The sequence below is a fragment of the Xiphophorus hellerii genome, chromosome 17, assembly GCF_003331165.1.
Source record: "Xiphophorus hellerii strain 12219 chromosome 17, Xiphophorus_hellerii-4.1, whole genome shotgun sequence".
NCBI classification, from domain to species: Eukaryota; Metazoa; Chordata; class Actinopteri; order Cyprinodontiformes; family Poeciliidae; genus Xiphophorus; species Xiphophorus hellerii.
The window spans coordinates 11,975,078-12,119,256 of NC_045688.1; the positions used below are offsets into that span (position 1 = coordinate 11,975,078).

Below are 144,179 nucleotides of genomic sequence, written 5' to 3' on the forward strand. Positions count from 1 at the left end.
AAGGAGATCAAGCCTACCACAAATAAATACCCTTTTATCAGAAATAAAAATACTACAACACTACCCAAATACAAACACAACATTGACTAATCAAGGGATTTCAATAAATCCAAAATCCCAAGGCTCCAACAACGAAAAGCAAGCCATATGCCGACACTATGCTAATATAAAACTGTCCAAATTCAGGGGTGGAAATGTAAAAATTTTACCAGCCACTCAAGACATTTCAACAAGCCATTGTTTTTTTTTCTTTCAATTACAAACCCCACCAGTACAAGCAAATGACATAAAATACATGATTTATTCTTAACTCTATGAAAACCAATTTACTGACAATAAGTTTACCATAAATATGTACGTATACAGACTAATTTAGCATAAAGCATGGATACCTTAACAGAGGTGTAATGTAATAAGTTCACTTGTAGTAATAACTAACAGCAAATTTAACTACACAACGTTCTTGCAATCATTTCCTATGTTGAACATTTCCACATTTTGCCTACAACTCCCCCATATAGTAATAAGTTATCATTTTTAAACGTTATCAATAGCTGTTTTATTTGTTGTTCCTTACTTACTACGTTTTCTATTGAAATTCACAATTATTCTTATTACTAAAAACATCTCAAAACGTGTTCATTATTAATTCCAGGGGCCATCATCATTCCTGTGTTATCCCCATACCTGTCAAGTCTCCCGCTTTTTCTGAGAAACTACTGTATTTTATATCCCCTCTTGAACTTCCCCCCTCTCATGTTAGCTTCTTTCCCTCCCCGCCTTACGGTAGTAATACCCTCTGTGTGGTAATTAACACATCAGTTTGTTTGAGACATTTTTCTGAATGGGTTTTACGCGCTTTTTAGCTTTTGTTGTAGTTTTTCTGACCCTCCTCGTCTCGGCTCACTTTGCTCGGACTCCGGTTAGCTGAAATGGCGCCATTTATAACCTTAGAGGGGAGGGGCGGGCCAACGAGGACTGAGGGATTTGATTGGATAAGCCCAATGTCCGTCAATGAAATCAAGCAATGGGCTGTCGCGGTCGTTAAAAATTATTTTTGATATATATTTTTGTTAAATAATGACAGCCTAGGTCCGTCCCATATACAGTATGTGCATCAGTCTGTAGACCAGTCAACTACTCCTACCCTGGACATAAGTTTAAACTGAATGTAGTATTTTTTATTTTTTTTTACTGTTCAAATTGTCAAGCCGCCACGGTGGCGGGTGCGTTGCTCCAATTTTCACGCCACTTCATACTTTTACCCGCATTTGGCCAGTGGCGGGTGCTAATTTCCACCCCTGTCCAAATTACACACGAGTTATACAAAACACTACAAAACTAATCTTTATAAATTTACAGAACATTTTAAATGGACTTATAAAAGTTGCCTTTTGTCCTACCAGTGAAGCACAGAGGAAGCAAGTTGAAGAACTCGTTGCCCAGAGGCAGGAAACTCGTTCTCCCTGTTAGACCCACAGCCGCACGAGAGCGCCCCCGCTGGCAAGAAGACACATACACACAACAAACACGTCTATATACATAAGAAAAAAAGAAGAAGAAAAAAAAAAAACGAAGACAAAAGACAAGACCAATTCTGATTCAAAAATAGGGGGTGTATTAATTAATTTTTTTTTTTTTCTGTTTCTCAACAGTAAGTGGGTTTCTCACCCCACTACACCTGCAACAATGGAGGACGGAACATCAAGAAGAGTGAATGATGTCCATGGAAAACCTGGATACATGCCTCCTTGCAAATATAGGATATTCTGAAACTGGTTTCAAATCGGAGACGGGACCGTACGCCTCTAGATTCTCAATCTCCTCATATTCTGCTAAATCATCCTTCTCTTGTATTCATTGTTGATTATGCCCTCCAAATCAGGTGACCAACATTTGTTATCAGGTACGGCACATCAAAAGGCACCACTACCCTACTATAATTGTATATTCGCTGAGCTATTGTGCAACCTTGCTTTTTTTTTGTCAAGTCATGGGATGACTAGGATTTTAGCAAATGGCACAGTCGGTTACAATATCACACCTGTACTAATGATAACAGTAGTGGGTGTGGAGATCTTTCAATAAGGAGCTGGCACATAAATGATTGGCACAAGAATGGATAAGTGCTGACATCCTAGGCGAGGCTGTTTTCCCCCACTTGAGACATTATATGGCCCACATTCTGGACAAATCTAGGAAAAAAATGACCCTGGATTTTTCTAGGGATGCTGTTACACAGTGTGCTATCAGTTACGCCCTCTAGTGCCCATTATAGGTATGCCAGCTCCTTGCAAAAATGAATCATACACAATAGTTACTCAGATTGTGTGCTCTCTCAACTCGATTCAATAAGCTGTGTTTCCTCAGATAATTTTTTTTTATCAACTGGCATGAAATAATCACCTCAATTTTACTGGATTCTAATTTTGTTTTAATTCGACAGTACACATCTGGATCTATTGTATACTGGACTTTTTTTTAGAACGAATTGAACCAATGTAAATTTAATTTGGACAGAAATGGACCCATGAATTGTCATTGAAAACTAATGAAAGCTAAGGGGGAAAAACAAGTGAACTGATACAGCACTTTAACAGTTCATTTTCCGGCTGAACCTAAGCAAACATGCTGCTTACGAGTTTTTGGTAAACAGGGTGTCAGAGCGATAACCACCGCTGTTTAATTACATCTTCATTAATAATTACCTACAAATGTCACTCTGTACCACAATTTACTGCTTCATCTCTGATTATGACACAATGAAGACAGGCTGAACCCCCTCGATTATCAAAAGTAAAAAATTAGGTTTTCAATATGCCATAAATTACTAGAATCATCTTCTGAGTCATCCTTTAGTACGAGTTACTTTGATGTAGGTTTTCAGCTGTTTTTCACCTCCTATTCTATCGACAGAATACAAATCAGAGATTATCTAGAACTTTGTATATCTCTTTATTTCATATTTCATTGCTTTGTAGGGCAGCAAGACAAATCAAATATCTGTATCCTTCATTTTATGTCACAACAGGGCATTTTAAGATTGTACCTCTTGAAAATGTTGACATCCTCTAACATTTTGGAGAAGTATTAAAAATAAGTAACATTGATTTAATTTATACTGTTGAATGAAATGAAGAGAGTGTTGCTCTACAATTTGGCCTAATTTCATGGCATGCTAAAAAAAAAAGCTCATTTGAACAGCCACACCCCTTTTTCAATGTGTAGGGCACAGGGCTGGTGACTTTAACCCCTCCCATTTCACGGTCAAATAAAAGGCTGCCTCCAACTTCAGCTGGCAGCAGGCATCTTTTGCTTAACCAGCTGCTTTCGGAGCTACCTAGTTAGATTGGAGATACAAAAATCATCAAGATGATTCCTGCAGTTACACTCTACAATGGAGCCAAGATGCCCATAGTTGGTCTGGGAACCTGGAGAGTAAGGCTAAGCTTTTATACATTTCTTGCAACTGCTTAGTAAATACACTGCAAGCTCATCTGTGTTGGTCCTGCCTCTCACTGGATGCTTTTTGTAAACTTTCAGAAAGTTAAAACTATATTGTAAATTTGCATGCTAATGTACCTAATACCCAGAGTTGTCGGAGCAGAAATAAGCAGTGAAACCACTACAATCACACCGTCTCTTGTGTTATCTGCATACAATGGTAAATATTAACATTTTACTGCATGCTGAGCTCTGCCTGCTGATGGTTGTGTAAAGGTCATTTGATTTGCATATGTAACTGAAAGTACAACAGAGGACAACATGCCACATGTAGGAGCTTTAAAGTTTTTGGAGTTTAGATCATGAAGTTGTACGATAGAAACATAAAAAAAATGACATGTGGACATGATTAAAACTACTGTACTTCAAAAACGACAAGACTTACCCACACTTGCTTGACTAAAGATTTCAGTTACTTTTAGGCAATTTATGGGTTGAAATAATTTGCAAATTGAGACATTGTTTACTACTTTCACAAAAAAAGGACATCAAAATATTGCCACAAATGTTTGACGCCTGAGTGTTTGCATGTTTGTGCATTTGCGTAAACCTTCGCAGGCCGAACCAGGGAAGGTCACCGAGGCTGTGAAGGTGGCTATAAGCAGCGGCTACAGGCACATAGATGGTGCCTTCGTCTATGAGAACGAAGGAGAAGTTGGGGAAGGAGTGTGCGCCATGATTGAACAAGGAGTGACAAAAAGAGAGGATTTATTCATTGTCAGTAAGGTACGCCAAAGAATGACTGCTTCTGAAATAAGAAATAAGGACAAATAAGGCTGTATTTCAAAGACAATTCTGGAGCATGGAAAACAGAGTTATCCATGCTCCAGAATTGTCCTAAATTTCTCAAACCATGGAAATCAAAATTTCACACTAAATATGTGGCCTGTGTGGCTATAAATATCACTAAGCCTAAGTTTAGACTAAGTAACAGATACTTTTGTTAAAGCTACAGAGCTTTTCTTGTAGTATCTCCTTTTCAGCTACAAAGTGCCCCACTGTGTTTCCTGCTCAACATTAGAAGCTTTAGGCCCTTGTTCACACATTAGCAAGAATATTGTGGCTATGTTATATTTTCATCCACTTTTTTTAACTGAGAGATGATCAACCAACCATTGAGTCACTAATTCTGGGAGTTTTATAACGCATCAAGTGTATTTGAGGTTTAACGAGTAAATGTAAATCCAATACTAACAAGTACTACATACACTGATTTTACCAGACAAAGTCACATGGCAACAGCGATAGTACAGCAGTGAAGCTTACCAATGGTCCAAAGCTATTGACTAGTTCTTTATATGAACGATGGGAGCCAAATCAAAATTGTTTTTCCTTTCCAACTTCATTAAATAAGGAGAACAGGCAAAAGGGGAAAGAATGTGCTAGACATTTACAAACATTTCATCTTAGTTGCCTTCACTGTCCATTACAAATGTCTACAAGGAGTGGTCTAAGAGGGAGAGTGGTAACCACTAGTGAGTGGTTTATAGGTCCTTTTTCTCAAAAGGAGAAAATGACTGGTCTAATCCAAAGCCTGTTAGTCCTCCCAGTGATTGATAATGAAATGGATTACCCAAGGCTGGCTTCTTAAAACTACATTTAAATGAACCATTATTCTTAAAGGGTGTTTGGCAGGGACTGACTCATAAGTTTTGGCTTAATTTAAAGGGCTACAGATATCCAGAATTCACGTCGACAAAAAAATATTGTGGCTACAACATCTTGTGCTCGTTTCTCCTCCTAGATTATTGATACTTCTTTTTTTGTGTGTGTGTTTCTCAGCTGTGGTGCACCTTCCATGTTCCATCACTGGTAAGGGGAGCATGCGAGAAAACTCTCAAAGACTTGAAGCTGGACTATGTGGACCTTTACCTTTTACACTTCCCAGTAGGGATGCAGGTCAGCCCACAATTAACCTGTCTAACTTCACCTAGCATTGATAACCTTACAGAAAAGTGCATGTTTGCTACTTAACATTAATTTTAGAAGCTAAAATCCAAATTTCTTTGGAGAACTTCAGAAGCTTTATAGTCATTACCTTCACCCTGATGCATAAGAACTGTATTTTCTCCTCACAGCCAGGGGAAAAGATTTTTCCATCAGACGAGAACAACGAAATCATTTGTGATGACAGCTACTTCCTGGACACATGGGGGGTAATTTAAAAAGTCACTGAACAAACAGACTAGCTCTGCAAATTATCGAGTTTTTTTAGTTTTTATAATACTTGTGTATCATTTATTTAAAAGGCAATGGAGAAGCTGGTGGATGACGGTTTGGTCAAAGCCATAGGTGTCTCAAACTTCAACAAAGACCAGATTGAAGCCATTCTCAACAAGCCTGGCCTCAAATACAAACCAGCCAACAATCAGGTAATTCATACAACTGGGTTTTCTAAATCATATGAAATATATATTTTTTTAAAAATAGATCGGTAACATTTGAGTGATTCTTTAGATTGAGTGCCACCCATATCTAACCCAAGAGAAAATGATCAACTATTGCCACTCAAAGGGCATCACGGTTACAGCTTTCAGCCCCCTGGGATCTCCAGACAGACCCTGGTGAGCTGACCTGCCATTTGCAGAACTCGCATCAGTGTCATCACTCAAGAAAACTAAATTATCACTAATTGCAAACAATTCACGTCCTTTGAAAGGGCTTCCTCTGATGACCCCCGTCTTCTAGAGGATACTACCATCTTGGCCATTGCTAAAAAGTACAACAAATCTCCAGCACAGGTAAGACAGGAGCCAATGACTCCTTATGATTAAAACTACTCTTTCTTATGTTCTACAAAAAATGAATGTGGTAAATACATTCTTGATGGCCTTAATTTTTCTGTAAGGTCGTCATGCCTCTCCATGAGATGCCTCATAACGTTGCACTCCAAGATCACTGATAACAGCAGCATAAGTGAACTTAAGAAATTAGTAAACAACAAAATATTGTGCTCTGGTGATGTTTTGATCAGCTGTGTACAATGAAACTTCAAATGTCTTAAAAGTTTGAAAATCTAGGGCAATTGATAACATCAGTGCCTTTGGGCACTCATGTTTATCATAAGAACATAAGAAGGTAATTTGTATGGTGTTTCGGGGTGAACCACCAAATATGACATCATGCAACATTTTCTGTTTTTTTAAAATATGCTCCTCATATTCCCTTCCTAGGTTCTCATGCGTTTTCACACACAGAGGAATGTGGCAGTCATCGCCAAGTCAGCAACACCAAGTCGGATTAAGGAGAACTTCCAGGTAAAACGACCTCCATCAGCATCCATGTTAAAAGGATTTAGGAAAAGAATCTTCAGCTGTTAGTTCTACGCTTTCAAATCGATCTCGTCTCTCTTTTAGTTGTTTGACTTTGAGTTAAGCCAAGACGACATGAAAACGATCCTGGGCTTGAACAGGAACTACAGAGGATTCCCAGCAAAGTGGTGAGTAGAAATGACAGACTATGTAGGTTGTGTGTTACTTTTCCACCTTTTGTCATGTTACAATAACCTTCAAAGCATTTGATTAGAAGTTCACTGCATGCGATAGGCCAACACAAAGTAATGCAATGCTATTGATGCATGTTTTCAAAACTTATCTTACAAATAAGGATCTGAAAAGTTTTTGCTTTTAGCCCCATTAAATTTGATACGTCTTAAGGAAAGGATGGGTGTTACGTTAGCTTTACATCATGTCATGTTATTCCCTCATCAAAAAACATACCTGGAGTTTTGCTTTAATTCTTCCATGCCAGTTGATGATGTGAAATGGCCATTTGCTGATCTCCCACATAACTTAAAACACAGACATCTGTAACGTGACAATATGTGGAAAGTTCATGAAGTGTGAATAATTTTGAAAAAGAAACGACACGTAGGCGTTAAACTGTCGACTCCTGCTTCGTATCGTGAAGTTCAACAATGTTCCATTGTCTTTTCTTTTTTTTTTTCCCCCTCCAACAGGGCCGTGAAGCATAAAGACTATCCCTTCAATGCAGAATACTAGCCGATGAAGCACAGTTTCTGTTTGATTCTTCTTTGTGGAAAAAAAGGATGAACATACAGTTTAATTAAATGACTAACTAATTATCGTCTATGGAACCTGCAGAAAATGTCACCAAAAAAATTGTTCATGAATGATTAGTTAGACATTAAAAAAGGAAAAAAAGGATTTAAATAAATGCTGATTTGTAATATGACTAAGTCTAGATGAAGCAAGAGTATTGTAACAATATTAGCTCCAATCAAATGAAAAATCATTAAACTGTTTACGTTGATCTGCAGCAGTAATTAATATCTAAGCAACAGTTACTTTGCCATGATGTTCTTATAGACAACTGTATTTTATCTGTTTTGGATGCACTGATATTGTGAAACATCTACTGAATTTGTTGAATAAAAGACTTGCTGTTTGAAATGCCATTTTTAATGTCTGAGACTCCCTTTTCTGAATTCAATGTCTCGCACTTCAAAGAAAGTTTGATTCTAGAGAACCAGCTCTCCAGAATCAAACATTAACCACTCTGTTTATTTCTTTCACCTTTAACGACAGGAAACTGCATAAACGTGTGACGTAATACATCACAGAACTTTATTGTACAGCGTAACACACACAGATAACATGGGAAGTGAAAGCTGGAGATTGTTTCGTGACAGAGTTGATACACATGACTGAAAATTGCCACATATGAGTCAGCCAAAGACCAGCTTTCTGGATTGCAACATGTTCAGGTTTTCAGTGGTATATGTTTGGAAATTCACTAATAATATGTAAACCTTAAGTATCTCTGCCTTAGTCACAAATTGAAGGAGTGTACTTAACATGTAGCGTCGTAAAAAATAGTTTTATCTTAATAATGCAAAAGTTTACCAAGGACAACATGCCCCTGTATTTAAAAAGGAATGCCAAACTTAAGATTTAAAACCAAAAGATTATTCAATATTCACCAGGGATGGCAACAAGTGAGGGACGTCAGTAACTTAACGCAGCTTAAAGCAGAACTCGATTCACAACGTGACAGACAAATAGAAAGAGAAAAATAGAACTATGCTCATATTATGCTCCTGCTCTCAAAAAAGAAAAGGAAAAAAAAAAAAACTCTTCCAGAAAGTGAGCGCGTCCACAGTGTATGGAAGCAGAGTTGAGCACCTGTGGAAAACCTGCTGCCTTCCTTTCAGAATTTGGTGTTGAACGGGTAATCCTTGTGTTTCAGGCCCCTACAGAGAGAAGAAAAAACATTAACGTGCAATAGAAAACCTCTCCTTTTGTGGACTTTTGTGGATTTCATGAGGTAGACACCCTTTGGTTAGCCGTAGAGCAGCTAAACAAAATGGTAAGCTTTCGTTTATAAAATCTTATTATTATGACTAAGGTCACTGTTAACAGTATGTGCTGACTCAAAAGAAATTAGGTCATATTTTCATCACAGAAAATATAGCAAATATCGTCTGTGTCATAGTAGGTGCAGCTGTTAAACTACCTTTAAACATAAAATTTGTACTTCACATGGATTTAATTTAAGTTATGAGACTAATTAGATTGTTGACCAACAAAGAGACAATGAGTTATAAACACTAATATATTAAAATAGCTCATATTAACTCAGACATTAAATAATCTTATAACCATGCAAAAGAAAGAACCATCAAATAAAAGCACAATAGCAATTTTTATTTGATTTTTTTTTTACCAGTGCATGCTGCAGCATCTCCAGTTCCGATTGAATCCCAGTATGATCTTCATTTCCTCCTCGGTCAGTTCAAAGTCAAACACCTGGAACAGTTAAGTAGCTCTTGGGTCAGATTCAGAGCAAGAAAAGCAAAATCAACAAAAAAAAAAAAAGTGTTTTCTCTGAAAAGCTAAATATAAGCTGATCACTGAATTACCTGGAAATTCTCCTGAATGCGTTGCGGAGTGATGGACTTTGGGATCACAATCACGTTTCTTTGGACGTGGAAGCGGATCAGGACCTGGAAAAACAGGAAGTGGGCAGGATATTAAACATGGTATGTTGCCTAATCAAAGTTGGAGACAAATAGCAACAGCGTCAAACATACATTTTTGTTATCGTTTCTGTAAATATTGCTGATGCATGCAAAGAAAAATAAAAGGGGAACATGAATTAAGGTCTGTGGCATAAAAATCTTTCTGTACCTGAGCAGAAGTCTTTTTGTGCTTGTCAGCGATGGCTTTGATGTTGGGATCATCCAAAAGTGAGGGGTCTTCTGGCTTAGCCCTGAAATTTAAATCACTCACAGGGGTCAAACACTGCTCATTGACTACAGGGAGAACACACCAATAACCAGCAACATGAAACAATTCAGTGCACGACAATTACTGATGTTGTTCACAAATTACAAAATACATCACACGTAGGCAAGGAGGAACAACAGTCACATGTTGAAACTAACCAAAGGGACGTGGCAGACTGAACAGCAGGGAGGAATACAAAAATAGCAATGCAGACTGTTTTCTGGGGAGCTTTAGCCACCCCAGCAGATACAAACTCTGACATTTCTTGGGTCTGTTTGTGGCTCCTGACAGCAGCTCTGTGCTTCTCACACTGCAAAAGCACAGAGTGCACATACCATTCGATGTTAGCTAGCCTGAATAAGTAGCCTTTGAGGCCTGAGAGGGAACTAAAAAAAGACTACATAGAATATGTAAAAGTCTAAATAGTCCTGACACAACTAAATTTATGTTGGCCTAAACTTTGTGCAGCACAAATTAGGCCGACTTACATTTAAAAAAAAAAATGAATTTAAGACATTTTAAAGTCTTAATTTTAGATATATCAATTTAAAAGTAGTACTTTTTAAGGGTTCATGGATACCGTGATATAATTTAATAGCAAGACATCCTATATTTAATAGGAAACATTTCTTTATAATACAGCAAAATGTTTTTTGTTGCAACAAAATTAAAAATAGATTTTATTTGAAAAAAAAGTAGGTTCAAGTGTTTCACATGAGTGATATCTTTTGACATTCAGGCATCACTCAGATGTCTGCGACTTCTGTCAAACTGTTGTGACGGCGATCGATCGACAGTAGGTTCAGAGCACTGTATTTACATGCTGAAGAACTATTCATCTAAGACATGAATAGCGCTGTAATTATTGTCTTGATCTGATTTAGCCCACAGCTACAAAAAGTCTTCTTTAAGCTAGTGTGAGTCCGGTCAGTTTTGATGAGACTTTTTGATAACTCGGCACATTTCTTTTTACCATTGGGAGTGCAGTTAGTTGAGCACAAGCTAAGCTTACATATGTGTGTTTCTTCCGCCTTACAGACATTTACATAGCATTTTGATTTGAACAACATACCAGGGTCTGTCAGGGGACCCAAGAGGGCTGTAAGCAGTCACTGTGATGCCTTGAGAGTGGCAGTATTCGATCAGCTTATCCTGGGTCAGGTATGGGTGGCACTCGACCTAGGAAAAAAACGCTATTAGGCAACGGCACAAGTCAGCAAGAGCTATGGCACATTCCACACAAATATTGGGATTTCATAGGCAGACAGAAAGTAGAGCAAAATTGTCAAGAGGAATGAAAAAAAAAAAAACTTTCTTCTTTAAAAGAAAATCTGAAATGTGTGGAATGCATTTTATTCATATTGGAAGAGACAGATAATACCATTACTTATTCCCTTTCAGAGAGACACAAACTAGACATGTTATTTACCAGCAATACTATCGGTTTCAATGGGTGACGTATACTGAAAGGCCCTTTTCTTAGCTGAAGCATTTTATAGCAGGCTACATGTGATGGTATCAAGTGAAACATGTTCTTGTCAAACAGGAGTCATTAAAGACTTTGTAAAACAGGAACCTCTCACATAGAAACCAGTTACATAAAATAAGCTACGCAGTGGTAAACAATCCCCATGAAGAAAAAGAAAATGGCCGTCTCTACAAGTTTTGCCAGTTTTCTGACTCCGCCAAATCGAATGCATAGAATCGGTGAACATCAGCTTTCAAGTCTTGATCTAAATCGTTCTACTGTAGCTTGTGCAGGAAGATAAACCTCTGCTCTAGTTTTTGCAGCCTTCAACATGGTTTTACATGAATGCTCTGTATATTGCACCATCCACCTTCCCATCAACTTTATCCAGTTACCTTGTGTTTGCTAGGAAAAAAAAGCATTTTCAAAAAAAGCATGCCAGCACCGTCATGGTTAATGGGTGAGACGTTGAGGAGTGTTGGTTCTTTTGCATGTAGAACAATTTGACATTTTTGTTTCACTTAAAAATGTACACGCATCCTAATAAAATACATTGGGGTTTGTAGTTGATGTGTGACAAAATGTGTAAAAAGTCCAAAAGTACAAGTCATGGGTATGGTTACTCGCATCTCAAACAATGAGTCTATTTTAAAAGGATAGATTCGCTGATATAAAAGACAGAAAACTTCTTTGTCTGGTGTGTAAGAGGACAAAAGGCAGATGTAAAAAGAAAAAAGAATGGCCCTTTAATTTCATTAGAAAGCAGCAGCAGAGCAGTGATTGAGAGCAATGGCGTGCTAGAAGCACAAAAATATAAGGTCACCTCAGATAATCGGTGTGGCCTGTGGGAAAGCTGCTGTGGCTCATTGCGAATGGCCAGAGCAGATTGGAAGAGACAGATAATACCATTACTTATGGCCTTTCAGAGAGACACAAACTAGACATGTTATTTACCAGCAATACCCTTCGGTTTCAAAGGGTGACGTAAACAGCAACCATTACATCTGTCGCCAGCGCTTGCTTGGGTCATTAAGGTGGCGACTAAAGTAAACTCAAGCTTACCTGGTTGTTGGCAGGCTTATATTTCAGGCCGGGCTTTTTGAGGATGGCTTCGATCTGGTCCTTGTTAAAGTTGGAGATGCCAATAGCTTTGACCAAGCCAGCGTCGACCAGCTGTTCCATACCCTGAGAATGAAAAACAAAGGCAAAACGATGCATCTAATGAGACAAACAGCCTGCTGGCATTATAGTTCAAGCCTTTAAGTAAACATGCACTGCAACTTTTCTGCCTGCATAGTTGTTGTTTTTTTTTAATCAAATCTTTTTTATATTTTTACCAAGAACTTCTGCATTGCTTCATTATTTGGATGTGATATTTGAATTTTTAGCAAACTATAGTTGAGAGAAGTTATGTTTTATCAGCTTACCTCCCATGTCTCCAGGAAGTGAGTATTATCGCCAATCAGCTCCCCATTACCATCCAAAGGAAAAAGATCCCCACCAGACTGGACAAAAGAGAAAAAAACAAAACATTTATTCAACTATTTTTAGCACAACGTTAACAAGAAACTAGATTTAAAAGTAAAATTGTTTTTTGTGACACCATTAAAGTGTGGAAGGAGTCATTTCACCTTGCACCCCATGGGCCAGTGGACAAGATAAAGGTCGAGGTAGTCCAGTTTAAGATCAGCGAGCGTCTTCTTGCACGCTTGCTGCACCAGGGACTTCTCGTGGAAAGTGCACCACAGCTATGAAGTAAACATATTTCGGAAACAAGCATTTTGAAGATCAGCAACATCTACAGAATGTCCAAGTATTTTTGTAGCAGGCAACACACTGCATGCAACGAGATCTTACCTTGCTGACTATGAAAAGATCTTCTCTCTTGACCACGCCCTCTTTGATCATGGCGTTGACCCCTTCGCCCACCTCCGTCTCGTTCTGGTAGACCATCGCCCCATCGATGTGCCTGTAACCAGCTGCAATGGCTGCTTTCACTGCCTCTGCCACTTTGCCAGGGGGAGACTAGAAGAAAAAATACAAACATAAACCTAGCTTAAATTGTCTCAACAGATGAATAGAAATGGTAGATCTGTGGTTGGAGAGACTGGCAAAGGAGTTTATGGATTTCAAAAGTAAATTAAGCAGGAGCATGACATAATAAAACAGTACAATTAAAAGGAACCATTGCCTTTTCTATAACCCTTTGAAGAGGGCTAAGAGGGCCCTTTGGCTGAATTAGCCAACAGTTTTGGCTTTTAAAGGTCAGAAAGGATAAAATGGTAACACGGTGGTATGCAGAAGAATGTCTGAAGATCCACACATTTCCCATTCCTACTCGAATTTTACACACTTATCCAGGCTGGGAAAAATACATGCTTTCTGTTCTGAGCTGTATGTATTTCAGGCAGTGAAATTTGCTAAAAACACCTGCCATTTATTTCTGCTAGAAATTTAAACAGACAGGTTAGGTCTGTTCGCACAGGAAGTTTTCCAGACTAAGGTTACTTAATACAATAACAGGAGTTGATCTGCGCCACCACTAGGCAGTGTGAAAAATAATAAGCTAAAGCGGGACCAGCTTATCTAAGAAAATATTTTTATTTATTTACTTTTTTTTTTACAACTAGGAGGCTGAAAGGTTTCTATGCAGACGTAACTACTAGAAAGAAGGTGTGTGTGTGTGGTGTGTGTGGGGGTGTGTGTGTGGGTGTGGGGAGCGGGGGGGTACTTCTTGTCATTTAGCCTTAAATAAAATAACTGAGATTTTGCTGATTCTCACTGAATGTAGTTTTAATGCAGTAGCCTTACTTCGGACTGTGCACACCGCGCTCATGTTTCTAAAAGTTGCCTGCTTGGACCGCGCATTAGCCACGGTCAGTGCAGGATAATCGAGATGCGCTCCGTCAAAAACCTCACATCGTGCAAGAAAAACACACTTTTAAACACTTGAGAATGAAAAACAGGCTCAAGCCAGGAAGTGAAACCAAACTTTCTTTTAGCTCAGTGGAGCGTTTCGCCCTTCTTCCCATGAAAATGCTCGGCTAGCTTACCTGGACTGTTAGCTAAAGCAAATATGCAACACTTTACTTAAACAGACAAACTCACCTTCCATGTGCCCAGTCCTACAATGGGCATTTGGGCCCCGGTGTTGAGTTTCACTGCGGTTGCCATTGCTGGGGGACGAGCAGACCCTGAATGTGAGGCGCAAGTCGGAGCAGAGCGCACAGCCTCGTAGATCGATTAGTTATGCCTTTTAGCAGACTTGATTGGAGCTGAGCCCGAGTCCACCATGCGCTTCTGTCACTCCGTTTATTATTAGGGAGTGGGGATACACAGTACATCACTTTCTATTAATAATCGGAACACACAATATAAGAGGTGTTTTCTTTCATAAGCCTTTCACCACCATGCAGCGCCTAGTAAAAGTATTCACACCCTCTGAACTCTTTTTCACATTTTGTAAAAAAAAAAAAAATGGTGATTTGGAGAGTATATTGGGATTTTATGTGACATATCTTAAACAAAAAAAAAAAAAAAAAAAAGAAAAAACCGCTGATATAAGGGGGAATAGAAATAAATCAAATAGCTCTAAATAATATCTAGTGCAACAGTTTACTTTCAGATAACATCCAATTTGTCCATGCAAAAGAAAACTAGTCTCAACATATTTGTTCTCTGAAGGCCTCTGAGGTTTGTTTGAGGACATTAGTGAACAACCAACAACCACACACAAGTCAGAGATAAGGCTGAGAGGTTTGGAGCAGGATTAGTTGATAAAATGTATATATTATACAATCTGATGGTGTTCAATCCATTATCTATAAGTGAAGTATACTTCTCCAAAGCGAATGAGACATATTGGCCTGCTTCACTTAACAGGCCGGTAAACAAGACAATTAATCAAGAAAACAAACAAGTTTACATTTGCCAACTTTGGAAGAGCTGCAGAGAATAACAGCTCAGGTGGGGAAATTTGTTTACAATTTAGCTGAATAAACTACTATTGTAATATGCACAAACATGAATTTTGATATGGTTGCACCCATTCAGTGAAGTTAGCTAAACATTTTTGCATGAAGCTGAACATAGATAGTTCACATTTTCCCCTCTAGATAAAACAAAGAAGTAATTGTGAACTGAATACGCAGGCCAACAAAAACAACATTTTAATCGTTCAGATCTACAATGATCAATGAATGTTTGAGATATAATACCTCTTCTGACAGGGAGTCCAACGAGTGGGTCAAACATTCCATTTAGTCAAACCAAAATCTCAAACTGGAAATAAATCAGTAATAGGCTTATAGAAAACCAACCATTGTTGCCCATCGCTCTGGGAACAGACAAACGTATCAGCAAGTGAAGCTACTTTTCCTTGGTAGCAGGTCGTGGTTTGGTTACGACCTACACAAACATTGCTTAACCATAAAGCTCTGACTAAATGGAAATTAACAGTTCCAGCAAAAAGTATCAGAGAAAACTCAAAATCATGTGCGTAAATATGCAATGCATTTCTAATCGATTAGAAAGACTAAAAATGCCTCAACAATGTCAGGAGATATAATAAAAAGTAGTTCCAAGAAATTAATCTTGCACATCAAATTAACTGTAAATTAAACTATTATCCAAACTGTGCACACTGCCTCAAATGTCTTGCTTTTTATGCATCATTTAATTTACTTAAAATTCCTGAGAATCACCCCGGGGGCCCAAATAAAGCTTTCTGCAACTTGGTTAGTTTTGCTGCTGAACCACTAGAGGGCACAGTCACACCTTCAAAATCCCATTAGTGAGAATCACCTAAAGTAATTTGATCATATCAGTTTATACATTGGCCAACATGGTGCATAAATTTGGTAAGTAAAAAAGATGGATCATTCCATTTAAGGTTCCTCCAGAACCAAAAAAAAAAAAAAGAAAAAGAACTCAAGAACTGCTTTAATTTTGATTTGAAATGGAGTCAGTGGATTCCTCTTTGAACAAACTCTGGGTACGATCAATTACTTGCACGAAGATAAAAGGAGTATGCTTATTTGAATTATACTTAAAGTGTGACTTTATCCCAGGTTGATGTTTGAAGAGGAGCACCCTTGTGCACACACACAGAGATTTAAACCTCAAGAGACTGCTGATGGAGTGCGCACACATTGCTTATTTTGGCAAAAATCTGATAAAACCTCAGAGACCTTTAACTGAGCCATTCAACATTCTGAGGCAAAGATAAGAGAAGGAGAAGACAGCCGTATGAAAAGAGAGAGAGAGAGAAAAACACACACACACACACACAAAGGGAAAAGTTATGTGAGCTAACAGCCGCCGTGTACCTCACAATGGCTCTCGCTAAAGTTTGAGTCTCTTCTGATCTTCTCCCAGCTGGACACCTGCTTTTCAGGCTCTGTCTCTTTCTCCCGCCTCTGATCTGACTTCAGACACTGGAAGGCCTTTCGACATCCTCCAAACTGTCAAAGTACCCAAGAAATCAAACACCGTCGCGTACTGCCGGGATCAAAGACCCGCAGGTAAACCAGACGAAGACACAGACGCATACAACTTCTACCTGAAAGGGAAGGGGGCTCTTATTTTAACAAATACTGCTTCACTGTACCAAGGGGATTAATAAGAATAAAAGAAAAAAAGGGAAGCAACCAAGACATTTGGAGACATGACAGAAGCTCAGGTGGACTAGTTAAGGGGACCTTCGTTTCGATGACAAAGAGCTGTTGTGTCTGTTCTTCGTCAGATAGAGTCCAGGCTTTCGCTAGGTCTCCGTCAGATCTCACACTCCGCCAGTAAAACAAAACCTGTCCTAAAGAAATCAAATCCCGTGTCAAACCGTGATCAAACAATCCCCAATGTTTGCCTCACTGTGCTCGGCTTCTCTCTCCTTTTAGGAGTTTACGGTCAAGTCTAATGCCGAGTGTCAGCTGGAGCCGCTCACTTATACACACACGACTGTAAGATGAACATGAAGACTAACTTGATCGGAGAGAGAAATCCATATGTCATAAGTAAATCACAGGAAAGGCTGTACCCTTCATTGCCTGCAGGATGTGATATAATAAAATAGAGTAACAGTTTATAAATCAGACAAGACTGACATTTTTGAACTTTGTCATTTATGGATGTGGAACTAAATCAAGCGGTGATCCTGTTTTACTTTTGAATGCTGTTTGTTTGTTCAGGCTTGTGCTTTAGCTTCTGCTTTAGGTAGAGAAGAACTTCAGAATAAAAATGATTTTAAACTTACATTGCCACTAAATCACTTAGGGCAATGTTAATGGAATCATTATGCATGAATCAACAGGCATGTTGCCAAAGTTAGCCTTATGGAACCTTTCATTAATTTCATAGGCTCCCACTGGGTTACATTTCTCTACCAGAGAAACTACTTTATTCTACTGATAATTGGGATCAATGTTATTTCTTTTTTAACTTAATAGATCCATCTCATTAGAAATACATCCGAATAGATGTTTGGAGTTATGTGCATGAATTTCTCTGGATGCACATGTAGGCCTGGTCTTGCACGTTAACCCAAGAGCCTCCTCCCTTCAGATGCAGTGAAATTGTTTTTTTTTTTGGGGGGGGGGGTGGGGAGAGGCTTGATTAACCACTTAGTTCGGTCTCTTAGACACAAGATTGCAGGGAAAAAGCATGTAATGAAGTGCTTTTGAATTTGCATTCTCGAGAGCCTTCGCAGATGCCTTGATTTGGCTCTCCCCTCGCTGTTTGTTCTCCGTCAAGAGACGTCTGCTATTTTAACGGTAACGCGCACCAAGTGTCCATCCAGCCTCCTCCATATTGCTCCCTCATCAACGCAACCGTCGTGAATAAACACAATCAACATGCATCTGAAGGAGGATTTGGAGGCCCTTTTTCCCTCGCTGATGGCTTGTTCACCATTGTCATTATGCAGACAAGCTTGACCGCGAAGCGTACGTCCGAGCCCTTTTCCCCTTCGCATTGAAATTTTCAGCGTTCCATAAAGACGACCAAAAACACTCGTGTGTTTTGTTCTTCTTACACATGGAGCGTCGCTGCTCGGTTATGGACAAACTGTCTCAAGGATTTGGAGATAGCAATAGCCTGTCTGCTCTTCAAAGTCAAGTCTTTGTTTTCAGTATTTTAGGGCCTCTGTGAATTTTGTCACATTTTGCAACGTCACAAACGCAAACTTTAATTGGTATTAATGGGATTTTATGCAACTGATAAAATCCCATCGAGAAGTAAAAGTTATGTTACGTTATATAAAACAAAATGTAAAAACTCTGATGGAAGCGTCTGTTGACAGCAGAAGTATCAACAATGAAATTCATGAATCTGGATTCTATGGGGGTCGCAGGGTTAGCAAAAAGTCTCATTTGCAGATTAGCGCAAGCCAAGTAGGCAACATAGCAACAATGTAGTCAGGTATGACCGAACTTGAGCTTTTTGGCCTACAGGCAAAATGCTGTGTGGTTGAACTCGCCACCCTCATTATAACTCATGGTGGTGGTAGCATCATGTTCTGGGAATCATTTTTCTTCAAAGTTGGAGGTAAATCCTTAGCTGTAAAAGACAAGAAAATAACCCTAAATAGACAGCCAGAGGCAAAATGGAATTATTTATAAATATTAAGACATGCCCATGTTTTAGAATGACCAAGTCAAAGCCCCAAAATTGAATCAAAATGAGAATCTGTGGAGAGACTTAAAAATTGCTCTTCATAGACCAGATCCATCCAACCTATTGAGTTTCAGTTATTTTTCAAAGGAAAATTAGGAACATTTTCCATAGAAATGGGTGGAGATTGCACCAAACGTTGGTATTATATCGACAGTCATGTAAACTTTTTTGATACCTGATAATATGTGAAAAATCATAAGGAATATAAATAACAAAAAAAGCAAAGTGCAGTTGTAAGCTATGTTATCAGTTGCTGTGTCTGTTGTGATTTAGTAGGTAAGTACCTTAACTATGTTGAGAATTTCCAGAAATGAAAACAAAGTAAAACTAACAATGTAAAGTCAGAACAAACAGAAAGATTGGAAAGACATTATTTTTCTCTCACAGTAACTTGTTCAATTATGACTAAAATGGTCAACAGTGGTTATTGCGCCACACGATGAATGATTTGCCAGAATCTGTGCTAATTTCTGCTTCGGGAATGAGGGGTACTGACATAAAAGCTTCCCTTTGCACCCCGTTCGTTGGCACTGAAGAAAAAGAGGAAACATAGTTCTGGTGTAAATCTTTCACTTGCTCATGCTTCCAAGAATGATTCAGACAACAATAGGAGGCACTTAAATTTGGGTCATTTGAAGCTGGACTTGGAAACAGAAGAGAAGATAACGCATCGAAGGGCAGCTGCTTTCCACAGACTACAAACTCCAGGTACAGTGAGAAAATGAAAATTTTCTGTTTAAATTTAAAAGCACAGTTTTGCACGATTGAAGAAAACTTTGAAACATAACATTCTCTAATTTAGCTTTTTTTTTTAAATTTAAACAACATAACATTTTGTTATTTTGATAGTTGAGGTATTTTTAAGCCAAAACCTAAAACACCTGACAGTAATAGTTGTAGCTTCTAAGAGCTTTTTGTGCAGGATATATTGCATTTCTGCTATTCGTAGAGTAACACAAGTATAACAAGCTGATATCAATTTATTAGTGCGGCTGTGGTGGTGACTTTACAGCTGTTGTCCAATGATGTTGTAGTGATGGACCCGACAGCCTGCAGGATGCAGGCAGATTAACAATGGGATCAAACTTAAATAGCAGCCTGATAGCCAGCCTGCATTTGGTTACTTAACACACTTTAGCTTGCCAGCTAAAATTTTACAATGCATCACCATATTTTATGAAAGGTGGCTCTCTTCAGGCTTCCATACGTATTTATCATGATCGGAAATATTTCAAAATTGTCCGGGCTGTTTTGTCGGACAAACTGCAGCAATAATGATGAGTTGGAAAGTTTGTTTAGCAGTTCTGAAAGTGTAACGTTTTAAAACTTCTCGGTATATCTTGACAACCGACCCCTGCCCATCCCATGCAATTTTTGCGTGCAGCTCCAAAGTACCCCAGAAAACACATCCTAAACATTAAGATCATTTTGAAAGGAGACCATCACTCTTTTTGCTGGCATAACCATAAATGGATTTTAAATGCATAATTTTCAAAATATGCATAAATGAAGTGAGAAAACATTCTTAGTTAATGTCGAGTTGTACACACGGTGAAATGGAATTAAGAGCCAATTAATATATCTAATGTTTTTATGTAATCTTATTGAAGAGTAAATCTTTTTGTATTATCATTGTTTACATCCATAGAATATCTGCGTTCATGAAAGTCTAATAAATTATAATAATTATGACCTACATGTGACAGATTTTATTTTATTTTTTTTGCACATAAAATGTGATGCAACTGCCTTTCTCAAACATGTTGCTCATGACATCTGAGGGCTTCCTGGGTGTCCTCATTTAACTTTCTGATTGTGCCTTATGTTTGTCTGAGTGCAACTTGATCAGAATGACACAGCAGGAGAACTTCCCTCATGAGGGAACTTCCTTATTTCTTTAGTCATCTGATTTTATTTACAATATATTAAGAAAAATTTTGAACTTCTCTAAAATTGCATCACGGGGGAGTTTTTTTTTTTATTTATTTATCTTATTTTGGAGCAGTGCGTGTGCAGAATCTGAGCAATGTGAGGGGAAATCCGTGTGGACAACTGATCTGGCAGTCAATGGGGGACACAAGAGGACTCATGAGACGATGACTCATAACAGAATTTTGATAACTAATCAAATGTTAATTAATCCTGGAAAGCACAAATATGTCCTAAACAATATTGTACTCAGTCGCTAGATGTTTTGTATAAAGTATGCATTTTTGCACCAGCAACTTCCTTTGAAATGTGAGGACTTCTCTTTGTTGTTGTGTGGTGCGCAGCTTCCGAGAAGTGTGCAGCACGGTGTGGGTGCTCAGCGTGGGGCGCAAAGTTCTGCAAAGCGCAGGCGGATTGCAAAACCCAGTACTGCTTTGACATTAAGGGTAGTGCACTGGACACTTAAAGAGTTGTGCAATTTTCAGACGCTCCTTCTGTGTGAATCATCACATGTATGTCACTTTAGATAGTATATCCAAAATGCCTCAAAATCTTTTTTTTTTTTGTTCTATTCATAGTTTGTGTGGGCATCTGTTTCATGAGAAAGGTGGAGATGTGATTTTTTTCTCCCTGCCTTCCTCCCATATGTTGAAGAGGAGTGAATAGCACCCTCTTGTGGATGGACTGGAGATGTCAATGGCATTTCGATTTACATTTGGCCCACACACATTAGGGTTTTTGTAATGTTTGTAAGAATTTAGATGTCCCACAATGGAAGCAGGTATTGTGTTGGAGAAAGAATGAGCATGTATTGCAGTTTATAAAGAAAATCTCTTCTTCCCTTTGTTTGGTGCACATTTACTTATACTAAAAAAAGGATTTTGTAATGTTAAATAATGTTTATATTTATTAAACTCAGAAGTGAACCCAGGATTTCCACATTAAGGACTACAGCCTCTGTATACATCGCACTGAACAATTATGACTGGTGAAATATTGTAAATTGACATAAACAAATGTGAGCATGTTTTATTCAATTTGATCTCATTGATTCATTTGTTCACAACACGCAATCTTAAGTCAGTCGATGTCTAATCTGCAACTTAACTTTTCATTCATAAGTTGGGGGGAAAAAAAACAAGAAGTAATGCAGATAAAAGGTTTTTGCCATGAAAAATGATGAAGTGGTGAGCAAATCAAATAACGTATGTACAGAAAACTGTTACTGCAATAGAAAAAGATGAAGTGATAATTCAAAACGGACTGTTTTTAACAAAACCCCCTATTTCACAATTATTACTACCCCTGTTTTTTTAATTCAATTCAACAATACTTTATTGATTCCAAGCGGGATTTAAATGTTTTCTTAACTTTTAGTACTTTTTCTAAGTTGTAAACATCTTTACAGCTCCTGTGGCATATGACATACTGTTCTCCTATAATATTTCACAAAGTAGGGGCAGAAAGAAACAAAAGCTCTTTGACCATTCCTCATTGGACAATCTCCCTACATCATCCAGAGACCTAGAGTCTTCTATCTCCTCCTCTCTTCAGTTCAAAATTAAATTTAAATACAGAATACAGGTATTGGGAGAATTGAGAGATGTTTTTTTTGTTGTTGTTATTTTTTGACAAATATTCTAGACTTACTTAATTATAACAAAAGTGATTTTAAAAAAAGCGCAACAAGGATGAAGCGCAACTAAGCCACACAAGTTCAAAACCGCTGCTCTTTAGACGACCTAAACTGTGTGATTAGTGATCGAGACGGAATCGGCAGCATGTCTGAGCCCCTCGTCATTATCTCGGCCCAGTGATTCAAGTCTTGAGCACCGAGAACAAAACTCTCGCGGGAGGCTCCGGTTCCGGACGCGGCAGGTCGCTGGGAGGAACAATAAGAGCGCATTAGAGGTTTTTAAAAAGGCAAATAAATACATGACAGACCAGCGACAAAAGAGCGCTGCAGATGAGAGAGAGCGAGAGTGAGGGCGACGGCGAGAGCAGCCTTGATGAAAATAAAACAGCGCAGCGCAAAGGGGAGGCAGGGGCCGAGCGGATTGGAGGTGATGATGAGTGAAGGGCTGTACAAAGTGGAACATCTTCAGGAAAGGTTTTAATGAGACAAGCATCAGCATGTGTGTGTGTGTGTGTGTGTGTGTGTGTCTAGAAATTCTCTGCAAAAACACTCAGAGCATTTTTTTTCTGCAAAAAAGTGTGAAGAGGCAGAGAGACGAGATGCTGCAAGTATTAATCAGAAGATGATTACTCATAAATACAATACAAGGTTGTGTCATATTCCACATAATGGTGGTGGCTTCTCAAACTGGGTCACTGTGTTTGACCACATAACTTTTTTTAGCAGTTTTTTAAATGCCGGCCTTGAATTTTATTTAGTTCTATCAGGATCAAACATGACAAACAAACGGGATATCTAGTTTTTAAAACATTTTTACAAATGAGAAAGTTATGGTTTGTGTTCATTCATTTACACTAATACCTGATCCCACTCTGAAACATGGTGGCAGGGGGCATCATGCTGTGGGTGGATGGTCAGAGTTGTTGAGCTAATAGATGAAGAAACATTCAAGTGAATCTTGGTAGAAAACTTATTAGAGGCTCCTGAAGTCTTAATACGAAGTGAAGGTTCATTCTGTGGAAAGATGACGACCCATCTTCATGTTTCAATCTGTTGGTGCAGCATTTGTTCAGAGTCCATTTATTTTCCTTTGTTACTCTTATGGTGAATGTCTAAAATCAGCAGGAAAATCTAGCAGAGAGCTGCAGATGCTCCTGCGCGGCTTGCATAAAACACTCCCAGGTTTTCTTCTAAAATTATGGGCAAAGAGGTTTTCCAGGCTTGTCTTTCTTTCCCATAAAGTCAGCAGTGCTTGTAATAAAAATAAATACATACAGTATATATCTTAACTACATGGTCAGCAGTGGCTGTGTGATGTGAATGTGAACGGTCATGACGCAGATATTGTGTTTCTTTATCTCTGCGGCTTCAGCTTTGGCCTTTAACATTCCTATTGTTTTTAGATTATTAGGCACTGTGATGCATCGTCTTAAATATATTTATTTACATAAAAAAATTACATTGTCTTGGTATAGTCATATCTTAAGTCAATAGTAAACTCTGAGCGTGAAGAGAAAGTTTACCTCACATTCAAAAAACAAAATACGCTATGCCATACACCCCAGAGTGTCCAGAAAATGTTCTGTATTGTGTTGCCACCAGTGCAGAGCTTGCTCAACACTGGCAACAGATTGGTGAGGTTGCATTTTGATATGAATAGTCTTAAAATAAGCTATCTTTCTTTTCAGCAGCGTCTTGTTGCAGTTTTCCCCGCAGTGAATCACCGTGCATGTTAGAAAGATAAAGCTTGCACTGCAACCAATCTTTTCCGATATTACAGCAGAAAAAAATAAATAAATAAATAAAAAAACTTCAGCAAACATGGAGTCAAAGACTTCCAATTCACAGCATCTGTAATCAATTTTGAACATTTAAAGCATGAATTAAAAATATGGTTTAGGTAGATTTTGAAAATAGAAAACACAAAGAAAACAACAACAAAAGCTTTTATTTCAGGTCTCCAGTGTATTATTTATATCCTCAATCATTGGCTCTCCATAGCCTGGAGAAACAGATACAGATTTCTACAAACTATTCATGTTATTTACCTCGTTTATTGATATGTTTAATTACCTTCTTACACACCATCGGTAAGAAGTGCAAGGCAATCACGTTATTGCCTTGCACTTGCAACCTTCCAGTTGCAACGGCTGGAAGGTTGAATCAAATTGAATCGGATCTAATCTAATTGTACATTACGTGAATTAAAGTAATGTTCTTGTTTTCATTGTGAAATTGAACGATCGCAGTATTTAGATTGAGACTTTTTACACCTCCTCACCAGCTTACCAAGAGTGTCAAAAACCGTGTTGGCAGCTTATTTTTTAAAATACATAAATTAAAAATAATGACACATAAACCAACAGGTCACCTGCCGGGCCTGCAGCCGAATGTAAAAGAAAAGACAGTGCAACACTCTTGTTTGTATGTCGTCCCCCCCACCCCCAAGGCTTTGTGTATTTTGCAGGCTGCATCTACACAACAGCAGGGAGCTTTTAGCCTTTTTTGTTGACTCCCAGCTGGAAATAAAGCAAGTGAGGCAGACTCGAGCAAGGTTAACTGCTGTCGAACAACCGTGAGATCATACGGTTAGAGGTCTCATGAGAGAGACATCACAGCACAGCTATTTACAGCATTACATGGTCATTTAACGTGTGATCAATAATGAGCTAATTAAGTCTGAAAAGGCAGCGCCTGATATTCTCAAAGTTTTCTGGAAGGTTTAATGAAGTCGAGAACGACAGTTATATCCTTTTTCTTTTTTTTTTTAAAAGGAGCTTAACTTTTTCAGGTAATCAGATTTTCGAACAAAAGTTATCAATGTGAGTTTGAACGCGACCCTTGATTGCATTAAAACCACAAACTAACATAGTTTTGGGAGATTTTGGATGGAACAACACAAAGTAGTGCATACATTTAAAGCAAGAGTGAAGGCACTAAAGGTTTTTTAACATTTCTGCCAATAAAAATTCACTACAATATATTACCAAATTCAAATATCAGCTAATTGCTAATTAGAAAATGTATGTTCTATAAAGGCCTCAGAAGTTTGTTAAAGAATACTAGTGAAGAGACAGCATCACAAAGCCCATGGAAAACAGCAGACAGAGCAGCGATACATTTTATGAAAGGTTTGAAGCTAAGTTGTCTTCTAAATCAGAATTTGCACACCAGCCAACCAGCCAACCATCCATCCACACTGACAGTCAAATCGCGGAAAGTGTCAATCAAGAACAGCCAACAGGTCCATTGTAACGCCGCTTCATTTGGCTAGGAAACAATAAAACACACGCATACAAAAAAAAGTGCAATAATGAGCATGTGGACAACTGATCTGGCAGTCAATGGGGGACACAAGAGGACTCATGAGACGATGACTCAAAACAGAATTTTGATAACTAATCAAATGTTAATTAATCCTGGAAAGCACAAATACGTCCTAAACAATATTCCTGTACTCAGTCGCTAGATGTTTTGTATAAAGTATGCATTTTTGCACCAGCAACTTCCTTTGAAATGTGAGGACTTCTCTTTGTTGTTGTGTGGTGCGCAGCTTCCGAGAAGTGTGCAGCAAGGTGTGGGTGCTCAGCGTGGGGCGCAAAGTTCTGCAAAGCGCAGGCGGATTGCAAAACCCAGTACTGCTTTGACATTAAGGGTAGTGCACTGGACACTTAAAGAGTTGTGCAATTTTCAGACGCTCCTTCTGTGTGAATCATCACTTGTATGTCACTTTGGAGTGTTGGAGAAAGAATGAGCATGTATTACAGTTTATAAAGAAAATCTCTTCTTCCCTTTGTTTGGTACACATTTACTTGTACTAAAAAAAGTATTTTGTAATGTTAAATAATGTTTATATTTATTAAACTCAGAAGTGAACCCAGGATTTCCACATTAAGGACTACAGCCTCTGTATACATCGCACTGTAGTTATGACTGGTCAAATATTGTAAATTAACATATACAAATGTGAGCATGTTTTATTCAATTTGATCTCATTGATTCATTTGTTCACAACACGCAATCTTAAGTCAGTCGATGTCTAATCTGCAACTTAACTTTTCATTCATAAGTTGGGGGGAAAAAAAACAAGAAGTAATGCAGATAAAAGGTTTTTGCCATGAAAAATGATGAAGTGGTGAGCAAATCAAATAACGTATGTAAAGAAAACTGTTACTGCAATAGAAAAAGATGAAGTGATAATTCAAAACGGACTGTTCTTAACAAAACCCCCTATTTCACAATTATTACTACCCCTGTTTTTTTAATTCAATTCAACAATACTTTATTGATTCCAAGCGGGATTTAAATGTTTTCTTTACAACTTTTAGAACGTTTTATAAGTTGTAAACATCTTTACAGCTCCTGTGGCATATGACATAGTATTCTCCTATAATATTTCACAAAGTAGGGGCAGAAAGAAACAAAAGCTCTTTGACCATTCCTCTGCACAAAAAGGTTTGAAGCCAAGTTGTCTTGTAAATCAGCATTTGCACACCAGCCAACCAGCCAACCCTCCATCCAAATTGACAGTCAAGTTGCGGAAAGTGTTAATCAACAACAGCCAAGAGGTCCATTGTAACGCCGCTTCATTTGGCTAGGAAACAATAAAACACACACGCATACAAAAAAAAATTGTGCAATAACGAGCGATTTTACTGGCAGTCATCAATTTAATCTTAATCGACACTTGTTGGGCAGCCGAGGAGGAGGGGCATCACAGAAAGAAACCTTATGGGCCAACAGAGAAGCCCTCAAATCTCAGACAATGGCTCAGGCTCAGTCCGCACAGACGAGCGACTTGTTCAGAGATGACAATTTCTGCCGGAATGCAGCTAGGTGGACAAAACCCTTTCTCTGCACTGACAAGAGCCGGCTTTCACGTAACGTTCGCCACCTACGCAGTTTTACACAGTGCACAGAACCACTGGACAGATTCCGCGTTCGAGGTATTTTGCCAGCTTGGCGAAAGAATAAAGGCAATTAAACCCCGTTCGCACCATGCTTGGACAGCCATATGTCATGCCAATTAACCTCCCACGTCAAGAAGAAGAGGGGGAAAGTAGGTAGACTCACTGAGATTATACCACATGCAGTCTTCTACTTTCTCACCCTACGATCTTTTTTCTCTACCGCCGTTCCCTCAACTTTGCTTTGCAAACGCTTGGGTCTATTTTGATGAATTCTAATCCAGCGGCAGTGACAGCTAATTTGTTCTCAGATGATGTATTTCATATATATATAGATGTAAAGATATACATTTTCTGTTCTATTTCCCTTGTGACCATCTGCCTCAGATGGCTTCTCAGTTTATAATGTCTTCTTGGGAACTACAGCTTTGATTTCCAGTTAACCTCCCCTCTAAAATTTTATTTTAAATCTAAATGTTTCTGACCACCAAACAGATGTTAATGTCAAACAGAAATAAACTGAGTAAAATTAGGGAACATCTGTGAGTTCACCTGAAGAGAGGATTTCCTCACAGTCTGATGGATAGTAATATTTTGCAAGATAAATGTGGCTAAACGTTACCTAGGACTGCTCAAAAAAAATTTAAGCATTAGTTTAAGGACGAAAACACTTATGTAAGCAAGTTATTCCAATTCCTTTTTTATATCTATGTGCTCATTTATTCAAGATGTCTGTTCTATAAAATGTGAAAATAGTTTGAAAATGATCTGTCATGGTTTCAGAAATGAAATTCGAATGTTTTTGATTGTATGTCATGTGTAAACCATTTTGTGCCACGAAATCATTCTTCAAATCGGTAAAATTTAAGCAAAGAGGCCTTGTTTTCTTTCTTTTGGGAATTATTTTCTTTTTGCTACAATGGTAAAATGTGTCATGGTTCCGGACATTTTCTATGTTGTTGGTTCAGAAAATGTTTTTTTTTTTTGTCCGTTTCTGAACTTTATTCGACAGCCCTTGGTGTATTCAGTCAAGTTTAAACTAAGTTTACATCCACGTCTGTAGTTCAAGTATATGTGTGCAAACAATGATATTGGCTGCACTTTGAACACCAATGCCTTAAGGAAAAGATGTGTAAAATTTTACACAGCAAATTCAAAATCAAATAAGGCCCTTCAATCAATTTCACAAACACACACCGCAAGAAATATTTGTAAAAGTTCAGTATGTCATGGAAGACAAGTTTCTCATCAGAAAGTAAAAAATAAACAATGAACAGGGAACACAAATTAAGCTAACTGGAGGTACATGTAGCATAGCGGGAAGAGTCGTCAGCTTTGAAAGTTGTGGGTTTGATTCCAGCTACCTCCTGTTAAATCTCAAGGTTCCCCTGGGGGGGAAGGTCCTTGTATTCACATCTTCACCTCAGCGCACAAATACGTATGTGTGTGTGGGTGTGATGGGGTGAATGTGTCTCCAGTATAAAGTGCTTTGAATGGTTAATGTCACTTGAAAAGCGATTCACTGTTTACATTTACATCTGTAGTAGCAATTCTGATGAACAGAAATATATGCAACAATAAAAAAAAAGACCCACTCCCATTGGTTTATCTCCCCTCATGCTCCTGTCTGCTAAACTAGGTATTCACCAAGTTCCAGCCCATAACCCACTTCAGACTATGATTTAATAAGCATAATACAACTATTTCATTACATAATTAGTTCATTCACTGACTAACTGTTATTTCCCCTTTCTGTTTAGACCCAGTTTTCCATTGCCAGAAATGTTTCAGTCTTGCTCCGGCCCAGACAGTCAGTGGGTAATGAGTGAGAGAGATGACCGTCAGATCTATCACAGCGACGTCATCCATCGTTCTGGCTTCCAATATTCCTACAGCGGAGTCCACACCGGACCACAAGCTCCTAACTGGCGGCAGTATAGCAACACATGGAAGGTAGGTGGTGACAACAGAAAACGGTACGAGAAGAACACCTGAGCAACATTGGAACCACACCAGGTCCAACACTAACATTGATATGAAGGAACTGACAAAGTCAAAGATTTTATTCTGAAAAAAAAAATGAGTAAACTTGCAGCAATATCCAATCAAGAGCAATGCCAGTCATCCAAACCACCTAACTTTAAGTGAGACATGACTGCAGTAGCGACATGTGCTTAAAATGTTATCTCAAAGTTTCGTGGCATTTTTTACTAGTTATACCTAGTATTTAACAGTGCATAATAGTCTTCCTGGATGAAAACTGATCACTCTTTACAGTGATCAGTCAGAACCTCTGAAAAATAAATATTTTATTCAGCACTCCCCGATTTCCAGACTGTTTTTAGGTACACCTGTTCAGTAGCTGGTCGACACAAATAATGACTCAAAATGGGAACAATGTGGTGGATGTAGGAATCTAAATATGGTCCCAGCAGAGCATCGAAATGGAGAAGGAATGCTCCGGATGAACCATTATTTAGGTGGCCTGAGAAGACGTTCTCAAAGTGGAAGCTGCGCAGATAAAAAATTCCTTTTTTTTAATGTCTATCCCAGATGATAGAAAGGCAGCAGTGCTTCACGGAAATGTGCAAGACAAAAATGACTCCAACTTACAATTGAAAAGATACATATGAATTTTTTTTTAAAAAAGCATGCAAAGCAATCTTTAAAAACATAGTTATCTGTTTTGTCATTTTAAAAGACAATTTCAACACATCTTGCAATCAGTGAGCATTAAAATTTCCAAACCATATTTGTGTCTTTTAGTCATAAATTTGTGGTTGAACTGGATTTTATTTAGATGTATCACAATAGAGGGGTCTGGGGAAAAAAAATGCAACAGATTTCTATTTGCACCATTTCCAATTTAAATTCTCCTTTTTATGTTATGTTTATGTATTATTTATTAGTCAGCAATCCATCTTATCAAACTCTAAAAGTTAATACACAACGTTATTTATTTCTACAAGCCTATTTTGAAACGTTATCCTTCCTGTGGTTCCGTCAGTCCCTTTGCATTAGAGGTGACATAACAGTATAAACAAGGGCGGCCTCTGTTAAAGTAGACCCCTGCCACTTAGACTTTGAAAAATGCACACAGCCCTTATTATGCAAGTTATCACCACAGGTGTATAATTACTGAATTGTAAGGTTTAAAAAAAGAGGTTTCACAAGAGTAATTAAGCATCTTTAGCATATGGAATAAATATAAAACCCAAGTAGGTCATAAACACAGAGGGACACCTCTAGCGAACCTCCTCCTGCCTGCTGCATATCAATAAAAGCATCACAATGTTGACTATTCATCACAACCTCTTCTGGATCTTAAAAAAAAAAAAAAAAACGGGACTGTTGCAGCTAAAAAGCATTAACTTTTCTTTCTAAATAAGCAATTTTTGCCAAATTTTAATTATAGCTGGCTTGCATACTTTATGTGTGTATTTTTTATGTATGTTTGTATTGCACAGAGATTACAGGCTTTATGCAGGATTTTAAAAAAGACAAAGAAATACCATAACATGTTTTCTGGTGTGCTTTGATGCAAAAGCAAGACAGATTTTCTGATGTTTGCGATACAATGGGATTGCCAAATAGCTCCCAGACTGGCATTAGCCGTCTCCAGTCTGTAGGGTGGGAATTTCCAGGAGGGGCATATGAATCAGACTTTTAGAAGAGGAGAAACAGAAAACATCCCTATCTTAGATGGATAACTGGTGGACTTCAAAGCATTGTTGCACTATGTTTTCCACTTCAGTAGGAGGCCTTTCATGCGTCAACGTTGCTTTGGTGTCTGTTTGTGGGCATGCACAAACTTTTGTGGGTGTTTTTGTGATTTGACATCAGCCTGAAGGAGCAAGCTACCCCCCTGCCTTATGGGAAGAGAAGTTGAATTGATTTCATGGTTCTTGGGCTTATTGGACTGCAAGACCTATGTTGGTTTAATTTCATCACCGGGACAATTTCGTGAAGGTGACCAACTTCCATGATTGACGGCATAAAGAAAAAAGATAAAGATTTTGGAGTTATTAATGCCTGCATTAGTTGACTGAAAGATTACGATTGTTGAACATCATAAGGTGGTGCTGAACACTTCAACCTTTGACAAATGTGCACCTTTGTTGTTTCAGTCAATGTCATGCCCAAAAAAAGGTCGGACCATTAGACCAGTTGGGTCTAATCCGTCATTTGCAATTTGAAAATCAATGATTTAAACTTATTTTTACTGCATGGGAAGATGGCTATGTAACTCCAGTAAGTAAGAGGTCTCCTAGATTTAGTTTGGTTTTTCAAGCATCATAATGTCTTGTGCTTCATAAGGTCCAACATTGTGATTCCATGGATCGCAGCCACAGTCATACCCATTACTGGTGGTTAGACTTAGGGAGTTATACAAATAAAATACTACATTGTCAGATTTAACCTCTAAGTTCTTATTTTATATGTATGGCCAAACACACCGTTTAAAGTCGACATGTCATCACCAGAAACTCTTTTTCATTAGCGGCTATTGTTGAAACAAAATGTAAAAGTTGGACTACAGCAAGGCCAAAATAATGTAAGATTGGAATTATGCGGTGACAAAACTGTGAAAAAACAAACAGTCAAGAGTTACCAATTGAAGTTATAAAAAAGGGAAAGGAATAGAAGAATACACAAGAATGGCTAATTTTGACTACAGAAGGGTATTAGGGCAATGTGGATACTGGCAGGCCTCACTAGACATGGTTGACATGGACCACCCATTAGGCTTGGCTGAGTGCCCAGGCTGGCTTGTATTAACCTGCTAAACACAGCGCCTACATCAAGGCATAAACAGACAAAAATCCTGTGTGACAATACTGGTGCATGACCAAAACATCCTAAGCATATTACAACAACAAAGCAAAACATTTTAGATTGTAGATTTTTTATTTTTTTTAGGTTTTCCCACACCTTTAACGACTTATTTAGTGTTTTGTGAATGCTAAAGCTCAGCAAAGTTCCACAGACAAAAATCCACTGCAAAAAGTTATCCTTTGATCATGACCTGTCTGAAACCCTTTAGATCAGCTGCACAACAAACCAGAGCAGAAAGGTTGTTTCAGGGAGCAGACAGACAGGAGGTAAAACAAAGTAGGCAGAAAATTACAAGGTATGATGCAACAATGTACAATGTGAGACAACCTGATTAAGCCTTTTCTGGTAAACTCTGCTCTTTCATAAAGGTTTAGGTCATGGCATGTCGGCTTTGTTGCAATCCTAATCTCAACAAAGACTACAAGATCTTTCAAACGACAGAAAAAAAACATACAAGTGTCAGGTGTGCTTTCTAGAGTTGGCAAAACATGAATTTAAGATGAAAGAATTGCAATTGGGATAAATGTGGAAAACCTGCAATAGTTCTCAATCTTCAGCAAAATACTTCATGGGATCTATGAAATTCCACAGTGTTTGTTTCAAAAACCAGAAGAATATCTGGAATTAGCTCCCTCACGGTTTCCTCTGGAATGTGAGTTTGCACTGCAGAGTAATGCAGAGGTGTAAAATTACACATCCATCACATAACGATACAAGACGGTGAACTCAAAATCGTAAAGAAATTTTGCACAACCAAATGGACTAGAAGTTTCAAAGATCAAACTATGTTTGAAAGACTCTGAAATCATTGTAAAATGTTTAGGTCCAGGTTTATACGTGCAGATTTAATTCTAGCTAGTGCAGAATGTTAGTGTTGGGCCATTTTGGTCTTGTAGTTTTTGTGCAAGTTCATTGGCTAAAATAATGAACTTCAGCGCTTGCTGAAGACCTCAGGAAGCGCACACCAACATGTAGCAGAGAATGAAGCTGGAATCAAAAACACTTTTTTTTCCAGTTACAAGACTCGTCTTCATCTGAGTGACCGAGAGTTGACCCACAAAAGGTCACTGCCAGCTAAGTTAGCTCTTCACAGACTGTTGCATTCAAGCACAATCATCATTAGAATTGTGAAGGAAGGTTTCCTGGGAATTGGTTAGACATAGGCCTGTCACAATAAACAATAAATCAATTAATTACATGATAAATTATAGCACTTGATCATTTCTATTTGCATAATTTATCGTTTTCCTTTTCTACCAAAAACTGGATGACAAAATTCTTCAGTCTGGTGTTTTGGTCTCTTTTTGGAAGGACAATTTTGTTTACAGAGACTTCATAATTAATTTTTTGTTTTTTTCTGTTGTTTTTGTTTGTTTATTTGGGATATTTAAAGTGTCTTCCAGTTCCAGTGTTAAATGTTAGATGCTCATTAGTATTTAAAATATATTGATCAATTGACAATGTGTTCTTGCATTATTATGTCATTACCATCATATTGCTTAAAAATGGTCTCGAAACAGCAATATTATCGTTTATCGCAACAATTTCTGAGACAATTTATTATTGTCCAGCAAAATTGGTTAACCTGACAGGCCTCGTTACAGATTCACAAGGTGTAATTTGTAAAAATAAACATACTTTTTAAGGATTCTTAAATGTATGCATGTTCCTCAGTTGGCTAATTACTATTAAACCATAAACATATCTCATGCTGGATAACAAGTGACAGTTTAGAGCAGGGGCATCAAACTCATTTTCATTTTGGGCCATAAAATCTGAATGTTTTTAAATGGCTAGTTGTGCCAGAATGTATTGATAAAACCAATTCAACCGTTAAGGTATCAATAAATAGCCGTTTGTTTCAGTGTTCAGCAAGTGTTTCTTAAAATGAACACTTACTTCTTTTCACATTGATCAGTCCATCTAGGATTTTGTGATTTTTTTGTGTGTTTTTTCTTCTTTTGCAATCAAAGTCACAGATTTTGTGCTGTTAATTTAGAAATATTTGTAAGGAATTTTATGATATTTGTGCTATTGTATTATATTAGACATGACTTCTTTTTTTGTTTGTTTCCCCTCCAGGGGGTCTTTTGTGGGCTCTAGTGTCCCTTATATGAAAGTAGGCTGACAGGAAAGGGGGAAGGAGAGGGGGGAAGACATGCGGCAAGTATCGCCGGGTCCGGGAATCGAACCTGCGACGGCCGCATCGAGGACTCAAGGCCTCCAAACGTGGGTCACGCTATCACCTATGCCACCACAGCACGCCCTAAACGTGACTTTTTACTGATAGCCATATTGGTCATAGACTTGACATCAAGTAAAGCTGAGGCAGCAGTCACTTAAATCCAAAGTTTTTGGTCAATTTTGAGGAAACATCTGAAAAAAATGTGGGAATCTGTGAATTTTGAACAGAGTGAGTTTTTCAGATTTGTTGAAAAACTGGAGGGAATTATTAATCTAATCTGGAGTCTAGAGAGCCACAGAAAACGCCATAGGGCCACATTTGGCCCACGGGCCTTGAGTTTGACACATGTGGTTTGGAGCACACATATGTAAACCAATGATCCTGTGAACAATCACAAAGGATCAGTCGCCATCACAAAGTGGAGACTGCACCAAAGACCGTTTCAAAAATGCGATTTTTAAAAAATTATGAATTACCTAATCACATCTGTGTTAACTAAAAGAGAAACAGCAGCTGTATTTGACCCCCTTTGGCCTCTTTCTGGAGCTTTGCTAACATTAGCTAATCAGATTAGCTAATCAAATGAGGCATCACTTTTATAATACTGTTTTCTACATGACCTGTGATAATCCTCATATAAAGAACAAGTGCTAGTTTCACTGTTAGTCCTTTGTCACCCATATGTAACAACTACACTCAGGTAATGTACTTTAACTTTCTGGCATGCAGAAGTCATTAACACAGCAAAAGGAAACTTTGTTTTCTCCTATTTTTTGTAGCATTTCAAACTCACTAATGAACTAAATTCAATTTCATACTCCATAACAAACATAGACCTCAGATATTTGTGTGATATTTTGGTGCTCTAAAACTTGGAAAATCAGGTAATAAAAAGATTTAATCAAATCAAGTGAACCTTAAAAAAAACCCCACACCATTATTGACTTCAAATTTTATAATAATATTTGTATGGAAAACAAAATGAAGGTGCTCACTTTGTTTATTTACCCTCAAAGTTCTTGCACCAACACAATCTGATAATCTCATGTTATCGAAGTCACTAATAGGATTACACACAATAAACCCCCTAAATACCTCACATTCAAGTTTTAAGTGTTAGACATTTCTCCTGGCCGACTACACACTCATGCGCACGCCCTACACACACACACCCCCACACACGCCCACCACCAACACCTGTCCAGCATACCCCTGTCCTCTACCTAAACCAATTGTTCCTGCTACAGCTCAGATCAAGAGATCAGGACCAGAACTTAGACTATTTCTGGCTACAACATATCATAATCCTTCGAGGTGGCACAATGGGGTGGGGTGGGGGTTGTGAGGTTCGAGGGAATTCAAGCCCACCAAGAAAGCTATTCACAGCTTTCAGAGACATGAAGAGACCTCCGGGTAAGACATTATGAAGTGCTGGTATGGGAAAGGGTGGGACACCTCTGGGAAGAACGGTGATTAGACAAGAAAAGCTATCAACTATAACTCCCGTACTTCATTACTTGGGCAGCAAATTTTAAAATATTGAATAATGTGTTTCTGACGCCAACGTTAATAGTAAATATAAATATGTATATATATGTTACAAATGTGCTTGGGCTGGTATGAGATTCTCATAGAATTTTTCTGCTCTTTATAGAATAATACAAGTATAACAAGGTAATAGAAGATGGTTGATTAGTCAGGCTGTCTGCTAAGGTACCAAGCCAATAGTTGGTTGCTTACCAGACATGCTACTCATCTCTTACTAGCTGTTGTCACGGTTTGTAGTTGTGAAGGACCCAAATTTAGACAGGAAGTAGACTTGACTGAATTTTAACATGAGATCAACAGAATGAAGATAGAAGAAGAGCAACAGAAGCATAAAGCAGGAACATTAGACAAAGATACATAGAAGAATCAAATAGAATAGAATAGTCTAATATAATAGAATAGAAATACCCATCGATATCTAATATATCAAGTGACATTAGTTGTGCTATATCAGGGTTGTTCTTTATTTGCCAGTTTAGTATATTATTGATGTTGGTGTTACTGCCACCCGGTGCTCAAAATAGGAATATTAGCTTTTTTTGTTGAAAATTTTGCTGATTGAGTGTATGTTTGTTTTTGTTTTTTTGTTTTTTGAAAGAATGAAATAAATAATATCTGAAGTAGTTTTGTTGGAGATTTGTAAAATGCGTTTCATAGAGCAGATTTTCAAAACTTGAAATTCGGTGAATCCATGTAAACCTGAAAGCAGAAAAAAATGGAGACACCTACAAAAGTATTTTGAAACATCACAAATGTGTTGGAAAGGTCAAAGACTTTCCATGATGCTATACAGTGTCAAGAAAGTTACCCTACTGTCAATTTTGGAAAATATAAAGCCTTTTTCTTTTTCTTTGAATTTTTTGTTGTTGGTGAGACAAGCAGAGTTTTATACATTTCATATCTCGTATTAATGATATAGTATGACACAAATAAGTTACAGCCTCTGTTTTGTAGATGTGCATAGAATATAAAGATAATATTTAAAAATGATTTCATAATTGATTTTAGCTTCATAAAGGGTTATGCTGTGTGCATGCAGGTGACAGATGCAAAAATGTTTTATTTAGCAAGAAGTCTCTGGCAAAGTGGACAGGGCCTTGACTGAAGCAAATTCACTTAAAACAGCCCTTCATCCAGTCAACTTTGGGCCCGCACATACTCTGTAACCTTTATAAGATTAATGCAATGGATTGAGCCGATGTCTGCCAAAATTCCATTCCTATTTAAACCTGCAGGCCCATACCAGCAGCCTAATCCTATTAGACCCAATTGAGTGAAGTCGACAGTCTTTTTCAGTTAAACCAAGTTCATGCACTAATAGGATTCAAAAGGGGGCAAAAGAGGTACTATGTGTGGAGAGTAGTAGAATTACTACAGGCAGTGTGCATCAGGGAGCTAGTAAAGAGGACTGGGCTAAATGTCACAAGTGTCCTGCTGTGTTCGGGACACATGTTTAAGAGAAATGGAGAGGAACTGCTGCAGGAGTCAGGGAAGGTGAACTTAAAACTTAACCACGATCGCAAACATCACTATTATCATCAAAAACAGTATTTTGGGGTACTTTTGTGCTTTTTCCATGTTCCCTGCATTAACTATTTTTAAGATGAAATGTGAAAAGAACTCTAAGGGGAAATAAAAAGCCTTGTTAAATTGCAACAGGAAACAAAAAATCTTTACGTGGTTCAAAATTTGATACCAAAACTGACCTTAATTTATCTGCAGGACTAACTTCTTTCAATATTGCAGTTCATTAATGCATTACCAGTAACTCTTGAGTCTTTGGTTTCCACTCCATAACAGTCCACATCACTCATTAAATTAGTCCTTGTGAATGAAGATATTTTCTCAGCCAGCTAACAAGGCTATTAATATAACAATACTTTATTTTGTAACTAAAATATTCACTTTATTTACTGAATAATTTACTTTTTTTTGCATGAGCAAAAAATGTTGCATTTGATTTTTGTTACAATACACTGACAAGTTGAAAAAAAACAACAAAAAACCACAAGCAATATGTTTTTATGGAATCTAACTACCTGCTGACAAGTAACCATCACTTAATCTGTTTTAAAGTAAAGAATACATGAAAACCATGAAAAAACAAAAAATCAGTTCTACGTTTCCCTAAAACACTGAAAAGGAATTATTTTTTAAAGATTAGAGCCAGATTTATTTATTTATTTTTAGTTCTGCGGTTATTTAAAGACAGGAAACAAAGAAATATCCAAAAAAATGGCACACAATTTAGTTAAAAGAAACTTCCTCTTACTTATTATGGGACAAACAAGAACACTAAACTGACACTTTCAGTTTCATCTCTGCCATACTGACTTTAAATCGAGCAAAAAACATCCCATCAAGAAAGCAAAGATATGATCAACATTGAAAAGTCCCCGAGCCAAATCACTCCTTAGGATTTATAAAGCTTATCAGTTCGTTCAATTTCTTTGACTTGTTTGCTTCTGTTTTGTTAACGCCCCCCCAACCCCCTAACTCCCCTCTGTCCTCATTAAAAGCCAAGATGAGGAACCGTGATAGGCGAAACTTCACACGCAACAAATTAAGGAGGTCAGAAGAGGACACCTTGTTTAGGCAATGGTGTCTGCAACAGAGAAATGGCCCGAGGATCTTTCCTTTCAGGGTTGACCGTAGCCAGAGGTGCTGCGTGGGACTCCCTTTGAAGAAAGCACATCCAAAGAGACTGGAGACACAAGGCTGGCACGGGCTTTCAGTTGTCGGCATTTCTTGAAGAACAAAAGCAGGCGATAAAGAATCACGAGGACCTAGGACTTGGCAATTAAAAAGGATGCCGTACTTTAACTAGTAGCACTATGTTAGAATTAATCATTTTTATGCAAGACAGCTCTAATATCTTTCTCAATTTAGCTTTAATATTAGACAAAATGAAGTCATTTCACCCTTCAAATGACAATTTCGAAACTTTACAAATACAATTTTATTTTATTGCACTGTCAGCGTGTCAACCAGGTTATCCTACTATACTGAGAGATACGTGTTAGACATATAATTACTGTGTATTCAGACTTTGTCAAAATGAAACATTTTGCTTGTGAATACAATAATTTGTATCTAGTTCCAAACATATTTTGTATTTGAATCCCAAAAGGAAACAAAACATATGAACTCAAAGTTAATCTGAATCAGAAGCTAAATACTGGTGTATTATTTATTTCTAAACTTCTTACATTCTTTTGTCTCTTCTGATTTTTTTTTGTAACATAATTCACCTCTAAAGGAAAAATTATGCCATAAGAATCCTGGTGAAATTACTCTGCTCACATGCAGAATTTGTAAAATCAAGAAAGATCAGATCAAGCTCCCTTAACTCAATCACGGTAACTTTATCTGCACACAACACACGTGATTTTTGTTAGAAAAATCACCACTTGTTGCAAGCCATCCCTTTGGTTTGTCTTCATCAGGGCTAATTTTCACTACTGCTCTTATCAGTGGACCTATGGAAAGGCCTGAGTGAATCATATCAACCAATTAATATCCAGGGAGAAGAAGAAAGCCTCCTTTTGTTAAAGGGACGAGTTGATATTTTGGGAAAAATCAGCAAGTTCCCTTCCTCTGCCAAATCCTAAAGACGACAAGTGAATTTCCCCCAAGTCAAACTGGAGAAGTAAAACGGCTGAAAAGCCTAAAAAGTTGAAAGAACAACTAATAATAATGTAATAAACGGCTGGAGATCAACCTGACAAGACCTTGACTCGCCACCTGAAAAGCTAGAACACACAAATACAATAACATATTTGTGAGTGTGCGCTAGAAACTGAGCTGTACGCTGAGCTGAAAGGACAGGAAGGAGGTGGAAAAGAAGAATGCAATCATATAACAGAGAGAAGGAGGAGGGTAAGAGAAAAAAAATCAAAGAATTGGAATAATTGGCATAATTCAAGGTGGCTGGGCACAGTTGGGGGGAATGTCAGCGTTTGGGCGAATCTTTTGCCATCCTCAAAGAGAGACGCTCTGCACAATTATCCACACGAACTCTGACCCTGCTCAGAATAATTAATGAATAACAGAGGGGATAAAGACAAAAGGCGCAGAGCAGTCTGCCTGAGTGGTGAGCAAGGGTAATACATCAAAGAATGCTGTTAATTGGCCCTGTGGCTTTCATTCCTTGCCCTATTTCTTTCAATTCATTGACTCAAAATAATGGGTTCAGGTTCATTATCAACAGGTCGTAAGCCCCTGGGAGTGCCAAAATTCAACAGGAGAGTCAGAGGTGTGTGTGAGCAAAGGGTGCCAGCCCATGTGTACAAAATGTGTGTGAAATAGCGTATCTTTTGCCGGCTCGGCCCCCCCTACCCAAGATCCAAAAGCCCTGACAGCAGCGATTCCACCCGGGGAAAACTAACAGTTGTGCAACTGCGCTGTGAGGAGAGCAACGGGCCGTGATTTTGTTTTTCCTTCTTTCCCAATTTATTTGTCTGCCGCACGAGAGCCGAGAAGTGCGCGGCGCCTTTTCGCGAGTTCGCCGGTCGAGCGAGCGCTGCGGCCGTCGCCACGATGCTGGAGTATACCTGGTACGGACAGGTGAGTGGAAGCGGCGCACACCTTTACCTGCGACTGTCGGAGTGAAAAGCAGTCGGTCTCTTGACTCGTCTGTCTCTGACTTTACTGCAGAACAATCAGACGGTCAAATGATGACGCGGCGGCGTACCGCGACAGATTGGTGCATCTATGGCGATCATCAAACCAGGATCGCCGTGTTAAAATCATGAGCCGTGCAAAACAAAATCGAATCGATATCATGAATTATCGCTCGACATTTCTGTTGCTTCTTAATCAGATTTGCAAACAATTGTCTTGCTTGTATTGCTGTGACCATTTGGTTGTTTATGGCATAAGGGCGACCTTGCATTAGATAATTCTGAAGGAAGCTTAATAACTTGATTATATGTTGCAAAAAAAAAAAAAAGAAGAAGATATTAGTGGCTGAAAAATGTGAATTTGATTCACTTTAATCCTTTTTTTTAATACTTTATTCATCCATCCATCCATCCATCTTCTTCCGCTTATACTTTATTCATTAATTTTACAAATACTGGCATGAATCAAAAATGAAACAAATCGCATTGCTTGTTTTGAGATTTGGAAGAACCTGTGGGAAGCGATACATTTAGTGGTTAACTACGAGTTATTCATTGTTCATTAAGTCCATGTCACAAGTGTAATTTAAAAATAATAAAAAAAAAGAGTCTTGATCTGTTTGAGAACCAGAGCAAAAATACGCCCACTCGCACAATGAGATAAAACATGAAAGAGTGCAGAAAAAGCGGAGAGAGCTAACTCAATCACTGTAACTCTGTCTGCCCACAACACGTGATTCTGGCAGAACAGACATTTCATCTTATTACACGCCGAAGCATTTCAGCCACATCCTCTTTGCTGACTCCACCGCAGTCTTCTCTGTATTATTAATTCTCTAATTTCTGCACCAAACATTTCCCATACCTGTGAGAACCACTTCAGCTGAAACATTTCTTTTTAAATACTCCTATTAATGGTACATTTTTGGCCTCGGGATTGCGAGGGTGTCGTCTGTCATTAGCATTAGCTTGGACAGGTGGCTTAGCAACGGAGCATTTTCATAAGAGGGACGCCATGCGCATGACAAGAGACGAACAGGAAGAGAGGGAAAGAGTTGGAAGGAAGTGAGACGGAGGGAGAAGTAAATTAACCAGGAAAACTGAATATCTGCTGTAGTAGTTGTGCAAGTCCCTGCTTCTAAGTTTAGGATAGATCTGTGTACTGATCTGAAGTTACATCCAAAGTAAATTCTCATGACTATTTCGATTTCTGAGCCTTGCTACAATGCACCAATGGAAACGTTTCACGTTTTGTCAACGACAAATGTTAGTGTCTTTTGTTGGGATCTTGTGTGATAAACAAATGCAGACTGGTGAATAACTTTTGAAGCGAAAGGACAATTACATATATGATTTTTTAAAGTTTTTCACCTGATTTGTTATTATTATGCTCGGTGTGAAGTTGTAAAATTTTTACTATGATTGTTTCATATGTTTGGAACCAGATGTGGCCTGTTGTGCCACCCATTTTCTACATTCTTACTTATTTCTCCCCTAATGTAGAGAAAACATGCTGCTGCTGCTGGTGGTATATCTACCCATCATACTGTTTGCCAAAGATATTAGGACAGAAGTGTTAAAAAAAAAATTGACTTTACAGGAGTTGCAGTAATTCATGGCTTAGGTGGAAAATCTGTCAGTTTCTTTTGAAGAGACCAAACCTGAACATGCAAACAATTTACAGTCTGATAGAGGAACATGGTAGTGGCAGCAACAGGCTGTGGGGATATTTTTTCTTCAGCATGTATGAAAAGATGTTGAAGAAAACCTGCTGAAGGCTGTAAAACACTGAGAACTGCAGCGTGACGACAACCTTGAACACACAGCCAGAGCTACATGGAGTGGTTTATTTCTATATTGTGATAGAAATATAAGTGAAGATCTGAATCTTTAAGAAGTTTTGGCAGGAGTTTAAAACCTTGCCGAGTTTGAGATATTTCGGAAAAATATAAAAAAAACACACACAAAGACAGGCAAAAATGCTCGTTTCTATATGTGTAAAACTGATGACATACCTCTAAAATGCTTTATTTAAAACATGGATGAATAAAAATGCACAATTTATTTGATGTTTAATTGAAAATAAATTCAAATAACACATACACATTTTACTTAAACTTCACAATTACCTGGTGCTTTGTGTTGGTCTGTCTATCACACAAAATCCCTATAACTATAGAAGTTCATGGCTGTGAACTGCGAAAATACGGAGAAGTTAAAAGGGTGTGAAAACTTCTGCAGGTTACTGCATGGAACATGTTTTACCAAATAAAGTTTCATCAAGATTGTAAACATTCGGAATTTATCTGATGCCCATAGAAAGTAACTTTTCATGGGCGCATTATGTACTGCCTCTCTGTGGGTACAGTGACATAAAAGTGATCAGGAGTTCATAAATTATTTATTAATCATATTTCATGGTCACTTTCCGTTTTTCACTGAGTTCTGTCATTGTGGAAACTTCACAGAAAGGTGTTTAAGCTTATAGATCAGTGAGTTATGCAAAACAGACTTCAAAAGGGGCAATAGCGAGAGCAAAATCGTGTATGGAGATGATTATTCTGTAGAGAGCATGATGCGAATACACAAAGATTTAGTGGGGTTTTTATTAATATTATTTTACCTGCTTTGGCCTTTTGATTTTCCACAAAAGTGGTGTTTGTAGGTGCTGAAAATCTCCCCATGCATTTTCTTTGCAAAGTTGCAGCTCCGACTACAGGCGTGGCATAGTTCCTACCGCGTTTCTGCATGCTTTCTTTGCTTTCATGTGACAGAAGAGATTTCTAGGAACAAAGTGAAAAACCTTCCACAAACAATTCAAAAGATATTTTAAAGGGGAGAGTTCATTCAAACTATTTTCTATGGGGAAAATTTTGTAGTTTCTATATCCTTATACATTATGACACATAGCAAGTGGTGGCTAAGGTATCAATGAGGCTATGTTGCCATCTTGGTTACTATATTTAAAATCTTTGCAGAAGGGAATTAAAATGAATTTTTTTGATATTACATGTCGTTCAGATGAATTAAGGAGAGGTTTTCTATTTTTTATTTTTGCTAAAGTATACTTTCTTGCAAACCATGGATTTTACTTAAAGTTTTGGTTTATGACTTAGATATTTTGTAGACGTGTGTTTCCTTTGGTCATCTGTAGAGTTCGCAGCATTCATGGAGTTAAATGCTTCAGTGTGTGTTTCTCGCTCTCGGCATTGCACAGGCAGGACCTCTGGATGATCGCTGTTAATTTTATGCTTCCTTTGTTAAGTAATCCTATTGAAATGTTTGAGAAGAATTTCACACTGACGAGCATGTCGGGAATCTGACGCGCTATTGTGTCTGAAGTGGACAATTAATATAGTTCAGGTCACAGAATGTATCTGTGGTTTTACAGAAATATCACTTGACCTGCTGATGTTTTGTTGCTCATCTGACTACGTGACTGTGCTCTTATATGCATATACAGCAGATAAATGGGATGCTAGCGATTAGAGCACAATTTAACGCCACGCATGAACTCGAGCACAGCTCATATGAAAACAAGAAATTCTCAAAGCCCCAGATTTTCTTTTTTTAAAATTTCATGTGTAACAGTTAACTCTGCACCATGAGTTAGCTATGCTAAACTATATCAAGAAATGCTTTTAATTCTGACGCAGGTATTTTGATTAGCTGGACACTACACGGATTTTTATAGCAAAGTTACTAAGTGATGCCGCACAAATCATAGGGGATTGGAGGAAGAGACCTAAAGCTTCACAGAAACAATGGACAAATGTACAATTTGGACCAGAACATTTGTCACAACTGGATCCAAATGAGCCTGATTGAGTCTGGAAAAGGTGTTTTGTTGGGTTTTCTGATTGGTCTCAGCTCTACCTGACAGCATGTGCTTTTTGGGAAAGAGTCGTCATGAGGGACTTATTAACCAATCCAAGGCAGACTTGGGGTAACACTAGAGAGATATTAATAAGAGAAAAAAAACACTTTTACACAGGACAGAGAACAACCGTTTACAATATTTTGTACTAGACATAATTTATGGATGGGGATGTTAACAGTAACACAATTATTTTATTCACTAAAGTAACAGTTTCACATTCTAGGTTTAACTTTCTAAACATTTTTAAGGTTTAAGTACAATCATGGACTATTTCCATACTTGCTTAATTTCTAAATTAGCAAACAAAGATTATTCCATCACAGAAAATGTGACATACAGGTAGATTAAGACTAAACATTTTTCGCTTGTGAAAGTAAAAAATAAATAAAAAATCATATTTTGGAGATTTTGGGACGGGATCTGTGAGAATAACAACTTCATTTGACTTCCTCCAGGACATTTTGGAGTGACCTCAAGAGAAGAAGCTCAAATACACGGCAGGTCAAATGATGTTTAATTTTCATTAGACTGCTGGCAAATAGTTTAAATGCATGCAGAAGTTTGAGAACAGGAAAGGACTCACGGCCTTTGTCACATTTGAAACAGGCAGATGCTAAATTATGGAAGAAACAAATTGAACTCAGGCGCAACTAATTACTCAATTTAGGAAGTACTAGCAAGAAGCCTGATAAAGAAATGGTAACTGGCAAAACCAATGATGATCAAATAATTATAATAAAATAGAAACAGGAAAATAAACAAGAGCATTTAAAAAAGCGAAGCTCTCGATTTACTGGTCGATCTACGTTCCCACCCTCATCTATGGTCATGGGCTTTGGGTCATGACCAAAAGAACGAGATCGCGGATACAAGCGGCCGAAATGGGTTTTCTCCGTAAGGTGTCTGGGCTCTCCCTTAGAGATAGGGTAAGTAGCTTGGCAATCCGGGAGGGACTCAGAGTAGAGCCGCTGCTCCTTCACATTGAGAGGAGCCAGTTGAGGTGGCTCAGGCATCTGGTGAGGATGCCTCCTGGACGCCTCCCTGGTGAGGTGTTCGGGGCACGTCCCACCGGGAGGAGGCCCCGGGGAAGACCCAGGACACGCTGAAGAGACTATGTTTCCCAGCTGGCCTGGGAATGCCTTGGGATTCCCCCGGAAGAGCTGGAACAAGTGGCTGGGGAGAGGGAAGTCTGGGTCTCCCTTCATAAGCTGTCCCCGCGACCCGACCCCGGATAAGAGGAAGAAAATGGATGGATGGATGAATGGCATTAAAAAACAATAAAAGAGGGAATATTGGCATGCTCTGTGTAGGCGTCCATTACCTCTGGGGAACATTCATGAAAATCAGATCAGGTGTGATGGGAAAGATGTTGCAGAAAGAGGCATTTGCCTTTCAAACATCCTGAGCGTCTGTTTTCCCTAATAAATTATTTTTCTTTTCGTATTTTTTGAGACAATTGATAACTTACATTCCAAACACCCAGAGATTCTGTCTCAGTATGGGCTGCTAGTACATGGCCAAACTTTTGACTGTTACCATTACTCCAGCTTTGGTCATAACTTTCTATATAGTTGGGTTTACATGCAGTGAAGTATCTGATCGGAGCTGGATGCTGCTGGTTGCATTTTGCCCTTTTCTTGTTCTTCTTCCTCACATGCTGGTAAGAGAAGCACCCGGCACTCCTCCCCTCCATCTCAGCGGCTCGCTCGTTCAAATGGAAGGGGCACAAAGATAGCCAGACGAGTCGGACAAATAGATCTTTGTCCTCAGCACAACCCATATATTATAAGCTCGGGTAAGGTCAGGGTTGATTTAATTTTCTGCTTAGTTCTTATTAAACAGCTATTGCATTATTTAATTTCCAACAATCAAGTTAAAGAAAATGAGAAGGGTTGGGGTGGGAGGGTGGGGGGGGGGGGGGGGGGGGGGGGGGGGGGGGGGGGGGAGCAAAGAGAGTTACTAATCATCATATGTCCACCGAAAGCTTTTGAACAGATCTCTGCAAAACTGGGCAGCCAAAGCACTTCATACTGGTCAGAGACAGTACGTTCTTCCCTACAGTTCCATGTTAGACTTCAAAAAGTGTGAGGAGCTACTGTGAAGAGCTCTGTTTAGCAGACATCCATGGTCATTTTGGTAAGAGAGTAACCATGACTGTCAGATATGCTTGTCAGTTTTTTGTTGTTTGTTTGTTGTTTTTTTTTTTTTACAAACCGCTGATCTTCTTGGACTTTCTTCTTGGACTTTCACAGTCCAAGAAGATCAACCATTTCTTAGATTTACAGAAAATTAAAACAGAGAAAATATCAAGCGAGCAGTTTTCTGTACGATAATGCTGTGATGTGGTTTCGGAGGAGAATTGGGCATAAGCATGAAAGCACAGATCCACCCTGACCTCTGTCAGTGGTCCAGGCATGTTTTGGTGATGTAATGGCATGAGGGGGTCCTTCTCTACCAACCTGTGTATTGTCGCAGACCATTACCACCTGTTTCTTTGAGCCGAACTCCCGACGGTTACTACAAACAGAAGAATGCACCATGACACAAAAACTCAACTTGTTGGAAGCGAGTTTCTTGAGCATGACGTTGAGTTCAACGTACTCAACATACGTACTTCCTTCTCAATCACCAGATTTCAATTCAAGCAGTTTTGAGATGTAGTGGGAGAAAAGATTTGTATCGCCGATGCACCCCCCACTCCTACCCAACCCCAACATATTTCAAGCAGCTTTGTGATACTATCATGCTAATGTGGACTGTATCATTGAGGAATGTTTATGACACAATGTTGAATGTATGCCAACAAGAATTCACCCAATTCTAAGGCCAACTCAGGACTACCAAGTTGTATAAGTGGTCGGTGAGTGTTGTCAGTATGTTCATACACATATAACTTCTCTCCAGGGGTCATCTCTTTGTTCAAACACTGAAAATGCTGTGTCAAAGATAGTTTTGTGAGTTTTGTTTGCATTTTATGCTTTTGCTTCCCACTCCAGAAGTGAGTATTGTAGCATTTTTCTTGCAGTTTTTTAATGTAGTTTGAATGGTTGCATTTTCTTTAACAGAGGTACAAATCATTTAAAAAATATACATTTATAGTATTGTAGTCAGGGCCTTGGCTGCTCTGAATTTTTTTGGAAAGTCTCTAATTCATGTTTATTATCGTTTATTACCTTTGACATCTTTTTCCTTTTTTACGGAAAATTGCACACATATCCATGCATAGTTCTACTGCAACTACAAATGTTAGGCCTCAGGCAATCAAATAAAATCTTGCATATTAGAAGATCACCAGAATTCAAATGTTTTTCATCTAGCTGCTGCAATTGAGATGCTAACCACAAAAGAAAGAATACAATCTAAAAATAGATATGAAGGCCACACAATTTGAACTACCAAACTGGACTACAAAACAAACCATTGTTAGTAGAATTACTAGAGTTTTCAAGTCTGATACCATCAAAGGTCATAAGTATTAACTGTCTAAATCTGCCTGATGTTACATAAGGCCTAATTTTTCATACCAAGTACTAAACACTAAATAGATCTGTCCAGTAATTGGGTTAAAAATTATTCTCTAGTAATCAGTGTTTTTTCCTATAATCATTTTTATAATCATCGGGTTGTTTGAGTAAAGTAATTCTAAATTTTGTTTTTCAGAGAAATGTCAAAGAGTTTGACTGTTCATTCACCTGCATGCTAACCTTTCCTGCAGAGAGACACTTACACTTCGGTTTCAGTCATAATTTTTAGATGCTACTTGTACTTAAAGATATATAAGATAACAGAAATAAAAGATCAGCAAGGCAATACTTTCAAGCCTTTACCCTCTTCTGAAACACTGTAAAAGGTTTCTTTATCCTAGGCTTTACGAATCCTTTTGCTTGCTGGGCTGCAACTGTCTTGCAATCGATCATGTGCATAATTTTAATAAGACTCAATTGAAAAAGCGATAGTTGGAGCTCTCTGTGGCTCCTTTTCACTGACTGCCAAAGAGAGAGATTAAAGATAGTCCATAGAGCAGCTTCTTGGCATCGTTTGGAAAAGCAATCCTAAACACTGGTCTATCCTGTTTCGATTCACTGGACAGTGAGGGTCAAGGATGCCATTCTTATTTCCGAACTACTAGAAACAGATTTCTATATAATTAGTGTTAGATTTTGTGGTTTTGGTCCTTTAAGATTTTCTCAAAGACATTTTAAACAAGTTAAATGTTGCAAAGGCACAAAAAAAGGGTTAAAGTTTATGGTTTGTAAGCTATCCCCAATGTAAACACAATAGAGTGTGGTGGAGGCAAGGCTTTTAACTGTACATGTTTCCTTGGAAGTTAAGAAACTAGTCCTGTTCAATTAAAATGCAATTTTAATATTACACTAATTTGCAACAGATTTTACCTCGAGAAACTCTGATAGGAAAACCCCCCATCTAGTTCATCTAATTGTCTAGAATCCAATTTGCTCCATATAGAAATGATGAAATCATTCCAAGTCATTCCATTGCACTTCAGTCAGTCGATATACTGCAGATCTTTTAGTATGCAGTATAATACAGTCCAAACATTTTTTTTTACAGTAGCCTACAGTCAAATTCTGTTGACAAAATACCAACTGGTAAACAGTTATCTATTCAAAGACTACAGTCTTTCTCTCTAATTATTTAACTGCAAAATTAAATAATTAACTTTGAGGTAATCTGTCAATCTGAGCAAGCATGTGGCGGCAGTGGACAGGACCCACTCCTTTTTCACAAGAAAGAAAACCAAGCTATATATATTGAGTGCTGTTACTGTCTAGTGGTTTGAAAGGAAAGAATTCGGACACAAGGAAAAAACAAAACAAAAACCACTTTCTATAGAATTGAAGTAAATGAAAAAAGAACAAGAAGCGTGCATAAAGTTAATAGTAGCAGTAGCACAGTCAGTAGTGCTGGCCATGAAAGACACACAGCTGAACTCTGAAGCAATTTGTCAGGTGTACTACCTGTGAAATTGGAAAAAAGAACAAATGGTCAGCAGCTCATTCAGCTAAACTGAGAGGAGGACTAAAAATACTTTCTATGGGAAAGAAAAACAAAAAGCACACAGAGTTAATAGTAGCAACAGTAGCACTAAGTTAACATTGTGTATGAGAAATAAATACAAACACGCTATTATTTTGTAGAACGTCTTTGCCATACCCAATGATTGTAAATCAGTTGTTCTGGATGAATTGTGGCTGTGACCATTCAGTGTTATGATACGAGTATATAGAAAAATCTTCAATCATAGATGCCAGTTCACAAAGTATATTCTCAAGAAAGAATATTCTTAAAGGCAGATTATTGCTGACATGAGAGCATATTAAGTGGTGTGGCACAACTGAAGAACTTGAACTTTACTATGTCTCTGTGAAGTGGTGAGCATCCGCAAAAACAATGCATGCATGTGTGCAGAAAATCTGCAGAGTTTCAGGTGTTCTTGTGAACAAGCTCCTCTTCAGAGCACTGAGAAAGAATAATGTGCTCTCATGGACTTAGCAGCAAAAATCATATTATTCCATTTTGACTAATTGCATTTCCCCTGTACTGACTGAGAGGGGTAGAGCGCACCGCATCTGCCTTTCTCCTCTCCGTATCCTATCATTTCGGGCGTTCTCTTTTAACTTTATGTGGCAGTCGTCACTAGTACAAAATGCAAGTAACTGAGCAAATCTTAGGGTAATCTTTAATTACTGTAAGATGCAAGTAAAGATAGGTTTAGTTAAAATTAATGTACCTTATTTATACATTTCTTTACTTTTAAGGGGGCGGCAACAGGATATATGCCTGAGGACTTCAGTGGACATTTTTGTCTGATGAAGGGCATCGGTGTTGATTTTTCCATAGGTACCATTATCCTGATGTGGTCAGACCCAGTGCTAACTTCTTTCCAGGTATATGGCAGAGGTCCCCAGATTTTTATTTAACATGTCCTTGTTATTTGAAGGAGTTCATGATGCCATGCACAAGGTTTCTAAGGCCATTGGAAGAGAAACATGCCCTTTGTGTCACATATCCTCCACCTAATGGTGTGCTTAGCCAGCTAATCATTCCAGACCCATCTACAGCATTTTTTAAAATGATTTTTTCTGCTTTATCTTAGACGTAAATGATCAAAGAATGTGTCAGCATGTAAATGCTACTAATAGTTTCAATGGAGACTCAACTCCAAGATGACAGTAGATTCTCTGCAGAGGTTGTACTGGCTTAACATCACCCTGGTTTGTCACAGTTCTATACTGGTTATAAACTAACAAGCTTACATGAGTAGCTATTTGTCCTGCTCAACAATAAACATTTGAATAAATTTCTGTCTTGTTGATCCCATCTTAAAGTGTCCAAGAGAAATAGACTCCTGTCACCTAATATGTACAACCAAGGGACACAGTCGGAAAAGGCAGCAGCCTTCATTTACATGAATTTGTTAGAAACTGTTAGGTTCCCGAAATGTGTGGCATGAATGAATTGTTAAAATCTTATTTTCTGCAAGACCACCTTGAATAAATGTACAGAAAAGTTTATTCAAGGTTTATTTCTATAGTTTGTGATTGCAACCATAGAAAACATGTAAAGGTATTTAAGCAACAACTCTTCTTTATCTTTTGTCAAAAGAAATGCTTGAGCCTGACATATTGAAGACTTAAAGTCTTACAGTATGTGATTATTTATTTATTTATTTTTGCAATAAATGTGTTCATGAAAGCAAAGGATAAAACATGATCACGACCAAATGAGTGTACCTTTGCGTCACGTTACAGCAAGCAGGCTGATTTTGAATCTTAATTATTTTCACAACACCACTGAAAACCATTTTCATAGATTCAATATTTCATCAAGGTAACGGGAACACACCGACTTGCACGCCAACACACACAATTCCATGTGTAATCCAGTTAAAACAGCAGTAATATTTAATTTATATGAGGAATCATTAAAAGTGCAGTGGAGCTGTGTCCATTATGCATTCCTTTTCTAGCAGGATAAAACAGCCCTCAGATGTTGGCGCTGCACTTTGAAGTGTTGTCTCAGAAGCAGGCCAGCTCTTACAGGAAGTCCCTGATGTTTAAAACATGCCGAGCAGGGGGACTGACAAAGGTGGGCAACTTGTGGCTGGCCCCCAAGATGGGCCAAAAATGGCCAGCCAGGAATTTGGATAGATCTACCAGACTGTACACAAAGAGGATATCAAATAAACAAAAAAAAGTAGACAAATACACACATGGGCAATAGAGAGGAAGAAGCCCCCCCAGAAACCCCCCCCAAAACAATGCAGTACAGCTTCTGTTGTGTGTGGGCATCAACAGAGCTGATTTATATGAATCATCAATAATGAAAAGCTGAGCGTGTGTGAAATTACGGTGAAATAATTTAGACACAGCTGCATAAATAATGCTGAAGTATCTCACTTAGTCTAGCGAAGATGACTAAATATACAGTTGTATCAAGACAGGCATTCTCTATGTAATCAAATCACCCTCTACAAGCCCGCCCAGGACAAACTGCAATTAAACAGCAGAAAGGCGACTTCCTCTTAAAGCACCACAGTTTAGATTCAACTGAATCATTTTGATTCAATTTGCTCTTATTGCATTCGATGTCCTCAAGTTAATCCTGATGGTTTTATCACAGAGTATCACAAAATATGGAATGGCCAGATACCATTTGCAGTAATAACTGAAACAGAAATGCCTTTTAGGTGTGGATATGCCTTTTTTGTCAATGGACGCACCCTTGGAATACAGTAGAGGGGTAAACTAAACAATAACACAGCTCTCAGGTTCTGTTCTTGCTGAAAGGCGATAGTGCAGTCCTATTTTTTTTTAAACCACAAATCAGGAAAAAAAATGAGTAGATAGTAGGATTTTTCACATTTTTTCTTCATTAATCAGTAACAACCACTTCTTGCATACTAGAACGGCATTGGACAACACTGAGCAACAACATCATTTAACAATCTGAATCGAAATTCATTGTGCAGAAGCACCAAATTGCTGTATCAAATACATATAAACATTTTAAAATATTACAAATGCCAATATAAAGACACAAAAATATCAAGTTGCCTATTATGAATTGGCAGGATTGTACAAAAGTATGCAGGTGGCCGTGCACTAGTCCACGTCTTAGGGCAGGTTTGCATAAAGAAAGGGACAAAAAATAAGGCTGCATGTGTGTTTACAGTTTAAATGAAGTTAGACCCATGTAAGATCAGACCACTACACAGGTCCAAGAAGTCATTAATCAAATAAGCTAAGATTTAAATATCCCCATCTGTCATTTTCTTCAATTTATGTAGCAGGAAAATATTAGATTAAAAAAAAGGAGAATTACCAGGTTTCTCAAAAGTCTTCCCATGCATGTTTTTTTAATCAGGGCCTAACATTTATTTCCATATTATACTTTGATAATGTTGAGCATGCAGATGATCTTGTGCTATTCTTCCCAAATGAGACCATATGATACCTGAAGCACTTCATGGCTAGGAAACTCAGTACTCCACTTGACAAACATTGTTAGAAGTTACTGCAGGCCTGAAACACTGGAATGCATGTATGACCAGAGTTTAAGTAACATCCAGCAAGTCACAAATTCATAATATGGATCCATAAGGTATTATAAAAAATGTAATGTTTGAATACTTCCATTACTTCCTATCTTTTCAATTGCAGATGTAATAGAAAAAAATTGGAATAAAAAAGGAATTTATTTTGCTCCCTCATCTTTCCTGGACAGATATGTGTTGGCGCAGGTTATTTGACCGTATACAGATTTCCAAATTGCATTTCTCCAGTTACAACCGCAACTGCTGTGGTTCAATGGCTATCCAAAGGAAGTCGGTGTCATGGAGATAACCCGGGAAAAAGTGCTGAAACGGACTTGATGTTCTGCAGACCGGAAAGCAGAGCTATCCACAAGCAGGAACCCGCATTCTGTCAACTCACTTTACTTTCACACATGCACATTCTTCAACCAGCAAAGCCGCAATCAGTACTTTTTTGCCTCTGTAAGGGCTTTTTCGGCCCAAAAAACACACAGGCACGCACAGGAAGAGGCTCCTAAATAAGCTGATGTGTCATGCCTTCCTTTCCGATATTTCTGCAAAAGCTCAGGAAGGAGGCCGCTGCACCTCTCTGTTTCTTCCTCTTCCAGTCCACATGTGTCTGTGCTAAACAGAGCTGTGGCATTGACGGTTTGCTCCCCTGAACAAATCTGCAGCCTCTCTGGTGGGAGTCGCTGCCTCTTTGGAGAGCCATGAGCCGTTGCTGTGTGGTCCAAGTGATCACCTTGACAGATATTCAGCTTCTACAGGTAGGGACAAATGACCTAGATTCTGTCCAGGGAGTTAAATTGCCACATCACAAGTTGGTGTGTGGTAGGTTGTGGAATGAATTATCTTTTTTTGATTGACGTGCATTTGTAGGAAAAAGAAAAAAAAACCTGAAGGGTCACCATGGAATGCAAATTTTGTGAAGAGGGGGAAAGAGTTTCCTTTCCCTTTCCCCCTCTTATCTCACCACGTATTTCACAATCTGGTGTGTGGTTACAGATATTTACTGGTAAACACGCTCAGCAAAAACACAGACAGCATGACTGACGAGGCTTTTTTTTTTGTTCCACTTTCATTCATTTTAGATAGAAAGATCACTGAATGGTGCCTAAATGTTTTCTGAAAAATGCCGTGAATCAACCCAGTGGGAGAAATGAGTCCAAACCCCTTAACTTGGTTTGTCCACAATTTGTACAGCTAACTAATGTCACCATCACCCAAAGTTTCATAAGGTGTTGGATTTTTCTGAAGTGAAAGGAGAACTTGGGCAAGACTGAAACTGGGTTTGGCAAGAGCGTTTCAATTAGAAGAGAGGTTTGAGCATGACAGTTATAAAACCCTTTTTTAAGTGCAGGATTTCTGAGCGGACTTCGAGAAGTGCAACCTTTAACTTTGAGGTAAATCACACAATGATCACTTGTATGTGTGTTGCAGATGTTGCATAATGTTATTTTATTTTACACATCGTGTACTTTTTAACTGTAGTTGTGATTTGTAGCTGGTGCCGTGTTTGGTTGCTTGCATGAATTGATTCAGAACTACTAAAATCAATTCAGACATTTTCTTAGGTGTCCAAATGTCTAACATAGAAGAAAATCAAGTAGAAAGATGCATCTGATTTCTTCATGATTTGCAGGTTTACATGTTAAGCTTAAAACTGCAAAGTGGCAAACAAAAAAAACAACAACTCAAAATGAGTCAGACTCTACTAAAATATTTATAAAATTTATTTGCACTGAAATGGTTGCATGCCAGCTGTAATGGAGCTAATGTGTGCAAACTGAAAGTGAACCTCTGACCTCTGTCCTGCCTGTAATTGCAAACACTGCCTCGACTGTTGGAGCAGGTGCTGGTGTCTGTATCCCAAAAAAGTAAGTAAAACGGAATGGTCTGAAACACCCGCAACAATCCCCAAACTTGAACCTTGATTGATTAGATTCTTATCTCGTCCCTCTTCCTCTATGCATTTGCAGGCACTGATAATTTTTCCCTAGTATGTCCAACTTCACACTTGCACAGGCCTGCCATTGTCATGGCCAGCCTTGGTGACTGAACGGCCATTGCTGCTCGAATCTAATCAGATTGTCTCCCTTAAGTGGATAACAAGCGTGTCTCCGGAATGTACAGTAGTGCGAGGGCTGAAGTGAAACCGGGACAATCCGCTGTCACACACAGCAGATGCGGTGTGTGGAGGCTTTGGCGTCTCTCCTGCTATCCGTTGCGGGGAAAAGAAAGAAAAAAAAAAGTTGATTGGCTAACAACTAGCATCTTGTTTGACCGGGAAAAGACATATAAGAGCTCTCAGTTACTACTGAGAAGTTCAGTATTGTGATGAGTTTGTTCTTAGTTATGTGAATGGGGCCAGCAACTCCAGCTAACAAGGGCAATAAATATGTTTGGGTGCATTTAATGTGGAGCTTTTGGGTGCTTTAAAAAAATAAGCTATGCTTTTTTTTTTAACATCAAAGGATAGGTCAGTAGTTTAAAATGTTATGTCTAGTTTTATTTAGAACAACATTAGTTTGTCTCACTGCATTAAGAGAATTACTAGTCAAAAAAGACCAAAACCAAAACAAACTTCTGTCTTTAAATGACTGCAATCAAAGAATCTTAGTTTTATGGAATTCTTTAGAGAGAGCGTGGCGATCATTTAAACTAGAAATGAGATTTGGAGGCTGTGCACCACCGATGGTCTTCCCGTATAAAACCGCAAAACATCTGAAGTATTTCCAATCAGACTTTGCTTTTATGTGAAAAGGCACCTGAAGGCACGAGCAATCTAAGCTGCTGCTAATAACCCAGCATCTGAAAGGATCGGTTTTGTTTTTAAGCTCAACAGAAAATATTAAGGAATTTAAAACTCCTTGAAATTGTAATATATTCAGGATTTACAAAAACTGAGGTAGATATTTTAGAGTAGTTTAATCCTATTTGCTATTTTCTGCACCTACATAAACAATTCAGGAATGAAATGACACTTGGTACACATTTCCTGAGTTGGCACTTCTTTTACTGTGACTGTCAGAACAAGTGAGAAAGTCAAATAGCCACATCTCCAAAATGTATTCACTGCTCATTATATCAGAGACATATGTCGTTTGTAAATAAAAGAAGCAGATCATTTTAAAAGACTCGAGAATAATAACAAAAGTTACTCTTGAAAATAAAACATAACTACATTGCTGTGGTTTAATCTTAAGTCGTTAGCATTCTAGATACATGCCACAGCTGCGTCAAAGTTATTTCCATCAAAACTAAACTTCTTTTCTCTTATTTCCTTTGTTGGGTGAGGCGCTTTAAACATTTCGCAATGATTTGAGGGACAGACAAAAATCTCTTCTTTTCAATATTGGTTTCACTTCCCTGAACAGTCGAGTAGACAGAAAGGTCAGAAGTCTCTCCTGCTATGCTAGTGAGGTTTGCTTTCAAATGTTTTTTCCTGCTCTGATTGATTCACTTTGGTCGGTCATGGAAAAATGACTCTCTCATCCGAGATGCAGTAAGTGAAATTTGGGCAACAGACTAAATTTCTGTTGGTCACTTAACACTAACTTTGTAAAGTGTACCTCTGCGTTGCCTACCAAAATACCTTGCCAGCCCATTAACTAATAAAGCAAGTTACAACACTGAGGTTCTCTGTGAGAACAAGACAAGTAAGTGAATTAGCCATTTACGATAAGATTTTCTACGAGCAGTTTTGCAGCAACGAAGACTTAAAAATAGCTTTACTGCACTTATTTTATGAGAAACTTTTAAAGATTAATTATCTACATTTAAAACTGTGAATGAATGAAAAAGGCTTGCTTAAAATGACATTAAGAGAAGTTATTTAAAACCGTCCACTGGAGAAACAAGAGTCAATTGTGCTGCCACATCCCCTGAAGCAGGCAGTAGAAGACTTTGGGAAGTGACCGCCGATTGGTCAGCCAGACAGAAAAAGGGGCGGTCCAGATGAATTAGCGATAGCTGCTTACAGGCAGACGTCCTGCAGTGATCAAACTCTGAGTGATCTAACACTCTGCCGTTTGAAGTGATTATCATGCTACGCAACATAAAGGCTTACATCCAGCTGTGGGGCTAATTAGTTCACTTAGGGCCATTTATAAAACACTGCTAGGGGACTGGAAGGGACAGCCAGTCACTGGGAAGTCAGTAGTTTGACAGGAGAGTGGTAGCAACAGACCTGGATCCCTAAAGCTGACCTACTGGATCACCAGCTTTTCTAAGAATGCCACACTTAAGTGACTGCAGCTACTACAAAATGCGGGACGCAACCAGAGCTTCAAAAGTAAGAATATGAATGTTTTTTTTTAATGTTACTTAATAAAGTTTTGGGAAATTTTTAAAATTTAAATTTAAATTTAGTTTCTAAAACCCGGTTTACAATAACCCAAGTGACTTAAATACGGTAACTGTATAGTTTTGAAACTTTGACTCACGTTGTAGAGGAACAATTAAACAGATCACAAAAGATTTGAGTAAGATCTTACTTCACCTAAACATGACGCATTTTAAAATGTAACCATAATCCTGTAAAGTTGCTGTGAGTAACGCTGGGCAGTCCTGAATGACTAAGTTTTGCAGCTGTTTCAAAAATCTTCCAGTAAACATGTTTTTAGTCATTCCTTCCAGGTACAAAAATGTTTTTTAAAAAAAGGTGCAAATACTTGCATCTTGATCCAGCATTCCATACAGGTAACAAACTCAACTAATGCCTATTATTTTTGTTGTCGTTTGTGTGTGTGTTTCAACAGGTACAAAGCCACCTGGAAAACTCCAAGTTCCACCTTCATCAAAGCCAAAACCAGCCTGGGAAGCAGTACCTGACACTGGGCTCCAAGCTGGCCTCTTCGACCGGATCAGGTCACACTGTACCGCATCCACACGCCCCTGGCCAGCCGCTGGCCACCGTGCCGATCATGAGGAACGGACACATGCCCGCCGTCAGTGACGGGAGCAGCCCCAACAGCCCCGTCACCCTGCTGACAATGGGCAACCACGAAGGCGAGGTGAGAAGAAAACAGAAACAGAAAAATTATGTGGAATACATGGAACTGAAATTGTGCCTAAAAGGGAAACCAGAACAAAGAGAGAATGTCGGTTTGCATGCTCATCAGCAGCAAGGTCATAATTTTCAGAGATTTCACAATATCCCTGAGACGTTTCCTGTCAACAGCCCACATTCCCAGCAAAATACGTGGCTGCTGTATTGATGTGAGACATATTACGTAGCTGTAAATCCTATCTAATCAAAAAAGCATGCTCTTTGTTTTTGATGAATAGCCAATCAACCGAACTGGTTTTGAACCCTGGTGCTGAGAGGAACTAATCATTAAAACAAAGTTTTACCACCACTGATCTCCCCTTTTTCCCCCTGATGAGCTCATCAATAACTTCAGACATGCAGTCTCTGATGAGAGTACCCATTCTTTCAAGGGGGGGAAGCTAGTTTGCTAACAGATAATGTGCATTTCCCGCAAACGCCGCTAAACAAACTGTTATTAAATTAGCCTCCCTGTTTTTATACCGACTCACGGTTTGAATTTGCAGATCTCTAAAGACGTGGACGGTTCACGAACATCCCAAAACTGTCCCTTAATACACTGAAATGACTGTTTTCTTTTAGTTTCCAATGGATGAAGTTATTGATGACCTAATTAGTCTTGAATCCGGCTTCAATGATGGAGGCTTGGATTGCATGGAGCCTAACATCATAATGCAAGGCAATGTAAGTATGAATCACTTTAAGTCCTGCTCCAACGGCCAGGGACTAACCATGATTTGAATGCTTCAGGCTGCTTATGGTTTGCATGCATTTCTGCTGTAATCTAACAAAAGCTGTGGTTAGATTTAGGTCCCATTATTTGACTACAGATTTCTCTCTTTTAAAGGCAGAAGCACTGCTTGAAAGCAAAGTTAGTCCACCCAAACACGGATTCATGCAAGCTAGACTAGCTTGGGAAAAAGGGGACCTGACCTGCTTTCAGGTCAGATTAAGACAAGAGACGAGTCAAAGTTCACAAAGGCTTAGGGACATTTACCATTTTACCAAATAAGCTGAGCAAAGCAGATTAGGTTCTTATAAAACAGAAAGTATTTCTTTGGCGGACATGTAGAGGGACACAACACCAAACAAGCACAAATGGATAAAAAAAAAAATGATGATGGGAGTCGCACATTCTCATAGATTAAAAAGATGCATACAGAGAAAGATAAAGTACTTAAACAGAAGGAATTAGGGGGGAGATAAAGATAAGGGAGCAGAGGAGGGGAAGGAGGGAAGAAAAGGAAGAGTCGGTTTGTTTGAGCGAGGGAATTTGTCGGAAAGAGTTACTGAGCCATCGGATCGGGCTAATGCATACACTCCCTGTGGGCTTGTTCAGAAATGATACCATGCTTAAATGGATCAATTCATCCTAATTAGTCATACAGCATGATGCATCACTTCGCTTCGCCTTGTCAACACATTCTGGGACACGGACGGGAGAGGGATCGGAGTGATTACAGTAGAAGCGGGAGGGGGAATTGTTGTAATCTTTTCATTTTCTTATGCGTGTTTTCCCCCCTCCCTCACCCTCCTCCTACTTCTTCTTCTAAATGTCCAATATTTTTAGGAATCTACATTGGAATAACAGTATTCCTACCATTTTCAACCACTGACCTCATTGGATTTTGTTTGTTCTAAATTTTAAAAAAAGCGGTGCATATTAATTAAGCAAAAGGAAAATGAGACATGGTTTGCAAAACTAAATCTTCTATTTACTCCAGTCTAAAGTACTCCGGTCTCCAACAGGTTTTCTTACACGTCTGTCTTGCATTTAACTCCAACAATCTTAGCATTAAATCAGGACAGCTTTTCTGTTCCTGCCAATGAAAAACATCCACACATGATGATGCTGCTAACTAACATGTGGGCCTAGTGCTTTCAGGCTGATTTGTAGGATTACTTTTCTGCCATACAAGGTGTCACAGCATAACCTAACCCTCCTCCAAAGTTCTTCCCAACATTGCCTGGACCTCGTCATGCTGTTCATTCACAATTTTCTCAGCTGCATTTGAACTGAGATTAAGTAAAACACAGGTGGAGTACATGTACTAATTATTCGACATACTCCACATAGGAAATTTAGAGGTCTGAACACAGACCTCTAAATGTTGACATTTTAATTTGTAAAAATGTAAACCATGCATCTACTACTTTGAGTTGGTTTATTGGATACAATCCCATTAAAATGCACTGAAATTTGTGGTTGTAAAGTGACAAAATGGGGGAAAAAAAGCAGAAGGGGCTTTTAATATTTTTGGCAGGGCAATACCTACAAACCCTTCACACAAATCTGATGGTACTTCTTTCTTCTGTTCTGTTTTGCCTCTTCCTTTTTAGTCCCCAGCCTGTCTCTTGACTTGACATCCAGTCTTACCACGTTTGGCTCACTGGTAGTTACATTTGACGCACGTGGCATTGCTAAAATTGGCTGTGCGTTTCTTGGAATCCATGGTGATCCTATGCGAGATTTTCCTGCCATAAATACACAAATGAGAATTAGTCACACGTGTTCCAGTGTGCCGTATATCGTGTCGTGTCTGGACTCAGTGAAAAGGCGTTATTATCCGAGAGGATGAGAGGCCCCCATAGGAAAACAGTTTTGCCTCTGTTCATGCCGTTGACCTAGAGAGGCCTTTCATCTGATGGCGTGCTGTTTTTGAACACAGAGCGTCTCAGTGTTTAGGGTCCGTTTTAAATGAATGGAGGTTGACAAATTGTACTTTAGTGAGCTGCAGTATTCATAGAGTCTAGAAAAGTATGGAATTTAGTTTCACCATTTTCCAAGTCTGGATAAGAATGGGAGAAGAACATATAAGTACACAAGAATAGTTGTATTTTCACTTATTCTTTGTCCCACTGTCTAAAAGTTTCCTCCTTTGTTTCTTTCTTTTCAAACCACTTTTTGACCTTTCTATCCTACCTCCTTTCCTTCATTTTACATTTAGTTTCTGCTTGTCCTTCCTGGTGCTTTTTTGCATCTTCTGTCCTCCATTTTTTCCACAAATCCTAGTACCATTCCATTCTTTTATTTATTTTGTACCTCCTTCATTACCCTCTTTGAGCTGTACCTCTCTTCAGTCCTCCTTTCTTCCGTTGTAGTCTTCCTAGTTTTTTAGGTTTCATATTCAAAGCCTGTGCACTAAACATCTTTCCATAAATGATCAGTGACACCAAGTATTTCAAAATAAGGTTGAGGAACAGAGGGCTGTTTCACAGTAAAATGGGTTGAAATACCTGAAAAAAAGAGACAAAATGCGGAAATTTAGGATGTTTTAAGCTAGGGTTGAAGGTCAACAGTAAGGGTTATATGAACAAGTTCTGTTTCAGCGACTTTTGTCTTTGTCATGCAAGATAAACAGTTAACTTGAACATCGTCCCAACTGAGGTCTGGGGCGGATGGCGAAGCACACAGTTTGTCCTGCCCTGCTGTGGCAGACAAGGGACCACAACCCCCTGCTGCTTAGTCAAGATCCAAAGCTCTGGACGGGACGACAACCTTCTCTGATTATACCGCTTGCCTCTTGTTGTTCCTGCCGATGCAAGACAAAGCCATTGAGCAGCCAAGAACAACAATTTGTCTTATAGCTTTTATTGAGGTGTGAAAGCTGAGTGCGTGAATGTGAAATGCGTTTCCCCTTTGACTGATCCGTCCTTTTGCTTCTTCCTCCCCGCTGCAGGTCTCCCTCAGCAACAGCATGCTGGACGTCTATGGGGGTGAACAAGGTATGAACCCCCCTAATGGTGGAATGAGTCCCACATCTAACACCACAAAGCTCACTGTTAAAAGGGAATTTACAGGTATGGACTCATACCACGGGACTGAGCTAGCAACCAGTCGCTAAGAGTGAGATGAGGAAAAAAAAGGATAAGAAACGACGAAGATTCTTTGAAACCTTTAGCAGAAGGACAGATTGTAATTTGCATTTTGCAAGGCCACCTGTGGTGGCATAAAGATAAAAATAAAAATACGGGCAAATCTTTAGTCCTGAAATTAAATGGAGTGTGTCGGGTTTATTTCTGTCAGGTACTTAAGCTTGCACATTACCTGAATAACTACTCTTGTTTTTTATCACTATTCAAAAGAAGGACCAACTCAAAGAGAGGAGCCTTTGGAAATGTTATATTAATCTCAAGCATAAAGCTAAAAAAAAAAGCCTAATTGATTTAGAAAATAGAAAAGATGCCAGGAGAGTGCTTCACTCTGAACGGGAAAATAAGTAAATTAGAATCCGCTTCATTTGAACGTGGGCGCAGAGGACAATGGGATGTTACACAGATGCTAAATTGACTTGATTGAATCAACAGAGACAAATTGAGAAATCCAATCTCAGGTTCCTAATTATGTAATTTGGAAGAATGTGAATACAAATATGGACCCCACCACATTTGTTTCGTCTCTCTCCGGGACAGATTATGGAATTGGCTAAACTATCTTAATTGCGAAATGAGTACTCTAAAAGTGGTCACAATTTTTTTTTTCTTTTACAATGAGCTTCATGGCATGCCAAGGGGGATGAATGGGGCATTGTATGTGTGTAAGAAGGTCAAATATATGTCTGCAGAAGAGGCTACAGCTTCCCATTCTGACCTCAGCACTGAACTTCCTCAGAATAAACTGATTGTTTGACTTTATGATTGGACCTTTTATGGAGTTTTTTGACTGTTGTCTTTCAGCTTCTAAATTAGTGTGCATTGATAATCCATTTGTTCCCCTCTGTGATTTAATTTTTCTTTTTTTTTGACAGAGCATGACACGCGGGTTATGGCCAAAGAGAGACAGAAAAAGGACAATCATAATTTGAGTAAGTGTCTTTACTTGGCTTTTTCCTTTTTATCTGACTTCAGTTGGTAATTTTCTAATCCAGTTGTTGTCAAACTCAGAATTTTTTTTAAGTATTACTATCTTGGAAGCAATGTTGGAAGCAATTTTTGTGTGTGTGTTGCCATGGTATGTCAAGAAACCAAAAGAAAAAAAAAAAAAACCCCAACAGCAACATTCTGGTCCAGTGGCACCTTGCTTTTGGTCTAAGGGTGTGATAGCATTTCCTGTTTCATTTTTACTCAGACATAGATGTTTCCATGTTAGAAGTTGGACAAATTGAAAGAAATGTTCCTGGAAGATGGCGTTTTGACTAGAAAAGTTGGGGGTTACTTACCAACTGCAACTTTAGAAACCACCAAGTCTACCTAACCTATATAATTCAGTAGTTGGTAAAGTCAACAGTCATTACATTTCAAACAAAATACTGATACTTCATGTACTTTTGGATCGTCATTTTATGACCACAAACGGGATTTCATGTGACAGATCTTGACACAGTGGAAAATTGACAGATGACAGATGTTTTATGAAATCTGGAATGACTAACTGCCTTCAGACATCACTGAAACTAATTACAATATAATGTCTTCTGTGGTTGCAAAGTACAAAAAGACACCGATTATTTAGTTTTAAATGTAATATCATATAAATAGAATCATATCAACTGGCAATGCACTCCTAGTTAACACAACTCCACAGAAAAGTTGGACTTTGAGTTTAAAAGTTGAGGGTTTTACACCAACTTCAACTTCCCAATCCAATATGGCTTCCTTGCACATAAGACTTTAGGACAACTACACAAAAAGTAAATGTTTTAGCACATCTGAACAGTTGTACATTGTTGTGTTTTGAAAAGGTTTTCCAATTCCTGCACATTTTGTCACATTACAACCATGACTTTCTTTACATTTTGTTAGAAATTGAGACCAACCCAAAGTATTACAGAACTGTAATGGGGGAAGGAGAATGTTAAATGGTTTTCAAAACATTTTGCATATAACATTTGGAACAATGATGGGCAAATTGTATTTACCTCGCCCTACGCGCTTCACTTAAACATTACCATACACTTTGCCTCCTTACCAGCAAATGACAAAATGTGAAGATGTGTACTTCACAAAGCACTTTAAAAATGTCACTTGATCAGACATGTTAAAACACTAACTGAAAACATAAGCGCGAAACTAGGTAATGACAAAAGTTTGTTCCATCACTGAGCATGTCGCTGTCATATTTAGTCTAACCGACTCTTCTCTTTTTCATTTGTTCAGTTGAAAGAAGGCGAAGATACAACATTAACTACAGGATTAAGGAGCTGGGGACGCTCATTCCAAAGTCAAATGACCCGTAAGTAAACAACACCCTTTGCACCTCCTGTTTGCTGCAAAAACGTTGAAGTGTTTAACTCAAAGCAGAGACATGATGAGATGAGTCCTCAAGTACCTTTCAGACGTCTTTCAAGGGCGCACTCAAACTTCTGTGTGTCGTCTCTGCACTTTGAGATGTACAACCCCCTCTCTCTAAGTAGCTCCTGGCTGTTTTGTCTTAAAGCCCGAGCGATGAGAAAGAGGGTTAAATGTAAAGACCCTTTCACGTCATTCGAATCAAAGTCTGGAGCTCAATTTGAACATACAGATGAAGCACGGCACACCGGCCATCTATTTGCAGTTGAACTTTTGCTTCAAATATAAATGGGAGGTTAGTATTGTCACCATGCCATTAACAAAGGGATAAAGGAGATTATTAACGCCGATCAGACCGGAGACTCAGTCGTGTGCAGAAGGACAATTTTACTGAGGTCCCTTGTCCTTTTTAAAAAAGTAATAATACCTGCAAAAGAATGACTTGCACTCTAGCACCTTAAGTCCAATGTTCCATTTTCCTCCTTGGCTTCCTACTTTGCTCATTTTCCCTCACCTATTTTTACTCGAGGATTAATTTTACTGAACAAGGAGGAACAAGAATGGACTTTCCACAGAGCTTCTTAACTATTCTATTAAAAATCCCCATTCCATGTCCTCGTGTAATGTCCAAGGATGAATAATTGCTCCATGTAAGTCTCCATTTCTAATTCATATCATAAAAAGGAGGGGAAAAAAAAATCTTTTAAGAAGTTTTCCCCAATTTTTTTTTTTTTTTTTTGCTAAAAGGTATTCTGCTGACATCAGGGGTTTCTGCTTAAAAACTTATCCTTTACTTTCAGTTTTTTTTTTTTTTTTGTTGTTCGTTTTGTAGTGACATGCGGTGGAACAAAGGCACCATCCTGAAGGCCTCGGTGGAGTACATCAGGTGGCTACAGAAGGAGCAGCAGCATTCTAGGGAACTCGAAAGCCGTCAAAAGAAGCTGGAGCAAGCCAACAGGAGGCTGCTGCTGAGGATCCAGGTAATAAAAGTCAAGAAATCGTGGTGCGTTTAGGTGACTGGTGTCCAATGCGAGTCCTCAAGAACCATTGTGCTGCATATTTTAGATATTTTCCTGATGACATACCAAAATTGTACAACTAGACGACAGTCTTAGTTTATAGGTGCATCATTTGAATTCACCATGTTGGAACAGGGACACATCTAAAAGCTGAAGGACACTGGCACTAAAAGACAGGAATTGGAAACCCTTAGTTTTTTGGGGGTTTTTTTGGTGGGGGGTTCTAAAGTTTCTTCCAATGACATAAGAATTTTGAAATTATCCTAAAATATGAATAGCAAATAAAACACTGTTTGCACCAATAAGACGATGCCCAAAAGTGTAAGAATGTTATGACATGACACAGACAAGAGATAAGTACCGATAGCTTTCCTACCCTTGATCAGTATGTGAAAGGGGAGGTAATGAAGGTGTGGCTGGAATTTCTCACTACTACTCCCTTCTAGCTATTGATGAATGTGGTCAGGAGAGATTAAACCTTAACCCTGGTTGATGTCATTTGTTTTCCAGGAGCTGGAAATCCAGGCACGAGCACACGGACTCCCGAATATGGCTGCTGCCTTGGGGACGGTTGAACTGTCCTCCCACCTGCTCAAACAGCAGCAACAGCAATCCCCACCGCAGGTACAGCAACAGCAACCACAACAGCCACCCATCTACCAGGAGGACCCCAACAGCGACTACCTCCAGAGGATAGCCATGGTGACGGGCGTGCCGTCCATCGCCACCGCTAGCGGCCCGCAGGACCACATCCAGGGCGCCGATGCCTGCACCACGTTCTCCGACCCGCTCTCCCATTTCACAGACTTCTTCACCGCCACGCTCAAGGAGGAGAACCAGCTGGACGAAATCCTGATGGATGACCCGCTCTCGCCTTTCGGTGCTGATCCACTCTTGTCCGCCGGATCCCCAGGGGCTGCTTCCAAGGACAGCAGCCGAAGGAGTAGCTTCAGCTCTGCTGAGGCCGACGACCTATAAGGGCCCTTCATCTTTGGTATAGTCCAATGACTGCACAGGTCGAACTTCTCCTGGTAATAGGGGGGAAGGCCCTGAAAGACTGACTGATGGATTTAAGGATTCAGATCCATGTCTGACAACTGCAGAGACGCAAGTAACTTAAATATCAGCTGACAAACTAAGCAAAACCCATTAAAGTGCCACCTGTTTAGAAATTCTTCGACTGTTGCAGATGCTGACATTGTATGCTGCTCAGAAGCAAATGTCACGTCCAATGAACCGACTACTTTTAACTTTATTTTGGGTAACCATTGTATTTCTCTGCAGAGGATACAAACAGACTTGTGTTAAAAAGGGAGACATTTGAGAGTAGAAATGTTAACTACTACTGGCTGTTTTTTGTTGTTATTTTTTTACGTCAGACACTGGTAGCTACACACTGTAACATATGCAAAATAATTACTGAATATTTGCCTGAAGTGTACTTTTTTCTACCAGTTTACAAAAGGATCCTAGTCCTAGTTGCTTTTGCTGAGGAAGGCCTTATACAAACTCCTTGAACATGTAACTAATGTACTCATCTCAGTGCTTAACATGTACTTGGTTTTGTCTGTCTCTTTTACATGTTTGTTACATATTTTTGTATTTATATACGTTTTAATCCATGTATTCATATAAAAGATATATATACACACATATACGACACTCAAACATAACTTTTTTTATTCACAGAAGTATGGGAAAAGTCCGTAATAAACCCCTCTTGAGCGAGAAGTTTCGTGGTGGAAGGTGAAGGGCTTGCTTACAAGGTGGTTGATTGGGAATAAGAGATGAAAAGGAGGAGAGAGAGGAGGGAAATTAGATAATAAAGACAAGAAGAGAAGGAGTGATAATTCTGATGAGTCTACTGTAAGTTGATGAGCCCTTGAGAATGAATAACGGTGTCAGATAAGGAGCTGCTATAAGAGCTATTAGCAGGCAACTAAGAAAGTTTCCTTTGATGTAAGTAAGATGACGAGATGAGTCTTCTCCAGATTTTCTAAGAGAATGGCAAAATATAGGCTTTAATATGCTTTTCTTTTAATATCCAAGTCAATATTCAACTATTACTACAATATTGGATCAGGAATCAGGATTGATAGATGTATTGGGAAAAGGAATAAAGTATGAAAATCTAAATATCTACCTACACAATTTTCTTACTTATATCAAATTCAACACTTTTCCAGACTTCATAAGAACATTGTAAAAAAACATCTTTAGACTTAATAAGGTTTGCTTGCAACAAGAATACAAGTCTTACAAACAACATGCCCATACTTCCTTAATGGATTTCTCATCAAAGCCTCTCTGAATTAATGTTGCAGAGTGTTATTAGAGCATGATTCACGGAGAAATCGAAACGTCCACTCGCTCGGATCCCCCTCTTGCGCTGCAAATAAGACTAAACTGATCAATCATTATGGAGAACAGGCCGCCCGAGTACAAAGTAGTGAGTGATGTTTACAGGTAATTGGCTAAAGCAGTTATGGAAGGTTAACATTGATTTTCATTAGGCCGTGTGTCCGAGATAGACTCTGCAAGACCGATAGAGCAATTCAAAAGGATTATTTTAAATTTTAATTTTCTGGTACTTGTTTTTTTTAGTTTGGCACACCTTTCCAAATAATACTGAAAGAAAAAATGTCACTATGATAAACTATAACCATGACTAAAATGTTCAAATTTAACAACATAAGGTTAAAAGTCAAAGTAATTATTTGAAAAAACCCAAAATGTTCTGTAATCACATTACACAGAGTTGCAATTGGAAGAAAATTTTTCAATAATCATTTAGAAGCAACTCAAGTTTCATACATTTTTATTGTGGTCAAATTTTAAAGTGTGGTAATAATGTCACACTTAAACAAGTCCAAAGATTTAAAAAAAACATGACTGTACTTGAAATGATAAAGATTTAAAACATAGGACAGTCATTGTGGAAAATTTGTTTCTATAAAAAAATAAATGTTTTGCTTTATTCATACAAATTATTCAGGGTTAAGACTTGATCTGGCAAAAAGTTGAGTTTTTTAGTGGGACATCTTCAAATGGATTGGTTCTAACATTAACTGGTATTTCAGTGCAACCCAAACACATCAATCCTTAGCTAGTTTATATACATTGGTAATGCTGCAGTCAAACTTGCTAGGAAGTGTAACCCTGGGGCAGATGTTGCCAATTAAATAAAATTTTAATCAACATATGAATTTCTAAATGTAATGCTCAGTAAAAGCAAAATTCTTACAACATTAGCTGCTTTTTAAACTGTGATGTTTCCAAAACCAAGGAGAACCAGTGAGAGGGTAATATTGTCATCAAAATAAGAGGCTTTTAAATGTTTGTAACGCCACTCACAGACAGTGATGTTTCTTAACTGCATTGAAACAACATGAATGGAACCTATAAGTCAGGAGAACATGTGACATGCATTTGGAAAAAACTCAAAACCTCTTTCATACTTCCTTTGCTTGCTTACCTAATCTCATTCATAAGAAGCAGACGGGCTTATTACACTGTCTGCCAGAAACGGCAAAGTTGTAAAATAATCTTTCCACATCTTTTTGTATCCGTGTTGCATACAGGAATAAGGTTTCCCTAATAAAATATGACCTCACTCCTAGTAGAAAGTGCAAAAAAAAAGAGAAAAACTGTTGCTGTGTCAGGCTTCGAGCACCAGGTGGCAGTAATAGGCTGTGCTTCATCTCTACAGTGCATTGCACTAAAATTAACCCAAAGCAGGACTGTGTGAAGGATCCTCTTTCAGGTAGCCACTAAAATCGAGTTTCTTTGAGAGAGACGCAATGCCGTGTTGGTAAATAGAACCCATCCCATATGGCACTGCGCCCTGACAGTAGTTTATGAGCTAAAGTTCATGGCACTATACCTCCCAGTATAAACTGACAAATCTAAAGAAGGCAAGTGATGTCGTGAACCTCACAGCAGAGTCGTTCTGTCACCAAAACAACGTTGTCAGACCTCCTGCCACCCACCAACACTGACACCGGCACTGAGTGGGGAGAAGCTGTCACCTGTGCAGATGCCACGGCTGCCAGCGTGCTACAATGAACTCACCTGTCGAGCCTGCCATTGGCAACTCTTAATCACCTCCCGCTGAGGTGAAACACACACACACACACACGCACACCCCGACGAGCGAACGCATGGTGCCCCTGCAATTCCCGAACACAAACAAGCCTAATCAAATGCGCTTGTGTGCAAACACGAAAGTGCACATGCAAGCAGAATCTGCAGACGCTCGCATGCGCGCACACACACATGCATGCACATTTGGTGTGTGTGCGTGTGTGTCTCATTGCACTTCATTGCCACATATACGAGGATGAGCGGTGGGGGAATATATATAAAAAATACCCACCTAAAAGCCCTTATCAGGATCTGGACTGTGACAAGACTTGTGCACAAATTAGGTGAAATTTGAGTGGGAATAACAATATGACAGCCGGCAGAGAGGCACCAAACATCAAGTGTCATTTCTATTTTCAGCCGTGACTCAGAGCTGTGTGACAAACAACACCATGCTGCTTCTCAATCAGTCAGCCCGTCTGCTGGAAATGTGGCAAACTAGGCCCGGGATGAGCTTTCCCTTCAGGAAAAATAAGAAACGATCTGAAGCCGCGGTCAAAGTTAAAGGTGAAGTTATAAAACTTCGCCAAAGTCAGAGGAATTCCATTTAATGCTTGGGGAACTTATCAATATTTTCTCTGCCGGTGCGCTGTGGTAATCCTTTCCATGATTCTTCGGGGGGCCCCATTGCTGCTTTTATTGCGGACCACACCCTGACCAGCTCTGAAAAATACTCCCACGTCACTCAGCCGAGAGCAAGGCCCCTGCGTGCGTTGCTCAAACGCCGGAGAAACAAAGAGGGACGCTATAAAATTAATGCCATTTCCAGGGTTTTTATGAATCGAGCCAGATGCCAAAGACATAACTTCAAACAAATTGACTTCCAATTACTTGGTGCCGCACACCACTTCCAGATGTGCAACAGATGGGAAGCTGGAGGCGACCGAAAGGTGTCTCAGTCCGCGCTTTGTGTTATTTTGCAGTAAAACAGCAGTACGGTTGTGTGTGTTTTAAATCAGAGTGGGCTGTGGGCTGGAGGTGAAGGGAAGGACAAGGGGACGGTAGAGGGAAAAAGAACAAAAAAAAAAAACAACTGAAAGCACTTCATTAGAAAAATGTAAATTCACTCTGCATAGACGGCGAAAGCCATATGTAGTTTTAATGCAGCTTGATATCATGTAAAGGCAAGATGAGATGCCGGGCCTGAAAGCTGGAGTCATATAAAGGATGGGAATGCTAATGCGATCTCTGCTGTATCTCCCAGAGATGGGATTAATAGGGAGAAAAAATGGAACAATTATGGGTCTTGCTTTTTTGTTAACACATGTTAATGGCGCATAGTATCCTTGCAAGAAGAAGGAACATTAGATGTGATTTGAAGATCTCCTTGATGCTCAACAGGCTCTAACAAAGTCTCCTCTTGGAAACTTTAAATTCTTTGATTAGTTGCTGTTAAAGCTACATAAAAGTAAAACAAATGTGATTCAGAGGAGCCGAGCGCGGACTTCTTTTCACTGCAGGGCAAACTAATAGAATATCCAACAGCGGTACGTTGTCCTGGGCGGGTCATGGCTCTGATCCCATTATTACCACAGACTTGGGTCCTTGGGGAGGTAAAGGCGGGTGTGTATTTTTTTTTTCCCAGAGCCTATATGGTGGAAGCTGCCGGACCCCTATCCACTTCACTAGCAGCCTGCTTGAGCACCACAGGTCCGTCTCCTCTGATCTGCAGGGGCCAAGGAAACAAGGTCTCTTTGCTCCTCTTCCTCGCTTTTCTGTTTTTCTTTTTTACTCCCTCCATCTCATTCTGCCTATTCAAATGCAGCAGGGAGCAGCAGGCGCTTTGCTTGGCTATCTTACCTCTTGTGCTGCCAATAATTCCCTTGCTACGTCAGGGTTGTATGCTAATTGAACTGGCGACCCAACTGTCCCCACCCCTAACCCTCACCACCACCGCCGGCGCCACCTCTTTAGCACCACTTTAACCTTGTGTAATTTGGGTAACCTTGGAGCAAAGAGGATGCTGCTGGGAAAAAGAAGAAGAAGAAGAAAAAAAGGTGCTCAAGTGCTTTGTAAATTTAAATATCCGGCAGAATTATTTCCCTATTTTGTCACGTTAAAATCATGAACTTTAATTTTTATTTTTGACAATTAATGTGAAGGACCAACAAAAAATACTCAAAAACTGACTTTGAAATTCTTCTTGATTGTTTTTCTCATAATAAAAATCTTATATTTAAGCTCCACTAAGTCTGTTGGAACATGTCTCTACCAGCTTTGTACACCTAGAGAGAGATTTTTGGAACGTTATTTTTTACTAAATACATCAAGCTCAGGACAGAAAGCGTCTAAAATGGCAATTTTAAACCTCTCTGATTTAGGCCTAGACTTTGACTGGACCATTTCAACACATGAATACACTTTGATCTAAACCCGTTGCATCTCTGGCTGGACGTTCATTCAGGATTGTCCAGCAAACAGCTCCATTCACATTCCCATCAACCCCTGATAAACAAAAGCATGATGCCACCTCCACCATGTTCTTCACATAACACCAAACACAATATATTAAAGTTTTTGCCTGTAGTGGGTTGAAATCTGGAAAACTTCAAGTGTTTTTGTTTTCTTCTTTTCCCCAGGAAGTTCTTCTGCCACCTCTTCAACACAAAATGAAACCAGACAAAAAACCTCACTCGGCGTACAACGTGTGGGCGGCGCAGCTTTCATCTTCGCCTTCCCGTTTCCTAGTGTTGTGCGGATTCATGTGGCAGCGGAGGAGCAGCTGGGTAAATGTCAGAATTCGGCGTGGGGGGACGGGGGAGAGAGCATCAAGACGATCATCGTTAGCAGAGGGAGATAATTGGTGTCGCGTTTTTAGGTGCTCTGATGGGCATCTCGTCTGCATTATTCATTCACCTTCCCTCTCTTTCACCTACTCTCTCTTTCCTGCTCCCCCTCCTCATCTCGATGGGGCCTTAGGAGCTGGACTCATCTATTATAGATGGGTAATTGTTTATTAAATGCAGGCCTGACCCTATTAGGCCTATTACCCATGTGAGGCGCGCCAGTGTGCCTAGCAAGTGTCTGTCTTTTTCCATATTCCAGGGGATCTGACAATCCCCTGTCGAGGAAGTGAGGCCGCTCTGGCATGAGTAAGTGTCAGCAAGGGTGAGAGTGGAGCAACGATAAGGTAAAGAAATTGATGGAGACAGGGAAAGAAGGAGGAAGCAGGCGGCGAGAGGAGACGATGATTATAATAAAATAAAAAGTCAAAGCTTGTGTGGCTGCTACTGGCCAGAGAAGTTATCTCCTTCTCCTCCAAGGCTCGGTGGAAGGAGGCAAAGACAAAGGGGGCGAGCTAAAGAGACGCTTTGCCTCTCATTACACCGACTCCTAATCTACCTCTGCCCTATCCCCGGCAATCCCCGCTGCAGGCGTTTGGAGGCTAAAGCTTCAAACTAGGCAGTTTGTCCAAAGCGGATTCATTACCTTAAATAGGACTACCAATGAGACTGGTGAAATGTCACGTTATTTTCCTCTCCAACAAAAAACTGACACCAGAGGTCAGTATTGTCACAGATTTCACAAACAACAGTGGGCTCGACGCAGACCTGCACAAGAGAGAGTTGCAAAAATAACTCGGGGTAATAGCAGTGAATTGAAATGAAATGATTAAGTTTGGCTAATTACTCGGCAGCTTAGGCAAATCAGTTTAAGTTATATCAAAGTCGCCGTTTCTGCTGCAGCCGTTTGCCCGGACGACGTGTAGCCAACACGCACTTAAAGCAGTCTATGCAAAGCGGGATCAGGATAATGGAATATATCTAATGCATAACAAAAACATAAATGTGTAGTTAGGCTTTATGTTCTCGATTTAAAGCCATAGATTGTTCAATGGAACAGGAGGGGTTGTAGTGACATGTTTCTTTGAGTATTTATTCTGCTTTGGCAACATTTGGCACAAGATTTTCCTCCTAAAGAGCAACTTATTCTTCAAGGAAAACTCGGTCAAAATACCGACCGCGACGTCTGCACAACATGGCAGCAGGGAGGAAAAAGGGGAGTGCTGCTTTACTGTGTTACGATCAAGTGATCTGGATGATGGCATGTCACCGGTTATTGGCTGGGTTGAGAGTGATTAACATGGGGTGTTAATTAGCGGGTCGTCAGGAGGGGGTGTGTGCGTGTGTGTGTGGCTGGAACGTTGCAACTCAGAACAGCTCGGTCACAGAGACGTCTGGCTCCGCTCGGGCCTTCTTATTCTCTAATAAAATAAAATTGGATTCCATAATTAGAGCACAATTATTCCAGTAGCTTGTCATATGCAACCTTTGATGTAAAAGAAAAGGCAATCGTGAACAATGGACATGTATTGTGATATTATTTTACTCACTTATTGAAGATTGTCATTTTGTATTTGGAGGGTAAAACATATTTTTTGCTTATTTTTTCTTTTACAATTACTTATTTTTATTATATAAATGAAAAACATTGTATTATCATAGTAAATATTTATTTATATTCATTGGCAGCAAACAAACAAATGTCTATTTACACTGAATGATAGTAGGTATTTAATATGAAAGGATGAAAACAAAATACTCAAAAAAGACATAAAAAGGGCGAGTGCTTTAGCATTAGCTTATAAATGCCAAAACCTTCCATAAAAAAATCATCTGTATTTTTTTCTAGAAGAAAGATAAATAAAAATAAAAACACACATTTTTATGCTTATTAATTATTGTGAAAAATTTAATAAACAACAAAAAAGAAAACATTTTTTTTGCTAATTCATGGCAGCACCTTTGCTTAACTCAAAGTATTTGCACAGAAAGAGAAAAGGAATCCAGGAATTTCTCTGCAGCGCTACACAGTTGATTAAAGGACTCTGAGGAGAGTGACGGAGGGGCCGGGAGAGTCGAGAGCCGAATACGTCGAGCTGCCTCCCCTTCCCAAAGCCTATTTAGTCCTCCGCTGGCGTCGAGCTCGCTGATTAGGCAGCTGAACTCTCTCCTAATGCTCCATCACAATGAAGAGGCATGTGCGACTTCACTGGGCTTATCTGTTGTGCTGTGTACTGTAAATATCGCCGTGGCTGAAGCGTGCTGGGATTAGCTGCCGTCGAATGAAAACTTGGCACGGAGCAGGCGAACGCTCGGCAGAGCCACAAACAGTTTTGCAGGAGCTACTCGGCCCCCAAAGTGGAACAAATACAATGCAATTAAGCAGAGAAGAGAGCACACTTGCTTTCATATTTACCAATGCAATTTCTCCTTTGTAAGTTGCTCTGCTTTTTAATAGCCAATACGAGTAAAATATATTTTTTCCCCCTTCCATATTACGGAATTTGTCATGTTCAGTTGGAGCTGTCACAGCTAGAACAGTGTGCGCTAATGTGTGTAATCTGCTTTGCGACACATCAATTATGATGGATATTGCTCTGCCGCCATGCTTCTAGGTTTTTTTTTTTCTTAGTCTTTTTTTTTCTTTTATACACAACCCTGCAGGAGAATCCGTCTCTGCTTGTTAGGCAACCTGTTTGGTAAATAACGACACACTTTCAACCTGGCTGGTGTTGTGTAATTCGATGCGTGCGTGCGTGCGCGCGCACACGTACGGAGGCAACCGTGCGAGAGTCGGAGCTCTGGAACTCAAAGATCAAGCCCGGCAGATCAAAAAAACATTTATGGGCAGGCGGGAATTCAATCATGCCTGCACAGTGTGGAACCAAGAAAAACCTAAGGAATCCTTATGTAGGGGCAATAAATATCACCGATGGATGACTGGTTAAAGTACTTCCAGAGCAGTTTGAGCTTAGCAGGAAGGCAGAAAGGTAAATAATCAAATCTTACCCTGTATCCAAGAAAAAGTAAATTTTTCCTACTTTTTTTGTAACTAGTTAAGATAAGTTGCTATCATCGTCTCTCTGTTGCTTATATTCGTCCTTTTGTGACTTTAAACCAACAATCACAGGAGTCAGTCAGAGCAGAGCAAACTTCGTGGAGAGGTTTACAACAAAGTTGGGTTACAAAACTGTATTCCAAGCTTGCAGCATGTTACGGAGCACTCTTCAGCCCGTCATCTAGCTTCAAACCTAGAAAGACATGAACACCCACACCTAAACTGGCACGAACCATAATTTGAACCCTTAGATACGATGGGAAGAAAGAACAATCGTTAAGGGTGACAATAGACTTATTGGGTATATTCATGGGTTTGGAATGGCCCAGTCAAAGTTCAGACCTAAATACCACTGGAAATCTATTGCTGGAAGTTTATGTTCACACTAGCTATTCAACCAACCATACTGAGTTTGAGCCACGTTGCAGAAGTAAGATTTCTAAAAATTAGATGGCTCTACAAAGTAGGGACAGAGGGGAGATAAATACAAATCTCACCAGAGATTCCAGATAAAGAAGAATTTTGTAAAGAAAATTTGAGCCATTTTTTGGCTGTTCTTTCAAAATGTGCGCCACCTTTTGTTGGTCTACCAAATAAAACAAGCTAGATGAGGGGGTCAAATAAGATGAGGGGGGTTTAAAATTTTTGCAGGCTACAATAATTTTCAAGCAACACCACCTCACAGACTCCCATACACTGTCTTATCCATTATTTACATCCATCTGGTCCAGAGCGAGGCGGTAGAGAGCAGGGATTTAATATATGGTGGCCTCAAAATACTTTTGGTACCCTGCAAAACTGTGTTTTTTTCTGTTTTCATAACTTTTGCATGACTTTAAATCATTTGCCAGCCATCATTCGTCTTGCCTGCTCAGACGCCACACATACATGACCGTTGCGACTTCCGGTAATCAGAGGCAGAACGCAATCTCTTCTTTCCTCAGCTGCCTAAAAACTCGAGGCTACCCTGCAAGCTGGCTCTCCTCAACTGGGGTGTTTTGCCATTACGCTTAAAATCCAAAGAAAAGGCTTTGGCTCCGCGTCCTTTGGGAGCTGCAGCGGATCACAATAAAATCCCTGTCAGATGCCCACTACACTCCACTTCATTCAGTCAGTCAGTAAAGCAGGTAAGAGACAGGGGGGAGAGTGAAGTCCTTCACTCCAAGATGAACACGTTCTTTTTAGTGTCAGACATGAAACTCTTACCTGCACTGGGACCCACTGCTCTCTGTAAGAGCTTCTGTCTTTTATCTGTTTTTTGTTGTCCTCTCTGTGTTCATGTGTGTCCTCAGTGTGTCAGAATAAAAAAATAAAAAAAACAAACCTGCAGAGATTTGGCAGCTTCATCTGAGCTTGGGACAGATATCACTGGATATTCTATTTACTCTGTGCAAGCCTCTCCCCAATGTCCCATAAAGCCCCCGCATGTCTGAGCTAAGCTGGACAGGGTTTTCAGGGTTAAAGCTCCCCTGCGACGGCAGTCTGAGTACCTGCATGTCAGCCTGTTTATGTGCGCCTGCCTGTGTGACTGCACAGCCCCTCCACTGTAATGGCTTTATTTATGGAGAGGCAGGGGTGGTAACAGGCGGGCGATAAGGGAAGAGATGGTTCAGTCATCCATTCTGTGCACGGCTTTTAAAAACATAGATGCAGGTTGCGTGTTCAGTCTCGGCAAAATGAGATGAGCTAAATACTTAAGCTGGGGAGGTAGAGAGAATTTTTTTTTTAATAAAAAAGAAAAAAAAAAGTTAGCCTAAAGCAGAAAATCTGGCACTAATTGACCTGTTCTGCTTATTTTTGATCTTTCTCAAAATATTATGTTTTATATATTTATTTTATTTAAGCTACCGGCTAGAATAAAATTCCTACCACATATCTGAAATAAAATACCAAGGCATTACAAAAAATGTTTAACCAAATATAAGAAACAAGTTATAAATGATTTTATTAACATAAAAAACATGTTAAAGTAAAGTAGCATAACATGCAATTTTATTATAAATTGCAGTTGTACAAATAACATATTTTATTGTTATTCTCAAAAAAAATGGGGATATACTGTATATTAACTGGTTCATGCTAGTTCACGACAACTAAACTATGATAAGTGGCTAATTAGGATGTGTAGCTGGTAGTTTTCCAACTGGAGCTTCAAAACAGAGTTGCATTACAGAGGTAGTTTGATTTGAAGTGTCGTTCTGTGAAGTTGGGGTTTAATAGGTCATTTACCTTTAGCAGAAATATGTTATTTTATGGAGCCAATTGGAGAATCGCCGGGGTGGTGGATGCTAACAAGCTAATCAGACATACACCAACTGTTTATCAGACTTAAGCAATTAGCGATCTTGAAAAACCTATGTTTTCCTATGTGGAGTCAACATTAATTGAATTGGCTGTACAGATCATCTAAGGTGAATTAAGATGATTCAGTTATTTTTATGTCTGATAAAGTATCAAACTCTGGGGTTTGTGTCAGATTGTCAGTTGTGAAACAGCACCAAATATATCTAGTGTAAACTGATCACTGACGCTTATTAAAACCTTACAATAATGCAATTAGTTTGTTATTTTGAATTAGATGAACTCCAGCTAAAAACATTTCAAGTTCTTATAATGCTGACTGTTACAGTGTTTTGTTCTTAATAGATTAATAAATTTGAACAACTAAATGTTATTTCTTAGACCATCTGCTTTGGTATCCAGCCTACAGTCTGTTTCTTGCTAGACATGCAGCTTGAATGTTATCTTACAAAGATAACATTGTTTTTGTTTATTTAAATTGTTTTTGCAACCTCAAACATTCTAGAACTGTCAAATATTTTTCTCTTGTAAGCCTTCTTTCAGCTAGTTGACCAGCAGCGCTGTGCTCGTCCATTTTCCATACTGCCATAAATAAAAAGAAAACTCTGGTCACTCCAACTTTTCTCTGGCAATTCATTAAAGAGATTTCAAACTGCAGGAAAGGTATTGAGACGTTTTTGTAATTTTGAAGACATAAATATAATACCTTTGTTTCCCCTGATATCTGTAATTGACCTGTGTTTATTAGGAAGTCAATTCTTATAGACATGGATGTTTTAATACCTAAAACATCCTCTTTTCACACCAAAAAGTAAAAAATAAAAATAAGCAAAATCTGTAAAACCGCACAACCCTGGTTCCATTTCATGCATCAAAAACGTGTTTGCTTAATAAGTGAATTCATACTTCATACTCAGCACTCTACAAAAAAGCACATTGTACATTTATGAAGGCCATCACCTTGAACTGATCTCAGACCGCAATAAATAGCCCAAAAACTACCATAAACTAACTTAAAATCAATAGTCAATATGACGTTTTTGTAATTCACTGAAACATAAACGAGCATTCAGCGAAGAATAATCGTGAATCTAAAAGTAGTAAATGAGGGCATTTCTTCATCATCAGCTTGCTGTCTACAAGTTTGGCACAGCTGCCAAAACAATTATATTAATAAAGAATAGGAACCTTTCCAAACTTTTCTTTTATTTTTTGCTCCTTTAACCTCTTTGCCTGAAACCTTGCTTCAACACACCTGTGCTTCGGGCGAACCCGTCATTAAACATACACATGACCTGCTATTAAAAGTTCGTATTTGCCATGTTTGTGTTTCTCATTTTTTGACACCGCGAATTTAGACGCTAAGCGAACCTCAACGTTTCTCCTGGGTACCATTTCTATAGATGTTTACCTGAGTAACTAAAAGTGAGTTACTACGTCTTTTAGCCCCACAGACACTGAACTGACGGCGTCTGACTGCGATCAACAGCGCATGGCGGCAAAAACAATGGCGTATTCACATGCACAATGAAAGAAAGCCTGGCTTAACACAGACCAAATGCCTATGAAATGTCCTCTCTCTACATGTGCTGTTACTGAGCACTGAAAAGTAGATTTGTGAGGCCAGTCCTGCTGTCATTCCAAACACCTGGAGTGTGTATCAGCAGAGACAGACAAAGTACAGAAAAGAAGAGGTGAAGAGATTTTCTCTCATGACTAAATATAGCATCTGGCTTTTGTAGCCTCTGTTTGAGCCCATATTTCAGTCTGACCCTGATCTGAAGACAAAGCAGGTGCTCCACTGTTTCTTCTCATCTCTAATTCTGTGATCTCAGCTTCCACTCAGCCTAAATTTACAGTTAAGACGGGAGTTAAGGGCGCAAACTTTTCAGACGCATCATTTCAGTAAACAGCTCATTCGTTAGCCAGGGATGTAACTCTAGACTGTCATGTCGGGGTCCCGTTTTATTTTTCCAGCTGGCCGCTCTGGCTGCTGGTTTTGATCCGGACCAGCTGGCGGGAGGGGAGGGTGATACCCGTTTAGTCTGGGAAATCAGCTAGTGTAAACAAACACCTCGTCTGCATGGGGGCTCATCCGCCGACCACTGTAGCCTCTTATCTGCGTCGTATCGAGGAGATAAGCCAGAGTCGATCTGACAAATAAATAAAATGGATTTCAAGCACCACTAGTCATTAACGAAGATGTGGCTGACGCAGGGGGTGTTTATAAAGTACAGCTGGGAAACCAGAACTCCAGACAGACCTAATCAAAGTAGTCTTGGGAGGCTTTTGTGCCTTTGACAGGTGCAGTGGGTTGTGCATGCTGCATTTGACGAGATCTTTCTGCAAGTTAGAGGTTCTTGAAAAATAAGAAAAATCACAATGCAAATCTGAATATGTGCCTTGAATATACATTTGAGCACATTTTTCTTTGCGAAACAGAAACGGCCAAAGCAGTTTACCAGACTGGACTTTGACTGGACCATTCTAATATATGAATACACCTTTATCTGAACCATTTAGCCTCCAACATCATGACGGTGTATTTAAAGAAAGCAAAAAATGTTGGGCAACAATGTCTTTGTTGGTTTGAAGTCCAGCCATACGTCACTTACAAATCAGTTGGCTTCAAATTGAAGATGCTTGCAAACGATTAGATTTGGGGGTACAGCAGTAAATGCAAATTTTTACTTTATGTTTTTAATATTACTTTCACATTACCATACGGTACTTTCTGTTGGTCTATCACATACAACACCTGCAGAATGCTTAAGACGACAACGTGACAAGAATGAACAAGTTTAAAGGGCATGAATACGCTTTCAAGGCATTGCACATCTTTACCTCGTGTGGAATTAATTTTTATTCGTTTATTCAACTTCAACCAGACACCCATCTGAAAGTCAGTGAAGTCAGTGAAATAGGTGAAAGCTCCAACTTATGAGAAACTCTTGTAGTTTCCCTGACACAGACAAGGTACAAACATGCACCTGATGGCTGTATGTTGCCAGTCATTCCGATGCAAAGCTGCCAGGCTGATGAGAGAAAGTGCTGCGTTAAGCAACTTTGGAGTGTCACCGCTGTTGAAGTTAACTTGTAGGCCTATACAGAGCAAGTCTCCCCAGAGTACAAAATTGTTACAAAGCAAAGAAGCGCTTTCGCGTTGACGGAGTGAAACTGAAAGGCGCCACGCCTGGTTACAACAACTTGAAGCTTGAAGAGACCTCGCCGCCGAGCCAGACAGACGGGAAGAGCGAGGGCATGAAAGGGAGGAGTTGGAAGGTAAAAGGCAAGAAGAAAAGATTTAGGAGGGTAAGGTATAACATCTGAGATGGAATGTGTGCGCAAATTAATGCGAGTGTGTTTGGAAGGGAAGGAGAGTAATTTCGGCATGTTTTGCTTGGCAACGTTGCCCAGAGAAGCGGCCGTGAACGGGAAGGTCTAAAAGTTAATTACATCAGTTGTCCGAGCCAAAATAAATGCCAGTCCCCAACGGATGCGCCGACACCTCCGCCACTCTTGTTTGCCTCTCAGCAGGAAACCCACCTGCTTTAAATTAGAAAAGGCAATTGAACTGTAATGACAAGGATACAGATAGTTTTAAAATTAGCCACACATGCTGTACATGTCAGTTAAAGCTGTTGTGCTGCTGATTCTGTGGTAAAGGGCTGAAGGTCAGGGTAGTTCACAGGTGCTGTATGGTAAGTAGCACAACATGGAAGAGTTTATTAATTTCAGTAATTTAGTGTAAAATGTGAAATTCATATTAGAATAAATATAAACAGACTGTTAAATTTCTATTATTTTGCGATCATTTTGATGGTTACGTCTTACAGTTACTAAAAATCAATAAGATCATTTCTAAAATGAGAACTTTTTTGTCTGAAATGATCATGTAATCAACAAAGTTTATTGCTAAAGAAGGTGGTTGTTCAAAGGAAATCTTAGTGAAGGGGGAAAAAAATATGTCTGAAAAATATGTACAAGCAACAGTGATAACCTTGGTTAGCCCTTTCTAAACCTTTGATTTGTCTTTGTTCCCATCTGCTAAATATAGAAAATGAGACAAGCCTGTCTACAGAGATCAGAAAGCAATGCATTTACACTTTGATAAGGCATTTTAAGAAAGCAAATTGTTGTTGGCATAACTACAATCACACTTGCAGCCTAATTTCAGTTTCCTCCTCAGAGTTTTCTATCAGATTCAAGTCAAGACACCTGATGGGTCACACCAAAACACTAACATTACGTCTGAACAGGTAAAATTAAATGATTACTTCAAACTTAAATCTGCCAGGGGCTTGAATGATTTTGGGCTTAACCTCTCTGATAACTGAGACTTTCGCTAAAGATGACAAATACGCAGATGTCAGGAAAATCCTACAAGTGCGTGGTCCTGAGCATCACACCAGATCCAAAATAATTCAAGCCACGTGTGACTGAAGTTGAAATAAGACCAAAGAGTGTTCTAACAAAGTATTAGCTTAAGGTACAACCAGCTTATTCCAGCTGTTTTCCCCTGTTAAACTGAGAACAGGGCATATGCCACTCTCAAGGTGGAAAAAGTTTGGAGGTGATTTATCGCTGTCTCAATTTTTTTAAGTGTTAAAAACCTGGAATTCATTTCCCCACCAGAAAGAACTTCCCTCTGGTGTGTCTTGCTTTTTTAATAATTCTTAATTTCAGATAGTCCCTAAAGGGGCCCCTCGTTGCTCACTGATTTCACCCACCCACGCCCTCTGGAGTCGCCCACAACTACTTCTATCATCAGACTTTGGCTTCTCACGATCCTCAAAAGACCTACTGGTGTCAATCCAAGCTTGGCTCTAAGCAGTGTGGACTCGCTATCATCTTGCACACCTTGATTGATCCCTGCACATTAACATGTATTAACCTAACACCTCTGGTCAGCGTTTATGAAGGCTTGACAAATGGGGGAAAATTATGCTAAGATAATGCTTTCAAAATAAGACTATTAATCTGTACGCTGATGCCAACAGCTTGTAGTATTGGATTAAAGTGGACTAATGTTTGCTTAAAAGGTCTGTGTAGATCTATATTTGGAGTGGTGTTTTTCTCTTTGGTATGGTCAGTATGGCTCTCTGCCAAGGCGGCATGGCCTGGGGGCTGCCACAAGCACTTAAGAAAAAGTCAGTCAACTGCAGGACAAATTTTCTATTGCTTATTTGCATATGCTTCTGCAGTAACTGTGCTGGTGCATCTTCACCCAGCCGTTTCTGGTTAAATTAAGATTATAATAAGAACAACACAGCAGTTTTTTTTCATAATAGTAAATGTTTAAAATTGTATCCAAAGTAAAAAAAATGTAAAAAAATGTTTATTCTGACTCTTGCTAGAAAGATTGCTAAAAATATGTACCAAAGAATATAAATGTATTACGTTTGGTAAAGTAGGACTTTTAACCAGAGAAACTGAGCTTGAACACAAAACACTCCTTTGTGTTTGGAATGAAAAAAATTGAATATACAGCTCTGGAAAAAAAAAAAAGAGGCCACTTAAAATGATCAGTTTCTCAGATTTTACTTTTGATAAGTATGTGTTTGAGTAAAATGAACATTGTTCTTTTATTCTGTGAACTACTTGACGACGTGTCTCCGAAATTCCAAGCAAAAATTTGGTATTTATTTGCAGAAAATGGGAACCGGTTAAAATAACAAATAAAATGCCATGCTTTCAGAACTCAAGTAATGTAAAGAAAACAAGTTCATTTAGAAACAACAATACTAATGTTTTAACTCCGGAAAAGTTCAGAAATCAATATGTGGTGGAATAACCATGAGGTTGTCAGTGGGTTTCAGTGCAGTGGTCTCTTAATTTTTTCCAGAGCTGTATGTGGAAAAGCACCTCACACTCCTTAGCAAGTATGGTGGAGGAACCGGGATGCTGGACGCCAATTTCCCTTTCGAATGCCATGGGAGCCTTTCCATAATACATAACATTAGGCAGTCTTTGAAATATAAGGACAATTAAGGGCATTAAACTAAAATAAAAATAGGTCGTCAATGGGTGTCGGACGAACATTTGGTCAAATCATCATCAAGATGATCCAGCAGGCGGAAAATCCCCAACCTTCCACTTTACCAATCCAAGCATGGTCATTTTCTCCTTTGATCAAATACTTTTTGCACATTGTCTTCTGAGACACGCCGGAAGAAGAGTGGGTGGGCAGATGGTGGAGGGCGACACATCTCACATCTCCCTCATGCTGTCACTTCTGGCGTCTCCTCTCCTGTCTTCTTTTCTCCTCCTCTTCTTGTCCCACTCGTGGCAGAAGCAGTGTGTGGGAGTTGCTCAGGAGACATCATCACGAGCCACTTCACTTGAGTGCTGCCTTCAATCAGCCGTCGAATTAATATTAATCTTTTCTCCATCCTCCCCGCACAACAAGCCGTTCGTCTCGCCGCTGCCAATATACGTCGGCGTGAAAGGATGCACCGTAAAAAAAAAAAAGTATCTCCAATCATAGAGCCAAGCCATGCTGAAAATTTTCCTTCTTCTGTGTCAGTGGCGTTAGGGTTCAAACTGTGGTTCAAGCTGTAATTGTCCCCAATCACAGCAGAAGGTCATGGCTACTCAGCGATCCGTCTCTTGTCCGTTTTTGAACGCCTACATCTGCAACCGCAACACTTTGAAACTGAACACCAGGTGTGCTTTAAGTGGAAAAATGAGTCAAATTACAATTAGGAACTTTTTTTTTTGTACCTTCACAAAAGCGAATAGGAGGAAAAACTCAGACGTTTACCAACTTACAATAATCGACAGCAACGAAGACGGAATGAGAGGCTATATGAAAATATGAGGCCTAAAAAAAGAAAAAAAAAATCTGAAGTAATCCTCCAGAGGAATGTTCACACAAATGTGTGTGTTGCAGAGGGGCGAGTGCGCCGAAGATGGCTGAAGGTCAGGGAGACATTGAGGCAATCACACTAATGAAAACAAACGAGGGATAGACTCAGAGGGAGACGTGGTAAGAGAAGGAGGGATGGAGGGAGAGACAGACAAAGAGAAAAAGAGGGACAGAAAGCAGCGCTTGTGTGAGGAGAGATAGCCTGCACTGGCTCAGACTAATCAAACACAACACAGTCCTATACAAAATAATAATAATAAAAAAAAAAAAAAAACTGGAGAAAATGTACAGATGTACATAGGCAACTCTCCAAGAACAGTTCTTTTATTTACATGCCCTCCTAACCTTTGGCGAGGCTCATACATACATACTGTATGTACACAAACACACATGCACATGGCAGCGGTGATATGTGAAGGTTATTCCTGCAGAGGGATGACAGTGTTTATTTAGGGCTAGCAGGCAGACTCTGTGACATTCAGCTGGGTGAAAATGATTAATGCTACAATATACATAGGCACAAGGAAAAAAGAAGAGAGGGGGGCAAAAGGGTTATTCTGTTCCTTCACACATGCTCTCTGGCCTGTCTGGCTGTTTTCTTTGCTTTCTGGTGCTGTAATACCATGGCAGTATAAGCAAGTTGAAATTAAAGTCATTCTAAATCTAATTTCTGCTGATTTGGTCTTTTTAAAAAAAAAAAAAAAAAACGTATGCTGCTCCCTTCACAACGATTGGCATCACTAGTAAAGATATGGAAAAAGCCTTCAAATAAATAATTTTTTCCCCTCCAGGAGCATGATCTCACACTGGGAAAGTGTGGAAAAACACTCGGCATAACCTAAAGAAAGCTTTATTGACTTAATGCAAATGTATTAAGTAATGTAAGTAATGTATTAGTAAACTTGTTGCCTTTTGTAACAGAGCATTTAAGTCAAATTTCTTTCATTCATTCATTTATTCATTCATTCACGCAGGGTCTAATAGGAGCTGGTGCCCATCTCCAGTGGTCATTGACAAAGGGTCAGGTCACCAGTTCATCACTGGTCAACATTGAGGACAGACAGCCATACACACTCACCCATCAACAGGGAATTTAGGGAGACTGTTTAGGCTAATGTGCATATTTCTGGATTGTAGGAAGAAAGCAGAGTACCTGGCTAGAACTGTGTCCTCATCCCCAAATCTCTTTCACCGCTTTCTAAATTTCACTGAAAAAAAAAAGAATGACCATCAAAAACAGGCGGAAAACTGGACTCCAGGTAGACTATGAAAATTAAGGAGACTGTAGTAGAATGCTGTAAAGAAAATATTATTTGCTGACATCATAACCAAAAACATCAACAATGTTTATGCTTTGTTTGACACATTTGACAGACTGACAAACCCTCCTTTCACTGCAGCATCTGAAGCCCAAAGTTCAATCAGCTGAGTAATAAGAAAAGCTACAGTATCATGACTATGCAGATGATTCATTGATCTACATTACAATGTTGCCTACTGAACCTAACTCCATTCAAGCACTGAGAGGATTCATAACTTTCTTCAACTTCACAGAAACACAACTGAAGTTAAGAACCATCAAGACTCGGCACACAGGTCAGCTATCACAGGAAAAAACTGGTGATCAGCTCAGAAATCTGGGTGTAGTGATGGACTCACACTTGAACCTTCAGAGTAGCATAAAGACAATTAAGAAGGTAGTCTTCTATCACCTAAAGAACATTTCCAGGGTTACAGGACTAATGTTTCAGGAAGATCAAGAGAAACTTGTCCTTGTTTTTATCTGTAGTAAAACTGACACATGCAACAGTGTCTTCAAAGACAAAATGTTGTACTTCTAAAGTTCTTACACTGGCTCCCTGTTGCTCAGATAATAAACTTTAAAATACTTCTGTTAGTTAATAAAGAGGTGAATTACATAGCACCAAAATACAGTGTAGACCTATTGTTGCATCAACCCTCCATAACACTCTTCTGCATCCCCAGAATCAGAACCAAACATGGAGAAGCAGTGTTCAGTTTCTGTGCTTCATACGAATGCTAGATATACTGTGGATGGAAGTTAATATGCAGATAAAAATCGCAATATAACTGATGTTTTCTCCATTTGGTTGAGGCACGGAGAAAATCACAGATCAATCCTTTGCCCCTGTAACCTATAATGCAGTAAGCCTCTTGTCTAACAACACACTGACTCAGCATTTTTTGCTGGGTCAGAACATATCACTCTGCGGTGGCATGTTTCGCTTCAGAAGAACATCCCTGGTATATATATAATTTTTTTGTTGTTGTTTTTCTTCTTTTTTTGTTGAAAGGGGATTTGGCTGCTATCAAGTGTAAGCAGCCCAATGTCAAACACGCGTCTGGCTTGTAAACAGGCAGCTGGCAGGACTCCAAGCTCCCCACAGTGTGCAGCGAGGCCGAGCTGAGCCGAGAGGAGCTGTGACACTGATCCCACCCCTATCACTCCCCGACAGCCCACGCTAATAGACCCTTCAAATACTCTTACCTCTATCTATATTTTATTTGAGACATGCCAAATCTGTTGTGTGTACGTATTTTTTTGCATGTGTGTATGTGTGTGCAGTTTCAGTGACTGTGCATCGAGCTGTATGTGTTTGCGTCTCCAGCACATCTCTCTGGAAGAGGCATCTTCTTTATTGCTTGTTGTTGACATGGATCCCTTTAGCCCTTAACAGGAGTCAGCGGGAGGGTTAAGCTGCTAACCACCCACTCTGAGGCACACACACACACACACACAAACACCCCCTCACACCGTGCAGTGCTTTAGCAGTCTAAAAGCATTATTCAGCAGGTCAACAGCCACTCTCGCTGCTTGGGAGTGCGAGCCTGTGTGTACAGTACAGTACGTGTGTGCGCGCTTGTGCTCAGCGCTTCAGGCTAAGGCACTCAAAGTGAAATTATGTTCTCAGACAGGCTCCGTGTTGCCCTCTTTATCCTGACAGGCGAGGAAACAGCCACAAATAAATAAGCAGAGAGCTCTCTCCCCAGACGTGACCGCCATGGCATACTAGCACTCCATAAAGGCGGCGTGAAGAAAACAGAATTGTGTTTTATTGTACGGGGTGGCAGGGGACTGCGACTTGATAAGCGTGGTGTATTTGTCGTATTTGTGCCACTTAAACTAAAGCTGGATCTGTGGGGGAAAGATGTTAACGGGGCTTGGGTGGGGGACACAACAAGCATGCAGGAATTTGTTACAGGGGCAAGGGTGTATTAATAGCTGCAGGGGGTCTTCTAATGTAATAAAACTACCACCGACTATCAGAAAAATGGGATCTTTAGAGACAGAGAATTAAGTTTTTAATTCAATAAAACTTTGAAACACACTTTAGCGCGTTTCAAAACGTCACTTCCACAACCCAGATGAAGAGGTGTAGCCTTGCTTTATTATTTATTTTTTATTACCCTGACTGTTGTAAATCTGTGGAAGTTTAGACAAGTAGCTATATTCTTGTATCAATTTCATGACTTGCGCAGTACAAGTATGTAGACATAAAACTGCCATTCCTGATAAATGGTTCTTTTGCATTTGTATCCAGGCTACAGGGGGCCTTTGAAACCGGAAACTAATCACTACACACTATATTAAAGCAAAATGGTCAATATTTTCAGATGGTTCACTTTGGTTAAACGCATGCTTGTTATTTAACCTAAGTGACAAAAAAATAGAAGGAAGTTAAGGATCGCTACAGACAGACAATAATTGTTAACACCCTTAACAAAGGCGACATCTTAGCAATGTTTTTGTTTAAAAGTTTTACAAGTTAGTGTTTAAACGCATTTATATTTAATGTAGATTCTAAAAAACTTGTGAAATAGCACTTTAGCACCAACATGTAGTTTCCAAGCAGATGCTGACTTTAGTGTTGTGAGTTCATGGTAAACCAACTGTGGTTTTCTTACAATAGTCACAAATTGTATGCATGCTAACGGGTCAGCCAACTGAATGAGACATTTTTTATAATTCAAATATCTCGTAACATGGCAACTAAAGGACTTGCTTCCTTTCTTACTTCAAAACAAGAATTTCTCAAAATTTCACTTTGAGGAAAGATATTTCTATATGCAAAATGCTTTTGGGAAAAGAAGAAAGAAACATTTTAATGATACTTCTTTGTAGTGTCAAAGTGTGGAAATCCCACATGAAAATATTCAAATCTGGAGTTTAAGTGACAGTCAAACAACAATGAAAAGAAGTATTTTCTACCAAAAGGTTTTTAGAGTCATAATAAAATAGTTGTATGCTAATATTATTCCTGTTCTAAGCAACTTCTCAGCTCATACAAACAAGGTCTTGAGCACATCCAGGCAAAGGCCAGGGTGTGCATTTTTATAATGAGCAGTCATTTTGTTTTGCCAGAGGAAATCTAATTGATTTTTGTCCGTCTGTCTCTGTGTGTGTTGACAGTGGTTTTATTTAAATGTCCACAGTTGTGGTGGGAAAAAAAAAAGAGTGTTCAAATGGTGGTTGATGATAATGAAAAGAAAACCCCTCCCCAGCTGGTCCATGAAAGACTTGCAGAGAGGCATCTTTGAAGGTTCTCCTTCAAAGCCCCGGCCTGCCTCCATGGCTGCATCGGGGGATTTCTGTTATTAATTGAAGTTAATTTTCTGGGATATCAGTTTGCTGGGCACGTGGGAAAGATTGATAGCCCCCACGCATCTCCCGAGTGTTGGGACGGGGAGGAGGAGGCGGGGGTGACAGGCGAGAGGACAGAAAAATGACACTATTCCCTCACCGTCCCAGAACCGGGCTTTCACTTTTATCATCAGCAAATCAAATTACAAATATCGGAGGCCAACCTTGGCTGGAGGAGATTTCCATAAGATTAATTAGGCCAGCAAGCCAAAGACAGAGTGGGCAGGGGAAATATAAAATAATAAATATAGGAAGCGAGGTGGCGGTGGGGGTATGGGGAGGGGGCTACGACGTGGATGGGGGTTTTAAGAGAGAAATAGGGGGTGAAACGTATGTAGGAATGGGCAAGTCAATTGGACAATGGGTAATTAGTGCAAGAAGCAGCCTCTCAAAGGCATGAGGAGGAGCTAGGCTCTGTTTGCCCCATGATGTGGAGGGTGGTGCAGGGGGACCCACATTTAATTAGCACCACTTTGATACCCACAGGAGTGCCAGGGGCCCCAGGGCAACCCAAACAGTGACTGACAACCCCACACCTCCGGACGCTCCCTTCTCTCCAATTATAGATGTACCAAGCTGAGACGACCGAGTGTAAAACCCGGCGCAGAGGAGAACTCACGTGTACGTGCACGCACGCATCCAGATTGTCCCACATCTTTATACTGGGAGCACAAAATGCCCAAACAAGTCAGCTGCCCAGACTCCAGTCTCTTCCTATTTGTGTGCTACAAATTGGCATTTGGATTAAATGGAGCTCGAGATGCCCTAAAGGCGGGAAGAGAAGACTATCTCTCACCTGGCCCTGATCTTCTACCAGAGCAGACGTTTAAAATGAGGATTAATTTTGTGGGTGCCGGTACAGGAAGAGAGAGTGGAGGGGTGTAGGGTGCCTGAAGCACGGATGGAAGGGAAGAAAAAGTTGAAAAATCCTCAGTTTCTTCGGTTTCCTAACAAAAACAGCCGGGTGGAAGCATGCATGCACACATAAACACATGCACACACTTGCACAGCTTTGTCATTCCAGTGTACAATGTGCAATATTAATGTGTGCGAGCGAGTCTGAGTAAGCGACTGGAACGCAGGAGCTTTTCCATGTGTATTTTTAATGTGCAGGGATGTGCCTGACACCACAACATTTTGTGGAGCATCGGTTCGTGTGAACAAACAACTCCTGACTCCATGAATTATGCAACCCGCGAGTGTTTTCACTCTCAAAACACATATTTAGTAAACAAACTGCTTACTCTGTAGCCGACAGGATGTTTTGTTGTAAATAATGGATATTCAAATCGGCTTTCCCGACACGGAGGAAGAAAGCTGTGGCGTAATTTGGTGTATTATTTACCACGTTCCTTTGACTCGCTCAGTGTCGAGTCGCAGCACGCCTCTGACAAACACATAAATGAAAACATCAACAGAAATCTTGTTTTTCTTCCTCGGTATGCTGTCAGAAAGAGCGATTCTTTTTTCTGAGCAACAATGACTTTTTATCATAAATGAATAACCAGGCCATTAATTATTAATCCAAATGACATATATCCCTCACAAAGGAGGGAAGTGTAAAGATTTACATGGCGACAAGCCAATGTCTACTGCTTAGAGTGAATTTGAAAAATAAAAAAAGGAAATACACAGAATAAGTACTGCACTCTGTAAAAAAATGGCAAGACTTGCAATAGGGCATCCAATGACACATCTTTGCATGCACTGTCAAAAATGATTCCTTCAAAATCCTCCAAAATCTCAGTGGTGCGTTCAGCGGTGATGAAATGCTGAAACTTTTCTGCAGCTGATTGGTGGCAACGCTCCGCAACGAGGGCTGCAAGCCGCGTCGTGTTTATCGGGGGAACGGGAAGGCTGTGTTGTTTCATCAATAAGGCCTGTTTGATTAGGGATTGCCTTTAATCAATAGAGGAAATCAAACAGACGCTGGTAATTGCTGGATAATCAGTGACAGAAATGTGGCTTCAATGAAATCTCTGGAGTTTTACCTGCCTTGTACCTCAGGTCTTGAAGAGAGCCGCAAGAGATGGCATCGCTACCATCACGCAGCTAGTACCATTTGATCACGATGTGAAAACAACAGTTAGAAAAAAAAACAAAGCCAGGAGCACTTAATCCCAAATAGTTGTCACATCAAAAGACTCACTGTGGGAGACAAACAGTTTCAAATATTGGAATACCACAAAATCTCAAGTAATGACATGCCACACAAGACAAGGCAAACATCCTTTATATAGTACACATGGGTAATTCCACCCAAAAACAATACTAACCATTATATTTTTAATAAAAAATTTCTTGGCCAAGACTCCCACAAGGATATTTGTGGCGTTTCGATAGAAATTTGTCAATTTCTCCATAGACTGCGTGAGCCAAGTAGTCTCAATTGCCAGATTGCTGCAACAATAATAAAAACACAACAGTTGGCAACAATATCCATGCATGTTTATTACGTACAGAATGTAATAACTCAGGGTGTAGTTGGAGCGGGGCATTTTGACATGTCAGTTGGTGTTATTAATCAGACAAATGATGGCTGTCTTGCTTTCAGCTCAAGCTAGTTTAAACAGTGCTGTTTTTGTGCATCTTGGCGTTCTAGAATACCCTGTCCCGGCACTGTAATAGGCAACCATTATTGTTATTACTTACACATGTGCTTTTTTTCTGCTACACTTCGTCTGCTGTGAGATGCTCATTGTAATGTCAGCGGTCCCATTTAGCTGTATGTGCACTCAGTCACCATAAATGTTTTTTGCCTTGTTATTTTTTAGTTTTTTAAATAAGGAGTATAGCTGTCAATACCAGGGGAATAAATGTATAGGACTTTTACCGTAATATCCAGATTAATCTTAATAAGCTAAAATAAAATGTGGTGTTTTTCTGGTCAGTAAACACATCTTGTCTAAAACCTACCAGCACCACTCTTCAGTGTGGACGTTTTTCTATTTTTTTTTTTAGAGGGAAGAAGACTAAGAGCAATGAGGTGACAAAATTGTGTTGGTTTGGCTAGTAATCTGAAATATTTACATTTTATTTAAATGTGTCTTTCTAAGCAAGAATGTTTGTTTTTTTCTTACTTAGAAAAAAACATTCAATGCCAGGTGCCTTAGTCCAAGTTTTTGACCGTCTTGACCTAGACACTCTTTCATCCAAGTCCCCTCTACAATCATATATTCACCTTTGCCCTCATACACTGGCACCACCACCTTCCCTTCACCCAGCTTTTCCTCCGTCTGCACATGGAGCCTGGGGAAACCTAAAGCAGCACCAGATGGGGCCTCTTGTTACCACAGCAGGCAGTCATCAATTTGTAGAAAAGCAGCCTCTCCTTTGCCCCGTTCACCTTATACATATTGATGCAGAGAAACTTGGCATGACATGCAGAATTTGACTCAATTCATGTCGGCCTCAGACAGCTGTCAGACATTACATCCATTACATCAGTTTGGCTCCAAACAACAAGTGGGCAAAGAGCCCAGTCTTTTGAGCAACAATGGCCTTTATTGGAGACGACAAATTGGGCCCTCTAAAACACTCACTCGTTTGGCCTGTAATGCAATTTGTCACAGGCTTGAATACATTTTCATGTGGTCAGTGATGGTATGTTACCTATCTAAGAGGGTATTTTACATGTACTAGAAGTTACTGCACATCTGCTTCTTTTTCTGTTTGAAGGTTCTGTTTTTATTAGCTCGTGCAGCTCTGCTATATTTTCTTTTTTTCATGGCCTAACAAAGGAATTTGCCTGCAACTCCTGTTTATCAGCTCCACATCCAGACTTCTCGTCTTCCTTGAGGTGACAAGAGAATAAGAAGCTGTCATAATATGAATAAGTCATCTGTCTGCAATTTGTTATTAAGGATGTGATACATATGCATATAAATCTGACAGATGTACAGCTGTTGTTGTACTTGGAACCGTGTGACAGTCGTACGCTCAGGAAGTTTTCACAAATCAGTGAAATGAATGTGTGGTGCTATTGATTAACATGAGCAAATCAATATGATAGTTGTATACGATGGCCACTATTTGGTTAAATGGTGTTTGCAACAACATGGAGATTTGTTTTTAGTTTTAGAACCACTGCTCAACTCAGCTCCCATTCTTGTGCCCATATTAAACTGATCCACCAGTTAACACTATAAGAAAAGAGCAAAATAAGCATAAATATCAAATTTCATTAGTTAGTGGGCACGGAACATTAGAATCGGGGGAACACAACTCATGCTGAAGCCATCAAACCGCCGAGTCCTAAACCACACCTCATCCGCCCCGCACCTGCAAATCATTATCATTTGTTACAGATTCTGTACATCAACAATCCATAAGCGGTTCCATGTGGCTGAGAAACTGCATTTTGCGTGCTGGACGCTAAACGGTTTGGAGTAATTTAACACAATCCGTTTGGGGAAGGAATCTCAACTGCCCCCTCTTTCCTCAGTCCTTTCAGCAAAATACCCCCCCACTCCAAAACAAAAAAAAAACATATGGCGTTGATGCATGTGAGTGGAATAACATTTACTCTGAAAATGACCACCAAATTAGGCCCTGCTGTATCTGGCAAGCTGTTAGCAATAATAAGTTATACAGTAAATTGCACACATTTGTGCTTCCATTAATTAAAAGAAGTGACAAAAAGTATGATATGAAAATCCTGTTGTTGATGCTTTGCTTAAGTTTTCTTGAGGACCCTAAAAGAAATGTGTAAAAATCCAACCTTGATTTGGTTTGATGCTAAATACTGCATTCAGAAATAATTGTTTTTCCAAATGTATATAAAACATTTACTTTGGAACTAAAGTTATTTTTTTTCCCCCCAGAATGATCACACAAGATAGACAACTTTTTATTGGAAATCTCAACCGTGCTTTAAAACAGGAAACACAAGAGAGCACGCAAAATAAGACTTATTATGTTTGTTGGTCAATAAATGGCAAAAATGAAATACAAAGACATCTAAATTTGCACATACTTACAGTTTGAGAAATAATAAAAAGCTTGAAGCAAGCAGATCTGGATTTGCACATTGCAGAGATTAAAAAAATCTAAACATTTTTGCACTGTCAGAATTTTTGCATATATGCTTTTTACAAATATTTTTTAATAGGTTGTGTCTTTTCTTAATTGATACAATCCCTTTTTTTCCATTAACACACTCCCTCCTATATTGTGTGTTAGCCTACTGTTCCTTGATGCCCCTTATGGAGTCAATACTGTAAAATGTTCACATCCGATCCAGCAGCCTGGATAAGGACTCTGGTTTACCTTGCTGTCACCAGGACAATGTTAAGAAAGCTAGTAGTAAAAATTGGCATTCTGAGGTCACTATGTTTCCATAACAACACATTAGATGCTGTATACTTGCCAAGCAGTTGTTAAGCATAGTAAAGATTCTTTCATGTGACTGACTCTCTTCTAAAAATTCTGGGAATCCTGTTAGATTGTAAGGCATTATGGACTATACAATGTCAAACAGGAGATTGGACAAAGGGTCCAAGAAAAATTAAATTATGAATATTTGCCATTTTTAACCCCAACGAGCAAATTCAGTCAAACTCAAGGTTGTATTTTCAGTGTAAAATTATGCTGACACGGTTAATAACGCATTTACTTTTAATGTTTTCGACAATCATATTTTCAAGTCATATTTTATGATGCGTAGAAGTCACTTAGAACAATTCGCTGAATGTCCCTTTGTAAATCTGCTGGCATTCCTCCAGTCCTCAGACCTGTTGCATCATGGCTGCTGGTGTTGGCAGGAAACCAGGACGTCCAATTAAGATAAAATGCCAACAGCAAGCAACGCACTGGCTGCTTTGACATGACGAGTGCCAAACAAAAGAGAGAGAGGAAAAAAGTAGAGTCAGATCTCTGTGATGCTGCGCCGCATTAAGGGTTTAATTGCTGTCGGTTTGTCACTTAACTGCTGTAAACAGCCCCCTCTCTGTGAACCGAGGGAAGCCTTTGGCAATCAGTTGGTAAATTAAAGGGGAGGGTTGTGGCACTTTGCCAGGCTCACGCTGTGGGAGCAACAGGCTGGTGGCAGAGAGGATGAGTGGAGGACGACATAGCATAGAGGCAGGAAGAAAGAGAATATGACGAATAAAATATTAAAGCAAAAAAAAAAAAAGACTTATCAACTCGTAGAGCAAAACTCTGGGGGAGAATCCGATTTGGGCTTCTTCCAACTACCATCAATCATCGCAACTCGAGTAGTACTGATTTGATATCCTACGTGGTAAAACATATACGCATCTGACTCATAAATCATAAACAGAAAGTAAATAGGGGCCACTCAACTTTGCAACCAAAATGTGTGTTGTTAAATCTCAGTGGACAGCGGGGGAAAAGAAGATGGAAGTGATCTAATGGAATGCGTCTTGATCTACATTTACTTGAAAACAAAGCAGGTGATTTTTGGGGACATTTGTTTTTCTGTTTTGCTTTTGACAGTTTTCACCTCTGTTGTTGAGGTTTTGGTTTTTCGTAATGTGGCGTGAAAAAGAACACAAAATATCTAACTCAGAATAAAAATTACTATCTGACAACATTCATTTGCATGCAACATTTTAACTACAAAGAAACAAGATTTCCTTTATTTAATTAGTTGTGAAAAAGTTCCATTTCTACTGCTGTGTTGCGACTTTATTGCTCTTTTTGAAGGTCCTAACGGCTGTTTAGCTTCTTTGTGCATTGGGCCGGCTCTGACCATAACTTTCCACTTCTTAACATTTTCTTTTATTATTCATACGGCTTCTTTTGTGGAGTTAATGTTTTAAAACAACAGTTTTTAGAATAAAGACTAAAGCTGAGAAAACGGCGCGACTTTTATAGTATTCACAGATTTTAAGATGACTAGGTGTTCCTAGTAAAAGATTGCCGTTGGTTTCACTGCTGAAAGACGGGATCATCCAACTCTTTAGCAAAAAAGAAAAATGAAAAAAATTAAGAATGTATAATAAATGTAAGATTTGAGACAATCTAGCAGAGTACAAAGACGAGTCTCCAAGTTGCTCCACGATACTTTTCCTGTTATGATGAATTGTGCAGAACTTCATCCTACTAATACAAAAACAATGCTTTCACAGTGAGAGTTTAACGCTTCAGCTTCATTAAATAGCTTCAATCGATGATCCTTATACTGCGTTCATTCACAAATGTGTCAGCAAATGGTGGAACTTCTTTTTTAAGTAGGAAAGGTGGTGAAAGATGACGAATCAGCGTTCCTTAAAGATTCTGGTTTTAATAATAGTTTCATTATGGAAAGGAAGAATTGCAGTAGAGAAAGAGGAGGGGGGCGGGAAGTGGAAATAGTGACAGGTCCATATCTAAACACTCTCTCTGATGATGTACAGCTGTTTCCTCTCACCACTCTCTCTACCCTTCCACCAGACAGTATTCCTCCTCTTCCTTTCTCTCTGGCTTTCCCTTTCCCTTTATAAAACTGAAAAAAAAAAATAAAATAGGCCAAGGTAACTTGCCAGCATTTCCACCTCCCAGTCCCCCCTCCTCTTCTCCCTCTCTGGGGGCTTGTGTGATATTTAACTACGGCTACAGTGGCATTTACTAATTTTATATGTGCAGAATTTATGTCAGATTCTTATTCAGCGAGAACAGGGGAGAGGAGCAAAGGTGGCTGGCTCCGTGTCCACTGTGTATAAACTGGTATTATGTGAACTATTCACAACACGTCCGTTGACACGAGCATTGCTATTTTGTCTATAACTCGGCTGCTTTTCGACCCAGGTGCCACAATTAAAGCCTAACCTTAGCATTTGGAGAGGGACACTTGAAGAAGCCAATTTGTTGTCCACCCCACCGTTGATTCAGTGCGGTGACTGCAGATCTTTTTTTTTTTTTTTCCCCCCTCCCACACAGAAAGCCCAGAAGCTACATTCTGTTGACAGGGTGGTGAGTTCACTTAGATTCTCCTAATACAGTGACACATACATAGGAAGACATGACTCGATGTAGACAAAATGCTAATCGCTTGCTGCTAAATGGTAAGCATTGAATAGCTAGTCCAAACACTTCAGCACAATGTCAGAGATGAAGGATTACCAATTTCTAACAGTGTTGTATAGTAACGAAGTAAAAATACTTCACTACTTTACTTAAGTATATTTTGGAGTACTTCATACTTTCCTGGAGTATGAAAATTTTTGATGACTTTCACTTTTACTTCACTATATTTCCGAACTTAATTGCGTACTTTTACTCCGATACATTTTCAATGTGTGGTTTAGTTACTCGTTACAAAAAAGCGAGAGAGAGAAACGCAAGTGTTTTGACCCCACCTACTGATTAGCAAGTAGCAAGTAGGCTACCGAACAAAGTGCCTGGGCTTGTTCATCACCACCAATAGGATACTTCTTCTTCTTCTTCTTTTCTATTATGGCGGATCACAAGCAACTTTAAGGTGCATACCGCCACCTACTGTACATGAGTGTGTAGAAGCATTACTTCATATCTATTAAATTCTACTTTTTAATTTTGTATTCTTAAGATAAATAAACAATGCTTTCCTTAATTTGTGAATATCTGTTATGTTTCCTTCATTTCCTAATATACCTTTAAGATTCCATTCATGCCCCATATTTCTAACTATTCTCTTTAATTCTTCCCTTTTGAGTTCATTTGACTTACAGTTCATCAATATGTGTTCTACATTTTCTTTCTCTCCACATCTCTCACATTTATCATTATTTTTCCTCCCTATTTTATAAAGCATGTCATTTAAGTAGGTATGACCTACTCTTAATCTACTAATTATTATTTCTTCTCTTCTGTTTCGTTCATTAATGCTTCGAATTCAAACTGACTTTTGTACTTCATATAATCTTCTTCCTTTCTTATCTTCATTCCACATTTTTTGCCATTTCTTGATTTCTTTACTTTTAATTAGGATACACCTGTTTCGCTTCTCCCATTAAACACAAAGCAAGTCTCGCAATCAGTAGCAGTCACATGGAAATTCTATCTTACAAAAACTCCCCGTCCAACTTGAAGAAACACATCGAGGTAACTTCTTATGAAATGGTTATAATCCTCGTGTTTCAGTAACTATAGCTTGGTCACTAGGCACTACTGTATTGTGAAATCTTGACCATAAATGAACTTTGTTTGGCATTGTTTCAGTTCCACACGTGGTGTATTTAGCTTAGGCCTAATGTTGACTGTAGCAGGCTACCTAGACTCCTCTGTTCAAGGGGGGACAGAAGCCATAGCGATAGCAATTTAGACTAAATTTAACGAATATAGGAAAGGCAAGCAAGTTCAAAACCAGGTTTACAGATGCCAATAAGCTGCATTTTCCTCCCAGTTCTTTTTTTCTTTTGCATAATGACCAGTTGTGTGCACCACCTACTGACTGTAGGATTGACTGATTCACTGATTTGTGAAGTAGAGTAATCGTAACAGCTCTTTTTCTTCATGTTGGCCGCATTTTCTGTACTATTTATTTTTCTCATTTTCAGCACTGACCTTACTTGAAGGGAAAACTTAAGGCTTACAAAAACTTTGTATTTTCTGTCCTGGAGGGTATACTAAGAAGCTGGTTCAGTTGTAAAGCAGGTTAAGTTAACCTTGTGCTATAGGTAAAGCACCTAATTTTCTTAACTAAATGATGCCTGCAGGTATATCTATTAGCAGGTTTAATTTTGCCTGCACTTGGTTGTGTACATTATTTTAAGTGTATTTGACAAGTTTACCAAAATATAAAAAATGTCATTCAAACTGCATTTGCTTTGTTTTACTTTTTACTTGTACTTTTCATTACATTACTTGAGTACATCCATTTTTACAGTAATTTCCATACTTAAGTACAAGAAGTTTCAAATACTTTAAGACTTTTACTCAAGTAACATTTCAGTCAGTGACTTCGACTTTTACCAAAGTCATATTTTGGAGAGGTACTTGTACTTTTACTTGACTCTGAGATTTCAGTACTTTATACAACACTGATTTCTAATATGCTGCAACAAAAAATAAAAATTAGAATCATATCAGACGATAGAGGAGGCAAAACGATAGCAGGCTGATTTGGCAAAAAAAACACAAAAACATTTAATTATGAAGCAAATCAAAAACGCTGTTGAGATATGCAACTCTCACTGCAGTTTTCATCCTCAACAGTAGGTGTCGCCACTAAAAAAACAAGGCTGCTCACTGCAAGAATGACACGAAGAATTAGAAGTATAACAAAATTGATCTGTTTTATGTCTTTTTTAAACAGCTACAAGAATTTTGCTTGATTTGAATGTTTTTCAGTCTACAGAAAAAAAATGGTCAATTATATTTTACACACATTTTGCTGTTATTTAAATTAGTCACTTATACAACGTTTTGTTTTAAATGCCGAAAATGACAATAAAACAACAAATCAGCACATAATAATGATCAATTGGTTTGAACTTGACCCCACTGCTGTGTGGCTGGGCATTGCAATGATCAGAAAATTTGCATCTGAGACGGGAAGAAGGTTTTTGTTAAAACTGTAATTCTCCAAATATGTGTTATTCTGTGCATTCGGGTCAGCTTATGTCTAGATTCTTTCCTTATAAGTAACTATTTATTTTTCAGTAGACAATATTGCTATTTGAGATTCATGACTTTATCCATATAAAATGCTCTACATCAACTTATAAAACTATGTAAATATATTTGGTTATTTAAACTTTAAATTTGGTATTCTAAAAAATCTAAACGCTACAGTGCATTGTTCATTGTCACCCTGAGTAAGAAGCAGGGTCAATGTTTGACTTCGGTGTTTAAAGTAGAAGTTAGAGAAGATTCAACTTGGCATTAGAGCCAGGAAAAGATCGACATGTAAAAGTAAAAAATAAAAAAGTATTGCATAGGTGTCTGAGATCAATGTGGGTATGTGGAGAGAGATTTTTTTGAGTCATTTTCCATCAACGATCAGCGAAGGCCTCATGCTTTTATGTTTTACGAACTTGTAACTCAGCTCTTGATTTTCTTCATTTTTGTTTTAACATATATGCTTTTACTTTATTTTATTTTACTACCTGAATCTCCCATTTGCGGGATAGTAAAAGCTGTTTCCATTTCATTATTTATTTGTGTCATGATCTGATTTAAAAGAAAATACATATTTGGTTTATGTCTTACACTTGTGTTGGACTTCAGTTCCACTTTTTTAAAACAGTGAAATAGTATATTTGTTGTAAAGGGAAAAAAAGTAAAAAATATCAAATTGGAAAACTCAGCTGGGACAACAGTCTAAATAAAAGTGAAATAAAAAAGAAAGGACGGATGATAACTTCTAATATTAATTGTGTAACTTTTTAAATCCAGTCCTGTCTTTACACTATGCTCTTTTAACAGATTCAGTGTATGTTCCTGTTCAAATTAAAAGCAAATTGTAAAAGAGACGTAGCTTAAAAAAATGAATAAAATCACACTTTGTCCAACAATTCAGCAGAAAGATAAAGGAGGCAAAAAGTGATGGGGACAGATGAAAAAAGAAAAGAAAATTAGACCGAGTCCCGGTGACAAAAATTAAAAAAAATACAGACTTCAAGGATGAGGGAAAAAAAAAAAAAAAGATAAAAGGCAGTCCCAGAAACGGGGGGTTCAGGAGATTGACCTATGGGGCTTAAAATCAAATTGCAATGCTATTGTATTCCCTCCCATTTCCAGTACTGCTAGTAAGCTTCTTATTGATGGACGAGAGATGAGACCACCCATACCTGGGGCTCATCCTGCTGTCACCAAGAGAGGGGAGAGAAATCACAAATCACATGCGGGACTCCTTTTTTTTATTATTATTATGCAGCCCAAGCCAAAGCTAAATCTCTGGGGTGGGATCCCGCCTCTTCCACAACTCAATAAAATAATTAGCTTTTGGGCGCCCTGGCTGTTAATCAAGCTGCTCTAACATATGCAAAGGCAATAAGAGGTTAAAAAAAAAAAGAAAAAAGGATAGATCCTTCTTTTCACTTGGCGAGATGTGACGCTTTTATCTGGAAAAGTTGCTGATGTGAATTCTTTTTTTTTTTTTGTCAGATTTCTCTGAAACATCCAGGAGAAGCAGATTGGTTCCTGGTTTTATGTTTAGTCTACAAGAAGTAGGATTATAGCTGCCCAGACGGAGGGGGGCGCTGAGACGTGAATGAGAGAATCAGCATAAACTGTTTCCTTTCAAATAAAACCTACGAGGTGCATGTGAAGATTTTTTAAATTAAGCCACGCGTCTCCCCTTCTTCTTCAAGTGTACATTAAACATCTGCTGTTAAAAGAATGCACCAAAAATTCCTGAAACCCTTAGGAGACAAGGGGGAAAAAAGGCAAGAACAGATTGTCTATAGCAACACATTTGCAGAGCATTTGAAAAGAAGCCAATAAGCCGTGCAAACATTTGTAACAACTTGCTTGTTTGAAATGTATTTTGCAACCCTTAAAACAGCTGCAGCCAAAAAAAAAAGAAAAAAGAAAAAAAAAAACACAAAAGGAGTGAAAACAAAGTCAAGACTCCATGCAAATTCATACAACAGCGGTGAGGTGACGGGAAGCTTGTCTGACAACAAGTGAGATGACTCCTGTCTGTTGAGGCCTTTGCAGCGTGTCACCGAGGAAAATGGCACTAAAATATGGGGCGCTAATTTAAGGCTCGACACATTTCAGTGTTTAATTTTCCTATTGCTACATATAACAATCAGAAGGTTGTAGATATGTGTTTTATACTCACCTCCTTGGGGGACTAATAAGTATTTTCTCACCTGGTGTGTATATGAAGGACAGCAGGGCTTTAACCCTAGATATGCAAATGGCCCTTCTTCCACACAGGCTGTATTTAAGACAGCCTTTCAGTTAAATAAAAAGGTCATGAGGTTGATAAACGATGTAAGTAGCATCTTACAGAACCATGCAGAAGTATTCATACATCATGAATGTTTTACATTTTCTAGCATGCATCTTAGTCTGATTTCAGGTAAAGTGGAAGATTGTAGTAGACACAAGGGTTTCACATTTGCTTCAAATTGTGAGAGTGTAGCATGTATTTGCGTTCAGTTTATAATTATTCCATTTTCCCATAAATGCAAAAACAAAGTGTGGTAGAAAAAGTAACACTGCACCTAAAACAAACCAAGCTCACCAAGAAACATGCTTGTGTACAGTTTGAGTACCAGGAAAATTACATTTGGTCTACAAATATAATGTAAAAGTTCACACCGCATTTTAAACTTTGAAAGACATTTTGAAATCCACTTCCACTTCACAACTACAGCTAGTTGACTTCACCTAAAATTCTAATGAAATACATTCATGCTTTCAGCTTTAATGCAACAAATTTGAACGCATCCAAGAGTTGTGAATGTTTTTGCAAGGAACTCTTATGTTTTTCTCAGCATTTGTCTTTCTTCTGCTCTGACAGATCACAAACAGTTAAAGCAACTTTCTGAAAGCAAAGGGCTGGAAATAACACCGACTCTCAGCCTCTCGGTTGATGGTTGTAAAATGCCTCACACTGTCAAATCCAATACGGATTCAAGGCCTGGCTTGAAAAACAAGACCATAAACACACCTGCTAAAAGTAAACAAGTCAATAGGCAGCTGTCAGACATACAAGAGCACCCACAGAATTCTTTATTCTTTAGAGAAAATCTGAAAGGTTTCTCTTTGAAACATGAACTAATGCTCAAATGCTAAGTGAAAACTACTCCGATACAGCCTATCAAAACAAAAACACTCCCTTCTTCCTTCTACTCCCCCCACCCCACCCTTTTCCCCTTACCTGCCCTCTTGGAAAAAGCGTACATCTCTAATACATGAGCTCATAGCCAGGCAGTATTGGAGGACTCCTGCATCAACCAACAAAGTGTTCAATAAAATATGGCAGCATGGCGTTCAAAGCCATGTTAAATGCACCTGACGTGGGTGGGGAGAGGCAGCAGCTTTTGTCAGACTGGAAGTAGAACGGGAGGAGGCCATATCTTCCAAATGTATTGAAATTGATTTACAAAGAGCATATGGGACAGTCATTAACCTCCGGGTACTTTCCTGTTTCTATAATTTCTCTGCATTAAAACAGCACACATATATGGGTTGACTTTGCGTCTTCGCGGCTACACGATCCCGTATATCACACATGGTGCAGTGGATGCAACAACATGGGCTTACAGTGGGCATATGCTTCGTCCTGTGCATTGTAAGTGAACTCATGAACACTCAACATATGCTCACCTTAAGGTTGAAAACGAGCCAATGAACAGTCAGTGAATAACTGAATGTAAAGCTTCATTTTTTCAGCTGCAATGCAGAACAGCACTCTGAATTTTCATGCAATTTTGTTTTGGCACAGCCACATTAATAAAAATGCCACTACAGCTGAATAAATGCGAAAAAGTTAAATCGTGCACATGCACTCCAAATTTGATGTTTTAAAGACAACATTATGTTGCTCTGTGGCTTCTGCACTGATTTATTGAGGAACAGTCCTGAACAACAACAACACTACTTTCAGAAAAAGTGCTAAAAACTTTCATGTGCGTCAGGATGGTAATCATTAACTATCCCAATGTACAAAGTATGGCTTCAAAATAAATATGTGAAACTATTTGAGAGAATAAGGGCACCATGTTGATGTTGCTGAATGAATTATGAAAATGTTGACAATTAGGCTGCAGTATGAAATTAGTACACACAGCACATTTACAGTTAGGTTGTGTGACCTTAGGCACCTTCATCTGCTGTTATGTTCTTTTAAAACTCAGTAGAGAGGAGTGTGCCACCTTGTTTTCCTGGTCTCGAACAACAAAAACAACAACAGAACAAAATCAAGGATGCAAAAATTAGGATATTTTTTTGGTCAGTTTCCATCAAATCTTTATGTTTGGGCTATGAGCAACCATCCGTTTTCTTTTCTTTGCATCTTGGTAATGAGCTGTCATTGAGTACAATATTTCCAATCAGAGTTTTGCTATTGCTGCAAATCGTATGCCACTGCATACCAAGTCAAAACCGAACAAAGATGGGAAAAATGCAGGTACAAATTGCTTAAATGAATTTAAAGACATTTACCAAAATAAAAAGAAATAGTCCTTTTATATTGGTCTTATACAACTTCAGAGATTGGATCTAACCTACCTTTCAGCTTGTCAAGGAATGGAATTGAGTGTACAGATTGATCTCGTCACAAGAGTTACATGTGAAAACAATAATTATGTTTTAAGAGCGAGCATGTAGGAGATGCATTATACTTTGGTGCTTTGTGCACATCAATAAACATGGCAACGCGCATAGTTTGGAGTAATTACAGGCCTGCCTGTAGGTTGATTTTGTTGAATTTGGACAGAGTCGTGAGTTCCACCTTCGCCCATGTGCACTATTTATTCACTGAAAAACAAAGTGTAATTGCAGACGTTCTTCATGCCACAATTCCCCACTGCTTTCTGACGCCGCCAGTTTTTACTGAATTTTACCGTGTTGCAGCATTTGTGGGAGACGGGCTTGCTGTGACGTAGAGAGGCAGCGCAACGGGTCAAACTGTGTGGCCAATGATGTCTGCAGATCATCATGTATCATAATTACCCTGCAGTAGAAATTAGAGTGGAGATGTTGAAATTTCCATCATGTCTGTTTTCTTTGGACCTGGTGCACCTAATCACCTCAAACAGAATGCGGCTGTCAGTCATCGCATGACTCCTGTCCTCAATCTATAATTCCAGAGTCCCTCGAGCTGCGCTGCCTGCTGGACCGAGATTAAGAGGGCGTGCACGCAAAACACGCAAACCTGCCCACACATATGGCTAAATGCACTTAGCGGTGCAGTGTGCAGTTACTCCCAGCTCATTCAAAAATCAGTATGGCTTTAATTAGCCAGAGGAAACAAATAAACACATACATAATATAAGACGGTGGAAAAAAATCACAGATAAATAAAATACAAGCTGGTGTTCCCATACATTTTTGATGACAGAGTTATATTGATTGGGCCGTGTTTGAAACTAAACAGGTTATATCCATAGCCCAGAGCAGTGAACATGCACTCTGTAATAATTATTTATGATATATTTGGAGAAGGGGCCGGTGATGTTTGGCATAATAAGCTGAAGCAGACTTCAGACTCTAATCACTAGGGTTATCCTTCGATATTGAGCACCAAGGCCAGATTGAAAACCTGCGCTGCAGAAATACACACTTTGGACTTTCTAGAGGCCAAGAGAAATACATAAAATTGCCTTTTCAAAGACTGGTTTGGGACTTGATTTAACCTGGGCTCTAATCATGAGAAAAGTGAACTTGTCAGAGAGTAATCACATGATTGATATAACTAGGCATGAATCTTAATCTATACAAGAGACTTTTCCACCAAGGCTGCTCAAACGAACACTGGATCTCCAATGTTAAATCGGCCACCATTTGGTTTCACACAGATATTTACATCCGCTCACAGATGTTTCATAGTGTTTTTTATTCTTTTGATTCATTTAAACTGTTCCCTTTTCAACACTGGACAACTCACAACTGCAACAATTTGCAGAGAAAACCCTAAGATGTTTTCATGATTATGAACCCGGTCCTGGCTCATGGATGTCTGACCACACTCCCAATCACAAATGACACATCTCATTTAAATTAGCTGGTTTTCCATCACAGACTTGGCCTCAATGCATAGTTCATACATTTTCAACAGCACTGATGTCAAGTTAATTAAAGCTTATTATTAGCTTGCCTTGTTAATAGAAAAAAACAAACAGTTTTACCATGTGTTTGGTGTGGCACCATCGCATTTCGGACTAGGATGTGAACTGAATTATTCCAAGCAGTTACAGGACGGTACAGGCGGGGGGAGGAGAACCCTTATGGTATGTTATGTTGGTCATGAGGAAGAAAACCCCGTTAAGTAGCACCATTAATCAATACAGTGGAACCCATGTGTAATTTAATAACATTTGGGATCAGCTCGAACACCCACCTTTGCTACCTTTACTCCTACGAAAAGTTTATTTCCTCAAACTTCAGATGAGCTTTAAAGTGACAGTTTTGGAACAGAGGCTTCTTTCTTGGCTGGCACTCTGAATCCATGTCGACATCAAACTGCCCTCAAAGTGGACAGTACCACTTTTGTTCTGCTAATTTCTGATTTATGATGGGCCTAAGCCTTTTATGGTTCCTGGGTGGTTCCCAAACATTCTCAACCAAGGAAAATCCATTTGAGAGTGAAATTTTGGATGAGATGTTTAAAGCTTGGACACAATTGGATGACTCAATAGGACAGTGATCCCAAACTTGTGTTAAAGCTTCTAGAACAGACATCCCAAAGCACCGGACTCAGTCCAACTGAAATGTTGTAGACTATTCTAAAAGCCAGGTGGATGGCAGGAAACCAGCCTAGTTAAATTTAATCTTACCAATTTAGCTAAGAAGGCAGCTCACATGTTCATCAAAAATTATGCCATAAAATGGGTTAAGGCTACAAAAGTGGATGTGGATTGGGTAGGTTAAATAAAATTGAGTATATAAATTCAAGCTTGCAGTCAATCAAGGAAATTAAAACCCACAAAAGTTGTGTGTTGTATAATCGTCCCATTGTGAATGCATCGTTAAAAGCCCAAGATTAACAGAAGATTGAGTAAATGTTTGAGTGGAACTGGAGCTATCTGGCATTAACATAAAAATAAAAAGCGAGCAGAAGACAGAATACTGGATGATTACCCTGTTTAGTCTGTACTGAGTCACCCATGACGTTAGAGACAGGGATAGATCCAATCAGCCTTGTCTGAGAACCACGCAGCACACGCAATACCTAAACCCGATTTGCAAAATTCCCAGATCTTATTTTGCGTCCTTGCGACTTTATGTGCTGATAAACCCCAGGAAGATGAGACATGGACCTGTGGGTGACAGGTGAAGCACTTTGCATTTAACAAGCCTACACTCCAGTGTGGCTGTACATACAAACAGGGCGCAAGTAGCTTTGAAATCAATGGCCTCTGTGGTGGGGGGTGGAGGCACCCCCGGCCCCTCCTCTGCTCTCCATCGTGTCTGGCTGGCCAGAGATTAGACATTGCTAATCCATGTTTAATATCAAGGAACTGCTGTGTAAAAGATGGGGAGGGACAAAAACACAAGACAGCCCAGAGTTCCAATTTCAAACAAATAAAAAATTGAACAGAAATGCAACAATAATCAGGAGTTCTTGTTTACATTGCCCTGATCTCTGACTCCATGTGTGATGATGCTTTCCCCATGAGGCGTCAGTGTGCATGAATGTTTGTCACGCACGTGTGGGTCTTGATTACACTAGACAGTTTTTCCTGTGTTTGTTGAGCAGTTTCTTCCAACCAAACACTGTCCCACAACAGACCGCTCTGACACCTATCATCTCACAGATGGTACACTTTACTTGCCTGAGAAGAGCCACATAAGCAATGCAGTTTTCTCTGTCTTCCACATTGTTTGACCTATTCTAATTAGACTAAGCACCCTTTAAATAAGCAATGCAGTTTTCTTTTCAAATAGGTTACAAAGGCAGTTGCCCAAGGTGTTCTGACTAAAGGGAACACATAAGCATCTCAGAATCTCATAACTTTCGGATTTCTGAAGCAGGGGCTTGCACATGCAAGTACTAGCTAAATCTAGATTGGAGAAAGACGATATTGCACATTTAGATTTCATACAAGGTGTTAGGGATGTAGCTCTGGAGAAGCTTAGAGCAAGAAAAGGCTACAAAACAATCTCCCATAATTTCAGCTGTTTCTACGAACATAGACTATGAAAATTTCCTTCAACGTCACCATGTTTGCTGTTGCCTGAAACATTCCCCTGAATTCAGAAATTGACTAAGAAGTGCCCTGCAGTGTCCAAAAACCTGCCGAGTTTATAAATGCACTGAAATATCGAGATGGACAGACTGATTTATGGACTCAGAAAAGCACACAGGAGACCCATAGCAACTGTTTTAGAGCTGCAGAGACCCACTGCACAGGTTGGATAATCTCTTGACAGGACAACTGATGGCCTTTAAAATTGGCCTTTGGAAAGTGTTTAGGTAAAATATGCCCAAAATTTTATGTTTTGGCCTACCTGCACAACATTGTGTGTAGTGACAAATAATGATACACCATCAACAATAGAACACCTTAATGCCTGAATTTATATCCAATTGTGCAAAAAAAAAGAAAAAAAAACAGCTACTTTTGTTACGATTTCAATCAGATAATAAATTAATTACGGATTATTAAGTTGAACATCACACCTACCATTTGGGTACATTGCTAATTAGAATCACTAGGTAGTTCAGGAATCAAACTTTTCAATCTCAGTATGCTCACAGTTTCATTGAGTCCATTGTCAAGACAAGACTAAGCATGTACTGTAATTACTTATTTACTCATTTTCATATGTAAATACATAATTTATATATTAATAATCAAGGTAATCCTTTATTTCAGATTTGCATGCTAAATAGTATTACCATTCTTCTCTTTAAATTAAGGCCAATAGATACCTTCATACATATTGTAGGTTTTACTCAGAACTTTCTTCAGTGTTTTTGTTCAGCATCAGAATCCCATTCCAACCCATGCAGACTCCACACCAGATCACTTACGAATTCAAGAAGCCAGACTTGCTTGGCCACACACATATGCGAAGACCCATTCAACCACGAAAACCCACAAGAGAGCAGGGGGGAGGAACCTGCAGAGGTCAGTATAGCAGCACCAAATAATCAAAGGGTTGGACTTCACAAGTGGGTGTACTCCTCTCAGATGGCGTACAAAGTTTGGAGCGTGCTATGTACGAGTAGGCGGGTGTGTGTGTGTGTGTGACTTCTCCGGGGTGGAGAAATTTTCTTTTCCATTTGACACTTTGTGTTATTGTGTTCTGCCAAATCAGCCTGCACCTGTTATCATACGAGCAAAAACAAAAAAGGAAGAAAAAAAAAGAGGCAAAATTATCAACTCCAGCTGAAAGCCGTGGTGAGATTTCCTTTGTTAATTAATTCCATGCCTGCCATTCTTGTAAACTCTGAATTTCTAACACGTGTACCCACAAAAAAAAAGAAAAAGAGAAACACAGAACGGTTGCTTTTTGGAGAAAGGGTGGCGGGGGAAGGTGGGGGCTGAAAGAAAAAGAGTATTCTTTTCCTCCACCTCTCTGCTAGTTTTAATTGCAAGGTGCAAAAGTGAAATGCCTGTGCTACATGATAGTGTTAGAGGAAACAGGAGTGTCAATGAGTGAAGGTGGGGGTGGAGGACGAGGATGAGGGGATGGAGGGGTGAAAAGGGGATGACGGGCAGACAGTGGAGGGGCAGATCAGTGATGGGATTGGAGGTGTGTCTCACTGGATCAGTGTGGGCGTGGGTGTGTGTGTGTGTGTGTGCTTGAGTAAGTGACAGATAGGAAAAGTGAGTCCCCAAGGTGCTCTCGAAAGAGCATTAGATAAAGATTCTCGGGGGAAATTTCTCTCATTAGTCTTCAGATACAGCTCGGTAATCCAGCCATGGCAGGTTAGCGTTTGTCACCGAATAAAAACAAAGAACAGAAATAAAAAGAAAAGGAATAAATATATAGGAAAATATTATTTTAAAAGTCAAAATTCAGCAAATCCACACAGAGGAATTAAAGTATCTTCCTAAAGTATTCATACTCCTTGAACTTTTCTTACATTAAAACCCACAAACTTTACTATATTTCGTTGGGGGCAGGAGGGTATTTCGTGATAGACCAATATCATGATTAGAATTTTTTTACAAAAATAAAAGTAAATTGTGTTGTGTGCATATGTATTCACCCCCATTTACGCTAAAATACCTGGTGAAACACCATGCAGGGAATTGTTTGGCTTGCACGACCACTGTCTGAAGTCTCCTAACCATGAAACAGAGTCCACCTCTAACTCTAGAAGAGCAACTAAGATCTACAACTTAGGTGGGAGAAATTGTAGAGTAGGCAACAAGAGGTGGGTTTATATTCAGGGAAGGAAGAGGTAGCTACAGTTTACAATTTTCAAGAGGCAATTTAAGGTGTCCAATTTATGTTCTCCAAGGTTGGCATTCTGCATGTTTCAGATATGTCCCATATGCATCTGGTGCCTATGTCCAGTGGTCATTGTGCAGAAAGAGAAGATGCATCCTGTATAGGATGCCAGTCCATTACAAAGACACAAATTTTAAATAAACACACTCACACCTAAGGGTACTCTTGAGTAATCATTTACCCAATGGTGATACTTTTGGACTGCGGGAGGAAATCGGAGTACATTCTTGATGCAAGACAAGTCAACAGTCCTACAAACTGCGCCCTTCTCCTTGTTTCAACGCAGCTGATTCAAGTGGGTGAATTGGCTATAAAACAATAAAACATTGAGGACAGGGAAAACTACTCAGTGTCACTTTCTCCTTTGTTCTTGATCAAAATGCGATACTCATCAGACTCAGTTGATATTGATTAAATGAAGTTCTCCTGCTGTTGTGGAGTATCTTAAACATAATGACAGCAATATCTTTAGTCACTAAAGCATCCTCTAACAAGATAAATGTGCTATCTGTTGACACGCAGCACTGTTTACCATTCACAAGAATGAAGACGGGGGAACAGGGGAGGGATTCGAAGTCGACGTACAAAGAGAGAACGCTTTGATCGTGACACCCAAGATATTGCTGGTGTGAGAAAACACACCCCAGTCTAAGTGCACAACATATTAATCTTGCCACTAAAACAGCCTGCAGTTATCTCCTCAGTACGAGCGCTTCTGCAAGGAGAAACAAAAGGAGCTCTTCCCTCAAACAGAAACGCGAGTTTTGGACGTTTTTATTACACCGTTAGCGGCATCAATTTCAAGCAACAAAAGGAGGCTCCTGCTTTCGTGCCACCTCCGAGACAAAGCCAAACCAAGACAAATGAATTCCACAGCACGTGATTGTTTAAAAGAGGTGAAAGAATAGATTTCTCCTTTTTTTTGCCTCATGCTGTCTTGACACAACATTACAGAGGCAACAAATGTGCCCTTTCAGGGACAAAAAAACATGCAGCTCTGACAGTAAAAGGCCACTAAATGTAAGAGGGAAAATCCTGGATCTGCTCAGCATTCTAATCAATAATCACAGATGCCTAACTGCCTCTTCTTTTTTTCCACTGCTGTCAAGAAATTATTGGATAACAGATGCGGTAGGAAATGCATCTTCAATATTTCTAATGCAACCATCATAGAAATTGTGCTGTGTACTGCTAGCCTTTTGTCACCACACCAACTTCATCTACAGTGCCTTCCAAAAGTATTAATCAGTCTATCTTATTGGGATTTTATGTGAGAGACCAACACAAAATAGAGAATAATGACAAAGTGGGAGGACATGATAGATCGTGTTCTCCTAATCTTTGCCAATTTTCCTTCACAAGATACCTAAAGTTTAGTCTGATCGGATGGGCTGAAGAATTCTTGCCTCAGATTCTGAACAGGACTTTAACTTTATAGTAGCTACATTTGTTTTGATCTACAACATTGCATCTTAGCTCTGTCTGGTTAGGTTCTTTGTGCCATTCTCATGTCTTTTGCAGCCTGAAATAGGTTTTCTTGAAAGATCACACATGTATTCACCTCCACCATGTTTCAACATGGTAGTGGTGTGTTTAGCTCTCTGCAGTTCACCCAGAGATGTCATGGGCCTCGACACTCCATGTCCTGGTGGATGTAAAGTGGAGCCTAATCAAATTTCAATCATCATCACCATGTCAATGTGGACCACATTGAAGTTGGACACCATGTTTGGTAGGTCATAAAATGCTCAGTGGCATCCCTTAAAATTTGGTTTTATGTAAATATATTTGGACGTTTGGATGCTGTTTTCCAATCCTCGTTTTCATTTACCTTTTCATGCACACTTTGAAGTATTGCATCAGAAAAGATCGATAGAAACAACAAAGTTCTAATCACATTCTCAATTTTACAAAAAAGATTTTTAAGCTGGATTGAAGTGGTTTTTAGCTTTTCTGTTAAAGTCGGAAACATTTATTTTTAATAAAACATTGTTAATGCCATTCATCACTTTCCTTCCAATTACACACTATTGGTTCGGTCTGTCACATAAAATCTACTGAACTAAATCCATTGAAGTTTGTGGCTGTAATTAAACAAAATGTAGCCATAATTGTTCCTTTGTGTCTGTATCATCTCAACCGAGCAGGAAATCTGTGGCATCACGAGCCTCAGCAGTCCATTACACCTGCCGCTCTCCATCTCGCTCGTTATCCTTGCAGGTCAGAGGTCAGGCCCCGCTCATCCCTGGTGGTCTCTTAACTCTTCTTAACACAACAAAGAATGCAGATGACACATCACCGTTGCATTGAAAGGTTATGCACAGCCCAGCCTACAGAGGTCTCCGACGGCTCGTTCGTTGCATATTTTAGAAAATGAGCCCATGTGTCTCGGCCCTCACCTCTTTCTGCTGGAATGACCGGTGGTTTCCCTCTTACCCTGTGCAGGCAGGGGGAGTGGGTGTGGGGGCGCGCGTGGGGGTGTGTGTGTGTGTGTGTGTGTGTGGAGAGGATAACATTTCAGCACTGTGATGACCTTGGAAATTGGCCTGTCTAGTTGTTCTTTAACACAAGCACAGCTCCCGTTTTATGGATGCCTTTGTATTATTAATACCATGAGGCGAAAGGTGAGAGACTGTGGGCTTATTGATACTTGAGTGCTGGGCAGCGTTGACTTGTTGTAAGAGCAGAATAATGCTAAGTTGTGGAATAACATTGAAACCGCAAACTTTCCCAAACGCTGGATAAAAGAGTGGCTGTTCCACACGCTCGGAGGCCACACATGAGTTCATTTTTGCGCATTTTATCATTCTATTGGGATCAACCTACTGCTAATATATCACGTCCTTCTGTTCCAAATGGAAAAGATCAAGCTGGATGCCTGTAAATGTGATTTCTCGCTCAGGCAAAAACACTGATGTTCTTTGAGCGTGGTGGAACCCTCTGGACTCTGGAAAAAGCAACAAAGCAGAATTATTGCACCTCGAGTTGTCAGGCTGGAGTTGGTCACGCTCCGCTGAAAGTCCTGCCTGCGTCTGAGATGGCACGTCGATCAACTGGATGTCCTCGGGTGCAGCCGGGCTAGCCAAGCAGAAGCGGCCACAGAGCTTGTGAAAAAACTTTTTTTTTTGTTTTTGCCCAAACTTCAGGGCAAACCATGCTGAGGGAGTCAATGTTTGCTTGTGAGATGGAGGGAAGTTGCGCTACACCTCCCTGAGGCCAGTCTTCAGAAATGCCTGAAAGTGGGACAAACCCAGTGCCAAAACCACCACAAGTGTACACACCAAAGTCAGCAGAAAGTCGGATGTAGCACAAAAATTCTGGTGAACGGACAAGTGAGTCTTTCTACTGGCTGCTATGCATACAGCAGTAATCAAATATGGACTATTATGACATGCATAACAAACCCTATACAAAGTATACAAAGAGTGGATGTGGGAACACAGAAGAGCGCTACGACGAAGACAAAGATACAACATTACAGGAGATTATGACTTCTCCCTTCATTTGAATCTGCACTCAACTTGAATAAAGCTATTTATAGAGGCGGCTTTAGAGCTGCTGGGAGAATTATGTAAATTCAAATAACATATTCTTTATATCAGAGTAAAAATAATGAAGGGCCCCCATAATGCAGTTGCCGTAACAATGGATCGGTTTGCGCAAGATTTTTCTCCAACCCTGATCTTGCAGAACAATGCCTTGTTCATGGACAATTAAAACAAAGAGCAATGGGGGTTCTACTGGGACGCGGCCATGAACATAAATGTCCTTTATGGCGCGTGCAAATTGTCCCTCCTTTCACAACGACTGAGCAGGCTCAACCTTAAGGGATCAAAAATCACACACGCGGGATCCTTCTCATCCATTTCCTCGTGCAGTGTCACCCTTTTCTTAAGGCCTTTGCCTCTGAATGCTCCACCGTTTTGTAAAACTCGCACTTGCACACTATTTTTCTGCTGCTGATAAGACAAAAACATCAGATTAGCCTTTCATTCTTCACATTCTGAATGTGACAGGCTGGTAATAACCCATGGCTCACAGCACATTTGGTATGGATGCCAAGAGTATGTTTCAGGAAAAGATGTGACTTTTTCTAAACTAGCAATGAACCAGAGTTGCCTACTTTTGCAACGAGTTTAAAAATGTGAGATGGTACTTATACCTATAAAATATTAAGAAATCTTTGGAAAATAAAATTTGTTAAAAAATAATTTGTCATGAAAACAGTCAAAAAGCTCGTAGAGATGCTAGTTTCATATTCCAGTCGGACTTGGTATATTCTTTCACTGCTATTAAAGCAGATGTACCAACTTCTGCTTTAATGGCTAAGTTAATTCTATTATTGATTTTCCAGCAAACTCACAATCAGGAGAAACATGATAGACACCTGACCCATAAATACGGATGAGCTGAAGGCTGTTACTACAGCAACCTGGTCTTCTCTAACATTTCAGATGATTGTCTCTATGTCATGTTGCAGTTATACAGTAATTCATGCATAAAGGACCTCAACTAAGGTGGACATACCTTTCTGTAGGCCAACATTTCAGCATGTAACTGTTAAGTTGCATATAATTTATTTGACCTTTAACAGTGGAAGATTTTTCTTGGATTCCAAACAGAATTCCTTTTATTACTTTCAGGCCTTCACTAGCAAAGACCGCAAATTGAACAGGAGCTCAAATAAAACTATCAAACCCTATTTATATAACAAATTGCAGCAGCAACATGGGAAAAGATGCAAGAGAAGATACTTTCCTTATGTGTGCTGAGCTTTATCTGATTAGAATAAGTATTACTCAGAAGAGCGACAGTTGGCATTCCTTCATGAACTGAAGCGCGAACAACACATGACTGAAATTCCAGGATATGGCAAAGACAGAAAGATCTAAAAAAAATTCCTAAAACACAACAAGTTCTGCACTTTTCCGGAATATAAGCTTTGATGTGAAAACACTGCCACTGACCTTGTGGTTGATTGGTAACTTTTGACCTGCTCAGTCTGAATTCCAACTTCTTTGGCCATTCTTGTTGCATTTCCCTCTGGGAAGTAGAAAAATCAAACTTCCAGGTCTGACCTGATTGCAGCATTACGGCTGTACAGAGAAGAGCTGCAAAAAAAAAAAAGAAAGAAAGAAAGAAAAGTAAACCTTGAAATATTTTTAGGCAGTTAATTAATATGCATCTGAATATTCACTTATATCTTCTTACAATAACTTAATTTATGTTCAACAAGCTATCCATCCATGTACGACAATGTTTATTTAGTATAAGAAGATTCTGTAGTGAAAGAATGAAATCAGTGGGGGACTGAGAAAAGTCGGTTTTTTTCTCCCATTTACTGTCGTGAATGCCTGTTTCCCTTTTTTCTTATTTTATCTCCAACCCTCTCCATAGTCTTTGCTTCACATTCCGAGGAAGCCAAGTGACCTCAAAAGACCCCTTGCAGTCTTCAGTCTCCCTCAAATGCTGGTTAATTAACAAAGGCGGAGTTTCGGCTTTGGCTAAATAGCCAGATCCTGTAATCAAACCGGGAGATCTGACAGGCTGTGATACAAGCTGCTAAGCAAAGGAAGCCATTTACTCACACAGAAACAGAGCACAGGAAAAATAATTACGTTCAGCCTGACCAGCCTGCGGTGTGTATGTGATGGCATTGGGTGTGATAACGGAGGAGGGCGGAAGAGGAGGAATCAATTGTTAGCAGTTTGGGAGAGAATGAAATTAGAATAAAAAGAAAGGAAAAGAAAGAGTCATGCTGACCAACAGGCGAAGAAAGGACGAAAAAAAGGAAAAGACAGAGTGCGACCTTTCATTATGGTCCCTCCCTTGACATCGCTAAATTGCTTCTATTGACAATCAACACCTTAAAAAGGTTATAGGGGACATTCAAAATCATTCTTTCATCAGCTTCACAGCTCAAAACCTCCTTTTCCCCCTTCCCATCCTGCTTTTGTATCACTCACGAGAAAGAATGAGATAGGAAAAGGAGTTGCAAAAAAATATAATATGGCAATTTAGCTAAGTAATTACAGCATTTTACTCTCAACTACCTACCACCTACCCGCGGCTCCGTTGGCAGAGAAAGCTAATAATTCAATTTCTCAGTGACAGTAATTGTCAGTCGGTGTACCTAAAGGTCATATCAGTCACCCAAGAGAAAGAGAAAGGGAGAGCCCAGTGACACAATCACACAAGAGCAATTTAACATCAGAGCTAATGGGAGGAGTGGAGACGTGATGGACAGAATGAATGGGAGAGAGGTGGAAAGCAGAGGGGTCTGGATGTTTGCATGGTCAGAAGATGTTTTCTTTTCTTCCTTTTATTTAAACCTCAGTCTTTACTTTAGCCCAAAATTACTTATAGTACTTTGTTTATGTTTGAGGGGAAATAAGATAAAGATCTCAGAAAATAAAATCAAACCATGTAAAACGCATATAGGTTTTTGATTAAAAAAAAAAAGGATTATTATGTTTTTGAAAATTATTTACATCCTAATAAATGGCATTTTAAATGCAGAAATTTAAACTACAGCTCCTCTAGCTGGGCTGCTCAGGTGTCAATAATACCGCCAGTGAGAAGGAACATATTAAATTGAAATCTAATGCAGTGTTTCCCAAAGGCCCCCCTACGGATTACAATAAAATCCCCCCAAAAAGAAACAAAAATCAATGGGGCACACACATCGTTCAACCAGTCATAAACCTGTACACATATTTTGTTTTCAAACTCCACTGAAGTTTATTTCACACTTCAGGTTGCAACAAAACAAACTACAAACTATCTGTACGGTGAAACACTTTTGTCTAACTGTTTTTTTTTTATTCATCCATGCCGCTTCTCGCGCCCCCCTGCAATGGCACGGCGCCCCCTTAGGGGGCGCGCCCCACACTTTGGGAACCACTGATCTAATGGATGGATCAATAATTTTGGGGTTAACTGGACACAGTCCCAGAAAACCAATCAAGATGCTGTAATACTTGTTCTGCGTCAGCAGGTGTTAAAAATGTCAAAAGTAACTACATCAACATAAGAAGATCCCAACGCTACTCTGAAGGCCTACACTCTGAGGCTTTGCAGTCTGACACAGCTTCCTGTTCATGGATGATATCATTTCTGGTTGGTCCATTTACAAAGAATAACACAACTGCCAACCTGGACAAGGCAAACATTAATAATCAGATATAACTTAGTCCTTGTCATTGGCTACAAAGACAAGAAATATTTTTGAAGGAGTCAGGGTGAGTCTTTCACACACAGTGCTAGTAGCATCATGCTGTTGGTCTGGTTTATTTTCAATGGTGCTTAAACATTGTACCTAACATACTGGGCAACAAAGCAAAAGAGTAACCACCATCCATATCCATATATATATATATATATATATATATATATATATATATATATATCACTGACAGTTTTGTTACCATGTGGATGGGAGGTGTTAATGGGGCAGCAAGTCTGTACCCGTTAGGATAGGAACTGCCTGAAACTTTCTTTTTGTGCTCGTTTTTTTCAATATTCCTTGCTAATAAAGGCAATTCAATAATAAATGCAATAAAAAGGTTGATACCTCATAAAGCAAGAAGTCAGGGCTGTGAGATAGGTAGCAAGAGGTCAACCTAGCCTGCCAAGTAATTGACTAATACAGTAGCTGGTATTAAAGTCATTCAGTGCCAAAAGGGAACAGGCAGCCGCTTGACCCTGAGCCACTTTGGACTAATCTAGCATTCAATCCAGCGTGTAATGACTGCTAGACCTGTCAATCCTCTAGGCTCTCCTTCACTCTCACACTCTCTTTCTCTCTCACACACACACACCCCCACACACCGACTCGTATTCCAAACAGCACTCCCAAAAGATACACCCCAAGTAAGCGTGTACATACAAGAAAACCTCCCATTCTTTCTTGCTTCTCACCGGGAAAATAAAACGGAGTCGTCTGTGGCCTGCCTTCTTTAATAGGTGTTGAAAGGGGATTTCAAGTCATTCAGACCGTCCAGATCCATCATTGCACGGCGTTTCGAAAACTTTTACTTCAGAGTTTTCAAAACAAATGAGCGCAGAGAGCAAGCGTTTTAGAATTGATGCTTCCATGGGAAACACCTAAGAGAAATTACCCGAGCCCCTTTACCAGACTGTGTTTTAGTGATCAATAGCTTTAATCCGCAGCGTGAGATGTCCACTAGGATTGTAAAACAGACTTAATGGATAAAGAAGGAGAGCACTTTAAAATTAAAGCTATCAATTAGGCCAGTGTGTTTCTGGCCACACAGTGTTTGGCATCAATTGCATGATTGAGGTTTAGATTACCCAGAAAAGTAGAAAAAAATTACAGCATATTCTATAAATGCATAGTAAATCCCTTTTTTCTGTGGTTATGGTGAAAATAGTGAATCGCATAATGACTCAACAGATTTGGTATGAGAGTTAAGATGGATGATATATATATTATATTCCCTAAATGGATGATGTTGACAGAGTATAAGATGGAAAACCAGAGACCAAAACCCAAACCAAAGCATTTAAAAATTTAAAAATTAGGCATTTTTTTCCAGTACATTGTCAAGTATTTTTTTATAAAAACCTACAGAATGGCATCCTGTTCCCTCAACTTGCTCTGCCTTCAGCTAAAGCTAATTAAAATGCAGTTGGTATCCAGAATAGTTTCATTTGTTTGTACCAATTGTTGCCCGTTTGTCAGATTTATTAGACTACAAGCTAGATGTTGAGAATCTTCATGATATGGTGGCCGACATGTACAAACGTGCAGCAAATGGGAAAATATGCTGAAAACAGGTGTAGACATGCAGCAAACATGTCTACACGATCCGCAAACACACGAATAATGCAAATTTTAAAAGAACACACAAAAAAGCTAATGCAACAGAAAAATGCAGCAAAAAACTGAGGCAATCACAAAAAATAGGAGCAAAAACTTACAATCAACAAAACAAATGCAAATGAAAAACACTGCAACCACAGAAAATATGAGCAAATTCTTCAAATATTAAATACATCGTCAAAAACCTTAAAACATAAACATAGTATAAAACACCATTTTGTGGCAACACCGTCATTCCCACAGAACTTTTAACCAAAAAGGACAATGGCTTTCATATATTTTACTTTTTGTCCAAAACATATTTGTCTGTTATAGATGATTCTTGGGAATCCAACATCCCTTACTTCCTTATTTTAAAGGATATATTGCATAATATGTTCCCTCGTCTCTTAAGCAGCATAGATAATTATCCAACAGAAATAAAGTTGTGGATATTTTATGATCGCATGAGCCAAATTATGAGTGCCTTGGTAGTACATCAGCCATACGGACGCTTGCTGCTGAATCTGTGGTCATATCCCCAAACAAAACGATACCTGTCACACTACTTGTGCAAGCACCTTAAAAGAAGCCCGAGCGAGAGAGAAAAGAAAGCCGAAGAAACAGAGGCACTTCACAACACTGTCATTGCCATTCATAATACGCATTGACGTATAAAGAGGGCCATTAGGGGCCCCAACCTGGGAGCCATTAAATCATTTTAAATCGTTGTAACATCCCATTAGTGTCAGTGATGGGACCACCTAATGGTGTTTTAGAGGGATAACCACGAGGCGCTCCATTTGGACTGAATCACATGGGTCCTCTCTCCTCTTCTACGGTCCCTGTCCCCAACTTTGCACCTCCATCTCGAAGATACCAAAGGGTCACCCGTGGTTTGAGTGCCGGGCCTGACACAGGGGACCTTAGCAAGTCGTCTTTTTTTTTTTTTTGCCTGTTAGCAGCTGCTTTTTTGTATCTCATGTATGAGGAAGGCTGCTGAATAAGGAAGCAGAGCGATACCACCCTGATGAATTAAGCATGATGCAGGTAGTTCATAATAGGCCCATTATGCTGCCTTTAGCTGTGTCAATTGAAAACAGGAGGACCAAACCTTGGTGTGTCTTTCTCTTGGGAGAAAGTCTGTTGCTGTTGTTGCTTAATAATATCAGGCAGAAAGTTCATGCATACAGCAATTTTTCAAGCTCAGGACATCCAGGGTTTTCTGGAAGATGAAAATGCGACAAAACTCAATGCCAGAGCACTGATGAGAATTACATAGAGAGTATGAGGACCTGTTTTTCCAGTATTGCTTGAGTTTCACGTCAGCGACAAAGCTCATCTTTAACTGTTCTCCATTTAATATTTTTCATGTCATAGTTCATTGATAAACTCAAAAATATGTTCCTGCTTTAATGGGTCACTTTGTGATCCAACATTGTACAAGTTAATCTGCTGATGTCACTGTACCGTTTGTACTTTCAGAAAACAGCAGCATTCACCTGAGCAACATTCACATTTCACTTGTATTTATTTAATAGATATGTAGCGTACTTGAAATATTAAAAGAAACAATACATTTAATCAGTTCTGTCTCGATAAATCACAGTTTATTTTTTTAACCATCTACATACTGTACCAGATTCGCAGAAGTACAGTAAGACAGAACACAACAATCAATCTGGTTGAAAAGAATCAGGACTAAGATCTGAAAAGGCTCTCAATCAAAACCTGATTCTCTTTGGCTGACAACTCATAAAATTCAGTTCAGTCAATTAAAGCAGGAAAGCAATGTCTAATAACAACCATCTGCAAATAAACAGGGCAGCAAATTTGGTGTCAAATGTGATTACCTTCTTCGATCAAATCACAAAGGTGATGGGAAAACCTGTAAACAGAACATCCCAACCTGAAAATATGCCAGGCTGATGCAACTTGGAGAAAAAAAAACACTCTGTGAAATATGCATCTCTTAACTTTTTTTTCTCTCTATTTTTCTCGGCGGGATGATAAATAGCACATTCGGCAGACCCTTGGTGTGCCCTCAGAGTTCTTAAAGGAACAAAGCCATGATGAATGGATCAATGCCAACAGTCTAGGAAAACAGCTCTTCCGGCCGATAAAAAAGATTTGCCAATGACAACTGGGGGACGGTGCTGACCCAGAGAGTGAGTCTTTGGGGTATGCCCCCCCAGAGGAGCCCTGGTGATGGAGCTAGGATCACCATTAGGGGGAAGATTAAGTGGCCCTGGCTTCCTATTCTTACTTAATTATACATGCAAGCCCTTCTCTACGGCCCGCTGCAGCACCTCAGAAAAAGGCAGAGTGCTTCTTTGTCTCAGCCACTGGCCGTCTCTTTGATGGCTTATTGGATGTCTCTCCTGACAACCGCCGGGCACAGACAGAACTCCCATTGGCCAAGGTGTCAGGAAAGCCGAGAGAGATGGATAAAATGGAAAGAAGAATAAGAAAGAGTTGCAGAAGACAGCAGGGGAAAGACGGGCGTATTTAGTTTTCATTACACCAGGAGCTTGAAGAACATGGGGGAGGAAAAAAAATGTCCTTGTCAGAAGGAGAGTCTCTGGAGGTGCTCGGAGGCGTGCCAGTGCCATTCACTGACACTCAGCTGACAAATATGAATAGAGCAATTCATGCTTGAAAACAATGGCTTATGAATAATCAACAGGACCCATGAATCCCTCTAATAAACAAAAACATACCACTAGGGATGGAGCGGACAGAAGAGACAAGCTAGAAAGACGTCTAATATATGCTAACAACATGCACCACTACATGACAATAGTTTTGCTACTTTGCAGCAGCTCATATGCACCCAGTGTGCAGAACTCACTCGTCAAAACTCCCTCAGTTCCAATGCCGAAGCAACAACTTGCGAGTAAAATTGGCCCGATATTGTTTACATGTTCTCTTTAAAGTTTATCAAATAGACACCTTTAAAAAAAATGGGTACAGTGCATTGCAAAAGTCTGATACGTTTCTATTCAACCCCCTTATTTCAGTTAAGCTCATCGCCTCCATAAGTCACCCAGTCAGTAAATAAGCTCTACATGTGTAGATGAATCTAAGAAAACAAAGCTCTGTGTAGAGGTTTGTTTCAGAACGTTGGTGATCAAACAGCATCATGAAGACCAACAGATGGGTCAGGGAGAAGGCCATGCATCACAAAACTTTCTATTTCTTTAAAGCTGGCAGACTGCACAGATCGAATCTAAAGAGTTTCAGGATGTTGACAAGAAACGACAACTCACAAAGCATCAGAAATATTCCTCTACATAAGAGGATTTTTTTAAAAATAGAACAGCGAGTACACTTTCACATCAGGTTGCGCAAAGGACAGTGTCAATAATTAATCCTGGAGGCAACTCAGCTCCAGTGTACTCATCATGTTTTAAGAACATAACTTGAGGATGGCATTAATATTCAATGCGACTGCAAAGATGCTCCCCATCATCGCAGTTTTTGTGTGTGTAGGGGAGTGGAAATCAACATTTATGTCCTTAGGCAACTTTGATTCAAACTCGGGCTGCATCTGTCGAACGTGGAAACATTTAACAAGGATTACAGGGTGTTAGCGGGTTAATAGCTAATCGATACGTGGTCTGTAGTGCTGGTGAATTCCCAGTGGTCTTATCTAAATAATCACATATAGCCGAAAGCTCTGGCAAAATGAAGGGATGTGATGAGGTTTTACACTTGTCTTCTGAGAAATTACTGATATTCAGAAAGTTAAACAGGCTATTTGCATTATTGTATTTTAAATTGTCTAAACACAAGTTTCTGAAATATTCAAGCACATCTTACAACAGCACGTACATTAAAACTGATTCTTTTTTTCTTTTAAACCTGGCACTCACTTTTGCTTTTGGGAAAGGGAACATATCACGGGAAAGTCTTGTAACTAAGGCCGACATGTTATTTCAGCCAAATTAGCAAGAGCTGCTTTTAGGACTAAAATCAATAATCAAGCCCACTGTTTACTATTCTAGCAGATTGGGTCAAAGCTTGAAGCAAAATGAAGGACGTGTGTTTGCTTTAGACTAAGAGGAAAGTTTGCAGAGGAAGTTTGGAGTTGGGCGCTCACTTATTAAGATCTTTGGCCGTTGCATTTGAAAGTGCAGCCTTCTTTTTTTTTTACGCTGAGAGGTTAACTAAGGCACGTCATTTCACGAACATAAAATATCACGCAACTCTGCATTAACATTTATGCCCATAAGCTATCTATTATTAATTATAATTTGAGAATGATGAGCTGAAAGTGACATTAATGGGAGTAACAAGATTGATTTACTTGGACTCAACTCGGAAGACTTTGATAGAAGCACATGTACACACTGCAAATGAGAATGAGCACGTACACACAAATTCATGGCCATCATTTTAAAGGACATTACTCTGACTTACGTCCTTTTCCTGAAAAACCACCATAACTCAGCCTGTTCATCTTACAGCACCTCACAAAAGTATTTTTACCCCTTGAAATATTTTGTTTCAGCTAGAACCTTCAATGTATTTTATTAAGATTTTATGTGTTCGTTTTTATGCATAATGTCACCGTTGCTAGGACTTTTGCCTTATAGTAATAAGGTCCCAGCCTCGTATATCGGCCTGCCATCTTTCTCATTGGAGCTTGCATGTACATGCTTCCTCCTCTTTTGGTAATCCAGCTTTCTTTCAGTCACAACATTTTTTTACATTGTGTTTTAATTTGGTCTTAGAAGTGGATGTGTGAATGCATGGTTCTTTATCCTGTGTATTTCTGTATTGCAGCCACCTGTGAATGTGCCCGTAAGAGTTTGAGTTGGTTGTAGTTCTGAACTTTGACTACCCCCTTCTAACACACACAAAATGGTTTGATCTAAACCACTCCATTGTATCTCTAGCTACATGTCCGAGTCCTAGGCTTAAGTCTTTTCAGCCTCCTAACTAGTTTTCTTTCAGGATTGCTCCATATTGAATTTTATCCATCTTTCTATCACTTCTAATCAGCTTTCCTGTCACTGCTGAAGAAAAGGATTCCCATAATATGGAGTTCCAAAGTAATTTAAGTTGATGTGCGTTAACCAAAAAAAAACAAAACTGATCTCATTTGGTCAGTCCGTGTTCTTCTACATGTTTGTGGTCTCCACTACATGGTTTGAGGCAAACAGGGAAACCTCAGTCTGTCCTGTGACAATGGCAGAACATTGACTGAAAGTTTTATATAATTTATGAGTATAAGTATTTACATAATTTATAAGATGATTATCACGTTATGGCACATAATTATACTTTAATCATAATTCAAACACGGTACAGTGTCTGAGGTTTCTTTAATATGCATTACAATCATAAATCAAAGCATACACATTGCTAATCTTAGCACGCTTACAGGACTAATCAGCGTCTGAATTCTACCATCAAACACAAACACATGTACCAGTCTTAACCAGAGACACAGAGGCATGAGTGAAATCAATAGGTGAAAATCAATTAGAGTGTGTTTGCATGTATGGATTGACACCTCGAATCATCAGCCCTATTGATCCCCCTCTGCTGTGATCTTCATAAAACCCATTTGTTCCGGCTGAAGTTTGCATATCCAGCCAATAAGTTGTTCTTTCTCCTCGTGCTTGCATAAGCAGTAGCGGAGGGGGGCGGGAAGAAAAACACGAGAATGTAGAGAAATATATTTTTAGATTTCTATCAGAGGAAGGGGTTTGGAAAGGCAGAATTCTAAAAATGTATTCCATGCAAACATAAAAATGAGCTACAAATCTTAAAATGGAGCCAGCTGAACCTTAACCCACATTTTCCCACACTGTAGTTTTCACAACATTGTAACAAACATGCACACAGTCAGGTTTATTCAATATCAGTATGGATAAACATAGATCCACTTTATTTCAAAATTAACAACAAATTTGGAAAGTCTGGGTTGGATTATTCTACATTGAATTTAGATCCTTTAAGGTTTTCCCTGGAACCTACAGCAGCAACTTTCCAAAATTTCTCTATTTCCTCCTGGTATTTCTCATTTTTTGTGATATGGATATCGCTTGAGATCACTGTGTCTATAATTACTGTTCTCTTGTGCTTTAAGTTGCACAAAAACATCTGATTGATTAATCATCAGTTTTGCTTCAGTCTGGATCGAGAAGTCTCACAGGATGTTCGCTCATCATTCTCAACGACTGGTGGAGTTGTCTCACTTGGTGATACCTCCCATATTCTTTCTTTGTTATATCTTTCTGTTGCTATGACAGATGACTTATATCTCCATGTTGTCTTAATTTAACCCTTAGTCTTTCCCACCTCTGCTTCCAGCGGGGACAGTTGTCCATATGGCTGGTGTTGTACTTAGTCTCTTAACCAAGTCTTTCAGTTACTAATTTTGCGACATATAATCAGCTTTTTGCTCACCATGATGTCCCTAGTAGATATACACTGAAGTTCATCATTCACTCCTACTACATATCCAAGTCCAGTTCTTATGAGCTACCATCTGTAGCCTGGTAACAAGTCATCTATGTTATGGTGTGTTAAACTACTGGCCAGTTTCACTTGTTCTTAGTTTACCTCAGTTTTATTTTGGAGGTTTTTAGGTATTCTATACTAGACTTATCTTTTGAAAGGTTTGTGAAGCAAATATGTCTTATTTGAACAACTTATTCTCTTTTTGATGTGACTTCCTATTATCTCAACAACACAGTTATTTATCTTTATACAGCAATGTACTGTAGTCAGTCAGAGTAACACTAAAGATGACTAATGCCACCAGTCCTCTCAGGGAACCTTGTGAATAAGGAACAAAAAAATATTAACCACTGTTCTCCTTTCATTCGTAGTTATTCAGACTATGAAAAATCAGTAAAATCAAATTCCAGACTTCTCAAACCTGCTCAGGAACATTGACATTCCCCCTAAAAAAAATCTCAAGTTCTCAACTGCTAATCTACCCACCCTGAAACAAAAAGCCCAGATGAACTTATTTGTGACTGAACTGATTGCTCTTAATTATAAATTATGCAGTCATCGTGGGCCCACAAAAGAAGACATCCCCACTCAGCAGTCAGATGTAATTACCAAAGTCAGGCATATACTCTGCTGTCTGGGATGCGTTCCTGACAAGCAACACTGACTGATGACCTTCCTGGTTGGAGACTCCTTCAGATGGGTCGCTAAGCACAAGACACACCCCAGACACCAAACCACCTTTCTAAACTTCCTCCATCCAACCTGATCTTTAAAGTCCAATTACTTGCTCAGGCACTCACGTGACCAGGCAACTAAGTTATTTACAATTCGAATCATCGGGCTGCCATGGATTGTCTAGCCCATCATTCACAATCAAGGGTTTATCACCCCATGCTGCTATGTAGGGCAAAGAAATATGACTCTCCATCATCGACTGGCAGAAAGGGTTGGGCTTTGGTGTAAAGAGGAAAGGGAGGAGAGGGCTAATTTGACACAGCTCGCTTGGCTTGCCATAATTGCTCCGTCACTGTCAGTCCTTGAGAGGCCTTCTCGCCGTACAATTTGGACGCAATTACCGACCATTTACCAGTGGCCGTTACGGCCCCCTCACCACTTCCCTAAAACCCCCCCGCCCGTTCTCCCGTTTGGCCGGTAGCTGGGATGTGCCATGCCTCATCAAACGTGGATGCGGCCCATTAATGAACACTGTTAGCATTTCTCTTAAACTTCTCCTGCCTCTAATAAACAAGCAGTGTTCCATGAAGGAGCATTGCCGTTCTCGTGACATGATATTTATTGTCTCTGCTGGTGGGAGAGAGCCCAGACATTAGGACAGAGGTGAGGGAGGGAGGAGTGGCTTGAAGTGAAGAGAGATATATCAGCGCAGAGTAGGGGTGAAGTACAAAGATGGATGAAGAAGGGGAGATGCAGACTGGAACATCTCTTTTTGTGTTGATGATGTTAGTTGCTGCCACAAAACATTACTATTGCTCAATATTTGACCACTCTTATTAGTAGAATTCCTCCGTTCTACTAAGTTGGCCTTCCTGGCAGGTCCAAATTTTAGTCAAGTTGCAAAGACTTTTAAATTAGCAGATTCTGTTTTGGTCTGGACCTTCTCCTTTCACACTTGGTTGTGGCAAGTGACACTGGTGTTGTTCTGCCACTTTCCAGTTTATAATAAGCTTACGCTTTGGTGGTTGCTGAGCTGCTCAGGAACATCCTAACACATTTCCTTTCATCTCTTCATCTCGAGGTCAAAGATGGGTCAAACGGTTGATAAGCAGCAGGGAAACAACACGACAAAGATAATAAAGACCCACCAAAACTGGATTTGGAATGGCTAACATTAAGGCGTTACCAAAGTATGTGTGTGCATGACATAATCTTGTTACTACAAACTAAAGTGTACAGCCCAAGTACAACTTACTAATAAATATACATGTGTATATGTATATAAATACATATACATACTGTATATGTATTTGTTTAAGACTATATTAATTTGACCAATAGCTGTGAACTAAATTAAAGACAAAAAAAAATCTATAAAAAAAGCATCTCCAAGTTCACTGTTGAGAAACTATAGCAGAGTAGCACGCTGGGGTCACTATGCTTCCTTAGAAACAAATTATTTTAAATGTGCTGAGCGTTTTTAACAAAGGTGTCAATAATACTGAAGGGGACTGTATGGCTACACACACACACACTACATATGTTTTAATAGGTACTGGAAAGAAATGAATAAAAGCGATGATCAAGCGTGAGCTGTGTTGTGTCTCTGGAGACATTACTCCACCGTTGCATACGTCCCCCTCTCTCTGCTCACCTCTGAAACCTGAAGAAATTAATGAAGCCCAGTGCAACTGCAGTCAAAGGCACAAAATGGCTGCTCATTAATAGCCTGCTGTCATAGAGGCCATTATGACACAGCTAGATATTAGAAGTAGGGGAGATTTTATCCCCGAGGCCTCTGGTGACAAACAAAAATGATTGGAAAAATAGTTAGTTATAAAAAGAAAAAAAATATTGCAAATTGGTGGGGATGTACTGCCACACATTTGATGTTGTTTTTTTTGGTAACTTTCTTTGCATTCGTGCATGGTTTTGAAATCAGCATGAAAACAGCACAAAGTCTTGCTGTGATGCCATTTAATGCAAAGAAGTAAAAAATAGAAAAATAAAAGCAGAACATAAAAACAAAGGGATTCAAACTCACTCAGAAAAACATGCTGGCATAAATAACCGTGGCAACAAAGTGAGACTTTTCATGTCTCTGTGGAGATACGAGCTGCCATTGTACTTAGTGTTTAGTTGCTCACCAATAAACTCATTAATTTGCTTAATTATGAAACTGCCTATCAATTTCCCCTCCCTTGGAAATTTTCCGCAAGCCCATGCAACAACATAGCACATTCGGAGGCTGTGTTCTCACTATCACATAATAAACAAATACAAAATACACCAGGGCCTGATTAAAGGCCTTTACACTACAGAGCGTGCGATATGCGCAGAGAAGCGACAATGTTTGTTTCTCGGCTCGCAGATGAAATTGTTTCAGCTCGTTTTTGACAGCTACAGACCGGCTGGCTATTACTGACTGGAGGGAGGGAGGGGATGCAGGGGGGGAAAAGGCTGGTTGTAATAATTAACGTATACCAATAACCTGAATAAATTAATGCCTCTGCTGTGTGTGTGTGTGTGTGTGTGGCGCTTGTGGTTTTGTTAAGCTGTCATGCAGTTGCAATTTCAAACGAGCTTTGTTCATCCTGATTATTTTTTTCTCTCTTGTATAGTTTGTATTCATGTGTGTGCATGCATGTGTGTTTTCTGAATATGTGGCAGTATGATAAAATAATTGCATCTCAAATATAAAAGTTACCTTTGGTTCCAATTACTTAAGAAAAAGTAAGTAAGTAAAAGACCTGCTTAATTTTTAAAATGAAAAGAAGCAGGTCATCTTTTCACCAATTAACCTGCCTCAAAATATTAGAATATTGTCTTTATATAATATTTCTACAGATTATTGAAATCTCATGTGATAGACAAACACAAAGTAGTTTATTACAGCATTAATTAGAAAAGCAATAGACCCATGATAATTCTGGAAAAGCTGCAGAGACCAATAGCTCAGGTGAGAGAATTAATCAGATAAGAAAAAAAAGGGATTTTTGGCATTTATACAAGGGCAATTTTAGATCAAAAACCAACATCTTCCCCTCCATTAGATCTGGTGGTAGCAGAAACATTCTTTGGGACCACTTTAGCAGGGAAACATTGGTGTGGAGGTTCAGATTTCATCTGAATATTAACACTGGACAGCCAACAGTCTAAGCTCGATTGGAATGATTTAGATCAAGGGATATTCAGGTCGATCAAAGTCAACTATAGCCAAAGTCAACTGAGAATCAGCAATAAGGCCTGGAAATAGATGGGCAAGTTCCTCATTCAGTTTGACTAAGCTTGAAGTGTTTTGCAAAGGGAAATAAGCAACTACAATTTCAGACAAAGGTGGTTTTACAAAATACTGACTCAGAGGAGCTAAAAACAAATGTGCCTATCACGTTTCTGGTTTTAATTTTAAAAATTAAACCACAGATTGTTTTGCCTTCCACTTTGCAATCATGTACTACTTTCTGCTGGTCTATCACATAATATTAAAGGAAAAAAACACGCACCGAAATCTGTGGTTGTAGCATTCCAAAAAAAAATTCAAGAGGTACAAAGACTTAGTCAAGGCACTGTATCTTAATATTTAAAAGAACATTTTTTCATTCAAATCCTGAACACGTAACATGCTAAACTCACACCCACCCCTTATGTGTCTAACCAATTTTTTACCCCATATAGGTCTTTTACTCTGTTCTCCACTTTGAACTAGCTCATCCATTTTGACAGCAGTAGCAAGAGCAGGACACATTCACACATCTAAAATGTGCAAACCCTATGTATGCACACAAAAGTGTCCTGCACCCGCATAAACATTAGTATAAGATGCACACACAGGCACAAACAGGGAAGGGTGGGAGGCCATCGACAGACAGGGTAAATCTCATTATTTGGTCCTCATCCCGGAGAGTGAATTGAGAGTCAAGTAGGATGCATGCGGTAACCACAATGAAATTACAGCTGCTGTGAGGCTGAGCGCCGCTAATGCACCCCCATTGTGTCCTCGAGTGCATCTAAATAAGCTGGGGTAAAAGGCAGCCTGCACTAGGCCTGCTGGGGTTACAGGGTATGTGTGTGTATACTGAGCAAAATGAAAAGCTGTGATGTATAGGCTGTTTTTAGGGCAAATGATGGGCAACTTGCAAGGGCCACCTGATGCATCCTAGTAGAAGTCCGTGAGGTTTATGAACTCAGACGGCGGTAATGCGTGTGCAAAGCCAGGATATTTTCCAAATCTCATTTTGAAAAGGAAATGTCAGTGGGTCCCTGGAAAGCAAAGAATACTTCTGGCAGCACCAGTCAAATGGAGCATAAAACGTGTTTTTATGTTTCACAAAAAAATTGGTTTCTTTTTTTAGCTATATGTATCACGTAAAAGTGTATATTTGTCAGTACAAATATCAAAATAGCAGTTTTTTGTGTGCGTCTTGTAATAGTGCTGTAAATTTACTGCACAAAGGCTCATTTTTTCCTGCACACATTCCTAGTCATACCTGTTGACAGTCAACGCTGGAGGTTGAGGTTATTACAGAGTAATTTAAATTAAGAGTTTTTGTTAACCCCCCCCCCCCGGAAGATCATCAATTATGGGAACAATTTTTCAGAAACTTTGTTGGCTCTCTGGTTTACATTCAAATATCCATATCATCTTCATTTTAAATTTTTGTTTCTATGTGTTTGACATCAGCATCTGTAAAAAATAAAAAAAAAAAACAATCAAAAAACTCCTGGTGAGATTGTGTCTGTTTTTGGAGCGGTTAGTCTCATATTAATGGTAGCAGAAACTGAAAACTACATTGAAGACAGTCAGAAACATTACTAATCAATGGTTGACCCCTTCATGTCGTTAGAAGATTTTGTTGCTAAACCTGCTTAGCATAACAAGCTAGAAACCTCAAAATAAAACTGGTGAAAAGCTCCTATTCCATGTATAATTGAATAAGTTTAAATCAAAAGCTGAAATAAATCTAAAAACACGCTGTAGCTGACTTTTCAGTTGCTACAAAAACTACAGTATTAAATATTGGGAAGAAAAAAATGTGAAAGAAAAGGAGAACATAAAAATAAAGCACTAAAACTGTCAGAAAGATTCAAAACAGAGATCCGGATCTATTCATTATGAATAAGACATGTTTGAAAGGTGCAGGCTGGATATGAACAGTGAGTAGGAGGAGGACAATCACTTATCTTCCCATACTGCGCAATGCTTAACCCTCTCATAACCCCGTACCTCTCCCTTTCCCCTCACTGCCTGCTCTGCCTCATCAACAAAAGCCTTTGTACAGTCAACACTGCTGTTTTTATCCATGTTACATTTATCCTCAGAGCTGTCCGTCAGGCGCTGCGGGGACGGCTGATCTAAAACAGAGCATCGCGCTCATGACAGGCGGATAGAGCCGTAACTCTAGAATGCTAACCTCCGCTGTTATTTGGCCCGCAGAGAGGCGGGAGAAACTGAGAGAGAGAGAGAAAAAAAGACAGAGAGATACACAGCCTAATGACAAGTACAAACACAGACACAGCTTTGTTCCAGCTCTATAAAACAGTTGACTTCAGTGGGATCGCCTTAGCTTCAATGGGCCCCATCAAACTGGCGTTATTTAGACTTCAAACCACGGAGTAAGCTAGTTGTGGTGTCTCTTGCTAATAGCTGGTAGCACGATTCGGTTAAGCAGCTTATTTCTGACATAAATAATGCATCCAGACAGATGCGCTTGACTTTTTGTTGAATATGAATCACTCGCGTGATTGACACCGAGATTTGTTGAGCGCTAAGTTGATTCTACCGTCTCACCTTTGGAAACAGGCCTGTCTCATTTAATATCCCAAATGTTAACATAATTATGACAACCAGCACCGATTTTTGCACGTGTCTGGATAATATCCGTGACAAAATTAGGCTGCCATTTTTTTTTTCTTTGGGGGGGGGAGCGGTGTGGTACCATGATAGCTTTTGAGTATCAAAGGCAACAAGATTGTCTGGCTTTTTAGCAGCTTAGCCAAATCAAATCAGAAATAAGAGGACTATCTTTGGTTTAATTCTAGATACCTTCACAAGACACCCCCACTTAACCATCCACTAACCCCGCCTCCTCTTAGCCTTTCCTTTTAACAGTCACTGATTCCAATCAATCAACATTAATTAAGAAGGCACCTATACACATTTATGTCACATGCTAATAGGGTAATGATATGAGCATTTAGTTGCTGTGCTTTATGTTAATGCTACTGGCAGCTTACACACAATGATATGGATGATGCAATAGGCCATGGGAACATTGATAAGAAAATGCCAAGAGAACCTTATTTACATGCACAGTGGGACAAACTGGTATTTCACACTGCCTCACTCTGTTGAACCTTATTTACAAGCTTTTACACTTATGGTGGTGGAGGAGTCACATTAGTTTCAGCAGAGCTAGCAGAATGGACTCCAAATGTAAAAAAATGGAAATTTGAGTCAATCTCACTCAATGAACAGATTAACATCTCTGTAATACAAGATGCCCCCCTCCACCCATTTCTGTGTCTTTTAGGACCCTGATGGATCAGGATGGGACAAGTCTCATTTCATTTTTAATCCTCCTCCTCCTCCCCATCCACAGTGTTAGGTGATGGGGATAAATAGCTTGCTGACTGCTCACCTCGTCTGGCTTATAATGTTCCCTATCTGAGCAAAGATTATCTCCATAAAACAGCTTACGGACAAGAGAAATCAGTGGAGAGTGAAAATAGAAGACATTTCACAGGAACTATCAAGCAGATGTTCATCAAAATAATGTAGCTATGAGCTGTTGTGCTGTCATATCAATTTCTCTTATTTCCCGTATTGTATATTTCAATATTACTCGACAGAGAAAAGTCAAAAGTAAGGGGGTGGGCTATAATCCTATGACATAAGTCCACAGGATGCTGATAGCTCTACGTGGATTGGGGGAACCTTAAAACCAATGTTCTACATCAATGGCAATAGTGTCAAAAACTTTAAAGAGAGACTATAGATAGCCAATAATCTATTACAAGATATGTCAGACTGTGTTGAACCACTACCTGACCCTATTTTCAAAGTCTATAGATTTTGAGCATAGCTGAGGTCAGACCCTTCTAAAAGCTTTATGTATCCCAAACCAGCTTTATATATTTAGGATCAATGACCTGTCAGAAAAGCCAATATTATCCATATTCAATGCTCTCTCTGATGACGTTGAATACTATTATATTATTTCTGCCACAGTGTCATTTGTATTCTTAAATTTAAATTAAAATTTGCCTTAATGTTTGTTTTTATCCCATTGACACCCAGGGCCACAGTGGTGAGGAGCTTGTCCTTTACGCAAAAGGTACAGTACAATTTTGGATTAAAAAAAAGTCAATTTTACGTCATTTTATAAAACTGTAGCAACGTTGATTTGACTTACTGGCAATACTTCCAGGTTTCAGCGAGTGAAAGTTGGAGGCACATGCCTGTGTCATTACGAAGTTCACGAACCAGATAGACTGGGAGAAAACCTGAGTACGCAAAGAAATCCCATGTGGTAGAAGTCTAAAGAAAGGCCTACTGCCAATATCTGAGCTAGCAGGAGACACTGGTACCACACAGCCATATCATGGTCACAACAATCATTATTTTGGTGTTTATGAGTTGAAAGCTTTGAGGAACATAGTGCTAGACTCCGCCTGGGAAAAAAGAGAACCGAAAAAATATCAATGCAGGTAAAATCTGGCAAAGTTTACAGTTTGAGATACTGCTAATCATCACACAGCCAAACCACAGACTTTACAGTCATTTTGTTGTCTGAAGCTAAAGTAGAGATGTTAGTCTTTGGGAGTAAACCAAAGTACAAAAGAAACGTGTTGCGTTAATTGTCACACAACAGTAATACAATCTCTGGTATTTTCATTTTCCCGTTTGGAAGCTTAAAAGTTTGAAAATATATGTTGGCAGAGAGCAGGAGTAGTTATAGAAAGTCAGTGCAGGGAAAACCATATAAAAGTTTCTTTTTTTTTTTTTAAGAAAGTCCTGCTGACAATATACCTGAACCAGAAGAGGACAGTGGTAATGACCACACAAGCATACCACCGTCATTGCCATCGTTATTTTTGCTGTTTAGAAGGTAAAAAAAAAAAGTTTGAGGTACCAAAGTGTTTAACATTAGGAGGATAAAGGAACAAGAGCTTAAGCACCCAAGAGAATTCTAGCAAACTTTACAAAGAAATGCCCACAGACCAGGTTTGATCTGAGGGTCCTCTTGCCATGAGGATACTGTATTAATCACCCCACAACTGCACCGACTTTTAAAGGTTACTTACTTTTAGAGGGAGGAAAAACTCTTGATGCTACTTGTTAATACAAAGCACCAAATACATTTTATTGTAGAGACTGCATGAGATCAAAAAGGAATTTCTTACGAACACGCATGCCAAATGAATCCCAGTCAATTGTAAATGTAACGGAAAGCCACGAAGAAAAGTTTCTTGACTTCATAAGTATTAGAACTAAGCACAAGGATTGTCCTTGCAAACTTTCGGCCTTTGTTGCTTACGCCAACCTGCCTCTGTGTATTTCATCTCCTGTCCTCCTACGTTGTGTGATATAAAGAAAGAACCTTAGTAAACTCAGTGATGTTTGTAAGAGTTCTGTCTCCCGCTCCCAAGCGATAATTATTTGATCTTGTTTAGTTCATTATTCATCTTGAGGGAGCTGGTTGCGACTTGTGGATAAATGCCATATGAAAGGCATTGTGCGCCGAAGATGCATCCTCACTTTTATCTCGGCTCCCACAACAGATCAATTAGTAAAACTAAACAGTAAATTATTAATCGCATTGCTTTGTGTCCCCGTTCCATCACCGGAAGAAAACAGTTCATTAGAGAGAGAAGAGAAAAGCGGGCGAGGAGTGAGGGGAGGTGCTGGAGGGGGGCGACTGTGGCATGATTGAGAGGGCCTTTAAACAAAGCTGATGCTGTGTGAACATACGAAGAAAGGAGAGGTGAGAATTATTAAGCGTGTCCATCATTTCAGGTAACTTCCAAACCCACCCCCCCCTTCCACAAAAAGGGGAGAAAAAAAAAGATGTGCACTCATAAAATGGGGTCAAGCAGTGGAAGAGTTCAATGTCACAGCCATCATATATGTTACCCGTTGGGGTGCGTGTGATTAAAATAACACACAGAGATGTTTCATGTCATGGTGAGCAATCAGACCATATTTGCAAAAAATATTCAGATCAGATGAATTTTAATGAGGTGTACACTCGAGGGGGATACCGCTGCCGGTGCACTGGGGATGGAAGGTGATAGCAAGCCCCGTCCTCGTATTTGCCAGAAGATAGCGAGGTACATAAACTTTTTTTCCTCCACCCCTCTCCCCGTTCTGTCTACCTTTAGATGAAGAAGAAAGGCAGATCCAAATTTAGAGGTCCACTCAGTGTTCAGATTGCACCGCTGTTCTGTGTTGAGCAATTTGAATAAATTATTCCAGAAGAGGGGGTGGGTGGGAAAATGCTCAGTAGGGTTCATTTTGTGAGAAATTATATTTTTGCAGGAAAGGTTAATTTTGAAGGCAGCTTGAATGACTTGGAACAAGGGGTGGAGGGGTAAAAAAAAAAAGAGAGGGAGAGAGAATGAGAGAAAGAAACAGGCAGAGACAGAAAGCGAAATGGATGGTGGGGCGATGGGGTTGTGCACGAGGAGCATTGGGCGTCAAGAGGAAAAGTGGCGAGAGAGAGGGATGGAGGGAGGGAGCAAGGGAGGCAGTTATTAAAAGCGATTGCATTGCCTCCCGGATGTCTCAGGAGAGCAGAATCAGTGGAGATGTTAAACCTTGCTTGACACCCCAGTTGGATAATTGTGGGTGTGGGAGCTAATCAGCGGAAGATGTCTCCTCAATTTAAATCTTGTCAGTTAGTGAAGATTAGGCCCTCCTGTCCCGGCCACCATTAGCTTTGTTGCATGTCAATGCACCGGCGAGGATGTCCGCCTGGTCCGGCACCAAGGGTAAAAAAGGCAAACCGTCAGACGTATTTCAGCTAAAACCAGCAAGGTGTTTTGAAGAGGTGGTGGGGGGTATGAAAAGTGGATTTATGCAGCCTTTTTGAAAAAGCATTTGTTACTAGTGACCTAACAGGCAGACCCTGCGGAATTAGAAGTGAAATGCAAGGATGTGCTCCAGATTTTTGCAAGAAAAACATTGCATGCTAACTAGAGAATGTGCAGTGTAGGAAATCTGATTTATTTTCTCAAATAATATCTCAGAAAAGCACAGGCCAATTACAAATCAAAGATGTATTCTATGGTCGCATTATGCAACTACAGTATGTGACGCTCTGACATTTATAGGATAAATGAGAGGAAATCACTGGATCCGGATGTTGAGGTAATTAAAGGACTAATAATCTGTGACAGTGCGATCTCTTTAATAAAAATATATGGATATAATTTCAGCCCCAGCTAAATGGAATGGGGGCATGAGGCGGCTTATTCCAAAACACACAGTTGTGAATTTTAAAGCTCAGGTCTGGCTGATTGCAGGGCCCTAGCTTTCCTAAATATTTGCAACAGATTTTTTCCCCCTCCCTACAGAACAATGGCTCCTTTCAGTAAAAGCAGGTCCCGTAACCTCAGAGCAACCGCGAGGTCAGGGCGAATAAACAAGCCGGCCGCGCCAAACTGAGAAGCTCCAGTGATTCCAGGGCAAGGCCTGCTACATACCAAGGTGCTCGCCTCTCTCCTCCTCAGCACCGCCATCTGAGTGCTGACAGATGTTTCGAGCTCAGCTAAAAGAAGAAAGGGGGGGAGACCAAAGGCAGGGAAAACAAGTGTGCTTACCTCAATCTGGCTCCACATTTCAACTTCTTTTCCTCTTATTTGACAAAAATTCAGACACCTACCTAGAATCGTACTGTAATTCTAGATAGACTTTTCTAAGGACATTTTGTGGACTCCCCTGAAAATTACTGTAGTTTCAATATCTGTTCATTCAGCAGCAATGACAACGTAGGATTCGACTGGAAATCACAACAAGTTAAGACAAAAAGATATGGGGATATTAAAACGCCAAATTTAGGTCAAACTTGTGGCTGTCTCACAAAGCGGCATCTAGTTTCTGTCGGTATGTGACAGATTTTGAACTAAATGTAAACTATCCCATGCGCTTCAAGCTTCACCCCTTATATCCTTGTGTGAAACTATTTGAAGGTAGGAAACGCAGTAGTCCTCCAGCTGCCCTATTTTGTTTTCAGAGCTGACTAATGAAGGCTATTTGGTGAGTTAGCAAACACATTTAGCTTTGATAGAACTGAAGAGGCCTCAACCAATTCTTCGCTGAACAGAGATCCTTAAAACCACATTCTGGGATTTATGAAACCTTTACGCTATTTATAAAAAAAACACTAAATTGTGGATTTTACATTTTTTATTTTTTTCAATTTAGCAGTAGGGCCACATTAGTATTAGAAATGCATAAACGCCACAATCTTTAGACCAGTCACACCTGGACTAGTATATTTAACAATAGTTACACATTTTTCAATAAGCAATTTGTGATGTATAAAACTTAATTTATAAGGATTTTTAAAAAAGATTTCCTAATTACAACAATTTTAGCTCCCTTTCTTCTCTTTTGTGAAATGCAAAGCTCAGACAAAGCCTCTCTGTGTGAGAAACAGCATCAACAGCTGGGCTGAGTGGAGCGAGACATGGATCCATAACCTCGTTCCTTTACACTCATTGGCAGTCAGCAGGCGCAGCAGAAGTGCATACCAGGGCTGGCCACTTCTCCCCCCACATTAACAAAAATAAAAACATAAAACCAATCCATTCTAACCAGCTGTGTGAATTGGTGCTTAGTTTTCAAAGTTCATACTTTATATATTTTTTAAAAGAAACAAAACTAATTTAACATAATTTAAGCTTGATGCAAACTTAATTGTTAAAAAATTAACATTTACAAAATAAACAAGTGTATTTTAATTCAGATATAATTGTATCAGAATTGATACATTTAATTTTACTTGATTAAATTCAGATTTCCTCAATCATTGTGTGAGGTGGTACAGACTGCGATTGTGCTTTGCAATTTAGGAGACTGTATATTTATATTTCTTTTAAATTTATTTTTCTGCAAAGGTAATGGAGTAATCTATTAAAATAAATGACAGTGGAAAAAATGGAATATTTATGCATATATTAAATAGCACTTAAACATTCTCTTAAAAAAAAAAAATCACATTGGCCATGAAGGGCCCAGTTAAAAGTATCAAAGCCAAGAGAGTAGACAAGAGACTGGCGTTTAATCTAATCTATGTTCTAATAGTTTGGGAGACATTAATTATTGATAAGGCTGGCAATTGATTGGTTAATAAGATAATGTAATTGAGAAATGAAAATCATCATAGTTGTGTGTGCGTCAGCTCCGATCTGAGCCTCGTGGAGGTTGGGGAGGGAAGAGGGGGTATTGTAGAGAAGGAGGGAGGGGGTCTTAGGGGATTGCCCCTACACAGCCTTCCATCATTACTGCCACACTATAAAAGCAGAGTGGTGATTAAAAGGACTTGATTGATTTGACTCTCATTGGAATAAGCTGTCCTCTTCCTGTCACTGGGATCCGTCTGCAAAAAGAGTGTGTGTTTGTAAGGAAATCAAATAAAACCCAGTTTGCATTGTTGCAAAAATATGAGAAGAAATGTTTGAAAATTCAATTCAATCAGTATATATGTTTATTGGTTCTTGACACACTAAAATAATAATAATAAAAAATCATAATTAGCTGCATACTTTTCACTCATTCTATATTTTTATATCACTTAAAAAAACTGTTTACTATAGGAATGTGCGTTAAATAAATAGGGATATGTAAATGGATCAGTGCTGGAGAAGTATGTATGTGTGTGCATGTGTCGTCAAGAGGTGGCCCCACTCCCCCAGTTTTCGCTCGCCTTTTGTCTGCACTCCGCCGCTCCGGCGCACACTCTGATGCACGCGGGGGCGCGCACGCGTGTGTGTGCATTGCACACTCCCAGCTCCCAACCCACCAGGAGAGCGACGAAGACAGACCCTGCCGGCTGACACAAAAGCTATTGATTTTACTATCTGCCGCGATGAATGATCTTCCTCGGCCAATTTCTGAATTTAGAAATGAGTTCAATACCAATAATGACAGTGGAAGGATTCTTTAAAATGTTAGCGTGAGGGCATGGGGGGATCAAGGGGGTGACCAAGAGGATGGGAAGAAGGTGAGAAGTGAAGATTTGTGTGTGTTTGGTCTTGGGGGGAAGTGGGGAGAAGATTGGAAGAATATGATTTCTCTAAATGGATGAGTTCAAACAATTTTAACACTAGAGATTTTAACTGTAAATTCTAACATTTCCCCTCATTTCCCCTTTTTCTCAATGGGTTATAAAGAGGGGGGGAAAAAGTGGTGAAATTTGTCCTTTTTCATACTTTTAACTTTTCCACGAACGGTGTTCTCTCACCTATTTTCCCGCACCGCTCCTCTGCTCTTTAGGACACAATTTTCAATATACAGTCCAAGTTCAGTCATATATTTCACACCCCATAAAGCCACATTATATTTTGCACCAAAGATGTCTTCCATAAAGCAAAAAACAGGTGCATAAATATTTTACCACGGTGTCTGTTTGCATGTTGGGAAGCTATTTCTGTCAAATTAAACGGATATGAGGGAAAGCTTAACGTAAGAGCCCAGTAGACAGGAACGTTTCTTCCGATATGAGATTTGAGTGCACATAACTTACCTTGTTATTCAGAAAGCAGTTTAAAAAAAAAAAAAAACTCAACATTTTGTATGTTCAAATACATAACCACAGAATAAAAAAAAAAAAAATCTGAATACAAATTGTATTGGTGACTATATCCCTTTTTAACAATCACTTATTTGGGGAGGTAACCAGCGTATTGGTGAGGTTGACGCGTGTTAATCAGGCGCCCCCTGCCCTGTCGAGGTGTTAATTCAACTCCTCCTCACATAGAGGGTGTAGATTAATAGATAAGGGAGGTCTGAGGGAGGGTCAATGCGATACGGCCCTTCCCCGTGTTCCTTTGCTTGTCAGACACCTACCTGGATTAAGCCTCCGGCTCTCCTCTCTGTTGTGTGCGGGTGAGAGGTCAGCGATCTACCCAGTTGACTGGGCTCTCACTCAGCCTTCGACGTGGGGTGGATCTGCATAAAGGCTCCAGCATCTCTAGGCTTCGTCGTATGCGCGTGTGTATGTGTGTGTGGGTGGGTGCGTGTGTGGGTGTGTGTGTGTGTGTGGGGCATGGGGCTACACAAGGAGAGGTGCGAACAGGCGATGCAGATCGTGCTGCAGAGGATTACTGTAGATATACTTTAAGGCTTTGAGAGAGATGAGGAAGGGTTAGAATATTGAAAAAGGTGTGGATTTTCTTTTTCCCAGTGTAAACCGTTGAAGATTTGATATTTCAGATTGTTTGGTTTTTTCCCCCAGGAATCAGTTAGGCATGAGCTGGTTTCAAGGCTCAAAAAACAGCACACCTTTTCAAAACTGCAAACATTTTGCATCATACTGTTCTTAAGATTTATGGTCCTTTAATCAAGAGGTGTAATGATGAGTAGGACTGACTGGAGTTTTCTCTTGCCGTTTAAAAGCTGCTGGTCAGCTGGCTGAAAGGGCTCAACATGGTTTCTCCCTCTTACAAGACAAATTTCATCTTTGTTTTACTTCTGATTAACTATAAAAAGCAAAAACATGCCATGAAAAAAAAACTGACCTGACAACAAATGCTAAAATTAGCATGCAATTAATGAAATTCACATTTTATGGCTATTTTCCCCAATAATTTTAGGAATGTAGAAGTAATTAGTTTCATTTATTTCAATTTTTAGTCATTTAAAATATTTGTAATCTAAAAGCTGTCATCATAAAAAAAAAAGGTTTTTTGCTATAATGCATTCAGAATCTCAAAGGATTCGGGAATTAATTTCACATGTGTGTTTGTGTGAATTTTAGGATCTCTGCCAGCAGTAACAGTGTAGCTGTCATGCACCGTCAGTAGAATGTATTGCTTTTTACTGTGGCTTCAAAGTCAGGAAAAACTTAATATCAGCTGCCTCATTGTATTTTAATACTTAATATTTGAAATGTACTGGATACTTTTGCACACAGAAGTGTGAGAACATCCTTGGTGGCAGCTGGACACTAAAATAACTACCTCTTTTCTGAGCTTTATGTTGGTGCTACAGTAAAGGAGTAATTCACAGGTTTTTTTTTCCAAAGGTTCTGAACTGTATTTAATTTCTTTACTCAAAACTGAAAATATATACAGTCATAAAACCTTGGCTGGAAAATTGTAAGTTGAACAGGCACTCTTAAAACACAGTTTAACATTTATCAAACTGCATTCTGACAGTGAAAACACTTGTTTGGCATTAGAAACAGAACCATTCATCCCTTATTACACATTCTTAAAAATACAGTTAAAATTATAGGTGATTCAAAAATATATATTTTTTTATTTTATTTTTGCTTCATTTTTTTTTATCTTGATGTCAGAATACAGTTCTATCTTGACTCCCAGATATCCCATGGTGAGAAACTAATACCAGCCAATGTCTAACCATCAGCAAACAGAAGAAATAAAGATTTGAGGGGTAAAAAAAGGGAGGAAAGAACAGGTTGGAGGGAGAAGGAGAAATAATGCATGAAACATGAAACTCTGCAAATTTGACTTATAACAAGCAAAATTACACCCCGCTGTCATTTAAATTATGGCTGCCCTCTATAAAGGTGTCTTTTAGATGCATTAATTGAATTCGGCACTATTTCCCAATAATAATCTGTAAAGTTCAGCCGTCCATCCTTCACGAGATCCCCGCCGCGTACCACAGGAGTATCTATTTCAGTGGCTTAATTTATTTTCATGATTCGCCGATAATGACGGCCATGCAGGCTGTACATCAGAATTAACCTTCATTTCACTGAGGTATATTACGATGACAGTCCCCGACACATTTCACCTACACAAAGGGCATTCTCTCCCCCCCACCCTCCTTCTTATGTCTCCCACTTCCTCTCACTTCCTCCCCCCGCCTCCTCTCACGCTGCCCCTGCTGTATAATCATCCTCAGCAGACCAAGATTGTTTGATAGCCGATTAATTTTCATAGAAAATCAAGTGGCCGGCTCTTCCTCACTCTTTCTTTATTTCACCCCCCCCCCCCACTCTCTCCAAACATACTGATGCTCCTCTTCGACAATGCCGAACAGCGCTTGAGCTTGGTGACTTTTTCTGTCAATTAGGTGTTTTATTTAATCTCATCTCACTTTTTTTCCCCCCCTCTCGCTCGTAAATTGCATCCCTCGCCTCCCCCCAGCCACCCGTTTCTGATATCTGCAGCGTGGTTAATTTATTTTGGACGATGCCGATGCAACAAAAGTGCTGTAAATTAATCAGGGGACATCAAGCGAAAGGGGGTCTCTAATTTCTATGCAAACCATTAAGTGTCAGATATAGATTCCGCCATTTGCCATGGTCGCAGTCAAAAGATTTCATTAGGGACCTGACGTCACATTTCGGAGGCAGCGCCGGATCATTTCTGTCCCATTTTCCCCCTCATGAGCTCTTTGTTCTTCGTCGCTCTGTAGGATCCCCGCCACTAAAAAAAAGGCCCCTATGCAAATGACAATAATAGATTTCGCTAAGCGCCCGCCGCAGCGGCGTGATAGCCTATTTAGAGAGAAACCAAAGAAACATTCAATTTGTGGCATTAACCAGGGCACATGCAAAGGTTGCTAAAAAAAAAAGTGATTAAGAAATTACAGAATTGCTCCTCTCTGCTTGAAGTTCCTTCTTTCATTTTTCTGCTGTTCCTCATTGACACGGCATCGGTAATGAGGAGGGCTGGTAATTAGAATATTCTGGAGAGGTGAGCCCTGCTGGAACTGGCAGTCAGAAGACTGATCTGTTTCTCCCTCCGCCTGTCTCTCCCCATATTATTTTCTTTCTCTGCCATGAGAGCTTGGATGCAGAACAGAGTAAAAGCAGCTGTCTGATGACCAGACTCTCTAAGGATGTCTCTCACTCTTCTTTGTGCATGCTTGTACAGCATAGGGGTGTGTGTGTGTCAGTGCTTCTGTGCCAGCGTATAAATATAATCAATCTCCCATTTACATACAAATAGGCTTCTCCCCTTCATCCTAATAATCGGCACAGCATCTACAGAGGGGAGGAATTATATTCCCTCCACGGGACAATTCTGTATTTACCATTAGATGCCTTATTGATTGTTTTTTTCCTCCGTCAATTTTTCTCCACTTCATTTTATTACGGGATATTGAAGGCGTGCAGGGCTGACATGGGCACATACACTTCATTATTTCCTGCCCAATAGACGATTATAGTTATTGACACTGTCATGTATTTGCCCTCATCATCGGCTATTGTTGCTTACTGCTGTGCAATCCGGAAAGTGGCGTGGGCGTGTGTGTGTGTGTGTGTTCTGACACGTGGCAGTTTGGTGGGTGAAGAGAGCTTCTCATGTGCGTGTGTGCGTTTGCGTGTGTGTGAGTGCCGGTAACGTGTCTTATTCTTTGTCATATCAGTGGCGGTGTTGACCGGCAGGCCGCTGACTGAGTGTCAGTCCCATTTTGGACAAACTACCCCTCTGTCAGCAGCATCACTTATTTTACACAGAAAATATCCCTCATAGAAACAGGAAGAGGAAAGATATACTGCCTTTGCTTGTCAGCAAGCCTGAAAGGCCCCTGGGGCATATTTTATATGAAAATTAAATTATATGAAGACAACTTATAACCAGTTTGAACTGTACGGTGCCCTAAAGGTCATATGTAAAACAAAAAATAAAAAAAAGAGGTTCAAACAAAAAGTCTTAAAAAATTCTGTTTGCATCAATGTGATTGGCATCAGCTTCATACAAAATAAAAGCTAGAATAGAACTAAATAATTTCCTCTAATGCGAAGGCACCAAGTAGAGTGACTAGAATAAACACCTACGGGTGAAATTGAATGTAAGGTAAAAATATTGATGGCATAAATAGAGTCAGTGGGTTTAGTTAAACACCATCAGGGAATGCAAGGCAATTTTGGCAAGCCATAAACAAGTAGT

The 144,179-nt window shown here is 39.3% G+C and overlaps 3 protein-coding genes and 1 long non-coding RNA gene across 11 annotated transcripts; 2 read left to right on the plus strand and 2 right to left on the minus strand.

Moving 5' to 3' along the window:
- Positions 1 to 209: 209 nt before the first annotated feature.
- LOC116736943 (uncharacterized) lies at positions 210 to 7,503 on the minus strand. Its single transcript, XR_004342706.1, has 2 exons — positions 7,224 to 7,503; positions 210 to 1,500 (listed from the first exon to the last, which is right to left on the minus strand). It is a non-coding gene; the product is annotated as an uncharacterized LOC116736943 (long non-coding RNA).
- Positions 3,316 to 7,921, plus strand: LOC116736942 (aldo-keto reductase family 1 member B1-like). Its single transcript, XM_032589840.1, has 10 exons — positions 3,316 to 3,438; positions 4,063 to 4,230; positions 5,287 to 5,403; positions 5,583 to 5,660; positions 5,754 to 5,876; positions 5,962 to 6,068; positions 6,164 to 6,245; positions 6,678 to 6,761; positions 6,861 to 6,943; positions 7,463 to 7,921. Exons 1-10 carry the CDS (start codon positions 3,373 to 3,375, stop codon positions 7,503 to 7,505), a joined length of 951 nt encoding a protein of 316 aa, XP_032445731.1. The 5' UTR covers positions 3,316 to 3,372; the 3' UTR covers positions 7,506 to 7,921.
- Positions 7,922 to 8,060: 139 nt separating this feature from the next.
- On the minus strand, positions 8,061 to 14,531 carry LOC116736941 (aldo-keto reductase family 1 member B1-like). The gene is made up of 10 exons (XM_032589838.1): positions 14,329 to 14,531; positions 13,078 to 13,245; positions 12,852 to 12,968; positions 12,648 to 12,725; positions 12,283 to 12,405; positions 10,825 to 10,931; positions 9,654 to 9,735; positions 9,386 to 9,469; positions 9,190 to 9,272; positions 8,061 to 8,716 (listed from the first exon to the last, which is right to left on the minus strand). Exons 1-10 carry the CDS (start codon positions 14,392 to 14,394, stop codon positions 8,674 to 8,676), a joined length of 951 nt encoding a protein of 316 aa, XP_032445729.1. The 5' UTR covers positions 14,395 to 14,531; the 3' UTR covers positions 8,061 to 8,673.
- A 4,846-nt stretch (positions 14,532 to 19,377) lies between these two features.
- On the plus strand, positions 19,378 to 67,141 carry tfec (transcription factor EC). Of its 8 annotated transcripts, none has more exons than XM_032590125.1 (9): positions 19,379 to 19,596; positions 29,121 to 29,313; positions 57,749 to 58,003; positions 58,621 to 58,722; positions 61,719 to 61,839; positions 62,787 to 62,843; positions 64,135 to 64,210; positions 65,099 to 65,246; positions 65,796 to 67,141. In XM_032590125.1, the coding sequence occupies exons 2-9, from the start codon at positions 29,143 to 29,145 to the stop codon at positions 66,261 to 66,263; spliced, it is 1,398 nt and encodes a 465-aa protein (XP_032446016.1). In that variant the 5' UTR covers positions 19,379 to 19,596; positions 29,121 to 29,142; the 3' UTR covers positions 66,264 to 67,141. The 8 variants fall into 8 exon arrangements, with proteins under 8 accessions (XP_032446019.1, XP_032446016.1, XP_032446022.1 ...); XM_032590126.1 differs by having other exon boundaries at positions 19,389 to 19,596; positions 61,719 to 61,764; XM_032590128.1 differs by lacking the exon at positions 58,621 to 58,722 and having other exon boundaries at positions 19,378 to 19,596.
- The last annotated feature ends 77,038 nt before the right edge of the window (positions 67,142 to 144,179 follow it).

Bases quoted from the DNA above. Each gene is read 5' to 3' on its own strand.
- LOC116736942 (XM_032589840.1), top strand. From the start codon at position 3,373: ATGATTCCTGCAGTTACACTCTACAATGGAGCCAAGATGCCCATAGTT. The intron at 5,661-5,753 runs GTAATTTAAAAA...TTTATTTAAAAG, and splicing joins ACTTCCTGGACACATGGGGG to GCAATGGAGAAGCTGGTGGA. The intron at 6,069-6,163 runs GTGAGCTGACCT...GTCCTTTGAAAG, and splicing joins GGATCTCCAGACAGACCCTG to GGCTTCCTCTGATGACCCCC.
- LOC116736941 (XM_032589838.1), bottom strand. From the start codon at position 14,394: ATGGCAACCGCAGTGAAACTCAACACCGGGGCCCAAATGCCCATTGTA. The intron at 10,932-12,282 runs GTAAGCTTGAGT...TTTTTTTCCTAG, and splicing joins ATAAGCCTGCCAACAACCAG to GTCGAGTGCCACCCATACCT. The intron at 9,273-9,385 runs GTAATTCAGTGA...TAACTGTTCCAG, and splicing joins GCATTCAGGAGAATTTCCAG to GTGTTTGACTTTGAACTGAC.
- tfec (XM_032590125.1), top strand. From the start codon at position 29,143: ATGTTTCAGTCTTGCTCCGGCCCAGACAGTCAGTGGGTAATGAGTGAG. The intron at 29,314-57,748 runs GTAGGTGGTGAC...GTGTTTCAACAG, and splicing joins AGTATAGCAACACATGGAAG to GTACAAAGCCACCTGGAAAA. The intron at 58,723-61,718 runs GTAAGTATGAAT...TCCCCGCTGCAG, and splicing joins ACATCATAATGCAAGGCAAT to GTCTCCCTCAGCAACAGCAT.